The sequence below is a fragment of the Euleptes europaea genome, chromosome 14 (assembly GCF_029931775.1).
Source record: "Euleptes europaea isolate rEulEur1 chromosome 14, rEulEur1.hap1, whole genome shotgun sequence".
In the NCBI taxonomy this organism is placed as follows: domain Eukaryota; kingdom Metazoa; phylum Chordata; class Lepidosauria; order Squamata; family Sphaerodactylidae; genus Euleptes; species Euleptes europaea.
In genome coordinates, this window is record NC_079325.1 from 30,169,156 (window position 1) to 30,304,944 (window position 135,789).

Sequence of the window (135,789 nt, forward strand, 5' to 3'; positions counted from 1 at the left end):
AATTTACTAAAGCAGAGACAGAAACCGGGCTCGTGCCCCTTTAAGGTGGTGGTGGTGGGAGGGGGTCTATCAACGGACCACATTTCCCAGCATCCCTCACGCCCGAAAAGGCAGCAACCTTCTTTCTTTCCGCGGGCAACCAAACCTCTTAGCCAACCGAGAGCGCCCAATAGGCGGAAGTAGGCGGCGCCTTACGACCAAGCCAATGAAAGCCGTGTCCGAGTCCGTCTAGGGAAGGGGGGCGGAAGCGGCCGTTGGTCGGGTCTGGGAGAGAGGGGGAAAGATGGCGGCGGAAGGGGTGGCCGCGGGACCCCGGCGACGGCGGCGGCGCGGGAGGGGGCTGTGTGTGCTGCTGCAGCTGCTGCTGCTGCTGCTGCGGGTGGCCCCGGCCCAACCGATGGAGGAGCATCTGAAGCGCGAGCACTCGCTCACCAAGCCTTATCAGGGTGAGCTGTGGCCAGGCTGGTGGGTCAGGGGGGCCAGGAGGGCTTTTCTCTTCCTCGTGGGGACTGGGGACATGTGTCCCCCCCCCCGTGCCTTAAAGCAGGCCGCACGGCAGAAGTCCCCACAGTGTTCAAGCTTCTCCTTGAAGATACTGCACAGTGGGTAGCCGTGTTAGTCTGTCTGCAATAGTAGAAAAGGGCAAGAGTCCAGTAGCACCTTAAAGACTAACAAACATATTTTCTGGCAGGGTATGAGCTGCGGCTCACGAAAGCTCATACCCTGCCAGAAAATATTTTTGTTAGTCTTTAAGGTGCTACTGGACTCTTGCCCTTTTCTACTACTGCAGAAGTGAGCTGTGGCTCACGAAAGCTCATACCCTGCCAGAAAATATTTTTGTTAGTCTTGAAGGTGCTACTGGGCTCTTGCCCTTTTCTGCTACAAGCTTCTCCTGTTAGACCTGTTCCTGCTTGCCGTGGCACGGGAGCTTTGCTGAAGGTTGCGCCAAACGAACATCTCTGTGATGGGAAAGGGGGGTGGGTGGGAAGGCTTCCGCCAAGCATGGGATTCCTACCTGAGTGCACAGCTTTTAAAAGCACAGAGCCCCGCCACCGCTGAAGATCAGTTCTCCTTGGCGGTGGTTCTCTCCACAGCCTCACCTGTTGAACTTTGGCACACAGTTTGCCCCTCTGGGGCCATGAAGGATGGACCACCCAAGTCAGGCCTGCTTGTGTGTGTGTGTGTTAAGTGCCGTCAAGTCGCTTCCGACTCATGGCGACCCTATGAATCAAAGTCCTCCAAAATGTCCTGTCTTTGACAGCCTTGCTCAGGTCTTGCAAATTGAGGGCTGTGCCTTCCTTTATTGAGTCCATCCATCTCTTGTTGGGTCTTCCTCTTTTCCTGCTTACTACAACATTGTTCCAAAATGTGGTGTTTTGCTTTTCTTTGTCAGTGTACGTGCTGGAGAAAGTGTGTGTGTGTGTGTGGGAGCACTTTGAGATAGACGTGAAAGCAGCTGTGCGCTCTTCAGAAATGAGGCCTGATCCTGTTTCTGTGACCCCTCCTCTTGATCTGCTGTAGCTCCCACTCTTGAGGTTTATGATGAACTGCTGGTGACTGACTTGATGCGTACAAGACCTCTGCCTTACATGTCTTTTCTTTCTTCCACATTGCAGGCGTAGGCTCCTCCAGCTCCTCTCTGTGGGAACTTATGGGCAATGCTATGGTTATGACCCAGTTTGTGCGTCTCACTCCTGATGTTCAGAGCAAGCAGGGAGCTGTCTGGAACAGGGTGGTAAGACCTGCGCTTCTTCCTTCTCACCTGCCGATGGGTCCTGGGATTTCATTACAGCAGAAATAATTGGTGGTGATGTTATCATATGTAAAATTAATGGGGTGAAGGGTGGGGCTGTTCGCATTACGACTCTGAGATTCGTTCAGGAATAGAGATTTATGGAAAATGTTTGATATGCTGGAAAACATGGCTGCTGGCTTAGTGAATTTGAACAGAGTTGTTTAGGTTCCTCTAGCCTCAGGGACTAATGTGTGTGAATAGTTGACTGTTTAAGGCAAGTAAAAAATCCCATGCCCTGACCTGGGTGAACACATGAAGCTGCCTCATACTGAATCAGACCCTTGGTCCATCAAAGTCAGTATTGTCTACTCATACCGGCAGTGGCTCTCCGGGGTCTCAGGCAGAGGTATTTCACATCACCGGGGATTGAACCTGGGATATTCTGCATGCCAAGCAGATGCTCTACCACTGAGCCAAAGTGCAGGCTAGCTTGATCTTGTCAGATCTTGGAAGCTAAGCCCTGGTTAGTACTTGGATGGGATATTCCCAAGGAAGTTCAGGGTTACTATACAGAGGCAGGCAATGGCAAACCACCTCTGAACATCGCTTGCCTTGAAAATCATATGAGACCACCATAAGTCGCCTGTGACTTGATAGCACTTTCCACCATTGCCACCAAGGAAGCCCATTCGAGGGGCTCTGCAAATGTGTTTGGCTTATGTAGCAGTCATTTAGATCTCACCCTCTGGAATAATTGCAGAATGGAAGGGTGGGATATAAATGCTCTCAAAAGATAGAAATGAATTGGCAAATCTCAGTTTGAATCTTGCCTCTTCCATGAGCTTACTAGGTTGCTTTAGGCAAGGGTCTGGTGGGACTTCTTGGGGCAGGGAATTTCTAGAGTATGGGTAGCCATAGTTGGAAAAGCCCTCTGCTGCTTTCTGAACATTTTTTTTTTTTTGCCGTCAAGTCATAGCTGACTTATGGCCACCCCGTAGTGTTTTCAAGGCAAGAGACTAACAGAGGTGGTTTGCCATTGCCTCCCTCTGCCTTGTGCCCCTGATATTCCTTGGAGGTTTCCCATCCAAATACTTGCCAGGGTCGAGGCTGAGAGTGTGGGACTAGCTCAAGGTCACCCAGCAAGTTTCCGTGGCAGAGTAGGGATTCTAACCTGGGTTTCCCAGATCCTAGTCCGACACCTTGGCCACTATATCACACTGGCTCTTAACTCACTAAAAACAGGCACACAGAGGAGGCCTGTGCAAGTTGGTCCCAACCTATGGGCACATTCATATGGATGTAGGCGATACCTCAAATCTCCCTGTCCAAGGCCATCTAGAGCAGGGGTGTCGAACTCAACTGTTACGAGGGCCGGATCTGACATAAATGTCACTTGGTCGGGCCGGTCCATGCCACACCAGCACAGATTGAGAGGGAGGGCAGCTGGCTTGCTGGCCGGATAAGAGCTCTCGAGGGGCCAGATCCGACCCTTGGGCCTTATGTTTGACAACCCTGATCTAGAGCTTTAAAGATCCACACCAGGACTTTGAATTGGTCCAGAAACAAGCTGTAAAAGGAGGTTTTTTGTTTTTTTTACTGTGCCCCCAAATTTACTATTTTTTTCTGTTGGAAAAATTGAGAAACTTCTCAGACTCTTTCATTTTATACACTCAGAATTGGTAAAATGCATTTTAAGGCAAAGGTTTTCTTAGCCAAAAATAAAAATATATTTTATAGCAGTTTTTTCTCCAGTGCTTTAAACATTTCCCAGTTTTTCCACTGGAAAAAATAAAAAAAGCTCTTGGGAAAACACCTAGTATTTTTCTGGGCCTTTGCATCTCTTGTTATGGCTGTGAATGGGTTCAGGGTTAGATAGCCTCATTAAATCAAGTAGCCCTTGCAGCTTTCAGTTCAAACTTTATTTGGGGGCTCAGATTTAGCATAAGGCTCTCTCTACATTCATTAAGCTTTGCATCTGATGTGGTGGTATAAATCGTTGTCACTGTGTTTCCTAAGGGAAGAGCTACATGTGCAAGATTTAGGGTAGGATATATTGTTAATGTAAAGACTTGCTGTGCATTGTTCTCCCCCGCTCCCTTTATTAGAATGTGTGAAAAGGTCACCTGTGTATGTTGATGAATGTGTGGGAGAAGAATCATGATGGTTATGTTGCAGGGTAAGAATTTTTGGGCTAGCCCGATTTCATCAGATCTAGGAAGCTAAGCAGGGTTGGCCCTGGTTAGTACTTGGATGGGAAGTCCCGAGTTGCTACACGGAGGCAGGGCAAAGGCAAGCGACCTCTGAATACCTCTTGCCTTGAAATCCCTACAGTGTTGCCATAAGGTGGCTGTGGCTTGGGGGCATTTTCCAAGGGTATTATCTGTCATTGGGTATTGAGAGAGAGGATTAGGTGGTGGTTCGTCTCTTGGGGGGAATGTATTTTTTTTTACTTTGGGCTGTATCTTGGCAGAGCTCTTTCCAATGTACAAGTTAGAACCATAAATGGTTCTGTTGTATCCATCTGGCTCCAATTCTCACGTCTGAGACTTGAGCCATTCTGCTTCTCGGGTTACTGAACATCTTGACTGATTTTAAACTTATACAGTTAGTCACGTTTGGATAGCAAACTTGGTGAAGCTCCGAATGATCTGCCAGGTGCACGTGACGAGGCTGCTTCACAACTTGGTATGAAAACGAGCCATCAGACTCTGTTTATGAGGTTCCCAGATGGCTCTCTGTTCATTGTCAGGAGTACGTATTTTGACCTAGAAGGATTTGGGTTCGGTTTCCCCAAGGCAGTTTTGCTCTTGAAATGCTGCACCGATTTCAGATTGGCCTGGGCCCAAGCATGCTTCAGAGGAGAAAAACACTGCAGCTTATAAGGACTGATCTGGCAGAACCAAGCATGTGTTAGTCATGCTCTGTCTGAATGGCTGTCTCACAATGAACAGATCTCATCATCTCCTGAACACTTTCCTAGTGCCCTGTAACATTTGCCCAGCTTGTTTGGTCATCTTGTGGCTGAAGCATTAGTTATCCTTAAGAGGCAGAAGAGGAAGCTCCTGAATGGAGAGATGGAATGGGAAGGATACAGGCTTTGTTAGCATGATGGAACTTCCAGGTAATAGTTCTATTGTTGGTTCTTCACGCTCAGGTAGATGAGCTCTTTCCTTAAATGGATGCTAATCCTTTTGTTTTTATGTCTGTGTACGGTTCCCCACAAATCTTAATAAGGCCAACTGAGATTAATTATCTTGGATCCTAAATATAGCTCAGTTGGCAGGAGAATTCTGAGGGTATTGGCAGGAGGGATCACAAAAGGGCACAATTTAGATTGCTTACAACATGGGTTGCTCAGATCAGCTTCAAAGCTGGCAACCAAGTCTCCCAGGAGATAAGACTGGGGGCAATTTCTTTATTTATGTTTATGTTTGTTTATATTGCTGTCAAGTTGCAGTGGACATGGCGGCCCTGTAGGGCTTTCAAGGGAAGAGATGTTCAGAGGTGGTTTGCTATTGCCTGCCTCTGTGTAGCAACCCTGGACTTCCATGGCGATCTCCGATCTAAATACTGACCAGGGCTGACCCTGCTTAGCTTCTGAGATCTGACAAGGTCACACTTGCCTGCTCTATCCAGGTCAGGGAACTCGAAAATAAAAAGTGATGAAGAAGGAATTAGAACAGTTCCTTACTCCTGCAGGGAAGCTTATGATCAGCTGAAGGGAAGCAAGGGGAGGGGGATGAGAAGGCACAGAGAATGAGAAACCCCTGGTTCAGAAGACATCGTGGCAAGACCCAAAAAGAACCATGTGCCTTCCATTTTATAATGGCCACCACTGTCTGCTTACCTGGAATGATTCTTAGGCCTTATTTCAGCGTAATGCTGGCTGAAGCACAACACTTCCATGTATGCACGCAGGCAGCATTTGTTCAAGCTGGGTTGCTACCCCTGCAAAGCACATACACAACACAACATACACAACAAGCACATACACAACAAGAGGCTGTAAAAGTACAAAGTCTTGTAGAAAAGTTCTGTTGCCTCAGCCCTGTGTTGTGTATAAATCAGACCTTGTTCTCTGCAGACAGGTTGCTACTTTGCAGGCTGCTGTGTTGTCTTTTGAAGCCCCACACCTTCAGAAAAATGGACTGCAGTTGCTAGGTAAAGAAAGAGGGAATTGCCATGAGTTTTGGTTCTTGTTAAAATTAAGGAGATAAATATTTGTGGAAGGAAAACATGAGAAATGTTTTTCCCCCTCCTCTTTGAGTGGCAAACTGCAGAGGCAATAGAACTCCAAATTTTGACTTCTTCCCTCTGCTTGGCTTTGGAGGGCATCCACTGAGTTCTTTGTTGGCAGTGTTGGGGAATTTTTGCCCAAGAGGTGAGTAGAAGGTAGACAATGGTCTCCTGGAGGGTCATCTAGCGCCTGATGGCCCTGGTTTTTTTGCACAGAATGTCCAAAATGTTGGACCAGATGGTTCTTGGTTGGTTCCTTGTGTTCCTAAGCAAGACTCTTAGGTTGTTTATGTATGGGTACCTTCACACACGTTTGCCCCCCGGTCTGTCTCGGTTGTTCCTTGGAGTTAAGCATGAGTTCTCTGTCCATTACAGATGACCTCGCTGCCAGCCCTCACAAATCCCGGGTCTTCCCATTCCTCTGTTAACCTGATTCTTCCCTCTCCTGCCCTCAGCCCCGGTGAAATCCCCATGCATAAGGCAAAGTGCAGGACACACAAGCATGGTTTCTCTCACAGCCAGTTACAAAGCAGCATGTAAAGAGATGGTGATTCAAATACTTCCTGCTTCCTCAGAGCTCTTTCTGAGCAAAAGAAGGGCTTTTTAAAACCGAGGCTTGGATTTCTCCCCCCCCCCCTCCTTTCAGATTGCTTTGTTTTTTGTTCTTAAAATGCTTTTTAATTCAGTAATTGGGTTTGGGGGAGAATTTACTGTGAGAAAACACTACAGTGTAAGCCAGTTACAAAGCAGCATTTTAAAGGGGCGGGACATGATTTGAGCTTGGAGACTGCTGGTGCATGGATTCCCGGCAGGAAAGTGTGGGTCCAGCGAGCAATGAACCTCGGGTAAACCCCCCCTGCATAAACAATCTTAGGTGATTCTTAGGCTTGCTTAATATAGTTGCTGCTTTGCAAATCTAAAATACACCACTGGCCTGTGAGAATTCAAGTAAAAGAGCATCGCACAAGACTGAAGTCACCCACTCAGCTTGCACTGTAGATTTGCAACCCCATTCTATGCCTTTTCGCTCCGAAAACCCCCCTTGAGGTCACCGATGTGTACTCCCAAGCCAGTGTCCCTACAATCTTAAGCCCTGATTTTTTCCCAGTTGCATTTGGCTGAGAGAGGGCGATATTGGCTGTGTAAGGGGCCCCGTGGCGCGAAGTGGTAAGCTGCAGTCCAAGCTCTGCTCACGACCCGAGTTCAATCCCGACAGAGGTTTCAGGTAGCCAGCTCAAGGTCGACTCAGCCTTCCATCCTTCTGAGATCGGTAAAATGAGTACCCAGCTTGCTGGGGGTAAAGGGAAGATGACTGGGGAAGGCACTGGCAAACCACCCTGTAAACAAAGTCTGCCTAGTAAACGTCGGGTTGTGACATCACCCCATGGGTCAGAAATGACCCGGTGCTTGCACAGGGGACCTTTATGTAAAGGGGTGAAGGGTTTCTTAGCAAAGTTGTTGCCAATCTTTTGTCCCACTCAGAGTGACTTTCAAGGAACCATACAGATTATGTAAGTGTAATGTAGTTGGTAGAGTGTCAGACTAGTATCTGGGAAACCTGGGCTCAAATCCCCACCCTGTCATGGAACACTGGGTGTTGCCTAACCTACCCCACAGGCCTGTTGTTATGAGGTTAAGCTGGAGGCAGGGAGGAAGATATGGTAAGGTCCTTTGGGTTTCTATTGTGGAAAAAATGATACAAGTAAAAAAAAATCACAAGGCTTTAAACCTGTTTACATTTGCAGTACCGATGCAGTTGAAATCTTCATGTCATGCTTACGTGGAGGATATTGGAGTGGAAACTTGTTTTGGGTTTACGAGGGTAACTTCGCCGTCTCAGTTTCTCCCCCTTCCTCTCTTTTTGACAGCCTTGTTACTTACGGGACTGGGAGATGCAAGTGCACTTCAAAATCCACGGACAAGGGAAGAAGAACTTGAACGGGGATGGCTTTGCAGTCTGGTACACAAAGGATCGCATGCAGCCAGGTGAGAGCCAGTCTTTCCACAGGGCTCAGTTAGCAAGGCAAAGTTTATTGTGAATGTGAATTGGTGCAGCGTTCCCTTTGGACTGCTCCTGCCTCCTGCATTTGTAAGACCCACAAGAGTCTCCTGTCATGGGAGGTGTGGAACGAGCAGAGAGCTGTTTGGAATAAAAGTTCTTAAAATATCCTGGTCTTGGGGGCTGCAATTCTGGTTTGCTTGTTCCTTGCAGACCACTGTATTGTCTTACTTTTGACAGCCCAGAGGCAGGTGGGTGTTTAAAGCAGCTGATTTCTAAAAATCTAGCCGCTACATTTTCCCTCTGTGCCCTTAGTCCAAAAATCCATCTATGGGGGAGAGCCGTGGGGAAGCTAGCTGGTGGTTTCTCCTACTGTTGCTGAAGAGGCAAGCCGCTCTTGAGGTTAAGATGCCTGGAGAACTCTGAAAGCATGCCCATGATCTCTAAGGGTCCCTTGGGTCCAAACTGAAGAACCGCTGGGTTCAGACCAGGTTCTCAAAGCAGCTGTCAGTGGTAGCCCATTGTGAACGCAGTGAAATCTGTTCTAGGGCCTGTCTTCGGGAGCAAGGATAACTTTCTAGGGCTGGGAGTGTTTGTAGACACCTACCCAAATGAGGAGAAGCAACAGGAGGTAAGGTGCACCATGGAGTAGCTCCACAAGCAATGGTGGAATTGGGGAGGAGGGGTGGGGGTGTGCCATGTTGATGTCCTTGTCAGAGCGAGGTGGAGGGGATTGGTTAGGGGGTCATGTCACATGCCAGGTTGCTTGCTAATCCTGAGCCAATGAAATGCGATAAAATATAGGCTGGGGTGTGTGTATGCTGTGCCTGAGCACAGATCTTTAGCTTTCCCCATGTTAGTCTAAAGTGCACCAAGAAGTTCTGAATTCTGCAACCTATTTCAGTTTTGTGTAACTTCATAATCCTTGGGAGCAGAGGCAAAGAGTCATATCTATGTAGGAAGCCCTTCCCCTAATTACTGTAAGCCATATTCAACTTTCCTTCTGGCTTTTGAGCATTCAGCAGATTTAGACCGCATTCACTTAAACATTTCTGCACACCACTACAGCCCTGTCTCTCTCTCCTCCCCCCCTTATTTGAAATGAAACCTGAGAGTCTCGGGATGTTATTCCCCCTCCCCCAAAATGTGTCTTAAACTGCTTGCATTCATCTCTTGCATTATGAAAATGGTGCTAGTTTATTTTCATTTTTTAAAAAGTAAGCAGTGTTGTTTACTTGGCTGTTTTAAATGTATGTTTCAATTTGGATGTTCTTATACTTATGAGGTTGTTATTGGTCACCAGAAACCTTACTTCCTTATATATAAATTTTTTATTGGGTTTTATACTAGAAATTTTCCATTGCATTAAACAACATCTATGACAATATAAAATTTCAATTCTAGCCTAAAGTTGTTATAATTCCATAACATATAATAAAGAAAAGAAAAAAAAAAAGAAATGGAAAATTTTTGACTTCCCCTTCACCTCTATCTGCCTCTTAATAAAAAGTTCATCCCGTCGTAGTTAATCTAATCTTAATAAACTATCAATACCATATATAAAAAAAACCCATAATCTTTTAGTAAATATAATTATGCTTATTCATTATAAAAAGACCAAAAATAATCCTCTGGATCAGATTAGAAAATATTCTTCCATTCTTCCCAATTTTAACTCATATTCACAATAATGCATCCACGCCCCCCATTCCCCTAGAAACCGAGTGTCATTTTCTTCATTTAGAATAGCTGTGAGTTTTGCCATTTCTGCCACTTCAAACATTTTAACAATCCAGTCTTTTTTCTCAGGAATTTCTAACCCTTTCCATTTCGCTGCATAAAGCAGTCTCGCATCTGTTGTGGCATAAATCAAAAAGGTTCTTTGTGTTGATAAGTCGTCTGGAATCATACTCAATAACATCATTTCTGGTGTTTTGGGTATATTCTTTTGTAGTATTAGTCTCAATTCATTATAGATCATGTCCCAAAAGTCTTTAGCTTTGTCACAGGTCCACCACATGTGATAAAAGGAACCAATTTCTTTGTTACATTTCCAACAGATAGGGGACATTGTTTTATAAATCTTTGCAATTTTCTTAGGTGTTAAATACCATCTATACATCATTTTATAAATGTTTTCTCGCACTGACTGTGCTTTTATTCCTTTTAGATCTTTGGACCATAGTCGTTCCCATTTATTTAAAGCAATATCATGTCCCACATTTTGAGCCCAGTCGATCATAGTTGGTTTAATCGTATCCTGCTCACAATATATTGTTAAAAGGAGATTATACATTTTAGAAATCAGTTTTGTATTATTATCTAGTAAAATCCTTTGAAAAGAAGATTTTTCTTTAGAAAAACCTTTTTTAGCATCTTGTACAAAAACTGATTTAATTTGGTAGTATTGGAGCCATTGTAAATCATCCTTAAGAAGTTGAAAGTCTTTTAGTGAGCATTTCTTTCCGTCCCAATTAATTAGATCTTGATAAGTAATAAATTTGTCTGGTCTAAGTGGGCGCAATATTAGCATTTCTTGAGGCGATATCCACATCGGTGTTTCCAGAAACCTTACTTCCTTATGCAGAGATGTTCTCAAACTATATTCATAGACAGAAGTGTGTGTACACTTGAAACTCTGAGATGTTTACATAGCATTCTTTAAAAACACTGCAGGTGGGTTAGAAATATTAAGGAATATTGCCCAGTGCTAGAAACTTTATGGAGTATTTCTTTTCTAACTGTTTTGCGGATACTCAATCAAGAGCTTTCTTTGTTCATTTATTTATTAAAACATTTGTACTCTTATATAGCTGCATTTTTTAATGTCAAGTCACAGCTGACTTATGGCAACCTTATAGGGCTTTTAAGGCAAGAGATGTTGGGAGGTGGGTTGCCATTCTCTGCCTCTGTGTCACAACACTGGGATTCCTTGGTGGTCTCCCACCCAAATATTAGGCAGGGCCGACTCTGCTTAGCTTCCAAGAACTGATGATATCAGGCTAGTTTGGGCTATCCAGGTCAGGGCATGTTGCTACATCCTCGTCCCCAAACGGCATCCTGTTGGATTGTGCTTCCATTCCACAGTGCTTTGGCTCTTTGTGTCCTTTTGAGTTTAACCCCAGGCTTGAATCCTGTTAATGTTTGTGCCCGAGCCCAATATCACAATGTCAGACCTGTAGATCTTGCACTTTTGGATTAGCTGTTCCAGGCAGACCCCTTCAAGCCCTTGTTTCTACTTGCATGGGTGCATAGCTGAGCCATTCGGTCTCCTTCACAGGCAGAGATATAGAAGGAGATTCCTTGTGATGTATGTGATTCATGCTGCTGAAGAGTGTGTGTGAATTATGCAGCCATATGGGTGGGGATGATGGGCATGATAAGCATGAAGGGAAGGCTGATGTGACTGGTTCTGCCCACATGATTGCATTGTTTGAATGCACTTTCTATCTGTGTGGGATCCGTCATGAAAGTGGCTCTTGTGTCATTGGGTGCACCTTGGGAAGCTGGCCATGGTTTTGAGCAAAAGCCATGCGGGGAAAGTTCCTGGTTCTTGGATGTGGCATATCTGCAAGTCTGATGCTAGGGGAATGATGTTTTTCTTCATTCTTGGTTTAAAATTAACCTGTGTTGTGTACCAAACATCATTGGGGGGCATGACACATACTTGGTTTTTAGCACTGAAAGGTCTCAAAAAATACCATAACACTGCATCAAATTGCAAGCAAAGCATCCCTCACACTCTGTAACCAAGAACTTTGTGAGTCTTTAGCCCACCATATCAGAAAGAGATCAGATTCCCAAAAGTCCTTGCAGTGATGCACTGGAGGGCTGGTTTATACAGTTGGCTGAATCAAGCAATTCACCTTTGCCTGAACTTTACCACTCCGGGTTACAGTTTAGCAGAAAGGTAGCCACTAGACTCTGCTGCCTTGACCATTGAAGTCAGAGTAAAGTCCTGTTTGGCAGTGGGGAGAGATCGTCCCATGGTTTTGTATGAGGACTGAGAGGGGAAGCTGTGTGAAATCCAAAACCCACGAATTTTGGGTTCCCATCACTAGAGGGCCTGGCCTGTATTAGAACATAGAGAGTCTCCCTTTATGCCAGGATAGAGCTGTGGCAGAGCTGTCTTAGCTTGTTCCATGTACGCTTTTGTCTTTCTTGCCTTGAAATGGTGAGCTGAGCCAGCTTGTGAGGAGCAATTCAATCTCCAGGCCAAGTTCTGTAGTTCCTGGTCCTCTGCTACTTCAGTGTGGGAGCATCAAGGGGATGGTGGTCAGCTAGCCATATTGAAACACTGCTGTTGGTCACTTCCCTAAGAGTTGCATCCATCAGGCCAATTTTACATACTTATCAGAAAGGAAGTAGTGAATTTCATTTCAGTAAATGACAGCAAAGCTTTTTCAAGGATTGGGCCTCCTAAGATGGGCGATGCTGTCCCTGCCCTGGTTTTCTGGAGGAAACTTAGGTGTACTGGTAATATAATGGATGGTATCGATGGGAAAAGAGTAGTAGTGGGAGAAATAACTGCGAACAAGCTTTGAAATACAGCAGCCAGTTTGGGGCACAGTAGGACCGCATAGCTTGTGACCCAATGGAGCCAGTGTAGAAAGAACTGCTAGGACAGGTCATTCCAAACTTAAGATAGTGAAGTTTTTTCTTTTCATTAATTAAAATTAGAGGAACACTTTATTTTTTGCATCTGGAAAATTTATTTTTAGAAGGTCCATGGTTTGCCTCCCCCCACCCCTGAGAAGCCCATCTGCTGTGCTTCTTCATGATTCTCTGATCTGGGTGTGTCTCCCACAGGTATTAAGACAGCCCAGAGCAGCTGTTCTTGCAGTGAAAGAACGGGCAGAAGTTTGTAAAGATCAATAATTCTGACGCATCTTTGTACTGGGTGAGGGACAAGTGAACAATCCGATTGCACTTGCGGCAGCAGAATTACTGCCTCCCTCGGAAAGGCTGATAGACAGGGTAGTGACTCAGGCAGAGATGCAATGGGCATCCGTCTCTGTGTGTAGACACTGTTAATTCACAGGTGCTTTCGGTGACTGAATCAGTCTTTCATTGTACACAACTGGGGGAATGACGAAGAACTCCACTTACATGCTTTGGTGTTTGCTGGGAACTAAAAACCTGTGTGTTGGCAAACACTGGGCAGTCCCCAGTGTGTGACTAATGGGCTGTGGGTCGTAAGTGACGCAGACCCATTTAGACGTCTGAGAAATATATGAAGGGTAAAATTCGCACTGTGTTTCTTGCCCTCCTCCTTGGCTCCTTGGTCTGTGGGTGTTGCTCTTTTTACTCATTGGGTGTGTTCGGGGTGCTCCCCTCCCCGCACGGTTTGGTTGATACCTGTCTCCCCACTGTGTTCTAAATGTATGAAGGGATCGGCAAGCCCCTCTCCAATATTAATCTGAATTGGGCAGTCCCTGGCCAGGACCAGAGGAAGGGCAAAGCTGGCATTTCCCTCAGGGTGGTCTGGTGAAGTTTTGTTTCCCAGTTTGCAGATGGATGCTAAATTGCCTGTAAGGTTATCATCTCTCGCTTCTGTACTCCTTTTTTTTTTTTTTTGCTTTGCAATAACCGTTCTGGATCCTCAGGCCCAGAAGAGGAGATATTCCTCGGGAAACCAGGTACTTGAAGATGCTCCCCTAGTCTTGTTTTCAGCTTCTAGCACACACCCCTCCACTGAGTTACAGGCATATCTTGGGATGAGAGAACTGCATTGCTTTGAGCCAGTAGTTAGATTGCAATTCCCTGGCTGGGCCATTCTCTGCCTCTTCCTTGTTCAGGGGCTTCTCCCTCCACCCTGCTGTTCTTTCCGCCTGTTTGTTTATTGCTTTCTGTGAGTTTCTGTCTCTTGTGTGGAGCCAAGATTCAAATCCCTCACTTCAGCCAGAGATTGCTCATGGGGCCTGAACTAAGCCTCATGCTCCACGCTGCATTTCTTCATCTGTAAACCATGATGATTTCCTGAAACCAATTTGGACACAGAAGAGTCCCTTTGGACTACAGCTTCCTTCTTTCCACTGATGCTGCTTTGTAGGGGCTTGATGAGTGGACTAAGATCTTGACATGGTGACGCGTATCCTTCCCAGGGAAATAACTTTCTGCACAGGCTTTGAAGGGCTCTATGAATTCTGTTTGGCCTCTGTGAAACATCCAATCAGCTGTTGGTGGTTATATTTACAATTGGGTGGCCTCCATTTTATTTTAGTCGTTCCTGGTGTGCCAAAGCTGCAACCTGCTGCCAGCCACACCCTGCACCCACTGAGGTCAGCAGAGCATCTTACAGAAGATGCTGATGAGGAAGCTTTAAGGTCATCTTACACAAGATGCTGATAAGGAGGCCTTAGAAAACTTCCAGAGTTCTGCTGAAGAGTTCTGAAGACACTTGCACTCAGTGTCTTTTTTGGGGGGTTGGTCTTAATGAAAGTTAGTACACGGCTTTTGTTTCCTGGGTTTTGCCACAGACCAATTCGGGCACCTATTCTGCCCCCCTCCTTGTACCAGCGTAACCCAAACTGGTGAATGAAGAGGGCTTTCTCAATTTCTCGCAATGCCGGAATAGCTGGGCCAACTAATTAAATTGACGGGTGGTGGATGAAGGCCAGACAAAGACTTCTTTGCACCCGCAACATTTAGAACTTGCTGCCAAGAGATATGAAGGCGGCCACGGCTTAGATGGCTTTTAAAGAGGGTTGGGGTGTGTGTGTGCGGAAGGCCTGTCATGCTTTTATTAGCCATGATAACTCAATGGAGTCACCAGGTTCAGAGCAGCTGTGTGTGTGTGGGGGCTGCTGCCTTCATACTCTGCTGATGGTCTTTCTGCATCAGCATCTGGTTGGCTGCTGTTGGGAACAGGACACTGGATTGGAAGGGCCTTTAGTCTGAGCTAGTGCAGCAGTTCTTGAATTTTGTGCCCGGGAGGATTAATTCTGTGACTTGTATCAGGCACACATATTTGGATAGTCCCTCTCTCCATGTTCTTTTGCATAATCCTGCCTCTGTTAACCTTGGGGAAAGGGAAAGACGCAAGGCACAGTCGTTCTTCGTCCTGACCCATGAAAATCTTTTTCACACCCCACCCTCCAGCTCCCCCAACTTCAGACATGGCCTGGGTCCTTCCAAATATATCTCTACAGCCCCAAGGGCTGCAAACGTGCTTTTAAAAAAAATGAGAATTGAATGGAAATTGAATGTGTGTGTGTAAATAAATAAATAAATAAAACAGTCCCTGCAGTGTGTATAAATAAAACAGTCCCTGCTCTCATTTGCCTGGGGGGTTGTTGTTTCTAGTTAAGGCAGCAGGACCAGAGAAGAGGAACCTCATCCTCTGCCTTGGCTAGATGTGTCAGTTCATTTAGATAACCGGTTGTTCCATGTCAGGTTGGCGCTGATAAGGCAGGACCGTGTGCTGGATTTAATGGAGGGTTAAGCCAAAGGCTGTGTGAACTACATTAAGAGAATCAAAATATAGCCTTTGTTGTCGTTCCACATCTGTTGTTCTGTGTGAAACTGGCCTGCATCCCCCTGTTCCCCTAATAAAAGCCTGAAACCTTCCTCCAGCCTAAGGATCTTTCTTCCAATGGAATAGCCACTTGGGTTGGAGGAAGGCTTCTTAAACTGAAGGGGCTTCTTCAGCCTCAAGTACCACCTGCTACTAGGGCATCCTACTTGGGCCATAACCTGGAGCAGGGATGGGCAAGTCTGTGGACCAAATCCAGCCCTCTGAAATCCGTATCAAACCTTTATCGCAGTGCAATATGAAGCTTGGCACCCCCCACTTTCACTTTTAAGGGATGGAAAAAAAGTGCTGGAATGTGAGCAGGAGAGAGCGTCTCTTGGCTGTGGTGATGAATGTCGATAACCTCTGCTGAGTTTTGTTTCGGGGCAGGAACTGGAGTGATGCACCAGTGATACTTAAGGTGGGAGGGTCAGCATTCATTAGGGTCTGTCATCCCTCAATGACCGCTGGAATTCACAAAATCTGATCTGGGATTGTTAGGCGTTCAGAGCCCGTGCCGGCAATACCGTGGCTGTGCCTAGGCACCTGCACTCTCCGAAGTCTTGATCAATCAGGGGCACCTGCAAGATCAGAGAGCGTGTACACCTGTGAGGAGTCTAGTTTGTGCAGCAAAGTACGCAGCACTCCCCTCTACCCCATCTATAAAATTTGGACCTCCCTATCGCAAGTGCCCGTGTAACCTTTGGCTGGGACATGTTTCATAGTAGCTGATCTCTGGCTGAGATGCTTGTCAAAGTAGGTAGCTGCCCTGCTTGCTGCAGACCCAGTCTGTCTCCCTTGGCTCCCTGCATGTGCCTTTCCCCTTCCATTGCCCACCTGAAGCAATTGGGTCTTGAGGAGCAATGTGAGAAGTAGCCACCTGACCTGTGCTCCCATCTCCTCTTCAGCGTGTGTTCCCGTATGTCTCTGCCATGGTGAGCAACGGCTCTCTAGCTTATGACCACGACAGGGATGGGAGGCCCACGGAACTGGGCGGGTGCACGGCAATGGTGCGTAACCTCAACCACGACACTTTCCTGGTGATCCGCTACGTGAAGAGGAGGCTTACCGTGAGTGTCTCTTTCCTTTGGCCCAGTTGTCCCCCTGCCCCTGCCTTCCTCATCCACCGCCCCAGAGAGGACTCTCTTGGGTAGAAGATTTGCCTGGATAAACGTCTCCTGTGTTCCAGGTCCTGCTCGACATAGATGGCAAGCATGAATGGAGAGACTGCATCGACATCCCAGGGGTCCATTTCCCACGAGGTTATTACTTCGGAGCATCTTCTGTCACAGGAGACCTGTCAGGTATTGCCTGCTTTTGAAGCAAGCTAAAAATCTGACTTTCACACATCAGCCTGCTTTATACGGAGTTGGTCTTGTTTCATCTGACTGGCAGCGGCTCTCCAGAGTCGCAGACAGGGGGCCTTTCACATCACCTGCTACCTGATCCTTTTTTAAAGTGGAAATGCCAAGGATTGACCCGGGGGGGGGGGAGGGCCTTCTACACGCGCAGCAGTTGCTCCGCTGCTGAGCTGCAGCCCCTTTCCTTGTCCTTCCAAGCAACATCCTTGTTTACTAGCTTTGCTTTAGCCTTGCAAAGAATGCTGGGGAACGAAAAGGTTTAAGAAATGGCAGCGGGCCCCTCAGTGATGGCTGCCAGCTCTTCCTTCCGTTCTGTGCAAGCAGAATTCTTTTGTGGAATCAGAATCTGTTGAAGGCATTTAGTTCCTCCCCCCTCTTTTCTAACATTCTAGTCCTTATGTTGATCTGATATTTTAAAATCTGCAGGGCGGTGTCTGCATCACCGGATTCCAGCTCTCTGTGGGCACCACCATGCTTTTATATTTTTAGATGGCCTATCATGTTTACCTTCTTTACATAACTCCCATCACAGTCTGAGTGTTTGCTTTGTGGTACCTTTGTTCTGCTTGTCGCATAGCAGTAGTGGGAAGGCCAGAATTTCTCGACTCAAGGTCTAAACACACGCAGGAGAGAAAGCCAGAGCTGGTTTCATGTGTCGTTGGATTTTTATTCCACCCCCTGCACAATGCAGGAAATTCACAACTACCTCCCCTCCACACCCCCAGTGACCCCTACTCCATGCCCAGAAGATGGCCAAGATGCCCTCTCTCTCATCATCTGCTTAAGGTCATAGAATCAGTATTGCTGACCAATGGCCATCTAACCTCTTCTTAAAAACCTCCAGGGAAGGAGAGCTTACTACCTCCTGAGGAAGCCTGTTCCACTGAGGAACTGCTCTAACTGTTAGAATGTCTAGACGGAAACTCTTTTGATTTAATTTCAACCCGTTGGTTCTGGTCCGACCTTCTGGGGCAACAGAAAACAACTCAGTACCAACCTCTATATGACAGCCCTTCAAGTACTTGAAAATGGTTATCATATCACCTCTCAGTCTTCTCTTCAGGCTAAACATACCCAGCTCCTTCAACTTTTCCTCTGTCACTAGGCTATTGAGCAGGCAAGCTGCAACAGTCTAAGCCTGTGATTGCTGTAGTCCATTCAGCCAGTCTGCTTCCACTCCACTCAGTGGTTGTACCAGTCATGGCCACTGGCAGGGGTGCTGGAGTTGGAAGAGAGCTGGTTGAATGAAATTCAGCACCAGATTGAACAGCAAAAGGTTGGCCCTAAACCCCAAACTCTCATTGTTGTTCTTCCCCAGATAACCATGACATCATTTCCCTGAAGTTGTACCAGCTGACAGTTGAACGGACACCAGAAGAGGAACAACGGGACAAAGAGGTCTTTCTTCCCATGGTGGAGAACATGAAACTGCCTGGAAGTAGGTTGGCTTGAAATTGGGGGCGGCGTGGAGTGGGCTCATGGGAGGATGCTGCAGGAAGAGAATTCTTTATGGCAAAGACTGTGGTTGCTTGCAGGGTGCTTGTGTCCTTTGGAGAGGAAGGTCCTTGTGGCGGAAAGTTCTTTCTGCTGCAGTAAAGAGGCTCTGCTTGGGCTAAATTAGGGAGGTCAGTTTCTGTTCAGTCGTCACAAGTGTTCCCTTGAATGCTAACAGTTGAGGAGCCAGGGAACATTTGCAGGCATGGGCATCTGCAGCCGTTTAAGATTCCCTTCCCTGTGTTGCGATCTAGGAACATGTTGACGAAGCGGGCATGTGGCTCCTTTCCATCCAGCCATCTCCCTGCCAAGCTGGCAATCATAAAGGGGAAAGGGCCTGTGCCTCTGGCCCTGCCCAAGCGATCAGCTTCCCCCTTCAACTCTGTAGGTGCAGAGCTGCATGCCAAAGCTGCCTTCTTTTGGCGTGGGCTGCTGGGAGGCTCAGCTTCTGTTGTTGTTCAACATCTGGATTGGTTGAGCTGTCTGTTCTGTAGCAAAAATTTTACATACGTTTCCATGCTGTAGCTGGCACCCCACAACTCGAGCACAGATCCACCCCTGTTCATATCTCACCTGAAAGCCCTGAGGCGAGAATAGATCAGGCCAATAGATCAGGATTGCTCTACCCCAGTATCATGTTTCTAAGTGGCCAGCCCGATACTTCAGGAAGCTTGCAAGCAAGGCATGATGCAATGGCTTTCCCTTTTTTTGTCCCAAGAACCGGGTACTCTGAGCCTGTTCTCCTGTCTGTGAACATTAAAGTTCCATTTTAGCTAACTAATACCATTGATGGGCTATATAGCAAGCTACCTGTTCATCCCACCCTGGAAATTCTACTAGACATGGATGCAAACAATGTGGTGGCTGGTGACAGCTTTTGTGTTCGAGCACCTGTGTGTGACCTCTGTGTGTCTGTCCTTTGCAGTGGAAGCTCCGCTGGAACCACTGAGTGGCCTTGCTCTGTTCTTGATCGTCTTCTTCTCACTTGTTGCCTTGGTCTTTGCCATTGTCATTGGCATTATTGTCTACAACAAATGGCAGGAGCAGAGCCGGAAACACTTCTACTGATTGCAAAGCATCCTGATGTATTCTTCAGGTTTTTTGCCTTCTAGACTACTGCTGGTGGCATTGGCAGGGGTGGTAGCAGATGCAGATGGCAGCTAGTCTACAAGGAGTGTCCTTCCCTAGCCCTGCCACAAGGACCAGTCCATCCGGATCTTGAAAAGTTGTCATGGGTTTGACTTAGCTTGGGGACCTTCTTGTTGGGGCCCAAGTGGGGGAGGCAGTTCTACCTGCCCTTTCCACTTTGCCTTTTTCCATACCGAGCTTATAGCCCTGGCACTTCTACAAGACTCAGTGGGTATAGACCATATCCTTGATCATGTAATGTGAAATGAACTTCTGTGACACTGTGGGTAGATCAGGAGACCTCCAGCCAGTGAGGCCTATAGTTGGCAACAGCTGCCGTCCCCCTATGAAGACGCCTTTGTGGTTGGAAGCCAAGAGCTTTGGTTTGGCAGGGGGCAAGACGGCGGTGCTTAGTGTGCTGCGTGTGGGGCGGGGGGGAACCAGGGCAGGTGGTCTGGATGTCTTGCTGGGGCCTCCTTTTCAATAGCATCTTGGAGAAGTCTCTGCCTTGACCAGGAAAGCTGATAACATATAGCTGTAAGAAATAGTGACCACTACTTGCTGATCCACCACCCAGATATTCCTAGTGCTGCTTGTGGAATAAGGGAAAGATGGATGCTAGCCTGGTGAATCAATGAATGTTACTCCTTTCCCTTCCCATCCTGAAGAAATAGAAGCATCTAATGTCCCTTCTCATGCCTTTAAAAAAAAAACCTTACTTGAGACTTCTGCCTGCTCTGATCGCTTATTATAAAGTGGGGCAGAGCAGCCAGCCCTTTGCCCAAGGAATTGAAGGTGCCTTTCCTTTTTTAAAGGTTAAGAGCCTTGATTAATCTGCCCAGAATAATTGCAATCACGGTGATTTTGATAATCAAACGGGGGTATCTCTGCAGGAACTCATATAAGGGTCTCAGTCGTCCGCAGTGCTCTGAGCCTTACTCCAGGGCAGCATGTTGGGTGATGCTTCAGTGCTCACTGATGCTCAGTATGCTCCCTGGTTTTGCCCACCTTTCCAAAGCAGCCCTGGAACAGTCTAGAGCAGTGGTTCTCAATCTGGGGCCATATGGCCCTCCGGGGGCCCCCAGGTGAAAATTGCTGTGTGCATTTTGTGAGGCTGCTTATGCTTCTTTGTCCCTTGGCTATTTACAAACAAAACATTTAAATAGCTACCTTTCTACCATTAGGACAGGGGGCCACAGGAAGGAAACGTGGTTGGAAGGGGGCCACGGTCGGAAAAAGGTTGAGAACCACTGGTTGAGAGAATGCACTTTCAGTTCAGGCAGACCATTATGCCCCAAGCGTGCGTGTCCTGGCATTGGTCCCAGAGTCCTCTCTGCAAATGCACAGTTATTCCATGGCAGGGGGGTGCAGGGGCTCATCCAAGCTGAAATGAAAAGGTTTTTACAAAGGTAGAAAGCTGCTTTAAAAAAAACAAAAACTACTGTTCTAGGACAACGACGTGTTTTCGTTGCTGCAATGCTGCCTCATCCTTCCTCAGAAGGAACTTTACCTGCTCTTAGTTGGTGCTGCAATTTCCCAGCTCTCAGTGACTAAAAGGATCCCCCCCCCACAAGCACTGATGAGGTTTCCCTTTTCTTATTGGTCAGCATGTATTTTTTTTAAAAATTTTTAATTGACCTTGGTGGAAGGAAATGTCCATTGTTGCTGGGTCTGTTACTGTGGGAGTTGCATGCTGACTTTTCACATTTCTCCCCCTCTCTTTGCTGGAGGTAAGGTTGACCTCCCCTTCATGGAGTTGGCTTTGAATACATAGGGGAGCAGAAGGGCAGTGCTGCTTTTCACAAGTGTTGTGAAGTGGTTCTGAAGAGTACATCCCAAGGTTGCTCTGTACAATTGGGCAGGTTTTCCTTGCCCTCTGATCACTGGACTGCAGTATTCTGCCTTCGCACCTCTGCTTTTCCCCCATGTCAAAGGGTATTTAAAAAAGGTCATATTAAGCGATGTTGATGTGTTTGAAGTGGGCTTGTTGTGATTTTTAGGTTCCCCAAAGGAGGCCTTCTCAAAACCTCACAATGTTTTCTTTTAATTGAGTTAACCTGTTCCCCTGCTTTGGTGCCGCCTTTCTTAGTTGCAGCGTCATTCTCTTCGTGAGCGATCCCAGCCAATCAGCGATCGCCCACTGAGCATAATAATATCACAGAGCTGTGTAGCCTTTTGGGTTCAGCTGTGGAATGATGCCATTGAACAAAGCTGATCCGGCGCAAAGGCAGCGTTTCCTGGGCTAAACACGGCTAATCCCAGCTGCCTGCACATGGCAGGGTAAAAGCAATTGGCCATCCAAACATTTCTGTCCCCTTTCCGCTTGATCCCAGAAAGATTATCGAAAGGGGGTGGAGTGATTTTCACTGCTGGAAATGTTTGCTTCTTCTCTTCTGGGCGATGTGAAGCAAATGATCATCCTTTGACACTGGTCCAGATCGTAACTCAGCGCACACCCTTTTTGAAATGCAACGGTGAGTGTTCTGCTTCAACTTGTAACTAGGAGGAGTGACAGCGAAGCCACAGGATTGATTCAAAGAGACCAAAAACCTCTGAAAGGTCAATGCTTGCCACGCTGCTGATCCTGGGAGAGAACCAGCCTGGGCTTTGCCCAAGTGGCCCACCTGTTTGTATGCTATCCTTTTTACAGGTACTGTGACAGTTGCATCAAATTTCAGAGGCCTTTCTGCCTATAGCCATAATGGGGGTCTCTCTCACGCGACTGCTGTATGTGGGATATTTTCAAAACTCTCCTCAGCCAAAGAGGTAATTGGGAGGAGGGGCAGGTGGAGACTCAGAGGGGGATCTACTTCTGGTCAGGCCCACACAGCAGGAAATGGAGGGGGGGGGAAAGGCCCAGATATTTTGCAATGGACCAGAAAGGCCTGTTGGGCAGCCCTGGATAGCAGCATACCTCAAAATACTTGCTGCTGGAGACAGGCGGCAGGGGGCACAGTGGCATGCTTTCTGGGGATGCCCCTGCCTGGCTGCTGTGGGGAAGAGGGTGCTGGCTTTGGTGGACCTTTGGCCTTCACCAGCAGGAGCTGTGTCCTTTCCTCCCCTCTGCCTTTTCTGGGCACCCTTCAATGTTGCTGCTATCTTTGAAGTTTCCCAAAAAACCTTTATAGGGTCGTACGTATGATTCCCCACTTCTCCAGCATGTCATAGTGGTAGCTGGCGGCAACTGTGCCCTGTATTGGCTTGGTAGTTGGCGCTCTGTAGTAAAATAGCAGCCTGCTAGGGTTACATGGCAAGTGGACCGCCCCATTGCCTTCCTGTAGCTTGAAACAAGGCTGATGACCATGCACTGGAGCCTCTGTTGTGGTTGTGATTTGGTGCTGGCCAGGTAGCCCATTCCCCTTCCTGCTGCTGGCTAGCATTCCCCCCGGGCTCACTGTAGCAAGTGCCTCAGGTTCTCCAGGGACCTGTTTCCAGCAGAAGGGAGAACAGGAAAATTGCATGCTTCCACGAGGGGCTAGGTAGTTAAGTATGGGGCTGTTGCAGGCTTTGGGAGCAGGATGGGGGGATTCCACAAGCTAGGTTAGCTTTATAAAAGTGCAGGGTAGGGTTGCCAACTTCTAGGTGGGGTGTGGAGGTCTCCTGGAATTACAACTGATCTCCAGACTACAGAGATCATATTCCCTGGAGAAAATGGCCATTACATAGGGTGTGCTTTATGGCATTACATCCCTGCGGAGCTCCTTCCCCTCCCTAAACCCTGCCCTCCCCAGACTCCACTTCCCAAATCTGCAGGAATTTCCCAGTCTGGAGTTGGCTACCCTAGCACAGGCTTTTCATGCAGAAAGCAACAAAGCCAATCCTTAGTATCGCCAGGCAGCAAGAATGGGAAGGGCTTCTGCCTGAGGACTTGGTGAGCGACTGCCAGCCAAAAGGTAGACGGTATTGAGCTAGCTGGCCCAGCTGTTGGGCTTAATAGAAGGCAGCCTCATGTTCCAAGTGAAAGCATGGACCTGTCCTTTTATTTTTGCCTTTGAATTGCTCATTAAGGCTGCCCGTAACATTGCGGATCATTCCCTTGTGTTTGGTTCCTGGCCCAGACCATCTGCTCCGTTGTTGGGAGATGGATTGGCTCTGAAGTCTCAGGGGGATCGCTCCTTGCAGGAGTGGCTCCAGTAGCTAAAAACCACAGGAAGGTCTTATGATGAATGCATGGGTCCCAGATGTGGTCATATCCCATTACCACATTCCATCATAAGGAGCACTGAGGCTTCTAGGCTTGTTGCTTCAGTAGGCTTGTTTTGTCTCTTCTTGGCAATGTTAGCCTTTTTTCTACATGATGACAAAGCAATATTGCAGCCTGGAAGCATCATCCTTTTCAAAGGGTCTCTTCTGTTTTTTTTGCCTGATGGCTTCAAAGCCTTGTCTGTGCTTCTGCCTGACTCTTCTCCCCCCCCTTTTCTGTACATGTAATTTTGTGTCTTGAAATAAACATGCACAGATGCCAAAGCCTCTTCCTTGCCTTCTGGATGGTTGATTTTATGTAGTCTGGGCGAAGGGGTCTGACTTTATTCATAGCTGAGTGTGAGCAAGGAGCTGCACCCCTTGACGCCCGCTCTGCTGCCTGGGAAGGACTTTAGTTGGGGGGGGGTACCCCCTGCAGCACCATGGGACAGAGCAGTGTGAGTGGCAGCACCCCGCCCACCTGCACCATCATCTGATGGGGACCCCTCTTCTCCCCCTTCCCCAACAGAGCCACCCTTGCCTCTTGCCAGTTAGCTGCACAGTTAGCAGACTCTCAGTGCAGATGCAAGGGCAGCTTCCAAGATGGAGCTAGACTGCTGCACAGCTGCTTGGCAGGTGCCTCGGGATGACTGTGGGGAGATGCTGCTCCTGCTGAATCTGCCTGCCATTAGGTTTTTGGTGTCCCCACTTAGCCTGCTGGGGGTAAAGTGTAGATGACTGGGGAAGGCACTGGCAAACCACCCCACAAACCAAGTCTGCCTAGTAAATGTCGGGATGTGACGTCACCCCATGGGTCAGGAATGACCAGGTGCTTACCTTTTTACTTAGCCTGGTCCCTGACTCAGGAAGGTGTATGTTTCAAGCTTTTTTTTTTTATACCTTTCGTTTCCTTATAAATGAGGCAGCTTACAACAATAAAAGGTAAAGGTCCCCTGTGCAAGCACTGGGTCATTCCTGACCCATGGGGTGACGTCACATCCCGACATTTCCAAGGCAGACTTTGTTTACGGGGTGGTTTGCCAGTGCCTTCCCCAGTCATCTTCCCTTTACCCCCAGCAAGCTGGGTTCTCATTTCACCGACCTCGGAAGGATGGAAGGCTGAGTCAACCTTGAGCCGATTATATGAAACCGACTTCCGTCAGGATCGAACTCAAGTTGTGAGCAAAGCTGCAGCTTACCACTCTGCACCATGGGTTGCCTTGTATGGCCAGAGCATCCCAGTTACCAGAAAACACTGAAAATGAGAGACTGAGTTCTCCATTTTGAGGGCTGACAGTATTTGCAAGCCACCCAGAAGGCTGAAATTTGGCATACAAATTCTAAAACTGGGATGCTAGAAATAGACTGGAAACAAGGCCATTAAAGAAAAAAACCTCTGGGCATTCAATTTACCTCCTGCTTCAAGCCAGGATTCTAGCACAGAGCAAGCAAAAGACTTGAAATACTGGGCTTGGGGATTTTGGGAGAGTGGGTATTTCCCATAGTAGCAAAGAATGCGCATCCATGCTTGCACGAGGCAGGACTCTTTGCCCCCCCCCCCCATGGCTTCTGTTATGGCAGCGTGGAGGGACAGCTGCTGTTAGAGAGTATTGCTTCATAAAAGCAAATAATTTAAAAAAAAAGAATCAGGTATGCTTTACAAACATACTTTAGTTCTCATCTGTTTCTGTGGAAATATAGGCAATAGCATTTTTTTAAAAAGAAGAAAAAAAAAAAGCAAACTCCCCAACTAAAGCAAGCTGGGGAACTGAATTGCTGCCTAACAGCCCCTTGTGTTCAAAAGACAGCAGAACATTAATTGTTGCTTTTTAGTTCTAAAAACAGTAATATAGATACAGCTGTTGCCCAAATGAAAAAAAAAATCATTCAGTTTGCACATAAATAAAAAATCAGCAGTTACAAATCACAAAGCGTGCTTCCTTTGTTCGTACAAGATACTGCCATATGTCCTAGCAGATGCCGTGTCAGAAGCAGGGAGAGAGGAATGACTCTTCTAAGTGGCCTCCTGTTTTGATAAGGTCTGGGGTTAATTAAAAACAACAACAAAACATTAAAAAATTGCTGTCTAATATAGCTTACATACCATAAAGGTTTTATTTAGTGGAGTGTAGTGGTTAAGAGTGGCGGACTCTATTCTGGAGAACCGGGTTCTCCTCCTCCACATGAAGCCTGCTGGGTGACCTTTGGCCAGTCCTAGTTCTCAGAACTCTCTCAGCCCACATGGTGGCAGGCAATGGCAAACCATACTTCTCTTGCCTAGAAAACCCTATGGGGTTGCCATAAGTCAGCTGTGATTTGATGGCAGACGCACAGGCCATTTATGCATGGGAGGTTTTGCCTTGAGTTTGCCACTGTCTAGCTGCACATTTCCCCCTTCCAAATTCTCAAAACTCAAAAATAAGCCCCCATGCAGAGTTTTGAGAATTTGGTTGGGGGAGATGTGCATCTAGAGAGCTGCAAATCCAAGGCAAAACCTCCCATGCATAAATGGCCACAGAGTGGTTGGACAGTGACTATGGAGAGCCAAGTTCAAATGGCTGAAGGTTTACTGGTTATGGTTGGGCCAGTTCTGCTCCCTCTCAGCCTAACCTTTTTAACAGGCTTGTTATTAAGATAAAATGGGCTCATTGGAGGATGGGGAAGCTAAAAATAATAACACAACAAATTGGCTCAGGTTGCAGTCCTAAGCGCACTTATCTGCAAGTAAGCCCCATTGTACCTACTTCTGAGTAAATATACACAGGACTACTGAAAGCCTACTTATGCTTCTTTGTGTTATATTTTATTTCAATAGTGGAGGACTATTAGGAGCTCTGCACTGGGGCTTCCCCCCTTTGTTTTCATGTGAAGTTGGTCTTGGCTATAGTCAATGCTATCAATTGTGGTTGAAATCAGAGGGCCTGTGTAATGGTGAGAAGACTTGGGAGGGCCGTTTCCTTACCCATCCCATTTGGAGGTTCTGTTTCTGAAGTCAATTTGACAGCAAGGTGGGGGTCAAGGGAAGATTCTACTTATGGACATCAGGACCAGTTCGAAGGTACATGGTGACATTTGGAGATCTGAGTTACAGCAGACACGGTAGCGACCAAGTTTCATGTTGAGAGAGGTTTCTTTTCTTTCTTAGAGAAAGCAGGCATTTTGATGGAACCCTTCATTGGATTTATCAACTTCATGGCCAAGTAGCCCTGAGAAAAGAAGAAAGTGTCGTCAGGCAGAACATGGAGATGGGGCAGGAAAGGCAGAGAGCGAGTGGACAGAACCACAGCCCGTCCTTCTATCTGTGGGATGACTCACAGCCATGGGGAAGCGGTTGAGCCCCTCCACTTCAAGTCCCTAGCTCCTTTGTGGGCCAAATTCCCCATCCCCTCAGCAGAGGACTCACTGGGGCTGAGTAGATGAAGGTAGCAAACAACAAGAACAGCAGCAGGAAGCAGAAGCAGATTAAGATCTTCCACTTGCTCTTCTGCCAGATGATGTACTTGATGCTCTTCATTGGGGCTGTGAACCACAGGAAGGATGTCGCTGGCCTCCTGGTCAGAGGGAGGACAATGGATATGAAGATATTGTCAGACTTCAGATATGACAGCTGCTCACAGCTTCCACCCCCTTCCCCTGCCACTGGCAGCCAACATGGGTGAACATGGCTGGAAAAAAAGGATGCTTTAATGCTCGAAACCCGATAGTGCCTGTTGGCAACTCTATTTGCTTCTGCCCCCCCCCCCCCGAGGCTCCGAAATGGAGGGCACTTCCACATGGCGGTCTTACTCTGGCGGCTTCAGGACTGGGTTCATATTTGGCTCCTCCCTTCCTTTCCCAGCCGGCCGCTCTTCGGCCTCCTTTCCTGTCAGCAGCTCCAGTGACATTTCAACCTTCCCCTAGAAAGGCAGAGAGGCAAAGTCACAACGGAGGGAGGGAGGCTCCCCAGTAGGGTTGCCTGTCTCCAGGTGGTGGCTGGAGAACTCCGGCTCTTACAACTGATCTCCAGGCACAGAGATCAATTCCCCTGGAGAAAATGGCCACTTTGGACTCTATGTCATAATACCCCACTGAAGTCCCTTCCCTCCCCAAACCCCACCCTCTTCAGGCTCCACCCCCAAAATCTCCAAGTATTTCCCAACCTGGAACTGGCAGCCCTGTTCCCCAGGGCGAGTTCACCACCAAGTAGGCTGGTGTGTTTGTGTTGTCTCAACTGGCAGCCCTGTTCCCCAGGGCGAGTTCACCACCAAGTAGGCTGGTGTGTTTGTGTTGTCTCATCTCCTCCCCTGCCCCTCCCAGTTGCAGTCTTTCTTTCCTTCTTTGCTCCTATGACCTGTAGGTCCCGAGCAGTTATTTCATAGAGGAAAATATGACGGAAAGATATTTGGCCACAGCTAATGTTACATTTGGGTCTCTATCCATCAGCAAAAGGGGTCTATTTTGTCTCTTGTTATGGGGGCAGGAATTCTCGCCAATATGGGGGCAATCCATTTATCTCAGTGGTGTTTAAATAGGGGGCATTCCTTCCGTTCCTTTATCCCTTAGAAGCTCCTTGATCTTGAGCAACATAAATCTAATGTTTGAGGGATATAAGGACTGAAATCTTGTCACTGACAATGTAGCCTTGGGATACCTGTCACTTAGTTAAAAAGGCATTATGTCAGAAACAGGCATTAGATTTATATGTTAAAAGGGGAGAGGTATCACGTGATCGAAGTTCCTCATAGAAGCGGCATTCCAAGAGGGCATGAGCTAATGAATCAATAGAGCCAGAAGAGCAAGGACAGGTCCTGTCTGGGTATGGTATATTCAAAATTCTGCCCTGAATAACCATAGAGGGGTTAGCATTCAGTCTAGCTAAACAGAAGGCTCTAGAAAGACGAGGAGTTGTCAGATAGTAAGTATAAGTGGGCAAACCGTGTGGTGGTGGTATTCCGAAAAACTGAGATGAAGAGTTTCCATCATCTTATGAGATGATGTGTCAATTTTCTTTGAATTGCACGAGCAAAGTCTGTCAGCGTATGGTAGATTTCTGTATCTTCCGTTTAATACTGCTGAGTGCAGCATTTAAACGGGCGAGTATAAAGGTTCATTGGAAGGAAGGGGCTGTCAGGTTGTAAAAGTATAGTGAAGTTAGCAAAGGGGGAGGAATGCCAAAGAATTGAGTGGAACATACTCTCCGTGGAAGAGTATGGAAGGCACGCATTTCCAGTTGCAGTCATGCTATCACTATTTGCATTGTGGGTTTAGATGGATGGCTACATGGTGTGTACTCAGGGGTTAGGGCTGGGGAAAATGGAACACAGAGGATAGAGCCTGGGTGGCTTGCAGGTGAAACCCCCCCTCCCAGTTCCTCTGTCAGCCATCATTGTCTGCCTTCTGTTGCTAGCCAGCCAGCCAGGCTCACAAGGCCAGGGCTTCGCTTGAGCACAATGTCTTCTGTTTCCTTACTGAGACCCTCCGTTTGTCTTCCTCACACACAATGCACGGCCACCAGCCCCTCAAGTTCTTTTGCGCAAATAAAGAGATCCGCTTGGGCTTCTTGCGGTGAAAAGGATTAGAGTCTTGGCCGCCCTCTTGCAACATTTTCACGGTGCAGTCCCGGGGCCGTTTGGCAGGTCGTGGAATGCTGGTCAGGTTGAGCTCCAGAACTCCTGTAGGCAAAAAGGTATGCTTGGTAGAAGACAGAGGGGATTTGGTCTGTGGTCTCCTAACTGTAGGCAATGGGCTTCCAAATTTCCAGTCTTCAGCACTAGCTTCCTACAGCAATGCTTGCGCTGCCACACAACTCCAGCGTGTTACAGAGAATTGGGGGACATGTTCTGGGGCATGTGATCAGTTTATGTCAGGTCTTGACTAGGCCTGTATCTTGCATAGGAAGCCCACAAATGGCACTTGATCAGTTTACATGGATTAAGAGTGAGGGAAAAGGATGAAAACTTCAAAAACTACCCTCAAATCAGTGTTCAGTGTGCCCCCCAAATATTTTGAGATTACTGTCTTCATCAAGGCTAACAAGGAGTACACACCTGCATAAAAAGCAGACAATTGTAAAATGAGAGTAAATAGAAATGATATTCTTTTGATCTAGTATTTATTGTAAAAGAAACATTGCAAATTCTTTAAAATAAACGTTGCTTACTCCTGATAAACAGACACACACATTGGGACACAGTGAACATCAGTTTTGGAGTACCTTTTGAGCTCCTCCTTTTGGGTTTTTTTTTTCTTCCTGTATTAGTCCCCCACCTTTCCTAGTTGATGCTCTGGTTGAATTGTGAACAAGCCCTAGAGCATGGGTTCTCAACAAGGGGGGAATTTTAGGGTTCCGGGGGGGGGGATTGGGACCACTAGCAAAGTGTGATGTCCTGTAGATTATGTACAATCTGTAAAATTGTAGTTTGTTTTTAATTTAATCTTCGACATTCAATAAAGTTTATCACTATCTTGGGAAAAGGGGACTTATATTCTGAACAATGGCAAAAGGGGGGAATGCAGCAAAAAAGGTTGAGAGCCGCTGCCCTAGAGCATGCCCCCCAAATCTTCTGCAACATCCAGGGCTTCCTAGGCAAACAAATTAATCGAGAAACAGTTCCCTGAACACCCACAGCAGGGCTAGCTGCTAAGGATGGTAAAGTGGGCCATTCACCAGGGGCTACAGGTTGGTAAAGGCAGTGCCAGCATGCTCCAGAAAGTCAAAGGCAGTGTGTCCAACTCCTTGATGGCACACTCTTCACCTTTACCAGGTTCAGGGGGGCTCATTACAAGTGCTGTGCCTAACAGTCCCCCAGAATCCTGAAGGCTGTTTGAAAGTCATTGGCTAAAGCTTATGGAGTGGACATTAACAGATCAGTTCTTCATGTGCCTTCTGTCTTGGACATGCGAGGCAGTATGTTGCAGTTAAATGGCAGGAGGAATTATCCAAAGGGAAACAAAAATATGTCTTTGGAAATATTCATGGAAATGTTTTTTTTAATTTGTTCGACCCGAAGCGTGGAGAAGGACTTCAGTGGAATTTGCAAAGTGGGAAATCAATATTTTCTGTTAGGACAAGGAAAAAGCTTTATGGGGAGGAGTCAGGAAGGGCCACTTGCCACCTTGAGACAAAAATGTCCTCCTTACCCAGAAAATCATCAGCTGAGAACTTGTCATTATCCCAAATCTGGATGATCAGCTTGGGGGGCACTTTCTGCATGGTTTCGTCCAGACTCCAGAAATGTTGCTGCAAAGTTATTTGGGAAAAAAACACATCTGAACCCGCAGAGCTACAATGGCCATAGTTAAACTGTGGAACTCCCTGCCCCAGGATGTGGTGATGAGCTGCCAACTTGGAAGGCTTTAAGAAGGGAGTGGACATGTTCGTGGAGGAGAGGGTTATCCATGGCTACTAGTAAAAATGGATACTAGTCAGGATGCATTTCAGAGTGGCCCACTGAAAGCAATGCAACAGGCACAAATGTCTGTATTCTGATGCGCCTTTGGATGTGCATGGAGTTACGACTGCAGCTGTTGATTCAGAAGGGGGTGTACATGGGGATCTTCTTAGTTAGATTTGGGCAACACAGTGGGGGCTTTCTTAGCTGCGAGAAAGTCAACACACAACTCACCTTAGAGTAGGGTTGCCAGGTCCCTCTCAGCTATCAGCGGGAGGTTTTGGGGGTGGAGCCCGAGGAGGGAGAGGTTTGGGGAGTGGAGGGACTTCAATGCCATAGAGTCCAATTGCCAAAGCGGCCATTTTCTCCAGGTGAACTGATCTCTATCGGCTGGAGATCAGTTGTAATAGCAGGAGATCTTCTGCTATTACCTGGAGGTTGGCAACCCTACCTTAGAGAAAGGCCAGAGCCTTTCAAAAATAATGTAAAACACTCAAGATCAGTTTCTACCCACCTTCTTGGTGAGGACGCAGACCTGCTCCATGGGTAGATAGTCCATGGTAAACACAAACCTCCAGTTGAAGTTGCCTTCTCCTGCCATAGACCTGTAGTGGACATCCGTCTTCTGCTTGTCCTCTTCCAGGCCATCCAGCCACCTGAAACCAGAACACAGAAGGGGATGTTGGCCTCACCCACTGGAATTCTTTTGCCCCATCCCAGATTGTGGGGTGCAGCTGGGCACTCCAGGTATAAAAAAGCTGCCTTGTGCAATCCTGCTACCACCTTTGGGAGAGATGTCCCTGTCCTTCCACAGACCTTGCGCAAAATGAAGGTAGGAGTGGCCAGCACAATGGAATAACAAGTGCCCCGTGGTGTCATCATCCTCATGGTGTATGATCTAGCCCTTGTCTCCGTCTGCTAGGGACCGTTTCCAGAACGTTGGGTGATGTGCAGTTATATCCAATGCTAAAAGCGGGGTGGGATGCCACTTTTTTTTCAGGTGGCCCTAAAACCATTCGAATCCTTTTTCAACAGATTAGACCATCCCAGGAGGAGCAGGGTCATACCAGTAATGCAAAAAGTCATCAGGAAACTGTTTCATGCTCAAGCCTGGCCTGTCTGGGCAAGAATAGCTGGGAATAAGTTCCGCTGAGTTTAGGGCTTCACCTACTGGAAGAAGATGAAACTGTCTCTAGGCAAGGCTGGATGGAAATGGCATTAGAGCTGCTCTGTTTATCCTTGCCCTGGAGGCCACAGTTGTTTTCGGAGTGCTGGGAGTGGGAGAGTCTGATGAGGCCTACTCTGGGAGACACAGTTTATTGGGGCTTCACTTTTTGGAGGAAGTTGCCTCCCTTGTGCCTGCCTCCCTCTCTCACCTCCACAAACAGCTCTAGTCTGGCGAAGGCAAGAAGATGGAGGAAGAGGGTTGGTTTTTATATGCCGACTTTCTCTACCCCTTAAGGAAGATTCAAACTGGCTTACAATCACCTTCCCTTTCCCTCCACACAACAGACACCCTGTGAGGTAGGTCGGGCTGAGAGAACTGTGACTAGCCCAAGGTCACCCAGCTGGCTTCATGTGTAGGAGTGGGGAAACAAACACAGTTCACCAGATTAGCGTCCGCCACTCACGTGGAGGAGTGGGGAATCAAACCCGGTTCTCCAGATTAGAGTCCACCGCTCCAAACCACCGCTCTTAACCACTACACCATGCTGGCTCTCCCTAGTCTAATCTGCTGGACTTGCTGAAATGAGCACTGTGGGTGAGAAAGGGACATCCTCATACTATCTGGAATCCTCCTTATTCTGCCCCCTGAAGTGAGAAACTGCATAGAATTACACAACCAAACTATCTCGAACCTTCTTTGAAGGTATGCCATATCTAGTATTAGGCCATGTTCATCAATATTTTTGGTTTGGTTTATAGTAACTCTATTTGTGGTAATTATTATATACCAAAAGATGGTGAATAGATTGCAGGCTGAACAAAGCCTGGCCCAATTTGAAACAAAACTATCCCTGCTTCCCATTTTTCCAAACTCTGAGCACTCCAGTACAATTTCCTTGAAATTTTATCACTGTGGAGTCTTTTGAGTCTCAGAATCCCTCTCTTCCCAACCTGGATGAGGGTCAGGCAAAATAATATTCTGGAAGATCCATGAACAGATCTCTAGCCTGTTTTTGTAATTAAACAAAAGCTGCAAGGAAATGGTGCTTTTCATCAGGGCTGTACATGGGGCAGAGGGTTAACCTCTTACTCATATGGCTTTCCTGACTTCACAAGGCTTCCAGGAGCTACTGTTTGGCCTGTTGCGGAAACATTCACACAGCATACAGTCAACCTGTATGTTTCCTCCAAAGGAGCACATAGCAGCTCAATGGGAGGAATGGTTTATGGTTGGGAAACCAGCACAGGGGTGGGGGAGACATCTAAGTTCTCTGTGCTGCAGTCCAAATCCCCCCCACCCCAAGCTACTACTTAAACATAAAAATGTGTTGGAGAGCCACAGTAGAGAAAGGAAAAATCGGAAGACAACAAGCAATGTGCCAGCAAACCAGAAAAGGTGACAGGTGACAGCTTTATTGTCATGTAAAACCCCTAGTGCTTCAATGTATGAGTTTCATCAGGGGGATCAGAGTTCCTTTGTTCTGAACCTTTCCACAGCTGATCCCCCTGATGAAGCATTACAATAAACTGTCACCTGTCACCTTTCCCCCCTTTTTTGGGTTTGGAGATCCACAGCGCAATCCATATAGGGCTGCCAAACTCCAGGCTGTAATGTTTGGTGCTCTTCACATTATAGATTTTTGCTGAGGAGGAAGAATTGGTGGCAACAAGATGAATGCAGGATCAGCTCAGCTGGCCTGATGTCACAGAGGGACAGGACAGGCAGTGGGGGAGAGAACAAAGGGTACAGAAAGCAGGAGGGGGGGGCTGAGAAGGCTTCAAAGGACAGAGCCTAGCAAAAGCAGGGATGGAAAGAAGAATGGATCAGATGCAGGAGAGGAAGCCGGTGGGAAGAGTCTGCCCATTATCTCCCTGAGTTCTTTCCTCTTTCAGAGGAGAAAGGAACATGGATCAAGTTGGAGCGATGGGGAGGGCTGTTCACATATCAGTTCATAATAGCTAGCCAAATCTTTAGCTCCAGACCTCCTCTTTTTGTATTATTGCTTTTGATAGTTGTGAACTGCCTCGTTTCTTTGAAGGAAGGCAACACTTTTCTTTGATGATTTTTTTTTAAATCTAAGTGAGGCATCAGATAACAACCTAAAAGAAAATTGGAATGGGATTGGTAGTGGATTCCCAGGCAGAAGTAAGGGCAATTATTTAGTAACTGGCCACTCAGTGCAACCCTAAATAGTGATTCCGCTTTCTCAGTCCACTGAAGTCAAGGGTGTAACTCAGGACTGCATTTGTCAGTCCTGCAGAGCAAAAAGCGATGATTCACCCATCACCCATTGGCTTGGTACCCTTTAACATAAATGTCGCTCATCCTCTCTCCAAAAATATTCGTGTCCTCCAGGTCCACATCCTTTGTGTTCCAGATGATGCACCGGAGTTCAAACCTAGAGAGAAGAGGAGTTTTGGTTGCTGGTGGGTGTTTGGAGACATACCTTCCCTGCTGTACCCAAGCACCGGACCAGATCAGATTTCTACTGTACGGAGAGACTTTTCTGTGAGTCCCCCATGAGCATTCCAGGCTAGTTGACATAAGCTCCACAGTGTGTAGGATGGAGAAGCAAGAACACAGGATCCCTAATTGGTTGTTTTAAAGATTCGTGTAAGCTGCCTTGGGTGTCTTTCTCTTTTGGGCAGCAAAGCAGGATATACATTTTTTTAGATTAATAACCCATACTTCAAGTATAATGTCATGTGTGAGCTAATGTGGACATGTATATCCTGCCCATGTAATCCCATCTACCCCTTTTCGTGGCTTTCCCCTTCTGCCTGCACAGGGCCCAGGCAGGTACATAGCTTACACTTGTTCTTTTACACAGAGTGGGAACAGCATGTCGGATCCAAATTCCAGGTGATCATGCAAGCCCTCCCTCCCCTTGAGCCTGGCTTTTGCTGGGGTTATAAATTTAATAAAATAACAACAACAATCACATTGTGAAAGGAGAAGGAGTGTGATTAATACAAATGGGAAAGAAACATTGATAAGACAGATAACAATGCTCTGGTCTGTGAAACAGGACTTCCTATTAGTACACTTGGTTGGGAAGAGGTGGCTATTGGTAGCCAGACGGAGGCATTTGGACCTTGAATCCCATTTATGGCCTCTCAGGAAATCTTACTGAAAATCAGCTGGACAGGAGGGATTTTGATATGAATTTAAAGTGTTTCAGGTATGCATATTGACTTACGGCTTGGGTTTTCTTGGGGTGATATCAAAAGCAGGTCCTGGTTCACCTAAGCTTTCTGGGAAGACATCAACCCACAGCTGGACTTTACCCTGGATATAAGAAGGACGAAAAACGTATAAAGAAATCATCAGCACTACAGACTTGCTGGTGGGAAGGCTGTCCTTCTGGTCTTCTTACAAATTTTGCTACCTTGAAAAGTAGATCTCCTTTCCTCCCATCTCCACTAGCCCACAGTGAGAATGTTATACTACATCAGCTGGCCAGAATCACCTCCCCCTCTCTTAGGGTTGCCAGGTCATTCTTCGCCACTGGCGGGAGGTTTTTGAGGGTGGAGCCTGAGGAGGACAGGGTTTGGGGAGGGGAGGAACTTCAGTGCCATAGAATCCAATTGCAAAAGCGGCCATTTCTCCAGGGGAACTATATCAGCTGGAGACCAGTTGTAATAGCAGGAGATCTCCAGCTAGTATCTGGAGGTTGGCAACCTTACCCTCTGCATTCTAAAGGTGCTGGCAAGGAAGTAGAGAGAAAGTGGGCATGGAAATGACTTTTGTTAAGGTCTGAATGGTCTGAAGGCTTTGGACTGGCTTCAAGGAACTGTTCAAGGAACACATGTTCAGGCTTGCTGCAATCACTCTGACATTACAGCCTCTTGAGCCATTTCTCCCTGCTGCCTTATATGCAACTCAGAGCTGCATAAAGATGTTTCATGTTTACAAATGAAATCGCTTAGCTGTAAGGTTTTACTGGAAACGTTTATTACGGAACCTAGTGATCATAAATAACCTTATATGTGATTATAAATGAGATAGTATCCAATCTTGGTTAGATTTACTATGCAAGTGCAAAGTATAAACAGAAATGAAAATATCAGATACAATATTATGCTGGAAAAGTTTATTATGGTTCTTATCGACTACAAACAAGTTTGTTAGCATTTATAAATGAGTTAACATGATTTAATATAGGCTAGCATTAGTATTCAAATGTAAAGCACACATATTATGAGATGAATGATCAAACAAAAAGTAGTATATACAATATCATAAAATCAGAATAGCATATTATAGGGTATGTTATAAGGTAAAAAAGGTAAAGGTCCCCTGTGCAAGCACTGGGTCATTCCTGACCCATGGGGTGATGTCACAGCCCGATGTTTACTAGGCAGACTTTGTTTACAGGGTGGTTTGCCAGTGTCTTCCCCAGTCATCTTCCCTTTACCCCCAGCAAGCTGGGTCCTCATTTTACCGACCTCGGAAGGATGGAAGGCTGAGTCAACCTTGAGCTGGCTACCTGAAACCAACTTCTGTCGGGATCGAACTCAGGTCGTAAGCAGAGCTTGGACTGCAGTATTGCAGCTTACCACTCTGCGCCATGGGGCTACTTATAAGAGGGGAAAACAATTCTGTACATTCACCCAACTAAAGCTTGTTTTGGTATATTGTAGTTTTTATGTTTGCATCATGTTGTTTTTGTTCTGTTGTTATGTATATTGTATGTTTGTTTGTATTTTAATGGTTAGAAAATAAAAAAAAACATTAAAAAGATGTTTTATGTTCTTGTCCAGGTTTTTAATGATGGGATTTTTTTAATTATTGGGGTTTTAATTGTTAATAACTTTTATGATTTGTATTTTCATTATGTTTTCGCAAGCTGCCTTGAACAGCATCTCTGGAGAGATGGCATAGAAATTTTCAAAATGAATAAAGGGTCAAAAATAAAACTGATCAGTATTGCTAGGCTGATTTGGGATTTTGGTTGGCTGCTGCAGGAAACAGAATCCTGGACTAGATCCAATAGGCCTGTTTTTTAATGAAAATTTGCCCTCCAAGTTGTGCACAACATTTACTGGTCTCATGTCATTACTGTTGCTGGGCCTCACAGCCAATGAGCCTCAACTCAGTGTCCATCAGGTGATCCACATGGGAGATGGGGAACATTCAGGGAGTATCCATTGTACTCTGGCATAAGGAATTTCATGTCATCAAGCATTCCTTATTGGTAATACCAGTAATGACAGCCATGCATCCTTGAAAAACAGAACGCCTGCTGCTATGGATCTTGGCTTGAGCACTCTGTGAACCAAGTATGGGCCTAATAACACTCTCCAGAACTTGCCACAAGAGGCAGAAGATTTTCAGCACAGAAGTCAACAAGGAAAGCGTTTCATAAAGGAAACAAATGTGAAAACTTCTGCAATGTAGGACAGGACTTTTAAACACAATGCTCAAACCTATAAGGTTCCTTGCATCAAATGCACACAGCATATTACATCGCAAACACCAGCTGTAGTGTCTTGATGACTACATATCATTGCATCTTGATATGAAGCTACCATCTTTTGAAATAGTCTTGCTTTTCTGGAACTCCGTAAACAAACTTGTTTTTGTAAGGGCCTCACAAACACCCCCTAATCGCAAACAAAAGATACTGGCTCTGCAATGTCGTGCTTACACTAAAAATTAAACCAGTACCAATCTATTCAACTCCCAACAGCCATAAAGTTACCTGTCCAATACCAGGCTGGACACTGGTGTAGAGGGTGCGCGTCTCTATGTGTTCAGGCACCAGCCCACATAAGCGGAGGAGGTGAAGGGCCATGCGCTCTTTTGGGGGGCCCAGGTGGGTGTGTAAAGGTTTTTTGGTTTCTGAAAGTTCAGCAAAATTATGTTATTCTCCGGAAAGCTGCCTCAAAGATCCCAGGACCAAATACCAGGCTACTTGATACGCTTAAGGGCTAAACTATATCATGCTGGATTCTCTGATTGGAACTCCAGGCTTACTAAAAGTGGTGTGTGTGTATTGGGATGGGGATGATATAGATCAAGGTCACTGCACTGGCGAAAAGTTTTTTTTTAATTTGTCCTCTATGCTGGAAATTGAAAATGACCTTCCTGGACTGCTCTAAACTCTGGTAGAGAAAAAAGAAAGGCACAATGCAGGCACCTGTCTTTTTCCCCCTAAAGGAGCTTAAGGTAACCTAAAGGGGTGCAGTTATGGAATTTTCAACAGAGGAAGCAGCCCAGACTAAAAAGTTAACCTCTTCACATTGTGCAATGGACCTGATCCAGATTAGCCTCTGTACTGCATTTGAGAGCCAATCACAGAACTCCAATGTCACATGTAGTTTCACCTTGTATTTTGGCTTTTAAAAAATTACAGTTCTACAACAAAGCAACTTGAATTCTGCAATAAGAAAAACTGAGTTCTGTGACTGGTATAAATTATGCAAATCAAGCACATTTACACAACACTTTGTTTTGCACATTCCACCCCACCCCTGCAATTACTAATGAACTCTTATAAAACTTAGGTTGATTTCAGTGGGACTTGTGAAGGAGAATTTCCCAGTGGATTTATCCCATGAGTGAGACTCATCTATTTCTCAATCTCCTGTCCCAGATTTGCCACCCGTCTCATCTGGCTGCTGGACCTAGTAAAGTGTCTTTGGAAAGCCAGCCATGCAGAGGTCATTATGGTTTTGGTTTTAGTAAGACCATTTTGATGTTGGTGGACAAGTCAGCTTCCCCTCTCCCCGAGCACCCAGGAGGCCTGCTAGCAATTCCTGTTGCCATAGCTGCCCATTGCCTCCACACTCAGCTCTTTTCTCTGGGTTGCCAGTTAGGAGGGTGCAGGTGGTCCTTTCCAAAGAGCTGGATTTGGCAGTGGGGCCTCTAGTTGCTGATCCCTCCTGTACAGGCACACACAGGCTCAATACTTTTCAGAGTTTTTTTCATTGCTCATCTCTGCCTGCTAGGTGGGTCTCAGAATGCAATGCAGGAACATGTTTAGGGGAGCTCAAGTCCTCTGCCTTCCTCCCTCTGTGACAATATATTAAGGGACTCACCAAAGTCTGAGAGCAGGAAAGTCCTCTCCATAAAAGTAGCTTTGGTCCCATCTTCACTGATCTCAGGCAGAGAAATGTTTTTGATTTGAGCAAAATGCTCCAAGAGCTTGCAGGGAGGCAGCTGATCTCGCCACTGGTTAGGACCAGAACTGTGTGTGGGGGGAGAAAGGGTTAGGGAATAGGAGATGTCCGGATGTGGCGATCCAGTCCAGCTTACCTAAAGTGAAGTGGTATGGCTATTCTTGGACTTACCACTTCAAGGATGGTGTGTTTGTGTTTTGCAACCTTGCTTGCTCCCTCATTGGATAACATTCCCCACACACAGAAAATTAGAAGGCTAGATTAGATCAACACAATAGTTTTCTGTGTGCAAGGAGAGCGATCTATAGAGAAACACAAAAATGTGAAACCCTCTACCTGCAGTCTCAAATGGCAAAGTTTGACCATATGATTCTTGTACTGGCCCCATGGGAGGGATGCTGAAGCCCCACTACGTAGAAATATTCTTGGCAGCCCCAAAGTGTGCAATCTGAATAAAATGTGCCAAATTATATTCATTATTATGCACTCATTTGGCATAAATACATTCTGTTTCTGCTAGCTCTACCCCAAACTCCCGGAAGCCCTGTTCAGCCCCTTCTGCTTTACAAGATTTCACCAAGCAGTGGGCATGCTTTTTCAAATTTATCACCACAGCCATCGGGACTTGAGATTACACGTAGCCGTGTCTTAGCCACTTCTCTCCACCATAAACACACATACTCCAGGAACCCTCTAAGATTATATCTGGCAGCCCTGAGATAAATGTGCTTGCACGTCAGAGTTTGGCTACATGCTGTAAGTTAACCAAACATACAGCCCTTTCCTGAGCTGACGGCGTACACAGATGGTGGGGAAGAGGCGCAGCCATGCCTCCTCCTAAGCCGTTTCGCGTACGCCGTTAAACAAACAAACAAACAAAGCCATTTCACAGCTTTTTTTTGCTTAACCAGGGCCTTTTGCCCCAAAGGGAACAACGAGGCTGCTGTTCCCATTGCCGGCGTACCAGGCCGAACTGGGATAGGAAGCTGCCTAACCGGCAACTCCTCCCCCCAGCCTGCCCCGGGAACACCCCCCTGTGCTGGAGAGGCTGTGCCAGCAGAGGGGCGAGGTGTGGCACCGTGGTGCTTGGACAATGGTGGATCCGCCCTCTCCGCCAGCATAAATGCGTATAATCACGTGATTACGCGTACTTACGCTGGCGGGCAGGTCACGCCACCTCCTATTGAGATTCGGCAGGAATCACAGGAATGGGCTGTAAATGACAAAAAGCTATTGTGATTCTGAAACTTGCAACAAAACCTGCTTATGCATAACTCACAATAATAAGCTTGCTTAAGTGGTAAGTCCAATTGGTTCGTGTGCTTCATTATACGGTGGCTTTGTACAGTCATTACATTAGGTTTTCTCCTACTATGTACTCCTTTTACTTGTCAGCTTTACATGCTGTAAATTGGCAGCTGTGGCAGCAAAAGTAATATAATAATATAAAAGTTTAATATGGTCCAAGACCAGCAAATAAAAGATATAGGGAGAAAAAGTACTGCCCCCTACAACCAGTTGTCAGAGGTAATCACCCAAATTTGCCCAGATGGTACACCCATTCTTGTTCTTGGTTACTTACACACAGTAGGACTGGGGAAGCCCACAGTTGGCCCCAAAGCGGGATAACACCCGGTTTTCCAGGTCTATGGTGGTATCTCCTATGAGCTCATCAGGACTGAGGAGATCAAAGTCATAGAGTGAAATTATCAAGTCCTTGTCTTGTGGGATGCTGCATGTAAATTCAAACATCCTGTGGGGATCACAAGAAGGGACATAGGGATTATTTCTACTGATCTCATTCTGTGTCTTGAGAAGAAGAAGAAGAATTGGTTATTATATACTGACTTTCTCTACCTTTTACGGAGAATTAAACCGGTTTACAATCTCTTTCCCTTCCTCTCCCCACAACAGACACCTTGTGAGGCAGGTGAAGCTGAGTTTGAAAAGAACTGTGCCCAAGGTCACCCAGCTGGCTTCACGTGTAGGAGTGGAGAAACCAACCCAGTTCTTCAGATTAGAGTCCATCGCTCTTAACCACTACACCATGCTGGCTCTGACAGGTATTTGTGGGTTGTTGTTGTTCTTTAATTGCCCTGTGCCTGTGGTGTGTTAAGTGCTGTCAAGTTGCTTCTGACTCATGGCGACCCTATGAATCAATGTCATCCAAAATGTCCTATCTTTGACAGCCTTGCTCAGGTCTTGCAAATTGAGGGCTGTGGCTTCCTTTATTGAGTCAATCCATCTCTTGTTGGGTCTTTCTCTTTTCCTGCTGCCCTTAACTTTTCCTAGCACGACTGTCTTTTCTAGTGCCTAGCACAGCATTATTACTAGAGCAGATAAAAGATCATTAATTGTCTCTCCCCTATCTCTCCGTCACCTTTCTAAGCTTTTGTTCTTGCGAAGAGTTCAGGGTGGCATGTGCTTCTCTCTCCTCCTCAATTTTATCTTCACAACAAACCTGTCTGCTAGGTTAGGCTGAGAGAAAGCGACTCACCAAAGGTCACCCAGTGCCAAAATGGGGGAACCGAACCTGGGTTTCTCTACTCCTGATCTTTCTCATCGTTCCAGGTACATTTCTTGAGCACCCCAAAGAAAACATGCTGGCACAAAGTGATGTGTGACTTCCCTTCAAGACTGTGTGGAAGTTTCAGGAAAAGCAGGGCAGAGTGGCCAGCCTGTTGACCAAAATGTTAATGATGCTTCACATATACTTAAAGCTAGGAAATCCTCAACAGTATGGCCTCATATTCAAAAAGCAGCTGCCTCTTCCACATGATTACTGATTGGTCACTGAGTTGAAAAAAGGAGGGACACAAAGAAGAATGCTGTTGACTCTAGCTCTCCTGTTCCCCAGGGACTCAGACTGCATCTATTCCAGTGCTTCATTATACATATTTTGGGGGGAAGGGTAGAAGAAGAAGAGTTGGTTTTTATACCCCGATTTTCTCTACCTTTGAATCTCAAACTGACTCATAATCACCTTCCTTTCCTCTCCCTACAACAGACACCTTTTGAGGTAGGTGGGGCTAAGAGAGTTTGGAGAGAACTGTGACTACCGCAGGGTCACCCAGCTGGCTTCATGTGTAGGAGTGGAGAAACCAACTCGGTTCACCAGATTAGCCTCCACCGCTCATGTGGAGGAGTGGGGAATCAAACCTGGTTCTCCAGATTTGAGTCCACCGTTCCAAACCATTGCTCTTAACCACTGCACTGCTCTTAACTACTGCACCAAGGTGCCTCCTTGCCTCTTCAGATTTCTTTACTTTTCCACAGTATCTACTGTATGAGTGGGGAACAGCATTAGCCAAGGTGTGGGCAAAGAGATCAGAAATGACAAAGAGAGCAGACATGCCAGTGTTTATGGAATCTGACATGCTGGACTTACTTTCCAAAGACGGGATCGAGGGTGTTGGGAATATATGCCTCTCTTTCCCCCACCCTTTTCTTCCCCACCTTGATCCAAATGTAGGGGTCGCACTGCAGTGGGAAAAACAGATCATTAGGAGAGAACCTCCCCTTCAGTGGCATAATGCTCTATTCACATGCATGTTTGGCTTCAAAGTGGTTATGACAGTCAGACATACTGACAAGCCACATGCTGCTTCAGCCATTGGTCTTTCCCCCAAAATTCAGAGCAGAGTGTCCACTTTTTAAAATAACTTTATTTTATGTTGCACATGTACATTTATATATGTCCATCCTCTACACTGGAACAAAAACGTTTTTAAAAAGCAAAATTGCAAAACTATTCTTCCAAGACTCTCCCCAAAAGGAAATGTACACATACTGAATGTAACAAGGCATCTTTCAAACTGTACCCACTACTCTAAAAAAAAAAAAAAGGTTACCTCTGCTTCACCACAAGAAGAAAAATGACTGTGCAAAAGGCTGCCCTTGGAACTGGGGATGTGGAGTAATAATTGCAGGCAGGTCAAGGAATACAATTAGTATCCATCCATCCATCCATCCATCCATCCATCCATCCATCCATCCATCCATCCATCTATCCATCCAACCATCCATCCATCCATCCATCCATCCATCCATCCATCCATCCATCCATCCATCCAATCCATCCTTTGATTTCTACCCTATCCCCAGCCAGGCCAGGCTCAGGGCGGCTCACAACATTATATAATCAGACAATAATACAATAAAAGCATAAAATATAACTACCTAAAATAATTAAAATCATTTCACAATAAATCAATTCCATAAAACTAATAATTCATCATTAGAGCCCAGGGCCATCACACGCTTGGCAACACAATCAGGGCCCCCTCACACAGTCTGATGAAACCTAAAAGAGGGAAGGGGGAGCAAGGAGGCCAGATTTGATGGAACCACGAGGCCTCCCATTTACCTGCTGGGGGCTGGGAATTACCAGCCCATTGCCCCAGTTTCCTACCCCCAAGAATCTGATGAGCAGGAGAAAAAATGGCCTCCACATAGTGATATTCTAGGATTTCCCCCTAGTCTCTATGGTAAAGACCATAGGGAGGCAGCTTAGAGCATCACTCAAAAGTGACACCACATCATCCCCAAACTCTACCCTCCCCAGGCACTGCCCCCCCAAATCTCCCAACATTTGCCAAGACAGTGTGGGAAGCCCTCATTACCAGTCCATTTCTATCCTTTGGCTGGAGGTCAGAGGCCCGGACTATGTAGAGTCGAACCAGACATTCTTGGGGGAAGCTTTCGGGAAGTTCTTTAAACTGGCGCGGAGGGGGTGGAATATTTGGGTCTTCTGGAAGCGGGTAGATCCGGAAAAGCCCCTGCAAACACAGCAGAATTTAACTTAAGAAGTTGGCATGCCACAACATCAATGGAGGGCAAGGATCCTGCATCTTGAACAGCTGCACATCAGATGCAAGGAATCCAGCAGGCAAATGGTTTTCATGGCTTGAAGATGCTATCAATCTTACCTGCTAATTTTCTGCTTTTTGCACAGTTATTAAAGACCGAGAGGCTAGGGGGGAAATTGACAATTCTATTTCAGAAGCAAAGCACACAATTTATGGATCATAAAGGGTATGTCTATTTTCCTGATTTTTGTAGTTAAACAGACCACAAAGAGACTGCAAGGTCAGTTCTCACCTTGAACTCACCCCCCACCATGGGGTCCTCAAGGGATTCATCTTTCACCATTCCTCGGTACAGTCGAAAGGTCTTGCAGAAATCCTGCAAGCCATGGAACTCTACCACCTCCTCCAATTCACAATTATACATCTGGGAGAGGGCAGAGAGAATACAATTAGAACATGGACTGATTTGCACAGGTGGAACGTGGGCTCAGGAGTTCAGGTGCCTTTGCCTGGGCACTCTGGCCTCACAAATCCTACCACTAGGGTTTCCAGCTCTGGTTTAGGAAATACCTGGAGGTTTTTGGGGCGGAGCCTGAAGAGCACGGGGTTTGGGGAGGTGGGACTTCAATGCCGTAGAGTCCAAATGCCAAAGTGAACAGTGTCTTTAGGGAAACTGATTTCTATTGCCTGGAGATCAATTGTAATAGTGGGAGATCTCCAGCCACCACCTGGAGGTTGGCAATCCTACCCACCACTTAGGGTTGTTAACCTCCAGGTACTAGCTAGATATCTTCCGCTGTTACAACTTATCTCCAGCCAATAGAGACCAGTTCACCTGGATAAAATGCCTGCTTTGGCAATTGGACTCTATGGCATTGAAGCACCTCCCCTCCCTTCCCCAAATCCTGCCCTCCTCAGGCTCCACACCAAAAACCTCCTGTTGGTTGCAAAGAGGGACCTGGTAATCCTACCACCACTGCAGAACATCTGCCAATCTCAAAATGAGCTGATGTTGTGCTGGTCTATGACTGTATTAATAAAGATTGATTCATTGATTGACGTGAGTTGTTGAGGCCAGATGTCACACTACAAGGAAGGTGGGGAGTATGATACCATAGAGTCCACCTTCCAAAGTGGCCATTTTCTCCAGGGCAACTGATCTCTACTTCCTGGAGATCATTTGTAAAAGTGGGATATCTCCAGCTACCACCTGGGGGTTGGCAACACTACATGCCTACCTTCATAGTATCAAAGCCCTTGTCCAGGTAGGTTCCGCTCTTCGACAAATCTCCCACAGTTGCATAATACTTGCTCCACCAGTCAACTTGTTCCTCCTCATTTGCCTCGTCCTAAAAAAGAAGGGAAAGCAACTGTGGGCCAGGTTTATATTGAAAGCCTTCAGTGGAAGAGCAGCCTTGAAAAAAAGGGGAAAAATCCAGTCCAGCACACAATATAGGCAGGCAGAAGCTAGGTGGCCATCTGTCAACAATGCTGATTCTATGACCTTAGGCAGATCATGAGAGGGAGGCAGGAAGGTTTGCATCAGCATTTTGCTCTTGTGCCCCTTTCTTACATGCCCAGGGTAGTGCCGATCGCCACTTTGGGGTCAGGAAGCAATTTTCCTCCAAGCCACATTGGCCAGGGATCCTGGAGGTTTTTTTTTTTTGCCATCTTCTGGGTGTGGAGTAGGGGTCACTGGGGTGTAGGGGGAGGTAGTTGTGATTTTCCTGCATTGTGCAGGGGGTTGGACTAGATGACCCTGGTGATCCCTTCCAACTCTATGAATCTGTGATTCTAAGGGATAACTGGTGCAGTTCCATTTCATTACACATAAAATAAGGTGGCTGGTCACACGTCGACATTTTGACATTTCATACAAAAAGGGGCATGTGAATGGAAAAAGAGAAGGATTATTATTTTTATTTATTTATTTAGAAATTTTATATGTTGCTTTTCCAGAGACCTTCTTAAGGTGGCTTACAATTAAAATGCGTTAATTTACAGGCCAATCCTGTTATGATACCCACTTTATCCCAAACATAAGATAATAATTGTAAACATATTAATAATAATAAGTAGAAGCGAACAGAAACAAAAGCAAACAGAAACAGAACCTTTATTGGCATTTACAGTAACAAAACAAACAGGTAAAGCAGCTAGATAGGGATCTAAAAAAAGAATGAATACACAGTTCATCAGTAAATTTTATAATAAACAATTAAATGAGGGTTCCCCTCCTTCTTTCTCCCTTCTTTAGGACCTTGGCCAGGAACTCGGCTACTTGAGTGGTAACTTCAAAGCTTTTGTCATCCAATAAATGGCCTATGTTTCCAGTAGTCATTGCAATAGTAAATTGAGGAAGAGAGCTAATTAAGCTGCATCGAAGCTGTGTGAAAAGTGGACAGTACAAGAGAATATGTTGTATTGTGTCAGGTTCTTTGCATTGACACCTACAACATCTTGCTTCGCGTGGTATTCCCTTGTATCTACCACTAACAACAGCTGAAGGGAATATGTTAAATCTGGCCAACAAAAATTCTCCTCGGTGAGAGGGTATAGTTAAGTTAGAAAAATTCTGGGCCATAGAGTTTATTTGATAAGAAAGGCCTAAAAAACGAGGGGAGCAGATACCTTCAGCAACGGCTTTTATTATTCGGGAATCACTGTCCCATATCCTTTTTTGGATTGTCCTAAAATATATATAATTCACTGGAATTGGACAAGGAATCAAGATCAATCCCGAGTGATCTGATCCTATTTAAGATAAGCCGAGACCATCTAGAAACAGTTGAGTCAGTATGTAAAGCTGCCAATAAACTACTTGGGGGGGGAATCGAAAATTAAATTACACTTGTAAGATTCCCCATTCACTTGATCCTCATCTCCAGCTTTTAAAAACTGTGTTGCAACTTCCTGTCTTTTATTTAAAATTCTGATACATACCACTAGGCTATAGAAAACTAGCAATATGGCCACAGTTAAATCGAGGTAGGATGAATATGAAGATAAGACTTTCATCCTACCAGGGTACCCAGAGACCTGCAGGAGCCGTGCCACAGAATGTGGCCAAGTGAGACACGGCAGGGAAATCCACCTTTGCTTCCCCATGTGTCTGTCCTGTTCACATATAATGCAGAAGAGGAAGATGCCCTCATTGCTTCTCAGATCAGATGGCTGATTAAATGGAGCACTAGCTTGGAAGCTTTCTGATCCGTTAGAACACAGCTGCGTCGAAGTCAAATATCAGCCAAGACAGCTTAACTCACCTCTTTTTTGTCCTTCTTCCAGAACCAAAACTTGGAGATTATTTTGCTTGGTCTCTAAAAAAAAAGCAGAAGTAAATGAATCCCACACAGGAAACACCACAAACTTTAGCCTAATCCAGTGCTTTTCAGATTATTTTCTAGAATCTTGGGGTTCTTGGAAGCTTATCAGAGATGCCTCCATGAAAAGAACAGCAATGGTTGACAAGCATCCTTGAGGGGCAATTTGTCTGCTGTTATTATTCTACTGTAAAGGAGTTTATGGCTAGGGTCAAGCTGACATGATAGGCCACTTCCTCAGTCAAGTCAGTGATGCTGGGCCATGGGGAGGGATTGTGGCTCAGTGGAAGAACCTCTGCTTTGCAGGCAGAAGGTCCCAGGTTCAATCCCTGGCATTTCCAGTTAAAAGGACCAGGCAGCAATTAATGTGAAAGTCCTCTACCTGAGACCTTGGAGAGCTGCTGCCAGTCTGAATAGACAATATTTATTTATTTGTTAGATTTCTATCCCGCCCCTCCCCAACAAAGGTCGGGCTTGGGGCAGCTCATATGCAGTATAACAACAACCGTAATTAAAATTAAAATTAAAACAATATCATAATAAATAATTTATGGTTAAAGTCTCTAATAAAACCCACAATTTAGGCACTGCCAAAGTCCAGAAAGGGCCACCCAAATCATTAATAAACCCCTCAGTCAGGAGATAAAGGCTGGTGGGCACAATGAAACAAGGTTAGAACATTCAATTAAGTAGGAACAGGGAAGCCAGTTATGATGGAACCATTGCTGTCTAGACTATAGGACATTCTGCACACAAAGCATATGCCTTCCCACAGAGTAAGTGCGGTGCTGTAGTTAAAGTACTGGACTATGCCCAGGGACACCCCAGTTCAAATCCCCACTCAACAGGCAACTGACTGTGTGACTTCGGGTCAGTCACTCTCTTTTGGTCTAACTTAACTCACAAGGTAGTTGTTAATGACAAAATGAAAGAAGAAAGAGCCATGGATGGCAGCCTGAGCTCCTTGGGGAAAAAGTGGGATTAAAGCATGCTAAACAAATACATAAAGTTAAGCTATTATCACATCTGAATGGAAGAAAGACAACTATTAACAAGGGATATGACTTCAAGCAGCAGAAAAGACTCACCCCTTTTATCTTTGCCTTAGAAATGGCTGTTTGTTTGTAGGAGAAAAAATCAAGAAAACATGGAATTAATAGGAAGCACAAAGGTTTGGTGCTAGAAATGCACAGGAACAGATTGTTTCTGACAAATATTTTAATTATTATATTTTAAGGCCAGGAGTAGCCAATGTGAATCTTTTTGCGTAGGTGAAACACGTGCTCTGTAATTTTTATTTGAGAAAAATCTCACTGCTGCATCTGAAAACAGCTTCAGAATGGTCTTCAAAGGTAGTCCCACATAGAGTATATTGCAGTGATCAAGCTGGGATGTGCTTCAAGCACAGATCACCCCAGTCAAATCATCTTTCTTAAGGAAAGGTGAACCAACTGAATCTAGTTGAAGTGCACCATGCCACAAAAGGGACCTAAACCTCCGGCTGTAAATAGGGATCTAATAGCAACTCCATGGTGTAAATCTGTTTCTTCAAAAGGAGTGCAACCTTAGAACAGGCTGATTTCTTAATCCCTGATTTGGTATAGAACCAACCAACAGAACTTCCGTCTTGTCTGGATTGAACTTGGATTTGAGCAACATGGTTAATTCCCAGTGCATATGCAATTCAAAGGGCCTGCATTCATCACACTCATGGCTTACTCTTCCCCCAAGGAACTCTGTATGAACCCTCACTCTATACAACTTTGAACAGCGTTTTCTGCATCACAAAGAAAGGCAACCGGTGAGCAGCAGAGAAAGGGCTAGAGAGAAAAAGATATTGGGTGAGGAAGGGTTAAGTAACCCCTGGCTCATCTACTACCATACTTCTCTGCTGCAAACCTCTCCCCTCCCACTTTGCAGCTGTTTGGCAGCGACAGGTTCCCAGTTCAATATCTGCTGCTGAAAATCTAGTTCAGCCCTAGCAAATCTTGCACTATTGAAATCTAGTGCCTTGGGCCAGACAAGAAAACTATAAATAGCAGTTACCTCTGAACGGGAGACGATGGGGTTTTCTCTCTTCCCAAGGGTCACAGAAGTACTGGTGCAGAGTCCGTATGGTTGCTTGGCCCACCACTGGCTGGTATCCGAATTCTCTATGATCAATCACTTTCAGCTCGATGGGAGGCGCATAATCTTCATCAATGGGTAGGTACTAAGGGAGATCAATGTGGAATGCATGAAGCAAATGGCAGTGGGACTTAACTAAAATGAAACAGTACAACCCACCTCTTTGTGTCTGCTGAGGAAATTTTCTACAACTTTGGTTCAAGCCCTAGCATGGAGATTTTTGAATTTTGGTCTTGAAGCAGGAATACTATTGTACCATGCTAAATGAAACCACCTCCAGGTTCTTGACTATTAATAGCTTAAAATGGGCAGAGATGGGCAGATGCTTGTATTAATGAGCATCGGTGGCTTTTGAAGTTTGGTGGTACCAGCTACTGAACTGAGAACATCATACCTTCTTAAGGAGGAGATAGAGAGAAGGCCAAATGTTGCAGCTAACTGGCAAGAAGAAAGCTTGATGATGGTGGGGGTATATATGCTGTTTGTTCTGGGGGGGGGGGTAAGTGATGCTGCTTTGAAAATCAGCACTCTTTCTCTGGGTGTTGGTCCACAAACAGGTATCACAAACAGACTAAATATCCATCCTCTTCTCCACAGCGGTCAACTTGATGCCCCCTTATTTGGGAGTAGGCTCCACTGAAACATGTCTCAGTAAACATGCATAGGCTGCAGATATCTAGCAATACCCATCATGAAATTCACCCTGCAAGTCTCTACCTCCTTTTTTATTTTTATTTTAAGATATAAACCAAAAAGTGAGATGTCTCTTCAGCATGTTGTGGGAAATTGCAAGAAAACTCTGGCTTTTCAGCATCTCCCCCTACTATTTTCACAAACCATTTTAAAGTAATTTCAAGAACCACAGGAACCATGGTATTCCTTTTGTGATGATCACACCTAAGACCTCCCTCTTTTAGTGTGGCTGTATCTGAAAGAGTTTCCAGATATGACTGGCAAAATTAGAAATGATGAGTTTCCATTTTTGTTGCAAATTTCATTGCATTGGTTGGAGGTACACTCTCAAGAAACACCTTTTGCAAATTATCTCTCCTGTTCCCTACTGGCCGATAAGGCTGCTCACCACTTGCATGAGAAAGATGTTAATTGGAAAATTGGGGTTTTCATAGATGTCCGTGATGATTGGTGTTTCAATAAATTCTCCTCCACACTGTATAGTAAGACTTGGAAAGGTGACAGCCAGCAGGTTGAAGGTCTTCAAGCTCCGGAGGCCCCAAGCCAGGATCTGTAGGGAAGCTGTAATCAGTATTTTTACAAGATAGACTCTGAAGAGGGAGTGGTCTGTAAACTTCCCGCTGGCAACTAGGGTTGCCAGGTCCCTCTTTGGGGTGGAGCCTGTTAAGTCTGCGTGGGCAGGATTCAAGAGGTCGGAGACGGAGTTCAATGCAACCAACGTTTATTGTAGGGTAGAATAGAACTGGGGATACATTGGGAATGGTCCTGCTTATATGCCCCCCTGGCCGCCTGTGGCCGCTCCCCCCCCGATCTTCCCGTGCCCAATGGCGCGCGCTGGCTTAGGGCCAATAGCGCGGCCCGGTTTCGGCCAATGGGGCAAGCAGGTCTAGGAGCCTTTGCCCAGGACTCAAGCTCCTAGGATTTCCTCCTGCTTACCTTCTAACACATACATAACAGAGCCTGAGGAGGGACTTCAATGCCATAAAGTCCAATTGCCAAAGCGGCCATTTTCTCCAGGTGAACTGATCTCTATCGGCTGGAGATCAGTTGTAATAGCAGGAGATCTCCAGGTAGTACCTGGAGGTTGGTAACCCTACTGGCAACCCTAGCTGACCACCCTATGTGTTTTGGATCCTGCATGAGTGACCCATTGGGCAAAGCCATTCAGCTTTCGTTCCATTAATAATATGGCCCATTAAAAAATGGCTTGCCCACCAGAGAGCTTCTGTAGGCTTATGGCCTACAGATGTTGTGCTCACCTCAATGGCCATCAGCTTCAAGACAGGCCGGATTATTTTAGGGATGGTGAACACCCCATCTTTCCATGCTGGTGGAGGATGTTTTCCCATGGCATCATCCTGTAGAGGAAAGTTGGAGAGTTTTGTTAAAGGGCTGCCCACCACACTTCTAGTCTTGAATGGGCTGAGTTACCAGCTTTGTATAGACACAGACAATTGTTTTATAGAGAGTTGAAAGAGAGAGGTTTCATTTCCAGTGGTGTGCATGCTCATTCCTTTTGCCCCAATGTCATCTTTGGCCAAACAGATTTAGGAAGCTATACAAAAAATGTGCAAAAAACAGTGTGATGTAGTAGTTAAGAGCGGTGGATTCTAACCTAATCTAATTCTTTTCAGAATCCATATTAAGCCACACACAATAAGAAGTGTAAGTTATGTTCTTATTTATAATTGACATTTTATAATTTATAATGATTTTCATTAATGCAAATATATTAATAATTGTTATATTTTAATCATAATACTTTTGATATCCCTTCCTCTCTTCAAACCCCACCCTCCTCAGACCCCACCCCCAAAATCTCCAGGTATTTCCCAACCCTGAGCTGGCAACCCTATATATTGGTGACCACTGAAAAAGACCCAAGTAGCCGAAACGCATCTGGTCTTTTGTAATTTATTGTGTATATCCTGTTTCATCAACTTTGTATGATACATTTTTGTTTTTTTTATCTCCACAAGACTTAGGACTGCAGTTATTTTAATGTGGTGGCTTACAATAGGGTCCCAAAGAAACTGATATACAGCCTCTTTTTCTCACCTTGTCCAACAGAAGCTCAAAGGCAGCTAGAAGACGACCTGCAGGTTTCTCTCCATCAGTGACTGAATGAGTGCTGAGACGGGGTATTTTTCTCTGCTGGAGATCCAGGCACACCGTTGGCATACAGAAGCACCTTCCCATGAACAAGTCACCCTGGTCCCAAAAGGAAGAAATAGTGAGGGCTACTAGTGCTTTGGGTATTTAAGAACTGCTGAAAAACCAATATGAACTACAGGTGCCTGTAGGCAACATGATGGTTATGAAACTATCAAAAAAACCCTGATAGATAACAGAGTTGCTGTTGGTGCAGAGGGGAGGGGCTGTGGCTCAGCGGTAGAGCATCTGCTTAGCATGCGAAAAGGTCCCAGGTTCAATCCCCGGCATCACCAGTTAAAGGAACTAGGCAAGTAGGTGATGTGAAAAGCCTCTGCATGAGATCCTGGAGAGCAGCTGCTGGTCTGAGTAGACAATACTGACTTTGATGGACCAAGGGTCTGATTCAGTAAAAAGCAGCTTCATGTGTTCATGTGTGCTCAGGATTAATAATCCCAGCCTGATCAGGGGCCAGGTTAGACATAAAGTAAGAAAATATAAAGTGAGAAAACAGGGGCAGACCACCGGGACCTTATTTATTTATTTTTATAAGTTTTTATTCCTCCCCTGCCCCCCAGAAGAGTAAAGGAGTGAACATGTGAACCAAGTGGTGAGATGAATGAATTATTTATTATGGTCAAAAACCAGCACCGTCATGTGGAGGGGGTGAGATTTTCCTCCTTCTGCTGAAACAGTGGAGTTACTAGTTTAGAAAAAAGCTCAGAACAGAGAGGAAAGGGCACACATTGCACAATTAACATAGCACAAGATGTAGGATGGCCACTATCTTAGATGACTTCAAGTAAAGATTAAACTGATTAATGGAAGAAATTCTCATCAACAGCTATTAGATATAATGAAATGGAACATCTCTGTCCCGAGAGAGCGTGCCAAGGACAAGCAATAGAGAAGGGCAGGTGCCTTCTTGGCCAGTTTGTGGTCATCCTGGAAGCATCTGCCTGATCACCCCTATAAACAGAATGTAAATTTATCTAGCAGGGCTGTTCTTACCCAGCAAGATCAACAAAAAGCTATGACTGATACATCTGGGAATTCCTTCAGGACAGACCAAGGCTGTGATACCCTAACAATGGCTCAACCTTGAGGTAGAAGTAAGCCTCAGCTCGGTCTCATTGGTCCAGGTAGACCTGCAAACAAACTCTGATACATACCACAGGGTCAAAGTCAAACATCTCCACACCCACCAGTGGTGGGTCCTGCTCAATGGTCTCAGGATCTCCATAGATCAAGATCTTTTCAAAGATAAGGGTTTGGTCCCAGCATGGATGGAGTGTGCCAGACAGTCTCCTTGTTTGCTGGCTCATGTGAAGGAAGGAGACATAGGCAAAAGGATCTAATAGGGAGGAAAGGTCAAAGAACAGGTAGGTCACCACTCTGGATTTAAGCAGGTTCATTCACTTGCCTCACATATGTTGAATGCTTTTATAAAAAGACATGGGGTGTACCTGTCCCACAGAGTGCATGGAGATGTGTTAGGAGAATCCATGTGTAAGGCAGGGTATGTTGGATATTGGAGGGAATATGCTTCAAACAATGGAATGAAGTGAAGTAAAACAAGGGAAGTGCTGGATTTAGCTCCTCTTATATATGTCTTAATTTTCTATGAAAAATAAACCCTTCCCTCCTTTATTTTGAAACAGTAGACAGATAATATAAATGCACATGGATCTCTATGACTACTTTGGCTCTTAACTAGATTGATAGTCACTCCATTCTCCTCCTGGAGAACCCGTAGTTTTAAGAGGGCTCTCCAATGTAGACTTCTTATTACTCTCACCAAACAACTTTCCCCAAGCTTCTCTGGGGAGAGCCATAACAGCAAACCAAATAAAAATGTATGCTACTGTTTCCAGGGGCAACATTTCAGATTTTCTTTTTCTGTCCAAGTGTCCAGTCAAGATTAAGGTGCAATGAGGCGTGGGGATTTTAAAGACATTTGTGGCGATTTTAAAAAAATACTCCATTGTAATTTATAGCAGTGTTATCACAAATCAAATAATCGCTTTCCCTTTAAGGAAAAGGATTGCGCCTTTGGCTTTTGCACACCGTGTATTGACCCACTGACTGGTTTATAACAATAGGCCATTGGTGTGTAGAATGAGGGAGAAATATAGATAATTTTGAAACTACCCAGGTGATTTGAAAAGGGGTTGGGAGGAACATGCCCTGACCTGGATGGCCCAGGCTAGCCTGATCTTGTCAGATTTCAGAAGCTAAGCAGGGTCAGCCCTGGTTAGTATTTGGATGGGAGACCACCAAGGAATAGCAGGGTAGCTGTGCAGAGGAAGGCACTGGCAAACCGCCTCTGTTAGTCTCTTGCCATGAAAACCCCAAAAGGGGTCGCCATAAGTCGGCTGAGACTTGATGGCACTTTACACACACACACACAGGGAGGAACAACACCTCTCAGTGGTGCTCCTGCATACTTTACAGAGAACAACCTGGGAACCAGGCATAAGGGATTCTTGAAAGAAGTTGAGGCGAGAAAGGAAGGAATGGAGACTGAGGACCTTCCTTCTGTCACGCACCTGCAGAACTCTTATTGCTGTTTCCTATCAGATCCCTTGCCTGGTAGATATAGCAGCGTAGCTGGTAATTAACAGGCTCTGAAAAATAAGTCGAGATTTGCATAAATTGTAACCTCTTCCTGGCTTGATGTAGTTGATTTCTCACTTGTATTATCCCTCTTCCCATACCATCCCAGCCTCAAAACGTGAAGTTAGAATTGTCCTCCCTCTTGCACAAATCATGCTGTCTAAATGGGAAATTCTAGTGAATTTGTGTCATCTTCTGATGACAAGCATGTGTGGGCCAAACTAGATGTGATGCTGGAATTCTGCAAGCCTAAGAATGTGCCACTTGCACAAGATCACACAGCGAGGTTCATGGCCAAATGGAAATTTGAACCCAACTCTGTCAAATTCTAGCCCAAGATTATAACTTCTGCAACATTACTTAGAATTTTGGGGTATGTGATGGGAACACCCCTTGGGCTGGCACGCTTCTTGCTATCTCCTGCCATATTCAACAAATATGAAGTCATCATTCTTCAGTTCAAACCCAAGATACATTAAACAAACAAACAAATAAACAAAATTCTGCCACCCAGCCAAGCCGTCCATAATTTCCTCCAGCTGCATGGGTGCTGCTATTTCAAGATTTTTGTGCTCTTGTCCAAGCAAGCTACTCACGCCTGAAGACACAGAACAGGAGAGGAGTGTTCATCTTCAGAAGGTTTTGAGATGAGGTTCTCTCAGGTTCTTTTGCTTCACCTTCTTTCTTCTCCTCATTCATATTTTTTGTTGTCTCTGGGCTTTCCACACCCTGAGGAGGAGACAACCATAAAATATAAATGTTTTATTTAGAGCTATGGTTAACTCTGCCCTAAAACAGAAAATCAAAATTCTGCACACAGGATTCCCATTTGCCTGGCAGTAGGGTTCCCCTTTGCCTGGTAATGGTGGGCAATCACCCACCAATTAACCGGGCTGCCTGCTGACTCTCAGCTCGTGTGCCAGAGGTATTCAAATGACATCAATTCATGAAGATGTAAAGCCATTTTCATCTGCCAGGCAGGAAACGTGCAAGAAAAGGTTCTTCTTTGCAGGCAAGTGGATGACTTTCCCTTAACTGTTGGTGGCACCTTAGGGTTGCCAAGCTCCAGGCAGGGCCTGGAGATCTCTTGCTATTACAAAATAGAGATCAGTTCCCCTGGAGAAAATGGCTGCTTTGGAGGGTTGACTCTATAGCATTGTACTCAGCTAAGGTCTCTCCCCTCCTCAAACCCTGCCCTCCCCAGGCTCCACCACCAAAATATTCAGGGATTCCCTAGCCCAGAGCTGGCAATCCTATGGCCCCTCCATACCAGCTAGAGGGGACGGTGTCTATGGTGCCTGCCTTTTCTTACCAGTGAACCCTCCAAGAGGAAAATAGGTGCCCCACGGCCAGCTACCACGGGCGTGAGCTTCCTGTGCCAGCATCGCCTCCGAAAGACATCCTTTGATGTCTGCTGCAGGTGAAATTTCCAGCCATAGAGGGGAGCGTATTCCCAACAGTCCTCTTCCTTGAACTTCGCATTTGAGTGCTGCAGCAAATGGGAAACAGAAGACTTGAACAGAGCCAGGGAAAAGACAGAACTTGAGTGAGAATACATAAACCCAGGAAGAAAATAAGGCTGCACCAGTAGGTTGGGGGGAAAAGAGAACTAGGTGCAAGGTAGAGCAGTTTATTTGACCTTTCAGATCCCGACATGCTTCTCTATAATTTTTGTCAGGGATCTAATAAAAAAAAAATTAAAACAGACATAATTACATCCATATGATATCAATTATAATAAACGTACACAACAATAACATAGAAAATTACAATTACTTTTAACATTATTTTAAAAAATAATTTAAGGCACACTCTGAGCATGGTTTAGGGAATGGTATTTGGAGGAAGGAAAGGATTTCTTCTGAAAGTCTGAGATTTCCTAGCAATTTCTATGCAACCTCAAAATCTGGATGTAAGGTAAGTTTTGTCTGATATGTAAAAGACTGTCAAATCTTAGAAGGGAATTTTTATCAGTGTTTTTTTTTTATCAAGCCTGGTGGACAGTTATGTATTGCAGGTTTTTGAAAATAAAGTCCTCAGAGACCTGGAGACATTGAAAAAAGTAACATACCTACATGGCAGAGCCTCAGCAAATGTGAAAGGGAGGCACTGCATACCTTAAACAATGATAAAACCACCATCATCAGGGAAGCAGATAATCCTCTATCTTACGGTAACTAACAATTTAAATACAAGAGAATACCCTAGAGGCATTTGCTTTAAGCAGCACATGACAAAGCCCTTGCAAAAAACAGAGGGGAACTCCTCCAAAACAGCAGAAAAGCTGACCTTGACAGTTTGTTCTGTAGTATCTTTAGGGTTGCCGACCTCCAGGTGGTGGCAGGAGATCTCGTGCTGTTACAAATAATCTCCAGCCAATACAGATCATTTCACCTGGAGAAAATGGCCGCTTTGGCAATTGGACTCTATGGCATTGAAGTCCCTCCTCTTGCCAAACCCTGCGCTCCTCAGGCTCCACCAAAAGAAAAAAAAAAAAACCACAAAAAAACACAAAAAAACCCCTTCCGCCAGTGGCTAAGATTGACCTGGCAACCCTATCAGAAGTGCAAAACATGAATTCAACCTCAAAAAGGTTTATTTTTGACTAATTTTATACCAGAGAAAACAAAAATATGCAGGCTCACAGAATCACAGACACTCTTAAGCAGATATAATAGTAATTCCCTTTCTGCAGGAAATTGCAGCTTAGGGCAAAATTCTTAACACTGTCACCTTCCCAGAGTTGTTTTCACGGAAGCCAGAATTTAATGGTATAAAACAGAGGGTAAGTTTGTTGCAACTCAAACAATGACTAGTCTAATGGCACCCTTGTTGTCCATGAGCTTTCATGGATTAGAACTAGAGTTGCCAACCTCCAGGTAATAACTGGAAATCTCTCACTATCATGACTGATTTCCAGGTGGCAGAGATCAGCTCACCTGGAGAAAACAGCTGCTTTGGAAGGTGGACTCTGTGGCATTATATCCCAACCTGGAGCTGGAAACTCTAGTTTAGAATCTGAACATGTACTGATGGGCTACACATAAGTTTCTCTGATTGGGAAAACTGCATCTCCCCAGGGCTGCCACGTATTGAGAAAATGGTACAAGCAGAAGCCTTAATGCTGAATCCCCAATCTAAATCAACTGGGCACTCATAGTGCAGGTCTGCTTGATGGGATTCAGGAAAGACCCTGGGAATCATGGATTTAGGACCTATATGGTAAGTATGATTCATCCCCCTGCCCACCATCTCAGAGGTAAGTGCCAACAACTCATGCTAGTTACCAGCCGGAGAAAGGAGGCCATTTTTTCTTCCCGTTTCTCGCTTTGAGGATCCCGGCAGCGTTTCCTGAGCCAGCGCCGACGCCGGTGGGTGTGGTACACCTTCTCAGCTGCATGCCAGGCACCTGGGGTGTGCTTGGGTGGGATGCCAACTCCGTATTCCCAACCTAAGCAAGGAAATGTGCTCTTATGAAGTCCCCAGGAGAAGACATGGGAGGACAATCAGACATACCTCCCAGAGCCTAGATCAGGTTTGAGCCAGGGCTTCCTTGAATCAGCCCTGGCAACAAGACAGAAATGAAGACTTACCAGCATCATCCACTGCACGATTCACCTCCACTTTCCAGTCTTCTTCAAAGTGCCAGCCTGGAGGACACACAATCTCTTCCTTTGGGGAGGCAGGAGAGCCGCTCTGGAACCAACAGCATATGGGGTAAACTTGTGTGCCATGAATGTCTAACAACAGTATGAGAAAATAAACTCTCTCTAGAAGTCCCCAAGTATTGGAGCCATGCGAGATGAAGATCTGTGGTAAGATTTCTGAAGAGCAACATTAAAAAGTTTTTTTTACAGCATCTAGCATTTAGGTTCTGAACATGTAATAGAGTTGTATAATATAGTAGTAATGAAGATACATGCTCCCTACCTCCCTGAAAAGTTCTAGAAGAGCTACTGGGGATGGTTTCCTTTGGTTTAGAACACTGGGGACTTAAGACATCTTGGTAAGATTTGTTTTATTTACAGAGTCACCAAAAGAGCATTAAGTAGAGGCAAAGAGACCCTTTGAGAGCCAGTGTGGTGTAGTGGTTAAGAGCGGATTACTCTTAATCTGGAGAACCAGGTTTGTTTCCCCACTCCTCCACATAAAGCCTGCTGGGTGACCTTGGGCTAATCACAGTTCTCTCAAACCTCTCTCAGCCCTACCTACCTCTCAAGGTGTCTGTTGTGGGGAGAGGAAGGGAAAGAGATTTTAAGCTGCTTTGAGTCTCCTTAATCAGGGCATAAAAAACTCTTCTTCTTCTACAAGGCAGCAGATCTGCTAACCTGCATCAGATACCCAGAGGGAGAGATCCTGCATTGTAAGGGGCTTCGAGTTGAGCCTGTCCTCAGATTGCTCCCTCCTCAACTTGTGTCTCCTAAAACTGTTGACTACACACTCCTCACACAAATACATGAAACTGGCTTATACTGAATCAGACCTTTGGTCTATCAGGGTCATCCTTGTCTGACTGGCAACAGCTCTCCAGGGTCTTGGGCTGAGATCTTTCATATCACTCTTTACTTGATCCTCTTAATTGGAGATTCTAGGGACTGAACCTGAGATCTTCTGCATGCAGACCAGATGCTCTATAACTTAGCCATGCCCTCTCTCCAACCTATCCCTCTTCCTCAACTGATGTGGCAGCATCTTCTCCAAGCTCCAGTGAGTAGCTCATTGAAACACACAGACTTATACAGAGACCTCCTCCTAACCATTAGTTCTACTTTGTGAAATGTCAACCAACCACTCTGATACCTGGCATATGTGCAGAAGTGCCTTAGCAGACAAATCAGTCTACAGGGTTCCCTGGAAGTAGGAAGTTTTGAGAACCACTGATAAAACAGTCCAATGAGAACAGGTTCCTGTCCAGCCTCAGACTTTCTGTGTCGATCATCAGCTCCTTATGTTCTCTTCACTCACCACATCAGTGTACGGGATAGGGGCAGGTCTCCATTCACGCTCAGGGAGTCGTGTTTGGTTCTCATATACTTCCTCCAAGACTTCACTGTGGTTGGTCTCTATGTCCAGCAAGAGTCTGGAAAGAAACAATGAAAGAGAATGGGAAACTGGAATCAAAATTGCATAAGGGTATTGTTCTCTGCCATCACTGTCCACTGAGTTTCTTTTTTAATAGTTAAGGGCTTACTCCATGCTGGGCCTCAATTACACCAATTTTGATCTGACTTCATTGGTCACCAGTTTGTTCCTGGTCCCAAATTCAAAGTGTTGGTGGTGACCATTAAAGCTCTAGATGACTTGCAGCTGCGTGTGTGTAAAGTGCCATCAAGTTGCAGCCGACTTATGGCGACCCCTTTTTGGGGTTTTCATGGCAAGAGACTAACAGAGGTGGTTTGCCAGTGCCTTCCTCTGCACAGCAACCCTGGACTTCCTTGGTGGTCTCCCATCCAAATGCTAACCAGGGCTGACCCTGCTTAGCTTCTTAGATCTGACGAGATCAGGCTAGCCTGGGCCATCCAGGTCAGGGCGACTTGCAGCTAGAATACCTGAAAAAAAAAACCTTCTCCATCATGAATGACAGTGGCATTAAGACTGCTGAATGCTTCCCCACCCTAAGAGACACAATGGACACCTCCCTTTGTGGATTTTAAGGAAGGCAATGAAAGCCAAAAGCCAGGAGCCCCGTGGCGCATAGTGGTAAGCTGTAGTACTGCAGTCCAAGCTCTGCTCACGACCTGAGTTCGATCTCGACGGAAGTTGGTTTCAGGTAGCTGGCTCAAGGTTGACTCAACCTTCCATCCTTCTGAGGTTGGTAAAATGAGTACCCGGCTTGCTGGGGGTAAAGGGAAAATGACTGGGGAAGGCACTGGGAAACCACCCCATAAAACAAAGTCTGCCTTGGAAACGTCAGGATGGGTCAGGAATGACCCAGTGCTTGCACAGGGGACATTTACCTTTAGTGAAAGCCAGCATGGTGTAGTGTTATTTTTGTTTTAAATGACAAAGGGCACTTTTGCGGCATGCTGAATAAAGCACTTTGCAGCTGGGTTTAGTGTGTGTGAAAGACGTCATGGAATTTTAATTGCTACTTTTATGTGACTGCAAACGTTTAAATAACTAAATAAACATAATAAGGTAAGCTTGTTCAGCACAAAAGCACTATATAAATGTGGAGTATTGTTACTACTGCTCACAGGGTGGAGCCACACAGGACTTCTACTCCCTTCCCCATAACGTCTAGGCTTCTTCAACACATGCCGTAAAACATCCTCTACTGGTGATGCTGCAAATTTCCCTGGCCACACTGCTTCATTGGGATGGAGAGACTGACTCAGTGCAGTGACATGACCTCATGCGTTAAGAATCCTTACACATTATGGGGTGGGGGGGGGTGAGGAGATGATGAGATATAGGCTGAGGTGTTTTGCAGCAGCTCAGTGTCAGTCAAGAATAGTGCCCAATTCTGCTTGCAGCTTGATGCACATACCAGCTCCAGGGACAAGCATTCTGCTCGAATTAATCAGAAATGTCGTGTTTGGTATTTCAATTGCACATGTAAAAAAGTCACCATGTGATGCAGAGTTCATCAACATGCAATAACCGTGGCGGTGGTGAAGTGGCACAATATACCAAGCTTTTCAGTGTCACACATGCAAACAACTAAAATATACACTCTCCCAAGATGCTTTCACACATACCAAATAATGCACTTTCAATGCTCTTTGCAGCTGGATTTTACTGTGCGAAAGGGCAAAATCCACTTGCAAGCAATCGTTAAAGTGCATTGAAAGTGGACTGAAAGTGGATTATGCAGCATAAATGAAAGTGCCCCCTGACTAAAGACCTCCCCCGCTAATTTTTCCAGATTGCTGCTGCGCCTGCCTTGCTATGAAAAAATAACTCACCTTCTTTGGGGCTCTATGGTCCAGTCGCCATCCCACTTCCAACCCCTTGGCTGCTGGAATTTGTCTTTGGCGAGTCTGACATCCCCGGTTATATCTGAGAAGCTGGGGTGAGGATTCAGGCCCCTAGTCCCCCATATCCCATGGGTCTTCTTTTGGTTTTCATACTGAAATGTTCAGAGGATTATTTCTTCCATTTTTATTCTATCCTTCCTCTAAGGACTTTAGGGCAACATGCATAGTGTACCTGTTCTAGCAATGCTAGGGAAACTTAGTCTAAAAGAGATGCGTGCTCTCTCTCTCACCCCAATCTACCCCACAGGGTTCACACCCAATACATGGGGATTTGAACCCAGGTCTCCCCAAGGGTAGAATCAATTGGACTTTTTTTGGTAAAACTGTCCTGATTTTCTCACCGTCTCGGCAAAAACAAGGATTCTCCCTTCACAACATTTCATAAACTCTGGACTATCAGCCAACCGTCCAAGCCACAGCCGCACCCGGAGCAAACTAGGGATTTCAGACTCCTCCTCTTTGTCTGGCAGTATGCTCTGCAGGAGAAACCAAAAGAGAGTTATGCTCATGCACGCCACAACTTGACTGTCAGAAATGCAGATCTGCCATGCTCTATTCTCCTTTTTCCGTCTGCTGGCAATTTGAATCTGCTCTTCCCCATCCCTGCCTTCCTTTCCCACAAACCTCAACCTGAAGATCGAGAAACTGGTTTCTTTTCAACGAAATCCCAGTATATCTTTTTTTACCTTCATAAAGATGGTCTGAGTTTTGCCACATAGCACTCCATTGGTACGGTGGGCATGTTTGGAGAACATGATAGTATGAGACTTCACCCGGGCATAGGCCACCCGCCTCTCGTTGCAGAGCATCCAGATAATCACGTCCGGCATGCTGATCTGGGTCTAAGAAGAGCTAGAAGTTACTGTCATTGTGTTCACCTTTATAACTTTTTTAAAAAATATATTTTATTAAAAGTTTAAAGATTACAAAAGCAAACACAAAAACATACAGATTAAAACTTCTTCCAAGGAGATCAGTGAATAGTTGTTCATAAGCCAATCAACGATCTAATATCGTTCATTTATACAATCAATTCCACTTAACAATAAACCGCTCTAAATTACATATATATCATATAAGCTTCTTACTCTTTAACTTTCTTGCTAATTGGTCAGAGCTATAAATTTTAACATTACGAACAACATCTAATACTGCTACTCTTAGTCATACTTATCACCCCTCCTTTAGCTCTAATAAAAATTCTTTCTCTCTATGTGTTTTACTGTATTTAGCGAAATCTTTGTTATGCCAGTACCTGAACTGAAGTGAAAAAATTCTTTCTCCATAGTTTACTACCTACTTTCCTCCCACTGTACCTCATATACAAATATCTTATTCTAAACTTTCAAGTAAGCATAATCATAGTACATCTGCCATTTCTTTTGAAGATCATCCATCGTTCTGCCTTTAAGCAAGTTGGTCACGTTTTATAACTTATTCAGAGAAAATGTTTAATAAGTGCTTTACACGCATGTGATCTCTTCCATCCGCACAACAGCTCTCTGAGGTACATCATGACTATTGCCGCTTCACGGATAGGATTGCCAGCCTCAAGGTGGTGGCTGGAGATCTCCTGCTATTGCAGCTGATCTCCAGGCAACAGAGATCAGTTCACCTGGAGAAAATGGCCACTCTGGAAATTGGACCTTATGGCATTGAAGTCCCTCCCCTCCCCAAACCCCACCTCCTCAGGCTCCACCCCTCAAATCTTCAGGTATTTCCCAACCTGGAGCTGGCAACCCTACTGATGGAAGACTGAAGTTCAGAGAAATGTTTGCACTAGACCAGTGATGCTCACTCAGTGGTGCAGGAGCCGTCTGTGGCTCTTCTGAGTACAGTTCCCCATGGGGCAATGTGCCCCATGTTACAGGAAAGTGGGACATTTCTTTAGCAATTGGAATAATCTCATCATTACTCTGGGCCCAAGATAAAACTGGTTGTTTTTTAAAACACAACTTGCCCATGATGATTATGTCAAGGCTGTGGAGAGGTAGGGGTTCTCTGAGGCTGGGAGGCTGGATCAACATATGCTGCTGAACAAGGTGGTAGAAAGAGACATACCACTGTTGGATGCGAAGCCGATAAGAACATCGGAAAAGCCCTGCTGGATCAAACCAAGACCCATCAAGTCCAGCAGTCTGTTCACACAGTGGCCAACCAGGTGCCTCTAGGAAGCCACAAACAAGACGACTGCAGCAGCACCATCCTGCCTGTGTTCCAAAACACCTAATATAACAGGCAGGCTCCTCTGATCCTGGAGAGAACAGGTATGCATCATGACTAGTATCCATTTTGACTACTAGTAGGGTTGCCAACCTCCAGGTACTAGCTGGAGATCTCCTGCTATTACAACTGATCTCCAGCTGATAGAGATCAGTTCACCTGGAGAAAATGGCCGCTTTGGCAATTGGACTCTATGGCATTGAAGTCCCTCCCCTCCCCAAACCCCACCCTCCTCAGGCTCTGCCCCAAAAACCTCCTGCCGGTGGTGAAGAGGGACCTGGCAACCCTAACTAGTAGCCATGGATAGCCCTCTCCTCCATGAACATGTCCACTCCCCTCTTAAAGCCTTCCAAGTTGGCAGCCATCACCCCATCCTGGGGCAGGGAGTTCCACAATTTAAAAACAAAACTCCCAGTAGTGGGGAAAGACAACCATGATGAATGGCACCATGTCCCTTGACGAGCCACAGGACCTGCCTCCTGGCTACCCTTGTGCTCTGAAAATAAAAGATGGGCAATCTGGAACTTAGGATGTCTTTGGCCAGCTTCCTCTCTCTCCTTCACATCCCAGTGCAGACCGCCCTTGGCCAATGAACATGGAAAATTATCCCAGAAGCATCTCTCATTTTGTTAAAGCAGGTCTCACTAAGACTACCAAACTTCAGGCCACTGATGTACCTCTACAGTAACTGAGGCAAGCTTGTGGAGCCAGTTCTCGGCTTTGACAATCAGTTTCTTCCGAGGATTCCTGGAATTTGTCCTTTCCACTGCCTTGCTGATTTGTTGGAGGAGCCGGATTCGCAGTTTCCACCGCTGCCGATCCAGAAAGGTCGCAGTTGCCTGATTTTCCAGGTCTGGAAGAGGCTTCCTGAGTACAGAGCAGGCAGAGAAAGTTCAGCATTTTATAGTAACAGCATGGCGTCAAGTGAAGAAATAATCATCTGTAGGCTTTGCAATAGCTAATTAGCTAAAGAAGCCTCCTCTTGGCCAAAGCATGCCTTATGTTTTCCACAGAGACACATTATGTTTTCAATGTGGTTGCCATATGCCAGTTGCAATTTCTTCATGGGAAGTTCCTCTACTTAGAAGCACTGCAGAGGCCTGATTCTGTGTGGAACAGTGGCAAAGGGGGAGGAGTAGGGTTATCAGGTCCCTCTTCGCCACTGTTGGGAGGTTTTTGGGGCAGAGCCTGAAGAGAGTAGGGTTTGTGGAGGGGTGGGACTTCAATGCCATATCCAATGGCCAAAGCAGCCATTTTCTCCAGGTGAACTGACCTCTATCGGCTGGAGATCAGTTGTAATAGCAGGAGATCCCTAGCTAGTGCCTGGAGGTTGGCAACCCTAGGGAGGAGGGGCTTCTACCTTCCCCCCCTGCACTGCTTTCCTGAGCCAAAATGGCACCACTGGAGTGACATTATTGTGGTGCTTCTAAATAGAGTCCCCGTGAGGAGCTTGCAGCTAGCATTGTGCTGCAAGTCCTTGTGGCAATCATGTGGCAAATGTGTAGTTTTGCCATAGTGGACGCTAGAAAATGCTTGCCTACATGAGCATTGATGGCTGGTGGCTACTAGTGACAGAAACACATACAGGCAGGCCACTTTTTTTTAGGTGGGACATACTTAGGAAGTTGGAATGTAGCCAATGAAGAAATGAGGAATCTAGGGTTTCATATCTAGAGGGAAAGAACAGCCTTAGTAATGCTATGTATTATTTTTAAGTCAGCAAAAGGTCTTCCAGTGGCGTGACATGGAAAATGGTGGTCAAGAGGGGATGAGGACAATAAAGTGGCTCCAGTGTGGGTGGGAGATCAGAAAATGTGAGCTTTTCCGTCCACGTGGCTTGCAAATTCACTTGCTCTTTGATCTTTCAGGAAAGGTCATAATAAAGCAGGTTTGGAATCAGAACAAAGTAGATTGGAAAGTAGATTATTAGAAGATGACATGGTGTGAATGCTCAAAAAAATGCAGCTCCAGCTTGAGAACCAAGCCAGAGCAAAACCGCCCTGTGGATGCCACCCAATTCCACTTGGACCTCCTCAGGACACCAGTTCCATGGTGCCTAACCCCGCCCAAGATCCCTTGGCCCTCCCTCCCAGTTGCTCACTTGCTGTCCTCCAGCAGTTCCATCTGGAGCTTCTTCCAAACAACCTCCACTTTGGGATCCTTGGGACTGAGGATGGCTTTAAGATCATCCAGATTTCGCTTCTGTTAGAAAAGGAGACTCGTGTCTATAGCTGGACAGCCCATTAGCCAATCCTAGAACTGTCTGGAGGTGTTTTTGTGCCATCAGAGCCTGGGAGCCTGGTTACCTGTTGGTATGAAAAACCTCAATCTAAACAAAACACCTTGCTATGCTCTGTATTATAGCAAACCAACTCGCATAGTATGGCCACTCATCTACTACAGAGTATAGTATATGTCATATAAAGTCAATCAACTTTAATGTTAAAACAACATATATTCTCCTAACATCAATAACATCTAACATGGAATGTAAAGCAAAAACACCCATGTTTCTCCAAATCCAGTGTACTTATATCTATAGTAACAATTAAACTGTACATAAAACTATTTCATATTATCAATACAATGTTTATACAATAAAACATTGTATTGATAATATGAAATAGTTTTATGTATAGTTTAATAGTTAATATAGATATAAGTAGACTGGGTGTGAAGAAACACGGGTGTTTTTGCTTTACATTCCATGGTAGATGCTATTGATGTTAGGAGAATATATGTTGTTTTAACATTAAAGTTGAGTGATGTATATACTACACAGTGGCCATACTATGCGAGTTGGTTTGCTTTGGTATGAAAAACCTGGCTGATGAGGGGCAGGTATAAGAATGTGCTCAGACTCCTCAGAGGACTCTGGCTTCACACAGGACTTTGCTAGGTCAGAAGCAGCCTATGTGGCCTTTGAGTATATCAAGTACAAAAGACCAGGAGACCTCCAAACTAAATCTGGGCCTTAGCAAATGCTTTACCTTGTCAATTGCTAGCACCACCTTGTCAATTGCTAGCACCAGCCGAGATAGACTGGTTGTGGCAAAAATCACTAGGCTGGTGTGGGAATGAAACGTCAGATACTCTTTCCAACATGCCCAAGTGGTCAGGTCTCTTGACACCCTGGGAAATGTAGTCCTAGATTGCAGACTCGAGGGTGCTCTATGACCCTAGGACCCCGTCTGCCCAATTAGTGGGAAGGAGGGAAGGAAGAAAAGGAAACAAACAAAATAGGTTAAAGAAGAATGAATATAACACAAACATGGTTGTTTTTTTTTAAGAATGCCATGAGGTGTGCCATGAGAGAAGCATTAAAATAACCAGCAGTCTTCCTCATCCAAAGACTAAGATAAAGGACCTATGGGAATTTGAATGGCAAGTCAAGCATCAACTATGTCCCATTATGCTACTTACTAATCGAAGAATCACTCATTTGGCATGACCTTGAGACTTGTCTACCTATCTAATACATGTGTCCTCCCCCCCCACCATTTTGTCCTCACAACAACTCTATGTGGTAGATGAGGCTGAAAGAGAATGACAGGTCTAAGGTCTCCCAGAGATCTTCAAGGCTGTGTGGGTATTTAAACAAAGGTCTCCCTGGAACAGTTCACCCGTGGTAACTGACACCTTTCAGAGACCAGCAGCACCTGTTAGCAACAATACTAAGCATGGAACCTCTGTGCTTTCTGCTAATATACCCTCTGGTGTTGGGAATGGTAACCTCCATCACCCTGTTTTTAAGCTGCTGCTCAGAGACATCTGGCCTGTGGAAACAGCATGCAGCACGAGAGGATCATGCTGGAGACACATCTCACTTACTGCCAAACACTCCATTACTTCTTGTTTAGCTATTTGCCCTGAACACTACGGTTGCCAACCTCCAGGTACTAGCTGGAGATCTCCTGCTATTACAACTGATCTCCAGCCAATAGAGACCAGTTTGCTTGGAGAAAATGGCCACTTTGGCAATTGGACTCTATGGCACACAGTCTTTGCCCAAAAAACGTCCTGCCAGTGGCGAAGAGGGACCTGGCAACCCTACTGAACACTTTACTCAGCCAGTGCCTGAACTCACCAGCCTGTTGTACATGAACTGCATGGCGTTCAGACATTTGATTCGGTAGCACACATCCTCCCAGAAAGAGGTTACGGCGACCATGGGCTTTGTGTCGTACCAGGGCAGGTAGTAGTAGCAATTACCTGGAATGAAATTAGAGTCATCATCACTGGCTTGGGGCTCAGGGCAGGGCCTTATCCCTGCAACTCCAAGCAACACTTTCCTCCTCAGGAATTCCTCTCACAACATTTCCCAGCTCATTCCCTCTCCCTACTCCTGCTGTTTTTCTCCTACTACACACTCCTTACCATCAAACACTGCTTGGCCGTACTGTGTGGTCGAAGCAAAAGGTTTGCATGTCCCATCAAACTTGTTGCCGTAATTCCCAATGCTGACCTCAAATTGAATCAGTTCCTTGATGTCGTCTATCATGGTAGCTGAATAAAAGACGGCACAGAGCCCATACCTGTGCCGGGACATGAAGCGCTACCAAAGTAAAGAACAATGAAAAGTTAGGAGAAGAAGGCATCAGCCAAGAACAGCTGGTCCTAGGCAAGAAGAGCTTGGGATATGCCATTTTTTCTTGGCAGTAGCAAGTCATATGATGTGATGAGAAAAAATGAGAAGATATTTGATTCTCCCATCCAATGCCTAAGTTGGCTTCCATAGGAAGCAGCCCCACCAATTTTTGACCTAGACGTTCTTTTAGCTTGTATGCAGCTTAGGCAAGGACCCCACCGAACTTCAGAAGGCCTTCACATGGTGGGGGTAATAGCTCCATGAATGTGAGGGGATGGTGGGCAGAACTAACACTGAAGACAAAAGAACATAAAAAGAGCCAAGCTGGATTAGACCAAAGGCCCATCTAGTGCTGCATTCTGTTCACACAGTGGCCAACCTACCACTAGGAAGCCCACAAACAGGAAGAAAGGGAGGTTACGGTGAACTCACACCTGAGGAAAAATGTGTTCCAAGAGTTCTGAAGCTGCTGGCATAATCCCAGGAACTCTTATTATTTAATCATGTTTTTAACTAGGGCTGTCAGGCTTCCTGCTATGGCAGAAGACCTCCTACTGGCAGCCCTCTTTGCCTGCTGCTGCTTTAAAGAGGGGCAGGAGGAAAAACAACAACAGTGTCACCAGCTGCATTGCTATGTTACTTCTGGGAAAACCCAGAAACGACATAGGGTAGCTTTAAGGATCACCGGAAATATTATGGCTTTACCTTTCATGGTTTTACCACAGACTTTCTGGCAATTCCCAAAGCGATCTTAAATCATTTCCTGGTTTTCCCCAGAAGGGATGTAGAGAAAATTCTAGGGATGCCAACCTCTAGATGATGGCTGGAGATCTCCTGGTATTACAACTGATCTTCAGGCAACAGAGATCAGTTCACCTGGAGAAAATGGATGCTTTGGAAGATGGACTCTATGGACCCATTGAAGTCCCGCCCCACACTCTGCCTTCCTCAGCTTCAACCCTCAAATCTTCAGGTATTTTCCTACCCAGAGCTGGCAACCCTAGACACCACCGATATCACATGCCCCATGTCCCCACCCCACCCCTATTTTTATTCCATCTTTCTTCCATTACAGGACAGAATTTTCCCAAGAGGCCCCCTTGCCAGGTGCTGACCACACCCCAACCTGCTTAGTTTCAGCAAGGTGGCTGCCATCATGTTCCTTCCAACCATACTATATGGCTTGCTCTCCCCTCATTCTTGCCAGTATCACCAAAGCAACATCCTGTAAGTCCCAAATCTTGACAGAAAAGAGATGTCTTCCATATTTCTCTGCATACTATAAGAGAATACATGGTATTTGTTCATCTGTGGTTACCTCTATTTTATTAACTGTTTCTTGAGGAATGTCCTCTATCACGTTATTAGGGATCACCTTCATGCTGGTGTACAGCTCCACAAGGATCCTTCCCCGATAAGCTACCCCTTCTTCCTAGAATATTAATAGAACAAAAGGCTCCATGAAAGAAGGATCATTCCTACCCTCTAGATCTGTCTAAGGCCATTTATGCATGGCTGTTTCCTCGTGGTCACCCCGCCGACTACTTGCAGGCTTTGCTTTGATTATGCTTGCATTTTCTGACTGTCAGAGGTCGCCTCGCTCTCCCCATGTGGTTCCACGCATTTTCTGGATGCTGGCTAAATACGAATCCAGAAAACACACAGGGAGAGCAAGGCAACCTCTGATGATTGGAAAATGCAAGCGTAATCAAAGCCAAACCCTGAAGTGGAGGAAGGGTTAATGCAAGGAAACAGCCAAATGGCCTAAAATCACAGGTGCAAGATCTCAGCCTTAGAGAAGGGGCCCTTGGGCTACAAAAACTTGCATATTCTCCCCAACATGTGCTAATTCAGTGTGTGTGTAAAGTGCTGCCAAGTCACAGCCTACTTATGGTAAGTAGGGCTTTCAAGGCAATTGAGAAGCAGAGGTGGTCTGGTGCTAATTCAATACTACAGGAATAACTGGAAGCCACAAATTGCTGTATGCTACATACAAGGCATAACATGATTATCTGTTACATTTATAATTCCTTTAATCCAGGAGCTCAGAGCTGCTTGCACTGGGTTCCCAGGGGTACACCTCTGAGAATAAAAAACAAAACAAAAAGGAAGATTCTAGCCCTCATGATTAGTGAGAAAAAGTTCAAATATAAGGGCGATTTCTGCTAAACATGTAGGATGATTCGCTAAACATGTTTAAGGTAAAGGTAAGGGTCCTCTGTGCAAGCACCGGGTCATTCCTGATCCATGGGGTGACATCCCATCCCGACATTTACTAGGCAGACTTTGTTTACAGGGTGGTTTGCCAGTGCCTTCCCCAGTCATCTTCCCTTTACCCCCAGCAAGCTGGGTACTCATTTTACCGACCTCGGAATTATGGAAGGCTGAGTCGACATGAGCCGGCTACCTGAAACCGACTTCCATCAGGATCGAACTCAGGTTGTGAGCAGAGCTTGGACTGCAGTACTGCAGCTTACCACTCTGCGCCACGGGGCAGAAGTAAACCCTACTGAATTCAATGCGACACACTTCCTAGAAATTTTGCTTTGGATTGTTAACCTTGGCCAAACTGAACAATATATGAGAACTCCATGGTTAAAAATGTCTGTTTTTTAATTTTAAAGCTGATTAGTAGAATTGAAGATCAAGGATTTGTAACTGGAGGAAAGGTGTTTAACTATTTCCCCCACACCTCTTCCACAATTTAAAGAGCTCCTCTGAAGCTACAATTAGCTCTGCATAGGGAGAAAACCACTATAAACATTAGCATCTGACTTTTCCCACCCACAAAGTTAATTGCAGCTTCAGGAGGATTAAAATCATAGAAGAAGCAAAGGAGGAACTGATTAGCACCTTCTCTCCCCAGCAAGCCTTACATAATCTTCAGATTTGACACCATTGATTTTTTCCATGTCAATTAGTCTGGTCCTTAGAAACTACTACATTATTAATATTATTTAAGATGTACTTAAGTTAAAATGCGCCTAAGTCCTGTACAAACAGTAGGATAGATATGTCCATACCTTAATGGCATACAATCTATTGTATATATATATGGGAAACATTAATAAGGTAAGGGGAAGACTTTTGCTTTTGTAAGTTCTACACCTGGCAAGGCCCTCTGTACCAGGCTAGGTTTGCAGTATTGATGCACTGGAGAACAAGACTTACAGTTCCACTGTTGAGTTCCTCATAAGGATCCTCTACATTCATGTTCTCCCTTGGACTTCCATAGATCGGCAGAAAGGAGGGTCCAAAGCATGGCAGGAACCCTGAGACATTCCCTGAACCAAGAAGACCTTGAGAAAAAAAAGGAGAAGAAAGATGTACATCCACCCTATTGAGAGGCAAGGAGAGGAGATTGGGTTGCCAGCTCCGGGGTGGGAAATACCTGGAGATTTTGGAGGTGGAGCCTGAGGAGGGCAAGGTTTGGAGAGGGGAGGGACTTCAATGCTATAGAGTCCAATTGCCAAAGCTGCCAATTTCTCCAGGTGAACTATCTCTATTGGCTGGCGATCAGTTGTAATAGCAGGTTATCTCCATCTACCACCTGGAGGTTGGCAACCCTAAGAGGAGATGAGTTTTGGGTACTATTAAAGGCAATAAATCCCACCTGCAAGTACTCCTGAACAAACCCTAGTAAAATATTAGTGGGTTGAACTAGGAGTCCTATGGTCCAGGTACTGATTCCCTGTTCTCTAAGTGTGTTAAGCAAAGGGGGGAAAACTGCAGGCAGTTCAAAGATGGATTTCAACTCTACCATCCAGAATTGTCCTGATCTCAGAAAGGTGGTGACTCCAGAGAGCCAATCCCACCCTATTGCCTATTGAATAGATCCAAGATCTCCCACACTTCATTTGGGCAGCTTGTGGAATCCCTCTCAGCCAGCTACTCTGCTCTTAGAGTTCCAGAGATCAGGGATGACTCCAAGGGCCAGCAAGGATGTGTTCTTACGACTTGGATTATATTTTTTAAAGCATGCAGAGTGGCTTTGCAGCACTGCATTACTTCTAGTAAAAAACTGGACTTGACATAGGGTAGCTCTAAGAATCACTGGGCCCTGACCTGGATGGCCCAGGCTAGCCTGATCTCATCAGATCTCAGAAGCTAAGCAGGGTCAGCCCTGGTTAGTATTTGGATGGGAGACCACCAAGGAATACCAGGGTTGCTGTGCAGAGGAAGGCACTGGCAAACCACCTCTGTTAGTCTCTTGCCATGAAAACCCCAAAAGGGGTCGCCATAAGTTGGCTGCGACTTGACGGCACTTTACACACACACAGGAATCTCTGGAAACTCTTATGATTTTACTATAGAACTTCTGATGATTCTTGAACTACCCTATGTCATTTCTGGGTTTTTAACAGAAGTGGAATAATGAAACAGCCAGTGTTGGAACCCCCAACAAATTTCCTTACCAACAATCCTCCCGCTGGTTGCCAGGCATTGCTTGGCCTCTCTACTTCCAACCCATTCTTCTGCGTAGTTGAACGAGACCTAAGACTCAGAATAGTCCTTCCTCCTCTTTGCCAACCTTTCACTCCCCCAAACTAGCTTCTATAGAGTCACTCCTCCATATGAGCAGTGGAGGCTAATCTGGTGAACTGGATTTGTTTCCCAACTCCTACACATGAAGCCAGCTGGGTGACCTTGGGCTAGTCACATTCTTTCTGCCCCACCTACCTCACAGGGTAGGGTTGCCAAGTGCCTCTTCGCCACTGGCGGGAGGTTTTGGGGTGGTGCCTGAGGAGGGCGGGGTTTGGAGGGGGAGGGACTTCAATGCCATAGAGTCCAATTGCCAAGGCGGCCATTTTCTCCAGGGGAACTGATCTCTATCGGCTGGAGATCAGTTGTAATAGCAGGAGATCTCCAGCTAGTACCTGGAAGTTGGCAACCCTATCACAGGGTGTCTGTTGTGGGGAGGGGAAGGGAAGGTGATTCTTCCTTAAGTGGTAGAGAAAGTCGGCATATTAAAACCAACTCTTCTTCTTCATTTGGATTTTCCAACTCAAGCCAAAATGTCTTGGCCAAGGCCTGGTTGAAATTTGCTTACCGTGTGCTTCGGACCCTGTGAAAGAGTTCTGGGAGAGGCTGAGAAAAGTGGTCCCAAGAATACTGGTGTCTGAATATTCATCCCTAGAAAACAAAAGGAAATGGAAAGGTTTCAGTGGTGGAGGGTCTCTACAGAGGCCCATGGGAACTCTATGGCCTCGTAGGTATTTTTTTTACACTGCAGAAGATAAGTGGGGCACAGTAAAGAACTGACAAATGGTACTTTAATAAGTGCCTGTAGAGCTTATTTATTAATCAAAGTATTTTCATCCTGCCCTTCCTTCTTGTTCAAGGTGCCTGAACAAAGAAACCAACAATAAGAGGCGAGATAATTTTTAAAACATGAAATTTAAAACCCCCTCAAGAACAGGTTTCTGAAAATCAAATACTTGTAAAGGTATCTGATAACTTACTGGTTTGTTTTTTGTTTTGCATTGACATACCGTAATACCCATCCTCACCCTCCTCAAAACAGACCTCCGTCACCTAATATTTCTAGCTGTTGTCCAAATCACCTTGAGGGAAAAAGAAATTTCTGCCTATGTCTAAGGGGGAAAACGCATGGTCGCTTTAGCCTCTTTTATTCCCTGTTTCAGCCAGGATTCAGCCAGGATCGAAAGCACGTTCTGCGAAACGCATGCATTTGATCCTGGCTGAATCCTGGCTGAAACAGGGAATAAAGGAGGCTAAAGCGCGCATGCGTTTTCGCCCTAAGAGTAGTGTGGAAGGCCGAATTACCGCAGAATATAGGCCATGCCTGACCTACCCAATAGAGCTATTCACTAAATACCTATAATTGTTGTGAGCTTCCTCTGCCAGTCTGGAATTCCTTGCTTCAAATCTAACTTCAATAGGCAAACCACTCTTCTCTCAGACTGAGCTCCACATTGCGATATGGAGTAGCCTACCTTAGTGGGCTGTTGTAAGTATGACCGAGGGATATCAGTTTTGGTTGGGCATGATTTGGAGCACAGAAGCAGTGGTGGGGAAGTGTTTAACCCTCTCCTTGTCCAATATGTTTGTGCTCCAAATCGTCTCCTACAGAAGCGGTTTTTTCTTATAAAAGCCATAGCCATCCGGTTTCTGTTGCATGCATTTACATGCAATGTGTAGTTAGGTCTTGAGATAGGATATATTAATTACTTTTAACGCTTTTAATTACTTTTAGGAAATGTGCTATGCAGATGCTACGTATTATTGTTTTGGAGGACTGTATATGGTCAAAGTATTGCGTGCATTTGAGATATGATCCAAAGTGTTCCTACTCACCCATCAAGGATGGTAAGCTTGATTAGATCACACACGGAAGGCATCTGCAATGGAAAGGCATCCCAATCAGGAGAATACTCTACCTCTGTGGTCCAAGATGCCCTGCACCATCTAAAAGTGCATTTAAAAGGCAGGCCCAAGACTGTATCATATTCTCGAAGGACCAAGAGACAAAACCAACGTTTAGGCTTTGCAACTAGCAGGTATTATTCTGTGTCTCCCCCATTAAGGTCCGTTATGGAGGAAGTGGGTTTAGCCCCGACCTCAAGTACGCTTAGGGTTGCCAGGTCCCTTTTCGCCACCGGTGGGAAGGGGGTGAAGCCTGAGGAGGGCGTGGTTTGGGGAGGGGAGGGACGTCAATGCCATAGAGTCAGATTGCCAAAGCGGCCATTCTCTCCAGGTGAACTGATCTCTATCGGCTGGAGATCAGTTGTAATAGCAGATCTCCAGCTAGTACCTGGAGGTTGGCAACCCTGTTAGTTTCCCTCCCATTTCTGAATATTGTAGCTCACCTGGACAGGAAAGGATACCATCTGGTTCCATGCAGGGTTGGCACTTCCAAATACAACTCTGGTCCGTAGCTGAGCATGTTGTCAAAGAAGGCAGATAAACACAGATCAGCCACACTCTTCAGCCTAGTTTTCACTACACCCTGGCACTAAATACAGGCCAACAAGGAGAAGTGATATGTCCTTTCCACTTGACTAAGGCCTGATTTAAACATGATGCTGGTGGGACAGAGGTACACATGCAACATTGCACATGCCCAACCCGTCATATAAACTGGACCCTCAAGTTATATCGTTTTCCTGTGTCTTACATATCCCAAGACAGAATTTACGGTAGCTACTTGTCTGGATACCCAGTGGTTTTTATTGGACAACGGATATTCCAATTTAGTCACATCGGATTTGTTGAGAAATCCATCTAGCACTGGCCGAAGATATGGGGGTAGGGTTGCCAGGTCCCTCTTCGCCATTGGCGGGAGGTTTTTGGGGCAGAGCCTGAGGAAGGCGGGGGTTGGGGAGGGGAGGGACTTCAGTGCCATAGAGTCCCACTGCCAAAGTGGCCATTTTCTCCAGGTGAACTGATCTATATCGGCTGGAGATCAGTTGTAATAGCAGGAGATCTCCAACTAGTACCTGGAGGTTGGCAACCCTGTTAGTTTCCCTCCTGTTCATTTCCCTTCAGTAAATTGCAGTGGGGCCTCAGTTTAGAGAGATGGACCTGCGGAGAAGAAGTTGTCTAGGACTAAAGTCTTTAATATTGAAAATGGACAATTCTAATAAGTAGGTTGGTTTATTTGCAACCTTATATGGGAAGCTCTGCAAAACATGGTCCTTTTATGCCACAAGTGAGATTGTAGAGATGTGTGGATAAGTGGGCTAGTAATTTATGCAAAACTGCAACAAACTATAATTTATTACAGCATTCATTCCACTCTACTTAGATATGGCTCCTCTGCTTCCTGAAAACCAGAGCTTCATAGCACTTACTGTTTTCCCTGCAAAAGTAACTTCCACAGAAGGGTCAACAAGATCACTTTCATCACTGATGGCCGCATCCTTTGCTCTGAAATATTTTACGTTGTTTCTGTCCACTGCAGAAGAAACCAAGCAGCAGTTTACTTAAAAGGATATTGGGTTCCTGGACTTGTCTCTGAGCTCATGGGCCTTTGGTCATGCTTTTGTTCTGAAGGGGGTACGGTATCCTTCTTACAAAGGGGAGACTGATTACAGCTTTTTTTGCAGAGTTAAAGGCAGTCCAGTCTGTAAGAGGGATTGCAATCTACGTAACATTCGCTACCTGTTCTTAGTGTTCTCAAAGTGCCCCCAGGCTGAACAAGGTTGTAGTCCTCTGACCTAAATCAAGCCAGTTGTACAAGGTTCTGTATCATTTAATCGGATCCGTCCGAACAGAAAATCACCGAATCAGGGGAAATTCGGTTGATTTTCAGTTCAGACCGAACCGAATTGACAGCCCTACATTTAAGAAAGCCTGTTTTACAAAAACAGCTAGAGAAAAGCGTAGGGGACACATCCCATGGGTGAGCAGAAATCCTGAGACATAATCACATGTAGGAAACTATTTCTCCCCCTTCCCTTAATCATAGAAACATAGAGTTGGAAGGAATCACCAGGGTCACCTAGTCCAACCCCTTGCACAATGCAGGAAATTCACAACTACCTCCCCCCTCCACACCCCCAGTGACCCCCTACTCCACACCCAGAAGATGGCCAAAAAACAACAACAACCCTCCAAGATCCCCGGGCAATCTGGCCTGGAGGAAAATTGCTTCCTGACCCCAAAGTTCTCTTATGCAAATATTTGGAATGACCAGAATTCCCCTTGCCATGACAGTGAGATGAGGGGCAGGGGGGCAAGAGATGCCTTGACAGTTATGGTGATGGAAACTGGTCCAGGCATCTCTGTGGCTAGGAAGAAGGGGAGCAGGTGCTGTTCCCTGGGTTCAGAGCATCCTTTTCCAACTGGGAGGGATAACATACTAACATCTTACCTCTTGGATTGGAGGGCCAGGTTTAGTGGGCCAGAGCCCCAAGGTTTGCAGCCAGATTGGCTGAAGGCCCCAGGGCACATGGGGTGGGGTCTGAAAAGGGGAGCTATTCTTTTGTTTGGATGCTCTTTGTTTCAGAAACTCTTTGGAGCATGTGTTTTACCACGAGGTTTGACAGAGGAGAATGATGCCATAGAGAGTTGCAGATGCACCAGGGATGGGGTGGGGGGTGCATTCTGCAACTTCCAGATATCACAGATAACATGGGTTGTAAGAAGGGTTGCCAGGTCCCTCTTCACCACCAGCAAAGGTTTTTGGGGCGGCGCCTGAGGAGGGCAGGGTTTGGGGAGGGACTTCAATGCCATAGAGTCCAATTGCCAAAGTGGCCGTTTTCTCCAGGTGAACTGATCTCTATCGACTGGAGATCAGTTGTAAAAGCAGGAGATATCCAGCTAGTACCTGGAGGTTGGCACCCCTAATTGTAACTATTTTAGAAGAAGAAGTAGAGTTGGTTTTTATACCCCACTTTTCACCACCTTCAAGGAGTTTTAAAGCAGCTTACAATCACCTTCCCCTCCCCCAACAAACACCTTGTGAGGATGAGAGAGTTCAGAGAGAACTGTGACTAGCCCAAGGTCACCCAGCAGGCTTCATGTGGAGGATTGAGGAATCAAACCTGGTTCTCCAGATTAGTGGCTTCTGCTTTTAACCACTACGCCATGCTGGCTCTCTTTAGTTAGTTACTGTCTTTTATTTTCCTTAGCGCACCTAGATTTGCAATACCCCAAGTTTGTGCCTTGTAGAAATAAAGTTTGTTTAACTCGAGAGAGTCTGCACAAGTCCTTACCCATCCACTTGGCTGCTTGGTATGCTACTGAGCGACACCCCTGTGAGGTTGGCTTCGGGCAACCCACAAGAGATGGGGCCCCCTAGATTTTACCTGAATTGGTGTCAGCAGCAGTATAGGGGGGCAAAACAGTGGCTAGTCTTGCCCTACAATTACAAAGACCACAAAAGCCACTTTTGATCTGGGGCCCTTACTTTGAGGAAGATCTTCTGCTTGGTAGATTGAGAGCTGGATGGTGACCATGCGAGACGGCACTGCTGCAGACTTGAGAACATTGTCCTCGCCATCTTGGTCGCCCTTTATCTTGTCTGCATCCTATGAAGAAGGAGGAAGAAAGATCTGTGAGCAGGATGGTAACGGTCACAAATCTTTCTGGAGAAATGCACATGAATGTTCACTTCTGACATCTTTGCCATGTGCATTCCTGGGTGATGTTAAACATGCAAAGAAACAGTGGAAGCAAATGACACAATGTCAGAAAAAGCTGTAGGTATCACAAGGAATGCTATGGGGTCCATTTCCACGACAAAAAAATCTGGTTAAACATGCATTCCTTCTCCTGAGGCAACCCTGGAAGTCGAACTTCTGTGAGGAAGGATTGGAAATCTCTTTTTCGGCTTGCTTTAAATGTGATGCATTTGTGTGGCCCTCTCGTTGAAACTGGGCAGCTGCCTGTGCAAAACAACTACATGCAGGGAGCAGCAGTGTGATGTAGTGGTTAAGAGCGGTGGTTTGGAGCGGTGGACTGTGATCTGGAGAACCAGGTTCGATTCCCTACTCCTCCACATGAGCGGCAGACGCTAATCTGGTGAACTGGGTAGGTTTCCCCACTCCTACACATGAAGCCCGCTGGGTGACCTTGGGCTAGTCACAGTTCTATTAAGAGCTCTCTCCGCCCCACCTATCTCGCAGGGTGTCTGTTTTGGAAGAGGAAGGGAAGGTGATTGTAAGCTGGTTTGATCCTGCCTTAAGTGGTAGAGAAAGCCGGCATATTAAAACTGACTCTTCTTTTTAAACTGGATAGCAGTCCAGTTGCATGAGTACACAGTCTCATGGGAGACTGATTTTTCTCTCAACCAACTAGCATCACATTTACTCAGGCCTTCCCTTATTTTGTTGGCAGTGCAGCTCCTTACCACCAGGGCCAGTGCTACCATTAGGCGAACTAGGGAAGACTAGATCAGGGGTCCCCCAACATGGTGCCCATGTGTGCCATGGCACTGCCAACACCTTTCCTGGTGCCTGCCCAGTGTTTTTAGAATGTGGGTGGAGCCATGTAGGGCTTTTCCCCAGCAGGGTGTCTGATTGGCCACTGGATATTTGATTGGCTGTGCAGATTTTTAAAATATTGCTTTGGCACCAGATTAGAGTCCATCGCTCTTGACCACTACACCACGCTGGCTCCAGGTGGGGCCTGGAGTTTTCCTGGAAGTACAACTGATCTTCAGATGACAGAGATTAGTTCCCCTGGAGAAAATCCTAGCTTCAGAGGTCAGACTCTTTGGCATTATACCTGTTGATGTCTAGGGTTGCCAACCTCCAGGTGGCTATGTAAAAAAATAGTACAAGGCTCTATTCCACTCTACTTAGAGCCTTGTACTTTTTTTTTTTTTTACATAGCTTGTCTATTTAGTACCAGTGCCTAGTTTTTTCTAACCTCAAGGTGGCGGCTGGAGATCTCCTGCTATTACAACTGATTTCCAGGTGACAGAGATCAGTTCATCTAGAGAAAATGGCCACTTTGGCAATTGGACTCTATGGCACAGAAGTCCCTCCCCTCTCCAAACCCTTGCCCCCTAAAGCTCCACCCCCAAAATCTCCAGTTATTTCCCACCCCAGAGCTGGCAACCCTACTAATGTTCCTCCCCTCCCCAAACCCCACTCTCCTCAGGTTTCACTCCCAAATCTCCAGGAATTCCCTGACCCAGAGCTGGCAATCTTACTATCAAAACGTACTGTTTCTTGTCCTGTCTGTAACTGACATGGTCAAGAATTGTAGGTGGTAATTTATATAGTCTCCCAGTTGTATACCCAAGTGGCACTGGGACAAGCTAAGAATAGCTTTAAGAGAGCTCCAGCTGAAATGCCAGGTCTCCCAATTCAGATACACTGCTCCTGCACAAAGCTGTTGCAAACAAACAAAAAAAACCTCTGCTGCCTGCCTCTGGCCATATTTCTTATTTTCTGCTCATCTATCCAGCATTCAGTGGTGGAATATGCTTTTTTGTAATAGGCTGCAGGCACTGAGCCAAGTACAAACTGAGCTCCAGGGATACAAATTCAGCCTGGCCTAGCTTGCTACCCTTGCTAAGCCTTGGAACAAGCTGGTGTCCATCTTTTCAGCTGTCCTATTTAATTCTTCCAATATAGAAAAGAAAACACTGTCTCACTCTCTTTATCAGATGACGGTGTCCCTATGCTTATTATTAAAGCAGCAAAACAAGGGGGAACTTCCTGCATATTCTGAGCAATCCCTGGATATGTAAAAAATATATATACTATATTGGATATGTAAAAATAAATACTATATTAGATGCATATAGTATTCAGTGGGTTCAGTTTGCTCCTATTATTTAATAAAGGAGCAGGAAAGAAATTCACCTTTCCCCTGCCATTCCCTCTTCAATTCCTTGTGATTTTAATAATTGTCAACTCCATCACATTATCTCCCATGCTCATTTTGTGACCAACCAGGAGCTGAAGTATGTTGTAAAGTTGAAATTTTACCGGTGCACGGTCTCCGGCTCCCAGGACACAAAGGTTGACTTTCACGTAGCCCTTTAGCCCGGCATTGAGGTTAGCGGGGTCATAGAGAGTCAGCCATTTTGAATACATGACATGACCTAGGACAAGAAAATAACAGGAGCCAATATTCATACCGTTCCGAGTGGCCAGCTGCCTTCTTTATCTATGGGCTGACGATGGAGCCATTGGGTGATAGGATCACTGGAATGTTTTGTTACAATCAAAATTCAACATAAGGTAGCCACTGCTCTGGTTTAGTTCCCCCTCCCCGCAACTCCATCATACACATGGAGAGCAGCAACCATCAAATATCAAGCTGTTGAATATTAAATGCTAGAGCTGAGCTGAAATTTCTCACAGTTACCCACAAAATGTTGGCAGCGCTGAAAACTATCAACCTTTTGAAACAACTTTTTCCTGGAAAGGCATTGACTAACTTGCCTGCTTTCATTGCCCATGCCTGCAATTATTTTCTACTGTCATTAGTGATATCACCATGCAGTGAAATCTAACTAGCTATGTAGGGTAGCGACAGTGTCCCATCTACTATGTGATGCTTAATAGGTTGAGATCAATCAGCTGGCTGATATAGATAATAGGAAAAATAGCAACCAGTGAAAATAAAGTACACTGAAGAGGACTTTCCCCATCTGGTGATTGGGCAGCAGCTGGCTTCCAGATGAAGCAGTGGCTCCTGCCCACCTTGAGATTACAGTTTATAACCACAGCTTAATACATAGCTGGGAATACACAGGGGGTTACCACACTTGTATTCCCAGCGATGTATTAAGAGTTTGAAAACGTTATAAAAAATACTGTTTGCACTTTGTTTGGCCTCTTTAGCTGTGAAGACGTTTTCCAACCATTTATAAGCCGTAGTATCCAAAAACCCTTTTAAAGCGATGTTTTTTATAACATTTTCAAACTCTTAATACATCGCTGGGAATACAAAGTGCGGTAACCCCCATAATGCGGTAACCCCCAAAAGGGTTTTTGGATGCAACGGCTAATAAATGGTTGGAAGACATCTTCACAGATAAAGGGGCCAAACAAAGTGCAAACAGTATTTTTTATAACATTTTCAAACTCTTAATACATCAGTTCTTGTAGGTTATCTGGGCTGTGTGACCGTGGTCTTGGTATTTTCTTTCCTGACGCTTCGCCAGCAGCTGTGGCAGGCATCTTCAGAGGAGTAACACTGAAGGACAGTGTCTCTCAGTGTCAAGAATAGGATTATTAATGACTTGGTTGCGAACTTTCTTTATTATGCTACTAGGAGGAGATTTGCCTTTGACCACTGACCCTTATGTAATTTATGATGTTTATGCCAATAAAGGTGTTTCTGAGATACAGTGGTTACAGCATTGGACTTGAACCTGGGACAACTGGGTTTGAGTCCCTTGCTCAGCCATGGAAGCCTGCCAGGTAACCTTGGGCCTGGTACAATCTCTCAGCCTAACCTACCCTCACAAGGTCGCTGTTGTGATGATTAAGTGGAGGAGGAAAAAATGATGTGAAAAGCTGCTTTGGGTCCCAGATCAGGGAGAAAAGCAAGATATAATAATAATAATAATAAAAAGCATAAGCTCCTCACATGGGGCGATGGCCACTCCTTGCTTGGCCCCAGTGGAGGGGCGTGGGAGGCAGAGTGGTGATGGCAGTTATTCTGTGGCCCCATCCTGGACTCTGGCCCAGGGCAGGATTAAAAACAGAGACCTGTGGCACTGGCTGGCAGCAGATTTTATGTGTAACAGTTCTGAATTTGAGCAATCTATCCGACCAGTGAGAGCATTCGGTAGTACTCGTTAAGAGCCACAGCTGTTCTTAATGTGCCCCAGTGCCAATTCGGACTGTGTGTGTGTAAGCGTGTGTGCGCACACAGAACGGGAATCCTGCCCTGGACATAGGTCTGATAAGTAATGGGTCCTGACATTCTAAGTGTAGGTGCTACTGGAGGCTGTACTACTTTACCTGGAGCGTCATACACATGCCCGATCTCAATCTGCAAGGACAGAAATAGTAGATATTGGAAATGTCAAAGGAGGGAGGACTAGAATACTTGAAACAACATTGCAAGGAAATCTGATAATATTCAGACTTTGAAATGAATGGATCAAGTTAAAAAATTGACACCGAAATCTGATAATATTCAGACTTTGAAATGAATGGATCAAGTTAAAAAAATTGACACCAAAATCTGAAAATTCAGCTTTTTTCATTGCCCAGGATAGCCCGTTCTTGTCAGATCTTTGAAACTTAGCAGGGTCAACCCTGGTTAGTATGTGGACAGGAGACCACCAAGGTAGTCCAGGGTTGCTATGCAAAGGAAGGCCATGGCAAGCCACCTCTGTTCGTCTCATGCTTTGAAAACCCTACAGAGCAGTACTTACAACAGCAAGTCACCTTTTTATTTTGTTGTATTTATTTAAAACATTTACACTTTCCCTTATCTCCTGAGACTCGAGGTGGCTAACAAAGCAGCAAACACTGCAAAGAAGGACACAAAATCATCATAAGCATCCTGCAACAGGTTAAAAACAATCTGCAGTGCTACTACTGGGGGATTTTGGTCCCCCCACACCCCTGCCTGTAGACCTTCTGGGTGCACCTGGTTGGTCACAGTGAAGAACGGAAGGCTTGACTACATGGAGTGGTCTGATCCAGTTTGGCTCTTGTGCTCTTATAGAATCATAGAGTTGGAAGGTACCACCAGGGTCATCTAGTCCAACCCCCTGCACAAGGCACTGTGCTCTCCTCTGAGAGTTCTCTAAAGCTCAAGTCCTCCCACCCCCCATTACAATGACAGGAATTTCATCCAGTTCCAAAATAAAAATACTGTATTTTTATGCTAATTCAAAAATAAATGTTACAGTGACTTTGGCTCCGACCTGCAGCAGCTCTTTATCAGGCTAATAATTTGGCGTGGTGGGTAGGCAAATCAAAACTTCAAGCGAATAATTTTATTTTCCTTGTCTTCAGGCCCAATGCGATTCAGCCCCAAACACAGTGTGGGTCTCTGGCCCGCTGTGGTAGCCAAACTTTATCATCAGGGTAAAGCAATGCCAATTAGCTTCCTAATCCTACCTTTCATCAACATCAGCTGCTCACCTTGAAGACACCAATGAGGGAATCAGCTCGCAACGCCTTTGAGTTCAGCGCCTATGTAAAATATGTATATATAAAAACCAAACCAGAACTCTGGGCTAGACTGTTTCTTATTTCTTTGAAGTGGGAGCATGAAGAAACATGTAAAATGGGGAACATGGTTACACACAAGAATTTCTTGACGATACCACTTCGGCAGGAGTTTATAATTCATTTGCTTTACTGTGAGCTAAGCTGGGACTATGACAGGGCTTGCCTTTATCCATATCTGGAGAATGTGTGTTCCACATAACAACCCGTGGTAGCAGGCACCGAGTGGCTACCCAAACTGGAATCTCATGTTGTGTTTCTCTCTCTCTTCCTAGATCCTGTAGTTCCACTTACCATTATCATCTTGTTCATTTTCTGAGGCATTTCCTGAGGCCTTCACCATACCCCTGGCTGCTGCTGGGGGTCATTGTGGGAGTGTGAGGAAAGTATGTACCATCATGCAACAAGTAAGCATAACTGCATTCAAAGAGGTGGAACGACACAAAGAAGATCATTTTTGTGTTTGCAGTAGAATGTGCAGTTTGCTTCATACGCACATAGAGGCAGCTCTTTCAGTGCCTGGAGGACTATACTATCATTTTACTTGTCCTACTGAGCAAGTGTTAGCATTTCACATTTCCTAACATGGAAACAGGGCTTTGAAAACGCGGGCAAAGCGCAGGGAAATGCAGGGGGAGAGCGAGGCAACCTCTGACGGTCAGAAACAGCATGCATAATCAACACAAAAACCCGAAGTCTTCGGAGGGGTGACCACGAGGGAAACAGCCATGCATAAAAGAGCATTGTGTCAAGAGCTGCCAGGGATAAAATTAGGAACTTTCAGTCCATTGTGGCAAGCCACTAAGCAATGTGGAGGTTGGGTATTCAGGGGTGTGAAGTCTTCCTAGGCTTCATTCAGGTAGTTCATTGGTTTCCCCTGACCTGGAAGGGCTAAAAAAACCTTCCAGGTCAGGCACAGACTTTGCTGGGGCACCAGTCAGCCTTGATGTGGCCTTCCCACATGGTATCAGTGACTGTTGGTTCCTTTAGAGGTAGCCCTGTCCATCTATTGCAGTAAAATATAACAGGAGTCCAGTGGCACCTGAAAGACTAACATTTATTCCATCCTTTTATTTATATATATATATATATATATATATATATATATATATATATATATATATATATATATATATATATATATATATATATATATATATATATAGTTTTCATAGAAGATGGATTACATTGTTTCAATGTTACAACAAGAAAAAAAATAGTACTGTTCAATTTACCCATTACCTCCACTTTATAACCCTCCATCCCCCATCACCCCCTTCACCTGTGAGCGACTCCAGTTGATTAATCTTAGATTTATACTTTAACTTATCTTACCCTGTGCCCTATACATGTATTCCATTCTGAGATCACTTCTTCAGTTGCATTGAAGAGGAAATTGTATCCCACATCTATGAAACAACAATCTTTTTTTTATGAGAGGATAGAATCTCTGACCTCTCCCATCACGTGTAACAACCTCATCTGTTCCAATCCTTTACACAGAGAATCACACCTGAAAGATTTATGACGGGATTCCCACTAAGCTTCTCTCTGCCTTCTCCGCTTGGTAAATGGAACATGATTTCTTCTTCATAGTATCTGAAGAACTGAGCTCTACCTCATGAAAGCTCATGATGGAATAAATGTTGTTAGTCTGCCTGCTGGATACTCTTCAGATCTTGGTCCCAGCATTTCTGGCTTTCAAGGCTGCTTATTGCCCCGTATCACAGTGCTTCTTTATTATATGAAAACAGAGAATCGTGAGGCTGTGTAAAAAGATTCCAGTGTAAACAGAGAGCAAAAGACCTGATGTCTCTTATTTACCTGTATGATTATGAATTCATCAAACAGTTGAGAGGGCATCTCCTGGAAATTTTGTACAAATGTCTGAGAAAAAACAACAAAGCAAATCAAGCTAAGTATTTGGCAATAACTGTTCACGGAAAACAGTATTGTACAGTTATCATTACTTATGCCAACAACTAATTACGGAATCTTTAGTAGATTAATCGGCTTTTGAGTATAAGCTAAATCCTCAACATATAGATGCCTTTTTGAGTAAATCGAAGAAAATGGGAGAAAACGTACCACTTAGCATTAGCAGCAAAGATAATCTTTAATGTTTTCTTTTTCATTTCATCTTACAGTATGCGCCACAGCTAAAACTGCCTCAATAATGGATATACCCTCTGATTAAAACAGCCCTCACCCCAAAAAGAAACACTCCAATTAGAACTATCCTCCCCAAATTATCAAGTAAAGTTTTAGCAGATTAATCTAACCAATTAAGCCTCTCCATTGAAACTGAAGAAGCTGCGTTATACTGAGTTGAGCCATTGGTCCACTTTATCCAATATAGCTTACCAGAGATGTGAAAACCTATGGTGATGGTTTTTGTGGCTGAATATTGTTACCCTCCCCCTTCCCAGTAAGCTTGTAGATCAAAACCCAATCTATGAAAGTTCTGATGAGCAAACCAAAGCCATTTCACACTTTAATTGTGTGTTTTTTTTAGTCTCCATGGATCAAGTGGGGGAAAGGGGTAACATCCATTCTTTATTCCCTGAAGTATCACAAAATTCAATGGAAGATCATTTAAACGAAACCTCAGGAGTAAATGAATCCCAGTCAGGACAGATCTGGAGAGAACTGCTCATCCTTGCTATCTACTGTGACTGGCAGCAGATCCCCAAGGTTTCAGAGACATCTTTTTCAGTCCTGCTACATGACCTTTCTAAGGATTCAGATTTACTGAACCAGAAGCTGCTTACAATCTTGGTCCAGTTGATTATTTTGAGACCAGTAGAAGGAATATCTCCCCTCCCACCCTTCAGTGAAATCCCCTACTTCCTCTACTGTAGCTATACATTTATCAAGCCATTGTTGCTTGGCTTACGGTTTGGTAGCAGAAAGTCTAGAAGTCTGCAAGAAAAGGATATGATTCATGCGGTTATCTACGTGTGTTCTCTAACATCTCTCTCAGCAAATCAGTGCCTCATCAGAGCTTGCTGGAAATGAATTTATTTGTCTCTCAAACGGGAAGCTTTTTCTTGCTAAGCACCGTGCCACTTCTAATGTTGAAGCTGGAGCCCACATTATGCTCACCTCATTGTAAAAAGGGGTATTTCCAAATTTGATTCTCGTCCTGAACGTATGATTGGCAATTACCACTTTCACCACTGGCCTGATGTTGTTTCCTTGCAATTGCCGGGCTTCTATGATCAAGACTCGCACCTGCAACAGGAGGGGAGAGGAAGCACGTCATGCACCACAAGGGTATGTGGGGCAAAATGCCATTGATCAACCTTGGGAGGTTTTCTTAGAATGGTTCAAAAGATATTGGTGGGCTGGAGCAAAGTTTTTGGATAAATTATAAGGCTACAGCAATATTATCAAATTAATTCCTATTAGAAGTAGAAGAGGTGGTTTTTATATGCCAACTTTCTCAACCACTTAAGGGAGAATCAAACCAGCTTACAATCACCTTCCCCTCCCCTCCCCATTACAGACACCCTGTGAGGTAGGTGGGGCTGAGAGTGTGTGACTAGCCTGAGGTCACCCAGCTGGCTTTGTGTGTAGGGGAAACCAACCCAGTTCACCAGATTAGCCTCTGCCGCTCATGTGGAGGAGTGGGGAATCAAACCTGGTTCTCCAGTTAGGAGTCCGCCACTCCAAACCACCGCTCTTAACCACTACACCATGTTGGCTCTCAGTTACTATCATTACTAATAAACTATAGGCTGCTTCCACAAAGAGGTTTTTCTTTGCTTTGGCTTCCAAAGTGGAGCACTTGGAGGATCCACACCACAGTATGCTCTTTTTGCTATCCGCAAAGCTCCTTCTCAGATATTTCATAGATTTTCTATCCAGCCACACAATTAAGACCATATACGTGCCCTTTAGTTTTCTTAGGAAGCCATGGCAATTTCTGTCCGTTCCACCCTCTCACTGCAGCCCACTGAACTCCCACAATTTTTGTTCCTAGCAGCCAGCAAACTTTCAGAAACAGTATAGTGGGGGTCTGCAGTGGGAGGAAGGAACTGACAGAATGTATCCTTAAGTTTTCTTAATGTGGTTGGATACAAGCCTAGCAGAATAGTTTCCCAATGTTCTCTCATATTTCCCCTTTCTTCTACTGGAAAAAAAAAACTGAGGGGAAAGTCCTTGAAAAACCTGGGGAAATACCTGTTTTAGTCCCAAACGTCTCAATTTCCCCCTAGTCTTTACATCTTAGTCAAGACACATAAATGGTTTCTGCCGCCAGCAAAAACTCCTTCCTGTCAGCAACAGAAGTGTTAACATTTTTCTCCCCTGTGTGAATCTGCTTGGCAATTAAGGTCTTCCTCAGAGGCCCTGCTATGAATGACCCCATTTTCTGCAGTGAGGTGGTTGGTTACAAGACAGGAACTTCCCTGAAGTAGCACATAACCTGGAACTCCCTTCCCTCAGCTGTTTTCCTGGCACCGAATTGGTTCCACTTTAAGTGTGGATGAAAATGTCTTTGATGGGCTTGCTATTGTCCCCTTTCCCTCTTTCTTTCCTTCCTTGGGTGAAATGGCATTTTACTAGTTTTAGGGTGGCCAACCTCCAGGTACTAACTGGAGATCTCCTGCGATTACAACTGATCTCCAGCTGACAGTTCACCTGGAGAAAATGGCGACTTTGGCAATTGGTCTCTATGGTATTGAAGTCCCTCCCCTCCCCAAACCCTGCCCTAACAGGAGATTTCCAACTGCTACCTGGAGGTTGGCAACCCTAACCATCACTCTGCGGCAATTTATGCTTGGTAATTAGAAGCAAGTTCCAGGCTGAAGTGCCCCGCATATTTATTTTTTTTAGTTTTTCCTGCAGAACCATCATTCAGGAAGTGACTGCAAAGCCTGCTTTTCATTTCTCAAGAGCCCCTTTAACGCGACCGTTTGTGTTTGCTCCGCCCCTGCCTCGAAGAATCCCCTCAAGGAAGCATGCAAAATCACAGCTGAGCTTTAGCTATGCAAAGGGCGGTTGCTAATGGAAGGAACGAAGGAGCAGGTGAGTGTGTGTGTGGGATTTCTCCTTTTGCGTCGGGACCGTGAATAGGCATTTTAAAGGTCGCATTTTTAAAAAGAGCTTTGAGCGAGCATCAAAATTGACCCTGCATAAATGGCCTGTGCGAATACTCCCCAGAACTGTCCCAGTTAATTTTTGGAGAAAGTGGTTGTTAGAGGCCAAGGTGACTTTCTGAGAAGAAGCTTGTTTGAGATACTGACACAAAGGGACTTCCAACACTGGAACTTACCGCTCCAACCTCTCAACCATGTTAACTTCCCTTTTCTACATATTGTCCAGCTGTAAGCTTCAATTATCAGAATTACAAATACACACACAGAGCTCTTTTTTTTTATCTCAGGAGTTAAGTCACTTTACCTGGAAGGATTGTTTTTTGTCTGATAACTGTTTCTTGGCTGCTGAAGGAGAGCTGCTTTGTTCAGCTGTTGGCCCAGAATCACCTCTTGCCTTCTGACCCCCAGCCAATTCTTCCTCTACAGAATCCTTTGTAGAAAGAGGGCACGAGGTAACTGGTGATGATTAGAAATGACAGTGTCATCTTAACTGCTCCGAAAGCCTCATTCACATTGTCTCTGTGCCTAAAAACCACAAGTAGCCCTTTGCGGACATTATATCCAAGAGTAGCAGGAGTTGGGCAATCGTGCATATCGGGGGCGTGTACTATCCACAATTTCCCCAGTACATGCAGTTGCCAAGTTGTCTGCACAGAGGCAAGATGCGTATTTTACATGTGCTTCAGTATGCATGTTCAAGTGCACTTCAGTCTTTTTTCTGGAAAAAAAAAAGCTCTTTAAAAAAAATTCTGCCTATGCTAAGAGCCACCTGGCTCCAGGCACCAGCAATTTTTTGCAAAGGTGGCAACCTTATCGAAATACACTGCTACCCCAGTACAACCTTGCCTGATCTCTAGACATCTAGTAGGGAAGGATCTTTCACTCCACCCTTTGCAGTGAAGATCCTGATCCCTTAACTACTATCTCATACTTTCAGCTTATGTAGTTCTAATGCCTCACCTGTGTCTACCTGCCTCTGTGCAACTCATATCAGCCTTGCCCCATAAAACTGCTTCTTCCTGTCTGCAGCTGCTTCAACTTAAACCCACAGTGAATGTGGGATCTAACAGAAGGCTTTTCATCTCAAGCAGTACCGCTGAAGTATTATGGTCGAAGGAAGGAGCTACAAAGAAACTACCAAGCCTTTTAACCATAACAGCTAGAGTACATCAGGTGATGCTCCCTGAACCAGGTGGTGTAGCTGGCCATGAGCATGAACCACTGTTCATGCTCATGGCCAGCTACACCACCTGGTTCAGGAAGATAATTCACAGTGGGTAGCCATGTTAGTCTGTTTGCAGTAGTCAAAAAGGGCAAGAGTCTAGTAGCACCTTAAAGACTAACAAAAATATTTTCTGGTAGGGTATGAGCTTTCGTGAGCCACAGCCACAGGTATCTGAAGAAGTGAGCTGTGGCTCACGAAAGCTCATACCCTACCAGAAAATATTTTTGTTAGTCTTTAAGGTGCTACTGGACTCTTGCCCTTTTTGACTGGTTCAGGAAGAAATAGGCTTGCCAACTGCCGGGTAGTAGCAAGAGATCTCCTGCTAATTCAACTGATCTCCAGTCGATAGAGATCAGATCACCTGGAGAAAAATGGCCGCTTTGGCAATTGAACTCTATGGCATTGAAGTCCCTCCCCTCCCCAAACCCCGCCCTCCTCAGGCTCCGTCCCCAAAATCTCCCGCCGGTGGCGAAGAGGGACCTGGCAACCCTACTTGTCAACATCTAGGTGGAGCCTGGAGATCTCCTGGAATTACAACTGGTCTCCACACTATAGAGATCAGTTCCCCTAAAGAAAATGACTGTTTTGCAGGGTGGACTCTATGGCATCATACCCTGATGAGGTCGCTCCCCAAACCTTCTCCTCAGGCTGCACCCCCAGATCTCCCGGAATTTCCCAATCCAGAGCCAGAATCCCTGGGTGTTTTTATACAGGCAGGTGAGTGGGCGTGTGGGTGGGAAGGGGGGCACAGGGAGGGCCCGGTGGGGGCAAAGCAGGTGAGGAAAAACGGCCCCTCACAACTGCCTACCTGCCCCCCAAAAAAAACTAGAACCCGCCTGGGTGCCCCCATATTCCCTGCCTCCAGTAAGCTTTATACCTTTTTAAAAAGATAGCAGAAATATCACAATAGTGTTTTAACGTTGTAGAGAGAGATACCAACAATGAATTATAATTTTTAAAAATGGTAAAAGTGTGCCAGAGGTAGCTGGGGGTGGGGAATAGTGGGTGCCAGATGTGGACAAAAAGGAAATGGTGCCAGATGTGGGCACAATGGTATGGAAATTCACATCTGCCTGTTCACATTTTCCCCAAACCTGCTTTGAGTACCATCTTCTCAAAGAGTTTGTACTACAAGAAGGTTTGGGGGAGACCAAAGTGGAGCTAGAAGTTGACTGAATGCATGACATCAAGCTGAACCCCAACTTTAAAATATCCTGCCTTGGGGGAAGGCAGAGGAAGAGCTCTCCGCCTAGGCCCTGGGCCGATTCCTGTACACTCACGTAATTTCTTCAAAGCTGCTTTTCTTGATGGCGGGGGTTTCTGTTCTGGAGGCATGAGGGATACCTTTATAGAGATGAGGCACTAAAATGGAGAATAACATCAACTCTTACCAGTTGGTATGCAGGTAAAGTGGGAAAAAAAACAGGGCTCAAAAATAAAGGTCATCCTAACCTTGGAGGAGGGGGTGTTTGCATCCAATATCCCCTTAGTAATATTTCAGGGCTCTCCTCCGAATCTTTAACTTTTGTTTCAAAGAAAGCTTCTAGCCCCTTTACTCAAGCCTTCAAACAGCTTCTCCTGCATGCTGAATAATTGCCTCAGGGCCATAACGCAGAGAAGGTTCTACAAATTGGTTCTCCTTTTTATTCAAGTGCTTGATATTTTTAAGCAACATACAGTGGGATGTGTATGCATGGGGGGGGCAGCTGGTAACATTTTTGTGTGGGTTAGAAACTTTAACAAATATATTTTACTCCTGGATATTTCTGGAAAAATCTGCAGGCAATCATTCTGCTCAGTAAGAAGTGAACGTGCCCCCAGCTCCTACTTCTCCGGCCAATGAGTGAAAAGGTTCTGGGATGATTGACAGGGACATTTCTGTAACGTCACCCAAAGGCTCCATCAGCACGAGAGAAGAAAAAAAATCAAACACAGAAGGAAACTCTAACTCTTGTCTGAAGAAACTGCAACAACTGACAGATACTCAAATCCTATCATATTTCCTTTCAGACTTACACTTGTCGCCTTGTGGTTCCTGTCACGAAGAGCTATTTTCTTCATAGTGATGATACTGTTTGGTCTTGAAACAGCACCTGCTAGGGGCACACTGATCGACCCAAAAGAGCTGGGAGTGGAGAGAAATGTGACAGTCAGCATATAGCTTCCATGAAATAAACATTATTTTCTATTGCAGTGAGGCTAGCTGAGTGGTTAATATGTTATTATAATAAAGATGGAGCCAATATGAAAATATGGAACCATTGGGGGGGTGTTATTTTTTTCTGTGAAAACAGAAATTTAGAGAAAAACTTAAATATGTGCAATACTTACCAAATCTAAACTTATTTTACCCCTGATTTAACAACATAAAATGCATCCTTTATAACTTAGCATGTAGACTTGTACTATTTAGCATATTTATGAACTAAGTATAAATGCCGTAGTTCCCTTCAAGCAAAATTTTGACTAGACACAATACTACCAGGGGGCAGAGACAGTTGCAAACTGCTGGGCCCCATGCTGCCTTGTAACATGTAACTTACATTTTGTCGTTTGAGAGGTAAGAAAAGAATATCAGTTGAAAATGGAAAATACAAACATTTTTCGTAAACGAAAGGAATTATATTATTTGAAACAATCTCATACCGTATTTGGATCTCAAGACTCAACAGCTGATCAGCGTGTCCTGAGACTAAGGCTGCCAGGTTCCCCTTTGCCACCAGCAGGAGGTTTTTGGGGCAGAGCCTGAGGAGGGTGGGGTTTGGGGAGGGACTTCAATGCCATAGAGTCCAATTGCCAAAGCGGCCATTTTATCCAGGTGAACTGATCTCTATCAGCGGGAGATCAGTTGTAATAGCAGGAGATCTCCAGCTAGTACCTGGAGGTTGGCAACCCTACCTGAGGCACTAGAGGAGTGGGGATGGCTAGAGGTGAGGTGAGATAGCAGGAGCTATCAGAAACAGAGGTGAGGTGAGATAGCAGGATGGCTAGAGGTGAGGTGAGATAGCAGGATCTATCAGAAACAGCTAGGGAGCACGTGTGGGTTGCCATGCTGGATTCAAAAGGGCCCTCAAGGGAGGCCAATGAGGATGGCACTTGGTTTCTCTCCAGGGCCACAGAGAAGAAAAGTATAAATTAGAAGACTGGGACCCCCTTCACTCTTGATTCTGAGGCCACTGTAGGCCTCTCAAAGGCAGCATTAAGGCTGTGGCAACAGAGTGGCGGTAGGCTTGCCATTTGCCTGCTTGCCTCTGCCCTCAGCCCCTATCCTCTGTCCTCAAGAAAGAGAAAAAATGGCGGGAAAATGGCCTCCATAGTGATGCTCTAGGGATTTCACCATGTCTCTTTGGTCTTTGGGTATTGACTAGAGCATCACCTGGAAGTGACATCACCTTTCCCAAACTCTACCCTCCCCAGGCACTGCCTCAAAATCTTCAGCATTTGCCAAGGATGTGCTGGCAACCCTTTGCAACATGCACTTCGCTCCCCATTTCCCAGAAGAAATTTCTGGGATGCAACAGAGAATTTTTTGGGGGCGGGGGGTGGGGAGAACACTGCCTTCAGCCCAGATATCAGTTATATGGGCCACAATGGAGCCAGCCATTGTCAGAGGGCAGGTCATTCAGCTCTGGTCAAGATCCATTATGGCCCACGTAAGTGTTTTGAATTGTGCTCCCCTGCTGTAAAATGATTTACTGCGTGTGTGTGTTCTCAAGTCACAGCTGACTTATGGTGACCCCATAGGGTTTTCAAGGCAAGTGACGCTCAGAGGTGGTTCGCCATTGCCTGCCTCTGTGTGGGCTGAGAGAGTCCTGAGAGAACTGCGACTGGCCCAAGGTCAACCAGCGGGCTTCATGTGGAGGAGTAGGGAATCGAATCCAGTTCTCCAGATTAGAGTCCCCCACTCTTAAGCACGACAACACGGTGGCTCTCTAAATTGTTTTACTAAACAACCTTAATAGTGCACATTTTGAGTAAAAAGCTATTTCTTTAAAAGCATTTAATGTATTCCAAAACAGAAAATATTTCAATGGGATTTTATTTTTCATTGCCGCTCTCCCAATTTACAGTTTTTCCATTGGGAAAAAAATCCGGAAAAGTAGTCTTTGAAGAGAAAAACACTTTTTTCTTCCCAGTCCATCATATTTCTGTGCTAAAATTAAGCATACATGATTAACAGTCCCTACATTGCACTTTATATCCATGCACAAAAATAATGCATTTTGTAATGTGTAGCCATGCAAATATGAAAACCATCATCCGGAAATATGTCAGGAAGCAAATATAGGGGTCAGCTTCTCAATGGCTGGAGACTGGACATGTGCCCTCCGGCTGCAGACAAAGTTGGAGGTGATCCAGTTTATACAATCAGTAGAATTAAGCAGTACAGTTTTCCCTCACATCAGTGGTCGGCAAAACGCGGCTCCCGAGCAGCATGCGGCTCTTTGGCCGGTTGAGTGCGGCTCTTGAGGAGGAGGAGGAGGGGGCGCGCTGCGGCTCCTCCCTGCAGGTGGAGGTGGTGAGTGGCTGGCGAGCAGGCGGGCGGCTGTTTCCTCGCCTCTGCTCCCCCCTGGCTCGTGGCCCTCCACCAGGGGGCGGAGGTGCGGGGTTGCGGCCTGCGCAGGCCGGGCCTGCTGGCCGGAGGAAGGGCTGGGGAAGCATGCCCCCTGGAGCAGGAGGGTGAGGAGCCACGGGGAGTCGGCTGCAGCCGAGGTAGGTGCGGGGCAGGGGGGGACGCGGGGAAGAGCTGGCCGGGGACGCTGCCTTCTGCCCCGCCCTCCGCTTTGGAGTCTCCCTCGCCACGGCCGGGCTGGCACTTAACACACACACACACACACACACATGCACATTTCCCCCCAACCAAATTCTCAAAACTCTGCAGGGGGACTTAATTTTGAGTTTGGAGGACGCGCATGGGGGAAGATGTGCATCTACGGAGCGGCAAAGCCAAGGCAAAACCTCCCATGCACTCGGTGAATAATTTTGGGGCTGAAACTTGTCAAAGTTTTGCGGGGTGTGGCAACGGAAACGATCCATGAACACATAAAGGTGCCTTCTACTGAATCGGAAGTCAGTATTGTCTACTCAGACTGGCAGGATCTCAGGCTGAGGTCTTTTGCATCACCTACTTGCCTAATCCCTTTAACTGGGGATGCCAGGGATTGAAACTGGGACCTTCTGCATGCCAAGCAGATGCTCTACTGCTGAGCCACGGCGCCTCCCCTAAAAGGTCCTATGCTGAACATACAAACAGTGTACCTACCTATATAGTTTAAGAAATTTGTCTCTCAAAAGAAATCTCAATCATTGTACTGTTGATATTTGGCTCTGTTGACTAATGAGTTTGCCGACCACTGCCTCACATCATTCGGCAAGTATGTGCGGGTGGTGAAATTTTTTAATACACCTCCTGCAATTAAAAGAAACCCTTATATACAAAAAACTAAGCATAAATGGGAAAGTTTCATCCTAGGCATACTAGTTTTCTATATGCACATGTATGCCCTGCCTTTCTTTCTATATTCAGTGAAATTTCTTTTATGGGGCACCCATAAACATATACACCCAAGATGTGAAAAGTTTCACCACTTGAAATCTACCGACTGTATAAACTGGTTGTGCAAGAGTGAATGAAGATGAATAAAGGTTCATAATTCTGAGGAAATAAATCCATTTTGTTTGGTTTTGGTGACTCACCTGTCTTCTTCCTCACTGCCCCAGTCTTGTAGTTGGACAACTGCAAAAGAAGAGCTGTCCAGTGTGTTGACGTCCACATACCATACCAGGGTCTGCAGGATATGCAAAGTTGTCAATAAAAAGGTGATTCCTTCTTAAGCTGCTTTAAAGTGGCTTTCACCTCTACACTTCCATAGGGGAATGGGCAGGCAGATGTGCACCTTTCCGACAGTAAGATGTAGATTTCTTCAGCCTTTTTACTTTCTCCCTCTAATTTTTTCAACAATTCCTGTCTTGCCATTACTGGTAAAACTGTTCAGGAGACAGGAAGACCGCTTCCTTTGCTTGCAGATGTGTAGAATTCTTTTTTAAATGAGTTGATAATGGGGATTTTAAATTATCTTTTATTAATAGCATTAAGAAGAAAAGCATAACAAGCCATTTAAAATAACTACTTTCAACTCAGAAAATCAATTACATTGGGTTGGATGCAGACTAAATTTTCCACTAATGGAAGGCACTCCCATCAGTGGAACAGAACTCTCCTGCCTTCCTCCCTTTCCCCTCTCAGTGCAGCCCATTGATCTTCCCAATATTGCCCCTGGGGAACAGGGGACCCTTAGCAATGGCATGAGGGACAAATTGGGGGACTGCAAGAAGGAGGAGGAATCAGCAGAAATTACACTTCCCCGTCAATTAGTGGAAAATTGAATCTGGATCCAACCCATTATCTGTGTGTTACAAAAAATATCCAGAGGCGAGGCAGCTCTCAAAGCTATCTTCTTATTTTGCTATTGATACCAGTGAATGCACAGTCCAGTCTTTATCCAGATAAGTTAAAAGGAATACCAGAAGAAGGAGGAGAGAGAAGAGTGAGGAATTAACAGGTGAATGCATCAACTGGGAAAACAGCAAGATGAGATTTCTACCCCCATCTTCTCCCCAATGGGAACCCAAAGTGGCTAACAACATTTCCCCTTCTCCATTTTATCCTCACAACAACCCTTTGAGGTAAGCTAGGTTGAGAGGAAGTGACTGGCCCAAAGTTTCCATGGCAGAGTGGGAATTTGAACCTGGGTCTCCCAGATCCTGTTCTGACACTCTTACCACTACACCATGCTGTGGGACTACCTTCTAGCCTGAAATTACTCCAAAGGGTCAATCCCATGCCACTTCAAGACAGTTCTGCTGCTTTCACTCAGGACTGCCACCAGATTCTCTCTCTCTAAGCCACTAAACTGCCAACTTGCCTGCCTGCCTGCCTGCCTGCAAACAGACCGACCTGCCTGCCACTAGCCCCGAATGTCGAACATACATGTTTAGTTCATGGTATCATCTCAAGGCCTAGCAAAAAATGAACCTTGCAAGACCATCACCAAGACTAAAGAGCTCACCTCGTTCCAAACGGGATCCTGGTCCTGCTGTACGACTCTTGTGCTTCTTGTGACATCTATGGGAAATAAAACACCATGTCAATATTGACATTTGAGTTTCTTCTGGTTCACAGTTTAGCAGTACAGCATGAATGAAAATGCGCTCGAGAAACTGAAGTGACCCTCTAGAGTGCTTTGCTGGGAGAAAATAAGCCCCTGAGCTCTCTGTGACAGACCTCTAGAGCAGTTCCAGTGAGGCACTTATGAAAGGATCTGAACTTCACCAGGGCTCTGAGAGATAATTTATCCAGAGAAAGAAACAGGGTCTGAGCTGAGGGGCCCGTGTGATGTTGCTAGCACCTCAAGGGCCCTTCAGCTGTGCCTGCTCCTAAGCTATCTCCATAGGCACAAGGACCAATACCATGTTCTATGGTTTTTCTGTGCTCCTTCAAAAATTGTGGCACACTCACAGCTGTGCCAAAAATCTGTTTGGTTATTCAAACACAGACATGACTACATTGTTGCATTACCTCTGAAGGTGGCGGTGACGCAGGTGTCGGGGTACTGAGAAATTTCGGGTGGTACGTGAGCAGACACAATAACTAGCCGCAACATGTTCAGTTCTCCTCTGCTGCTTTCCTCCCCAATGTAAACTCTCAGATTACTACTCCCTTTAGATCCCTGCTGGGAAATCTGATCTATTCTCAATTCTGTCTTTGTCCTGACACTGAATCATTCTCAACACTCAGTTCCAAAGTCCCCTACGAGTCCTTGTGAGAATTCCCAACTTGTAAAGGTATGTGACCTCTTCTGTAGCTAGGAAGTAGATCTAATGCAGTATGACATCATAAAGTAGGAAATATGAAGCAAAACTTCTAACAGGTGATGTCACAATTGGGGAGGGGCCATAGCTTAGTGGCAGAACATCTGCTTTGCATGCAGAAGGTCCCAGGTTCAATCCACAGTAGCTCCAGTTAAAAGGAGCAGGTAGCAAGTGATGTGGCAGATCTCAATGTGAGACCCTTGAGAAACATTACTAGTCACTGTAGACAATACTGACCTTGATAGGCAAATGCTCTGATTCTTGTCGAAGTCTTTCACGGTCAGAGTTCATTGGTTCTTGTAGGTTATCCGGGCTGTGTAACCGTGGTCTTGGTATTTTCTTTCCTGACGTTTTGCCAGCAGCTGTGGCAGGCATCTTCAGACAGTCCTTCGGTGTTACTCCTCTGAAGATGCCTGCCACAGCTGCTGGCGAAACGTCAGGAAAGAAAATACCAAGACCACGGTTACACAGCCCGGATAACCTACAAGAACAAATGCTCTGATTCATTATATGGTAGCTATATGCATATTTAACCCCAGTTTCTCCAATAAGCTCCACTGAGGGAGGAAAGTATGGGAGCTGGGTTGGTTAATGGAAGGGGGTGAAAAATAGAAAGTAGCAGGGCCTCCAGGCCATTAACCAAAGGGAGAATCACCACTAGGCAAAATAAAGGAAAATACAGTTTCAAAGCTTCCCAGGCCCTCTAGTCACTGCTTACCATTCACCATTATAAATTAAAATAAAGCACCAGGTCATTACTAACCCATGGGGTGACGTCACATCACGACGTTTACTAGGGTTTATTCATTGAGGAGGAATGGGTCAATAAAGTAGGATACAGTATATAAAACCCAAACTTAAGCAACACAAGTTAAGACTGGAACAATAGAGGTGATAGATTCTTTTATTATCTCTCCGAGCATTACTGCAGGTCTCTCTCAACCTCTCCTGTCATTGCCCTAGCTGTAGGTTTGCCAACGATAGGCTCAGGAAATTCATGGAGGTTTGGGGGTGGGAATGGCAGGATTTGGGATGGGGAGGGAACTAGGGTTGCCAACCTCCAGGTAGTGGCAGGGGATCTCCTGCTATTACAACTGATCTCCAACCGATAGAGATCGGTTCACATGGAGAAAATGGCCGCTTTGGCAATTGGACTCTATGGCATTGAAGTCCCTCCCATCCCCAAACCCCTCCCTTCTCAGGCTCCGCCCAAAAACCTCCTGCTGGTAGCGAAGAGGGACCTGGCAACCCTAGAGGGAGCTCAGCAGGGCTCCCACCCTCCAAAGTAGCCATTTTCTCTAGGGAAACTGATCTCTGTAGTCCAGGCCCTACCTGGAAGTTGGTAACCCTGGACAGCTCACTGGTGTTGTGCTGCTGCTGCTTTTAGAGCTGTTTTGGTGTTGCTCTCTATCTCCAGAAGCTTTTGGTCTACTTTAGGCTTCTCTCCAGGCTGCGTGGTTCTCTGTCTCTCTTTCCCCTCAGAACTCTCTCCTCAGAAACCCCCTATGGGTCCATAGCGGGAACAAAATATCTCCCCTTCCCCCCTCAAAAAAACCCCTTTTATAAAAGTTTGTTTTTGGCCCATCCATGAATGGATCCAAAATATCTGGTGAATTTCATTCTAATGTTTTTTGCTGCTTAATTCAGTATTGCGATTCCGTATTTTCACACAGATTTCAGATGCAGTTAGCACATTTGTCTTATGTAATGGAAAAGAAATCAGATTCTCACTGTGGATCAGAGAGCAATTCTTAATAAAACCACTTCCATACAGGCTAGTACATCACTGTAAAAAACTGCCGCCCCCCCATATATCTACCCATTTTTGCAAGGAGCAAAAAAGTATTTTGATATTTGTTGCATGAGACTGTAGTTTGTGATCTAATTTTTTTAAATGCCTACAACCAGTAAACAAAGATGACAGCAGCCTTGTGCTGTATCAAAAAGGAAATTATTTACTTCATTTATACCTTGCCTTTCTCCCTAACGGGCACTCCCTAGTCGCCATTTTATCCTCACAACAACCCTGTGAGGACGAGTGTGGGACTGGCCCAAAGTTACCCAACAGGTTTCCACGGCAAAGTGAGGATTCAGACATGTGCCTCCAAGATTGTAGTCCAACACTGTAACCACACACTAGAAACATGATAGCCACAGAGTTTTTCAGAATAGTGAAGGCAGTATGATAGACACTGTTGCCTATCATATGCATATTTCATCCCATTATCATCCCCAGTCAAAAAGGTTTTGTAGATTTTTGTTAGGGTTGCCAGCAGGCCTGGAGAAAAATGCCCTGTCCCTTTTGTAGAGGTTAATGGGGTGTGATTTAACTCCATGCCGTGAAAAGCTTCAAAGATACACTTCCATTTCTACATATTATACTTCTATTAAAGGGATAGGACAGTTTTTCTCCAGGCTAGTTGGCAACTCTAGTTTACATAGTGCTTCAAAACCCTGCAAAACGTATTTGAGCCAAAACCATGATGGGATAAAAGAAGTATCATCGTGCAGGAAATGGCTCATATTACCTTACCACTTTTAACTCTCTCAAAAATTAAAATCTGCTTGCACCTTATCTCATAGTACTCTGCAAGTTACTTGGAAAAGACCTGGTCGTTCTCTGTATAGTCACAAGATGTCTCTTCTTGCTAGCTAGAGTTTAGGCATAGCTTCAGTTGCCATGCCTTCTCCATGAATTCTGCACAGGAGACTAGGGATCTCTACTAACAAGATTCTCAGCACCCTCACCAGACTATAATCCCCAGCATTCTTTACAGGAAGCCAAGATGGTTAAACAGGTAAAAAGCCCATAAAAGTATGAAATATACCTTTTGAGATATTTTTAGGTGGGAGTACAGCCATACAATAATAGCATATCTGTTATCTTTTCCTGGCCAAGTCTGATACATCTGGTTTCTCCCTCAGAGAGGCTGTGTAGTTCTGCATATAGGATCAAACTGAAAGTGAAATCCAAGAGAAGCTCTTTCACATGTCTAAAAGGTTAAAGGCATATGTTAACATATATACTGATTATTTTGCTATTAGGGTTGCCAGCTCTGGGTTGGGAAATACCTGGAGGTTTTTGAGGTGGAGCCTAAGGAGGGCGGGATTTGAGGAGGGGAGGGACTTCAATGCCATAGAGTCCAACGGCCAAAGCGGCCATTTTCTCCAGATGAACTGATCTCTATTGGCTGGAGATCAGTTGTAATAGCAGGAGATCTCCAGCTAGTACCTGGAGGTTGAGCAAACCAAAATCAACACCTCTGCACTAATATCAAGGATAAGGAAAGTAGTGCAGGAATCTTAGGCTATAGTTACTACAACACAAATGAGTGAGACATCAAAGTGTAATCAATGCATACAATAGTGGAAAGGGACAAACATACAACTATATACAATGGTATTTCAATAATCCACAAAGGTATGTATAAATGTGTTTTTTTCAATAGTCCATAAGGGTACATAGATCCAAGAAGATTCCAATAGTTGGTCACAAGACCTCAGCAGATGTGTAAAAGACTATTATGAAAGGAAGACGATCGTTTCATTCTTCATCAGTTCCATTCAATTCATGCAATTCAAAAGGTATACAAGGTTCAAAAATTCATTTCTTCCCCTTAGGGATAAATCTTATAACTATATCCATTGGCAAATGTAATAGTCCATATGGCTTAAAATCTATAGAGGATATAGTTGGAATAAACAGAAGTCATTGCAAATGTAACAGTTCCACAAGGGATACACAAGGTATCCCTTGTGTCTGCTCACGTACCACCCGAAATTAGTCTTTTACACATCTGCTGAGGTCTTGTGACCAACTATTGGAATCTTCTTGGATCTATGTACCCTTATGGACTATTGAAAAAAACACATTTATACATACCTTTGTGGATTATTGAAATACCATTGTATATAGTTGTATGTTTGTCCCTTTCCACTATTGTATGCATTGATTACACTTTGATGTCTCACTCATTTGTGTTGTAGTACCTGGAGGTTGGCAACCCTAATGATGGCTGCATGCTCATGTTTCATTCCTTTGAAAGAAAGAAAAAAACTATACTTACCTAGGAGGAATAGGATCATTGAGTTATTGTAGCATTATATTTAGCTACAATTTTGTTGTTTCTTGTCTTGTCTTGTTTTATGTGACTTTGAATGTGACTTTGTATATTTCACTTTGTATTGTTGTTGATACTGTTAGCACTTCGTGCATGTTTGCATTAGACAATATAGGCTGCTCACATTTGAGAGCCTTGTACTATTCTTTTGCACAGCCAGCTTATTTAGTATTAGTGCTCACTTTTGCTAGCTAGGACCTGGAGGTTGGCAACCCTATTTGCTATATTTGTTTATTAAAGGGCATTTCTGTATTTAGTTTAGATTGTTTTGGATTTATAGTTCAGTCTTTACACACACGCTCAACTTCTTTTATTAAAAACAGCCACTGGAAACTGTTGGAAGACACAAAATTTGGTAAGGGGTAGTGGGACCCATTTGGGAACACTTCCTAGCTATCCAAGGACAGGTTTAATAGGATCAGTGGATGGAGACTGTGTTTGCGGGGCAGAGCTGAGGGATAAAATGGGATAAAATGGCACGGCAAACCAAAAATGTTCTATTTATCTAAGGGGCACAGCTAGTCTATGTAGTTACAAGTCCTAGCAAGAATACATTTCAAAAAAGTTTCCAGAAGGAGTTCTAAGTGCCTCATTTCTTATCAGTGTGCTGAGTATATGTCTGTTATGTATGGAAGTGCACATTTAAATTATAGTGCTCTCACCTGTTTGAGTTACAAGCCCTTTTAGTTGATGCTTGAAATTCCTACCCAAAAGAATGCATTACAAAAACAAATATGTCTATAGGACAAGGAGTTCTGGAGTAACCTAAAAACCAACATGTTTTGGTTTACAAGAGTTCATAGGGCCGAGTCCAATATTTCAAATAACAGTGAGAGCCAGCGTGGTGCAGTGGTTAAGAGTGGTGATTTGGAGCAGTGGACTCTGATCTGGAGAACCGGGTTTGATTCCCCACTCCTCCATATGAGCGGCAGAGGCTAATCTGGTGAACCAGGTTGGTTTCCCCACTCCTACACATGAAGCCAGCTGGATAATCTTGGGCTAGTCACAGCTCTCTTAGGGCTCTCTCAGCCCTACCTACCTCACAGGGTGGGCAAAAATGCATGGTCACTTTAGCCTCCTTTATTCCCTGTTTCATTTAGGATTCAGCCAGGATCGAACGCATGCGTTTTCGCCGAACGTGTGTTTGATCCTGGCTGAATCCTGGCTAAAACAGGAAATAAAGGAGGCTAAAGCGACCATGCGTTTTCACCCGGTGTCTGTTGTGGGAAGGGGAAGGGAAGGTGATTGTAAGCTGGTTTGATTCTTCCTTAAGTGGTAGAGAAACTCGGCATATAAAAACCAACTCTCCTCCTCCTTCTCCAAAATGGCTTTTCTCCTATACTGTCCATTATGTGTGTGTAGGGGGGGGGGCATTATCTGGCAACCAGACAAAAGGGAGGAACCAGTCCGGCCAGCAAAAACTGGTAACGGATCATTCTGATATTATCTTGTACACATTTCAGCCCTGTGTAGAAGCATTACAGACTGATTTACCTTCTTGCATTTCATGGCCTTTTTTGTCCATTCTTAACAATGCTTTTTCTTTCAACTTACCAGATCTATTAAAACTTGATGCATTTGATGGAGTGGGCTTGGACTCACAAAAGCTGAAGACGTAATAAAGTAGTTTGTCTTTAAGGTGCCACAAGACTTGGCTGTGCTACTTGCAATGGTGGTCATGGAGAGAGGAGAACCATGAAGTCCTCTGGGTAACAAGTAAGGTGACCTACTTTTGAATTGGCCCCTTTGGTGTGCAGCATTTTTATCTGCAGCAATTAGCAAGCAACTGTGTTTCCCTCAATACTGCAAAATGCTTTGCGTTCTAATCATCACAAAAATTGTTAAAGGCTGAAAAGCAGAGAGACTGGCTTTTTCCTGGCCAGTAGCCAACCCTGCAGGTTATGATCAAAGACAGGTAGGGCTAAGGCTTGCCTTCCTCACTAGGAAAGCTGCAACATTTCCAGGTAAGGCCAGACCCTCTCCAATCCGTTTTCTGTGGGAGGGGAGTAGTGACCTCATGGCTGGGGGAGACCTCATAGCAAACAGTTTGGCTGAGGCAGATTCAGGTCCTGAAGCTGAAAGAATTGGCCATTCTTCCTTTAAGTCAGCCCTTTTTGCATATTATCATGCTCAGAGTTGTAGTAGTAGTTAAAGGTTACTATTTTTAACCAGGAATTTATCTGAAAACAAGCTGCAGTACTTTAAATGGAACTGATTCTGAAAAGAAGAAGAAGAGTTGGTTTTTATATGCTGACTTTCTTTCCCTTTTAAGGAGAATCAAACCGGTTTATAATCTCCTTCTCTTCCTTTCCCCACAACAGGCACCTTGTGAGGTAGGTGGAGCTGAGAGAGTTCGAAGAGAACTGTGACTAGCCCAATGTCGCCCAGCTGGCTTCATGTGCAGGAGTGGCAAAACCAACCCAGTTCACCAGATTAGAGTCACCCCACTCATGTGAAGAAGTGGGGAATCAAACCCGGTTCTCCAGATTAGAGACCACTGCTCCTAACCACTACACCACACTGGCTCTCTTGGGTGGGAGACCATCAAGGAAGACTGTGCAGAGGAAGGTTATAGCAGATCAATGGGGCTTGCCTTGAAAGCCCCTTGCTGGGGTCACAATAAATCAGTTGCGACTTGATGGAACGTGCATACATACATCATGCAGGAACACATAGGCTATGCCTCATGAGTTAGATTCGTCTTCCACTCTGTTGCTCTTACAGAGCAATCCTCAATAGAAATCACAGCCCTCTAAGCCTTCTTACAGAATCCCTCGACATGTCTCTTTTACTAAGTTGCTGTATTAAGACTTGTCAATCATTCAGTGGCTTGAGACTTTTGAGAGAGCAATTTGCAGTGAGCAAGCACAAGGCTGGGGGAGCTGCTGTGATTGTCCAAGGGACTTAAATTATAGATTTGGTGCTTCAGCCTGGTACGTATTTTATTGAAAAATCTCTCTGGTGAAGAAGTATTAAGCTTAGCATCGGAGAGTGGGGGCAAAGTCTTTCAGAAAGCCGCAGGGAGTCTGAAACGCTGGGAGGAAGCGTGACTGCCTGCTGTTACAGGACTGGCTCCACTTTTTTCAGAATCCTAATAATATACATTGCTGCTTTCATCAGAGAATCACTAAGGATTCCCTCGTTAAACCTCATAACAGGCTGGAGGCAATTTTGACATCTGCTGTACTTGGCTTGCCTAAGAGCAAAGGAGCTGGCTTGTAGGATCAGGGTAAGAGCCCCCAAATCCATAAGTCTTGGGGAAGCTCACGGGCAGGTAGGGTCGCCAACCTCCAGGTAGTAGAGGGAGATCTCCTGCTATTTCAACTGATCTCCAGCCGATCGAGATCAGTTCACCTGGAGAAAATGGCCGCTTTGGCAATTGGACTCTATGGCATTGAAGTCCCTCAAGGTCACCCAGCAAGCTTCAATTCCAGAGTGGGAAACCTCTCCCAACCTGTTCCCCAGAACTACTTTGAATCTGTTTTTCAATGTTTTTATGTTTTTCAGTTCAGATACACAAACAGGTACATGCTTAAAAATATATTTAAAACAATAGTTTAAAAACAATTGTGCCTCTGACTCACAATTCAAAGATTGCAACAGCATTAGAAAAATCAATATTGTCATTTCAATTTTGCAACCCAGGTTGCACTCCCTTGACACATTTTCACTTGGAATCAAATTCCATTGACTTCACTCCCATTGATTTCTGAGTAAATGTCCCAGGGGCAATTATTCCCAGACAAAAGGTTTAAGCTCCTTTGACGTGGGGTGGGAGGGGGACTTCCAATATTCAAGTTAGCATAGGTGGTTTGTGTTTGTTTAAATGATTGCACAAAACCACAGAAAACAACAAACAGCAGCAGCTGTTAGCTAATATAGCAAAATGGAAATTCCATGCAGGGGAAGGTTGGTTCTTTACCGGGAAAGTTTCCAGAGGGCCACTGTCAGAAAGCCAAGCCAACCTGAGCCCCAGAGGCCCTGGAGATGGCATAGAGACCTCCAGGCTCAGATCCAGGCACCTGTGGCTCAGGAGGAGGTGGCAGGCAAGACTTCCCATCTCCATCTGCTCTGCTGGCCAAGGGCCACTGGGCTCAGCTTCCTCCTGAAAAATCCTAATCCGCTTTATACTACTGAGTATAAGATGCAGGGCCCTGACCTGGATGGCCCAGGCTAGCCTGATCTCGTCAGATCTCAAAAGCTAAGCAGGGTCAGCCCTGGTTAGTATTTGGATGGGAGACCACCAAGGAAGTCCAGGGTTGCTGTGCAGAGGAAGGCACTGGCAAACCACCTCTGTTAGTCTCTTGCCATGAAAACCCCAAAAAGGGGTCGCCATAAATCGGCTGCGACTTGACGGCACTTCACACACACACATAAGATGCGGGGGGTGGGGTGTAGAATCATACCCTGCCTCTAGGCTTGACAGGTCCCTCCTCGCCACCGGTGGGAGGTTTTTAGGGTGGAGCCTGAGGAGGGTGGGGTTTGGGGAGGGACTTCAATGCCAAAGAGTCCAATTGCCAAAGCGGCCATTTTCTCCAGGGGAACTGATCTCTGTCCTCTGGAGATCAGTTGTAATAGCAGGAGATCTCCGGCTAGTACCTGGAAGTTGGCAACCCTAACTCCACAGTCAAAAGACTATGGAAACTAGGGGTTTTTGGCATCCCTACCAGTAGGCAATCCCATCCTCCTCAGTATGTTCTGGCTCTGTGCCTCTCTCCCCAAGCAGAGCTGAGAGGATTATCAGCCAGGACTGCAATCTCCCAGCCATATCAAACTGCATGTCTCTTCCCCCACAAAACCTCTGAAGGCATTTAGTAGGCCCCAGAATTGGATAAACCCCTTTTGTTTAGCCGTGAAGGGAACATACTATTAACACCTGCAATTTCATGATCAGAGTTTTAAATACAGAGCCTGTCATGCTAGACTTGTCAGTGTGATGTGTTATTTTTTAAAAAAGTGAAAGTGGTGAAGCTTGAAATTCACATTGTTCTGCCGTTTTGTCTTGAAGGGACAGGAGTTGGAGGCTTTTGTTGTGTGTCCTCCCACCCCAGGAATAATATGATGAAACACTGTGACTAGGGTTGCCAACCTTCAGGTACTAGTTGGAGATCTCCAGGTATTACAACTGATCGCCAACCAATAGAGATCAGTTCACCTGGAGAAAATGACCGCTTTGGCAACTGGACTCCATGGCACTGAAGTCCCTCCCCAAGCCCTGCCCTCTTCAGGCTCTGCCCCCAAAACCTCTGTCACTCTATTTGTGACAGAGCACCTGCTTGGCATGCACAAGACCCTCAGTTCGGTTCCTGCCATCTCTTGTTCAAAGGATCGCAGGTAGCAGGATGGGAGAGGTCTTGGATCTAGCCTGTGGGTACTTTTGGGATTTTGAGAGAGGACAGCAGGTGGCACCACATAATGGCTGCTGAGGGGCCTCCTAACTAGTCCCCATGCATTTTAAAAAAACCAACCAAGTTTAATTAAAATAAATGCAAGAAATTCAGGCAAGTCTTAAATTGACTCCCAAATGGATGTTGCAGCAGTTTTCAAAATGAGTGTTGGCCACACTTTAGAAATTATGGGGATTATAGGCCTGGTTAATTACATTTGCCTGTCACATCCCCGATTTTGAAAACCAGTCCTGAAATGTCTTCTTAAAATGGCCTAAAATGAATGCAAATTATACATTATATATATTTGACACCTGAGATAATTAACACTGATACATAATTCCAAAGAGAAATGAAAAAGGTTATTACAGTGATTATAAAATCAAAGTGGAAATTGGACATGAAGTCCAACATGGACATTCAACCCAAAGTAAGAATGGTAAAATCTACTGAGAAACTGCTTCTCCCGTTATGCTTAAAGGGTTTTTTAAAAAACACACAATGGATCATACAGACTAAACACAGTGTCTTGATTTTAATTGATTTGGGGGCTGATACTTTGTGTGGCTTGATCTTTAATGAAGTATTGTAATGGTTTTATAGCTAGTGCGACCACCTCATGATATACAGTTGCCAACCTCCAGGTGGGGCCTGGCAATCTCCCAGAATTCCAACTGGTCTCCAGATGACAGAGGTCAGTCCCCCTGGAGAAAATGGCTGCTTTGGAGGGTGGACTCAGGGCTTTATACCCTGATGAGGTCTCTCCCTTGCCCAACCCCCTTCCTGCCCATTCTTCACCCGCAACTATCCAGGAATTTTTCAAACTGGAGCTGGCAGCCCTGTACAGGTAGGAAGTTATGGTTTAAATGTTTATTCAATAAATAATTACAACAAAAAGCTAGTCCTTCAGCCCCCAAATTCTGCCAAGATACATTCAGAAGAGGAGCCCTCTATGGCAACAGGCAGGGTGTCAGCCTCTGTCTCTGGGACTGGCCCTTTCAGGATGGAGCCTGGAAGCTCTACTTCAAGCACTGAGAGCAATGTTATCTTCTAACAGTCCCTGTTTTGCCTTACTGCATTTTCCTATCTGTGTGCTTTATGGCATTTTCTGGCAGTTTTGCAGCAACAGAAATCAGCAAGATATATGCAGTTACAGTCAGTAACCAGGGCTGTTTCAGTTACCTTAAAGGCTCCGGCGGAAGCTGGGCTCACGGACATGCTGAAATAAGTGCTTCTGGTTGATTGCGCCAGGCTAAGTTTAGGCTTGGCTCTTCAGGAGAGATTTTGTTACTAAACCACTCATTGTTAAGCGAAGAGTTGTCTCCGATTGTGTCCACTGCTTTCTTCATGCGCACAATATTGCATCGTTTAGGAGACATAAATTGGGGCCATCAAACAGAACCACACTCTGTACCTGCAAGCCAGAGCTGCATTTCTTTTGATGTGTCGTGGGCAGGGCTCTTGTGAATCACCATAGAGGCCAGGATATTGAGGTGCTCATTCGCACTCAGCCCTTTGTTGAAGCAATATTGCCGCTGCTGTGTTGGAGCTGTCCAGCTGCTGCTTGCCCTTTTAGTGATATATTATACCATCATACTAGTAATCTCTGTGTCAGCTTGGCCAGCTCAGTTCTGCTTCTCCTTGCCTGTTTTCTTCTTGGTTGACCATTTAAGGTCCTACTAACCAAGCATGAGCTTCTGGCTGATCTTGTGTGTGAGTCTAATGATAACATATGGTGTACCCCTGCCTTTTTACTGCACTTTAGAAGAGCTTTCCAAACATGCGCTTCATTGAACATTTCAACAGGCACCATTTTGGGGGCCCTTCCCATGATAGGGAGGGAAGGCAGCATGGCATAGTCTGATCTTGGAAGCTAAGCAGGGTCAGTACTGGAATGGGAGACCATCAAGGATGGCCATGCAGAGGCAGGCAATGGCAAACCACCTGTGCTCCTCACTTACTTTGGAGGCCGCTTGCCGGGTTCACCATAAGTCAGCTGCAACTTGATGGCCCGTTCTCTGGAAATGCCATTGCTTGTTTGGATTAGACAAGAAACTGGTAAGCCTCAACTGGTTCAGGTATCCCACTCAGAGAATCGTTTTGTTGCAATTAATCTTGATGTACAGTCCTCTGCTAAGAGCCCCATGGTGCAGAGTGGTAAGCTGCAGTACTGCAGTCCAAGCTCTACTCATGACCTGAGTTCGATCCTGAGGGAAGTTGGTTTCAGGAAGCCAGCTCAAGGTTGACTCAGCCTTCCATCCTTCCGAGGTCATGAGGACCCAGCTTGCTGGGGGTAAAGGGAAGATGACTGGGGAAGGCACTGGCAAACCACCCAGTAAACAAAGTCTGCCTAGGAAATGTCGGGATGTGACGTCACCCCATGGGTCAGGAATGACCCGGTGCTTGCACAGGGGACCTTTACCTTTACAGTCCTCTGCTAGTTATAGGGGGCTTTGGTGTGTCCTGCATTGAACAAACTTAATATTCACAGAACACCGTGTTTCTCCTGGCAGGGTGTCGGATTCAAACTATTAAAATTCAAATACTGGCCTTTCTACTTGCTGACAGCAGCCACAGCTGGCACACAGGAGGAGAAGCTAATTATCCCCCCAGAATGGCATTTTAAAGGAAGTGGGCCTCCTCCCCTTTCTTTTTCCATGGGAAGAGAGCTTAAGGATCTTCCCGTCTTGCTGGATTGCTTATGGCTTCTGCCACAATGGTTAGGTAGCATGAGAGGAGAAGCCTTCCTAAGAAAGGAAGGCATCTGGTCCTTAATTTATCAAGAGCTTTGTTATTTGGAGATATGTGAGATTGATTTCCTCGTTATACAGAGGAACACAATATAGAGTGGCAGTTGTAAATGTCAGACTGTTACAGATCTGTGCAGATGTTTGCTTTCAATCCAGTGTCTGCAAGATTGGAAACTTCCTAAATCTGGTTCTTTTGTTCAGACTTGCAACATAGCCAAAGTTACAGTCAATGTACCCCCTGCAGAGTGTGCCTCCCCACCAGCCTAAGATATTTATGAAGAAGTCCTGGGTTCAGAGGGCAGTTTGCTTTGATAACTTTAGTGAATGGATCTGTCTTTCACCTTCTCCTCTAGGCTAGATTATCAGGTTATAACTGAAAGTCCTCACAGTTTTCCTTTATGACAGTAATATTATTTGAAAGCCTGAATACTGGCTAAGCATTTGGGAGCATGCCCAAAAAGCATGCCCTTGGACCAGATGGCTGCCAGTTCAAATCTTATCTCAACCAGGAACTCACTATGTGGTGTTTAGGAAAGCAGTCAACTCTCCTTCCTTCAGTATGGGGGAATATCAATATATCCCTACATTGTAGAGCGGATGTAAAGATCACAATAATTGTGTCTATGAAGTGCTTTGTGCACTGTAAGTGCTATATACATTTATATTATTATTATTATTCCCTGAATGTTTTATAGTTGTGTTTTAGATGCTATGATATTTGTGTTAACATCCAAAGAGCCACCCTTGAATTTTGGGACATCAGAGAGCACAGTTTCAGCCTCTCCCCTTAGGCCTGCTGGGTACCCAAGTTTTCCCCAAGGAGGGTGGAGCTCACAGCATCACAGGCCTGACTGTCTTCGCAGAGAATGCTAGATCTTCCCTGCTCTTCTCCCTGTGAGCCACTGGCGTTGAAACAGCTAGTTGGATTGGCAAGGCCACGGCCAAAACTGCTATTACCAGTTCAACCCTACTTCCTTTTTTTTTTTTGGCAGTATCTGATGTCTGACATGTAATGGTAATTAGTATTTGTAGATGACATGCACTGGTATTTCACATATGACAATATCTAAGCACTGACAGCTTATCAGGTTTGATATTTGGTGTCCGCTAAAACCAAGGAGAGATGTCCATAGGTCATTCAGACACCACTGTTGGGAAGTGCATAAACCAAGCTTCTTGCTAGATTCATGCGTGGCTGTCCTCCTGTGCCTTCTCACACAGAGAATCCAAGTTAATAGTGAATCCCTGTTAACCATGAGATATGAATACTAGTCACAAATCATGTAAGAATGAGATTTAAATATCTCTAATTTGGAGGTTAAATTTCACATTCAGAAAGAGAAACAAGCATTCAGAATTTCAAATTCAAGCACTGAAACTGATTCAGCAAATTTCTAGTATTCAAAAATCTTCATTTCAGCTCTGGAGTAGGTCAGTACAGGCTACTGGCTTGCAAACCCATCCCAGTGAGTTATCACTGGGAAATTATCACCTCTGATATCATATACATCACATGGTTGATGTGTTGCTAGTAGGTTTGCCACAATCGTGATCTGAATTGGTCAGGAATTGAGTAAACCCAACACTCACATCTGACTGTCAGACTTAGGACATGGGTAGGGGCCCCTGACCCAATCTGGGTAATCTGTAGTGTGTAAAGAGGAGAGATTATCCATGGAGGTTATTTGCTTTATCCAGGTGGATGAATCACATACCTTCAGACTATACTGTGAGGCCATTACATACAGTTGATGTACTCGCCTTTAATTTCAGCGGGCTGCCGAAACAGAGCAAGTGTCCCTGGGAGAAATCAGCAGAGCCTTTTGCCCTATTAATTTCATGGCTGCATTCACAAGCAGATCCTTCATTTTCCCCTAAAGACCCTCTCTTGTTTCACCTGCTGCCTAAACGAGGCCCAGATGCTCAGCTGGTGTTCTTACAACCGCCTCACGTTGTGTCGGTGGGAAGCGCAGCTCCCTGTGGAGAAAATAACCTTTGGCAGAGGGAGGATGAAACAGCTTTTGAGGCTCACTTTCTTAGAGTGAAAACCAGTCTCCATAGATACATTCCATTTGAAAAGGAGGTGGGCTTGAAAGAGCTATGCTTAAGGCAACTCATCCCAGGCTCCCACTGGTCTTTCTCCATGTATCGGTCTTTAGCAAGCTTTTATTCCCATGTGAAAAATTAAAATGTCATCAAGCCTAGGGGTGGGGTGGGAGATTATGGGTTGTTGCTCTCATGATTTATACATTGGCTAAGCAGGACTCTCCAAACACTCTCTCTCTCTGCCTCTTCTGACTGCATGGCTTGAAGCCACTTGATGTTAGTACATAGACTGGATTCTCTTTTTTAAAAATCAGTTTTCAGTCATTTAGCTGCATGAAAGTGAGCAGGAGAAAAATAAAGGATTCTGTAGAATTCCAAAGGGAGTTAAAGGGGTGCGTGGGTCCCTGGCTCAGTGGTATTGCATCCAGTTGGTTTTCTTTCCAAGTCACTTCCTTTCTCTGGCACAGTGTATACCACTGGCAGGACAAGAGCCTTGCCTTTCAGACATCTTCCTTGTCTCGAATGGAGTTAATTACCTCAATGCCTGGCTCGTTTCCTAATCATTTTTAAAAGCAAATTACTAAAAAAAATCCCAGTGGCACAGCTGATGGATGTGTATGAAAGGGAAGCAATCCATGGGCTACACTAGACAACTAACAAAAGGAGGAGGAATGAAACCCTCTTTACATTTAGAAGAAGAAGAGTTGGTTTTTATATGCCGACTTTCTCTACCACAAGGCAGAATCAAGCCGGCTTACAATCACCTTCCCTTCCCCTCCCCACCACAGACACCCTGTGAGGTAGGTGGGGCTGAGAGAGCTCTAAGAGAGCTGTGACTAGCCCAAGGTCACCCAGCTGGCTTCATGTGTAGGAGCAGGGAAACAAATCCAGTTCACCAGATTAGCCTTCGCCGCTCATGTGGAGGAGTGGGGAATCAAACCCAGTTCTCCAGATCAGAGTCCACCGCTCCAAACCACTGCTCTTAACCACTACACCAATCTGGCTCTCACACCACGCTGGCTCTCTCTTTTTTTTAGAAAAGGATGTTAGAATTTCAATAGGATTTGACATAAGTTAGCTGAAAAAGAACCTTTTGCTACAATATACTGCCCCGTGCTGAGGTGGACTGATTACTTATAAAAAACTTAGAGGGCATGCCCCTCAGCTCTTGAGATAAGGGTTATGAAGCTGCTAACTGTAATTTAAAATGCATCAGCTAGTCATCTCTAAGGAATGAGATACCAAGAAGGATTTGAGTGGAGCCAACCCAGAATGGTTATACATTTAGACAATGTTGGTTTTAATTATTTATTTATTGAAAGCATTGCCTTTATTTATAAAAAGCATGCTGAGATTGGCTTTTGGTGAATGGCAAAATACACAAATAGATTGAAGAAATTGAAAACTGTGGCAAACCTTGCATGTACAGCACACTGTGTACTAGGGAATTTTAAAAAGGAACTCTGAAGAATTCCTTAATGTGTGGCCTCCACCTCTGAAACAAGAAATGAAATTTGGAACTCCAAAATCCAGGAGGACGTTTGGATAAGGAGAATTTTGGAAACTCTCCTAATTGTATTTCATATTCATAAGGGGTAGCGAGCACCGCCCATGCCAAAATGTCCCGGGCAAGTGCCCAATGTCTTGAGCAAGCCTCAGGTACGGAGCTCCTAAGAGAGGATTTTTGTGTGTGACTGTATCCAGGTATTAAAAAACAAAACAAAAAACAAAACCCCAACCCAGGGGAGCTGGTAGCTACCTAAAGAACAGCCTATATTACATCAGACCATTGGTCCATCTATGTCAGTATTGTTTGCTCTGATTGGCAATGGCTCTAGCATCTCAGGCAGAGAAAGGTCTTTCCTAATACATGCTATTCAAGATGCCTTTCTAAGATAGGGATGCCAGGGATTGAACCTGGGACTTTTGGCATACAAAACGCATGCTTTACAACTGTGCCATAGTCCCTCCCTGAGCACCTCATAAATGACATTTTTGTGGCCTGTTTACAAAACCTGTTTAATTATTTAGTTAATTTAATTCATGTAATTAGGGGCATTTAAAGGATTCATGTTACAAATTTAAATAATTTATTTTCTTTCTTTTATGCAGTAAAAATTTTTTGGGTCGCTCTAGAAGTATCCTGAAGCTTTAGTTATCAAAATGTTCCATGTAACCACTCACTGCTTCTCAGACAGCAGGGGAACACGAAGCAAGACCTCCAACAATAGATTGTATCTCATGTAGGAACAGCCATTTGATAACCTGGTCTCAGACTGCATCGTGCTTTTGAAGTAAAATCTAGCTCTTTGTATTGTGGGAGCCAGTGCAATTGGTAAAGTATTGGAGTCATATCCTCTGGGGAACTAACCCCACAATAAGCTGGGGGCTATCTTCTGGATGAACTGCAGTCTCTGAACTCCTTTCAGCTCCCTCCACCGCCACATTACCTTAATGCGTTTTGGATGTCACTAAGGCATTAGTAACTATAGGCACAGCCTTTTAGGCCAGGAAAGGAAGCAGCTGGGGAAGCAGCTCAAGTGGGTAAAAAGGACTCTTTGCTGCCACAACCACCATCTGAACATCTGGGAGCAGCACTAGATCCAAGGGTGCATTTAAGAGCCTGAATCAAGAGCGTATCCCAAACAGGCAGAGCACTTACTCTTGGATCTGTATGTTTCCATACAATGGTTCCTTTGTCTTGTGGGATTCAGCTGTTTGCCCCACATCCACTCTATTACTGATCTCAGACACTGGCTTAGGACTAGGGTTGCCATCCTCCAGGTACTAGCTGGAGATCTCCTGCTATTACAACTGTTCTCCAGCTGATAGAGATCACTTCCCCTGGAGAAAATGGCTGTTTTGGCAACTGGACTCTATGACATTGAAGTCCCTCCCCTCCCCAAACCTCACCCTCCTCAGGCTCCGCCCCCCAAAATCTCCAGGTATTTCCCAGCCCGGAGCTGGCAACCCTAATTAGGATGTCCCTAGCTTCCTCAGGATTAGATATGTGTTTGTGTGTGTGAGAGACATGTTATCTGCATGTTGTTAGCACTATAGCCCAAAACTGCACAATCCTACCCAGTGGTTTCATGTTGACATTAAACAGCACAGAGACCCCTACAGCACCACAAAGGTCAAAGGGCCAAGAGGTGGTGCTGCAGTTCCCATCATCACCTTCTGAAACTTGACACTCTGGAAGACCCAGAGCCACTGAAGAACAGTGGCTTCTAGCCCCATCCTGGCAAGGTGGTACAAGAAATCATGTTGGACGCTGTTGAGAGATTCAGCAGAACCAACAGGGACAAACTCCCTCTTTCCATCTCCTAGTGCTTATTGTCCTCCAGGGCAATTTAAAGAAGTCAATGTGTAAAATTCAGCTAAGAGAGGGATAAGCCAAGTATGCATACAATAGTGGAATGGACCATCCAGAAACCTCGCAAGATGAGTCTCCAACATTTTCTCTGAGCACCTTGCTCAAGTGTGGAAATTGGCTTCTAGATTTTCATCTGGAGTTGAATGAGGGCTTTTCTTTTTCTTTTGAATGAACAGGTTTCTTTCAAGACTGCGAGAGCCACTTCTTCCCTCCAGAGGCCACAGAAAAGCTGTCCCTCTCTGGCCAATCTAACCAGCTATGAAGGATAAGGATCAAGCATACAAATGGGAACCTTCATACCTCCAAGTAGGGCTGTCGATTTGGTTCATCCCGAACTGAAAAACAGCCGAATTTCCCCTGATTCGATGGTTTTTAGTTCGGGACGAACCAAACTCAAAAATGGCGGGAAAACGGGGGAGCCGAATTCAGCGAGTTCGGGAGTTAACGAATAAACTCGGCAAATTCGGGGCGCAGCAGCATAACCATCAGTAAGCAGCATTCTCCCCCGGCCAATAGGTGGCCAAGCTGGGTCTTCTTCTGGCCAATCAGTCAGGATTGAGTACTGGAGGAATCAGCTGCTGTGCAGCCTGGCCGGGGAGAGAAAGAGAGAGAAATCCTCGTGGGGGGGTGCGTGTGCACATTCGCTCCTTTCTGTGGCTGCAGGGGGTGCATTTTTGGGGGTAGAGACCCCAAACTTTCAGCGCTTCAGATGAGCCTTCTTAAGAGACCCCCCAAGTTTTGTAAACATTGGGTCAGGGGGTCCTGAGATATGGGCTCCACCCCTTTCCCCTCCCCCCTTTTCCATTTCCGTGGCTGCAGGGGGCACTTTTTTAGGGGTGCAGCCCCCAAACTTTCAGCATAGCTTCAGACGAGCCTTCTTAAGAGACCCCCCAAGTTTGGTAAAGATGGGTTCAGTGGGGGCAGAAATATGGGCTCCCCCTTTTCTCTTTTCGTGGCTGCAGGGGGCACATTTTTGGGGGTGCAGTCCTCAAACATTCAGCATAGCTTCAGATGAGCCTTCTTAAGAGACCCCCCAAGTTTTGTAAACATTGGGTCAGGGCCCCCCGAGATATGGGCTTTCCCCTTTTCCCTATTGGGATGAATGGATCACCCGATCCTGTATGCATCTCCAGAGCGGCAAATCCAAGGCAAAACCTCCCGTGCTTAAATAGATTCATATTGGATTACCCAGTCCTCCCAGCCCCTCCTGATGGAACAGAAGACAGCCACAGTAAGACCCCTTTGGGGGCTTTAATCTATAATTTTTCTCCTGTGTGTGTGTGTGTGGGGGGAAGCAGAGTCTGTGTGTGTGTGGGGAGGGAGCAGTTTCTGTGGGTGGGGGGGAAGCCAAAGGGGGCTTTCGCCCGTTCTGCCTGGGGTGTGTGTGCCCCCTCGAGTCTCTCTCTCCCTGGTTTGAGAGGGGGCTTCAATTGTGTGTCCTCAGGTTTTCCCTCATTCATAAGATCGGTTAGGTCTATTTGGATGCTTGCTCAAAACTTGTTTTCAAATGGTGACTTAAAGAATGCATTTGCCTGGTCTCGAGTCCGATGCAAAAGGGGAAATTCCACCCCCTCCTGCTCATTATGCATAGCCTCTGTCCCTTTCCATGGTTTGCAAACTCCCAGGTGTCAGGTGTTGCTTTGCATGGTTGCAAACGTGTTGCTTTGCATGGTTGTGTTGCTTTGCAGTTGTGTTGCTTTGCAAACTTCTTTGCACCTGCCCTGCCCTTGCTCCCCTCAGCTCAGCTGTTTGTCGGGGCTGGGAGCTTTGTGCGTGGGCGGCAAGCTCTGCTCAGAGATGCACATTAAGGGTGGGGGGACCCCTTTCGGGCCCATATCTCAGCCCCCCCTGACCCAATCTTTACAAATCTTGGGGGGTCCTTTGAAGCTCCGCTGAAGGTTTGGGACCTCTACCCCCAAAAATGCCCCCCCCCCGGAGCCGCGGAAAGGTGCGGTTGTGTTTTTAACGGCTTTATTCGGGCGAATTTCCCCCCTGAAATTTGAATTCGTGCCGAATTGCATGGACCCGAAGTGGGGGAGTTCGGACTTCGGCATTTCCTGAATGAGAACGGGCCGAATTTTGCCGAATCCAAATTTTACCGAATTTTTTTTTCAACAACCCTACCTCCAAGGAACCTGTCTGCATTCTCAAGCTGCAGAAATGAAAAAAAAAAAAAGTTAGGGAAGGGGAAGAGGAGAATGTGTCAGAGACATCTCCAGAGATTCCTGGACAGTCTGATCTCTAACCTGATTTTCAGAGACACACTGCTTTAATCCCCCTGGAAAATGATTTGCATTGCAAGACAGACTCAGTCTGAAAGCTGGGATCCAGTCCATTGTGCATCTCAATACAAACTGCCCCGACAACCCTTGTATGCTCCTGTCCAACAGTGAGGTGCGATTCACCATGCTGGAGAGCCAGCGTGGTGTAGTGGTTAAGAGCGGTGGTGGTTTGGAGGACTCTGATCTGAAGAACCGGGTTTGATTCCCAACTCCTACACATGAGCTGCGGAGGCTCCTCTGGTGAACTAGATTTGTTTCCCCACTCCTACACACAAAGCCAGCAGGGTGACCTTGGGCTAGTCACAGCTCTCTTAGAGCTCTCTCAGCTCCACCTACCTCACAGGGTGTCTGTTGTGGGGAGGGGAAGGGAAGGTGATTGTAAGCCAGTTTGAGTCTCCCTTAAGTAGTAGAGAAAGTCGGCATATAAAAACCAATTCTTCTCCTCCTCCTCCTCCTCCTCCTTGCTGCTCCTTGGTGCTCAACAGTGCAGGAGAATGGGTTTGTATTAGAAAAGAGGCAAGCCAGCTGAGAAGGGTACTGGCAGCACAGAGGGTGGGGAGAACAGGTGCGAGAGTGTTCTACCAGCCACAAGCAGTGCCAGTGGTCCCCTGGGTTGGTACGCTGCCAGAGCCAAGATTCTTGGGGTCTCTAATAGCTGAGTGACATAGCCAACTAGGGTGGCCTCAGACATGGCTTGTATAACTATCTTTCATGCCTGTTAGTTGATATAACCACTGTTGCCAGTGAACAGATTGGTTGTGTATAATGTATGATCCCTGAAGAAGTTGTCAGTGGTGATAGTACAGTGAAGGTGTTGGAAGCAAAGTAAAAAAAAAAATAGTCACATGAATAATTCTTTTGGTAACATTATGAGAAGACAAGAGTCACTGGAAAGGACAATCATGCTAGGAAAAGTTGGAAGGCAGCAGGAAAAGAGGAAGACCCAACAAGAGATGGATTGACTCTATCAAGGAAGCCACGGTCCTCAGTTTGCAAGATCTGAACAAGGCTGTCAAAGATAGGACATTTTGGAGGACATTGATTCATAGGGTCGCCATGAGTCATAAGTGACTGGCACTTAACACACACACATGAAGAATTCTTAGTATTAGCTGAAGTTATTCATATTGACACTATCAGAATCCCATGAAGGACTGACATCCTCACATTCACATTCTGTTAGGATCCCCCCACCCATTTTGGAGATTCGAATTTTACCACCACCACCCCCCAAAAAAACCATGACAGAAACACTGTTATCAGTGTTATTATTTTTCACAGCTTCCTTCCATATCTGAAGTGACACATGTAACTGCAAGAGCCGCTTGCGGCATGTTTCAGATGTCTGCTGATGCCAGTTGGTACTATCGAGCGACTGTAACTTTCATTTACTTGATGCTTTTGAGAATGGCCAAATTCCATTCACGGCACACAGTGAAACAGGCCAAATTACTCAGATGCTGGGAAATGAGGCTTAACAGATGTACTGATGAGGAATTAAAATAATTATTGCAGCTGGTGATCCTTTTGAAATGCCCCTCAAAGTTAGATCCAATCTCCCTTTCCAGATAACTTGCCTTTTCACATTTGATGAAAGTGGGAGTGGGAGTGGGAGGGAGGGATTGTGGAAATAGAACTATCAGCTCAGAAACACCCAGAGTTACTAACAATACTTAGTATTTGTGTAGTGCTTTTGAGGCTCAATGTAGTTCATGTACATTATCACACTGACTTTTACAACCAGTCTGTAAGGTATTCTTATCCTCCTACTGCAGATAGAAGACAGAAAGAGAATGGCTTGCCAAAGGCCTAATGAGTTTGTGGCAGAACACATGGACACATAAAGCTGCCTTCTACTGAATCGGACCCTTGGTCCATCAAAGTCAGTATTGTCTACTCATACCGGCAGCGGCTCTCTGGCAGGGTCTCAGGCAGAGGTCTTTCACATCACCTACTTGCAGGCAGAGGTCTTTCACATCACCTACTTGCCTAGTCCCTTTAACTGGAGATGCCAGGGAATGAACCTGGGACCTTCTGCATGCCAAGCACATGCTCTACCACTGAGCCAAGGCCCCTTCCCCATCATCAGAGATGAGAGTTGAGCTGGCAACTCCCCAAGTCCCAACTCATTTTCTCAGTTGCTATGTTATATACAGTATCTGTCAAAGAGAGCTTTGACTCTTGAAAGCTTCAACCTTGGAAATCTTGTGGGTCTCTAAGAAGCCACGGAACTTGAATCTTGCTCAGTGGTTCTTTAGAGACTGTGACAGCAGGTAGACTTCCCCTGACTATGGAAGATCCACTGATTTAGCAATTTGTAATAATCTCTTTTCCTTTCTGTAAAATGTATTAGGACAGCCAGGGAATAGCTTGTTGCTGGGCAGAATATCCCTGTATGTCTGTGTGCTAAGGAAGTGGATTAAGAGTCATGGAGAGTCAGAGTGAACTATGAACATTGATAGGAGAAACTGGATAGAACTGAACTGTACTGTGCCGCCTCTATGTCTGGAGTGCTATCAGCCTACCATGAATGTTGATGGGTTGTCATATCTTGAATTTGGATAAATATCCCTTCCTCAGTATGATCGGGGCTCAAAGATTTCTGCCCATTAGGGCCTCTGAGTCAGCAGCTGCAAATAAACTGTTTTCTTGAAATATTGATCTCAGGTCTCTCTCTCCCCCCACGAACCCTTGTTTGCCATATCAAGACCCACAAGATTTCCAAGGTATAAGCTTTCAAGAGCCAAAGCTCTCTTTGTCAGATACCCTGGAAATCTTGTGGGTCTCTAAGGTGCCACTGGACTCAAATCTTGCTCTTCTACTGCAGACCAGCACGCTACCCACCTGAAACTATGTGCAAGGGATATGTAAGAATTGGCCCAATGGTGACACTGTCTCCCCTAACAGATGGGAAAACGTGGAGAACATAAAGGGGAAGGAGTGAAGTATAGGAACTGCAAGAGGACCTAGGGAGTACCACGATCTTGAGTCCTTAACTCACGTCTCATTACTGCCCTTGTGTCTCTTTTGGTTTGTTCCAGATGATTCTCTGATGGAACAGAAGGCAGGATGGACCCCATTCAGTGCCAACCAATGATAGCATTGCTCACATGAATGCTTTTCCCCAATGAGCCTTATGGGGAGGGGGACAGGACTGCCTTCTGTGAGTGTTTTGTCATGTGTCCTCTGTGTGTCCTAGTTTGTGTCCTCCTTGCCTATCGAAAATTTGTGCCTTGGATCATCCTTCCTTCCTTCAAACCTGAGCCATTGCCTGGAAGAGGCTGTACCTTTTCTGGCAGGGCGGGTTCCTGTGCCAGCTGAACCTTTGAGGTATCTGGGTGATGTGCCTGGAGTCTGCAAAATTATAGCCCTGTTAGTCCGTTGTAGCAAAATAAAATAAAAAAATCCAGAGGCATCTTAAAGACTGACAATGTTTACTTCAACATGAGCTTTCATGATGAGTCACAGTTCACTTCTTCAGGTATGTGAAAGGAATATCATACTGGGAATTCTTCTTATGGGGAAGGGCGGAAGAGTTGAGGCTGAGAGATTTGATGTGAATTCTGTCATGAATCTTTCAAGCAGAGTTTTTTTCTGGCACTACTCACTGGTACTGAGTACCAGCACCTTGTGTGTGTGTGTGAGAGAGAGAGAGAGAAAGAGAGAGAGAGAGCTTTCCCAATTCCTGCTTGCATATCCTGCATAGCACTTTGTCCTGATCGAAAACATTGATTTTAAGAAATCTCACCATTAGTGGTGTACAAAACCACAATGAAGATCACTCTTCAAAGCCAGAGGGAGAGAACATCACTGCTGTGTAGTGGTTAAGAGAGATGGTTTGGAGTGGTGCACTCTGATCTGGAGAACTGGGTTTGATTCCCCACTCTTCCACATGAGCAGAGGAGGCTAATCTGATGAACTGGATTTGTTTCCCCACTCCTCCACATGAAGCCAGCTGGGTGATCTTGGGCTAGTCACAGCTCTCTTAGAGCTCTCTCTGCTCCACCTACCTCACAGGGTGGCTGTTGTGGGGAGGGGAAGGGAAGGTGATTGCAAGCCACTTTGATTCTTCCTTAAGTGGTAGAGAAAGCCGGCATATAAAAACCAACTCTTCTTCTTAAAACCAAGAAATGGCACATCTGTTTTTGCTGCTGAATCAACCTAGAGATGTCCTCATTTGAGCAAAGTGGAGAATCAGACACAATGCGGTCTGCTCCAATTTACCAGCCCAAGATACAATTATATACATTTTTTAAATAAAAATAAGGCTGATAGTGCTCCTGCTTTAGAAACAATGATAAAAGCAACCCTACACCAGGTGATCCTTTTCCTCTTGCTGAGACTCATGTACCTCTTTGTTTCCATTGTAGTCAATTGTGAATTAGCCTTGAACTTTACTCTGATGGTTGCTGTTTTGTTTTTATTTTAATGACCTGAATCAGAAAGCGAAGTCCCATTCAAGTCTAAGCACCAAACCAAATGAAGTGCTGGGACTTCTACAAATGGTACTCCCAAGCCTTGTAAAATTGATAAATCGCAGCTACAGAAAGAAACAACCTGGTTCAAAACAGGGCTGTGGCTCCCGAATGAGGGGCTCTAACTTTTCCTCTCTCCTGGAAAGATCCAAAGCCTTCATCAGCTTCCATCTTAAGTTGGTCAGGCAAATCCACATCCATTTTGACAAGAGGCCAGAGGCCTCTTCTTCTAAAACAAAAAAGGTATTTTAAAAAAAATACTGCAAAACAGATCACAATTCAGAAAATTTACAAATCACAAAGGTTGAAATCATACATAGGTATATATGCCGTCACTCACATTAACTTACTGATTAGCATGCTGGGGTGGGAAATGCCTGAATGTTGCTTGTAATGTTCCCTGGGCACACAAATAGCGGAGACCCAGCCACATGGTTTACCAGGGAGTTAGAGGAAATGAAGAGAATTGGGAGATGTTGGTTGAAGACTCAAATTAAATCAGACTGAGCATGCCATAGAAGATGCCTCACTTTCCTTGGATTCCCAGCAAACTCTACACATCCTTTGTGACTCTCCCCACCCACACACACTGATAGCACAACTCCTTCATGAACTTGGATGGCTCTTCTTGTTAATCACATTTCCAAATTCCACATGGACAACTCCTGCTGATTTATCTTTCCTGAGGCGTCAAGGAGGTCTCAGAGATCTTGGTGCTCTCAGCTCGTTCTTACAACTGCCTACTGTTGTGCTGGAGGGAAGAGTGGCTTCCTGTGGTGATGATAACCTTTGGCAGAGGGAGGATGAAACAGCTTTTGAGGCTCTCAGTTCCTAGAGTGAAAACTAGTCTCCATAGATTCATTCCATTTAAAACGACTTCGCCTTGAAAGAGTTATGCATAAGGCAACCTACTCCATTGTGTTCCCACTAGTAATTCTTCATGTATCTGTCTTTTGCATGCTTTTATTCCCATGTAAAAATTCAAATGTCATGAAAACAAGGAGTGGAGTGGGATATAATGAGTTGTTGCTCTCATGATTTATACATTGGCTAAGGAGGATTCTCCAGACAACTGGGTTCTTTCTCTCTGCCTCTTCTGGCTAAATGGTTGTGGGGGGTGACTTGATGGTAGCACAGAGACCAGATTGTCTTCTGATTCCCTTCCTGGTGCTGTAGAGATGCTCTATCCCTACCTGTTCATGGGGATTTGGACTTGCTTCTAAAACATCGTTGTCTGTCTACAGTGTCAGATGCAGTCTTTAATCTGCCATCATTCTCCACAAGCAGCCTTGACAGGTCTAAAGTGTTTGCAGTATAATTGGCCCTTTCTGAAAGCACAAGGCACAAGGTATCTTTTAATGATCTGCCTCTCTTGTAGTTTTGGTACTTCTGCTGCCCAGAGATGAGAGCTGATGCACAGAAGTGGTCCATATCATGGCAGCTACCAAAGTTCTGAGAAAGATGCACAGCCAAACTCTGGCCATTTATGCAGGGTCGATTTTGATGCTCGCTCAAAGCTGCTTTTTTTTTTTAATCCGCCCTTTAAAATGGCAATTCACGGTCCCGATGCAAGAGGAGAAAGTCAAAATGCACTGCTAATTACCAAGCATAAATGGCCTCTGACTGAAGAAGAGACTGAATTAGAAAGGAGGTTGGGGAAGTTAGACCTAGTATGGTGTAGTGGTTACAGTGTCAGACTGGGATCGGGGAGACCTTAGTTCAAATCCCCACTTGCTGGGTGACCTTGGGCCAGTCATTCTCTCTCAGACTAACCAAATGCACAGGGTTGTTCTGGGGATAAAATGGAGTGGAGAGAAAACTGTATATCCTGAACTCCTGGGAGGAAGGATGGGATAAAAATGCATGAAAAAGATAAATATGTAGGGCATAGCAGTTCACCTTGAGAGATTTTCCACATTTCCCTTTCCCCCTGTTTCCTGCTATGGTTCCTCATCTTCCCACAGAAAACTTCTACTGAAAGCAACTTATAAAAATGAAAACAGCACAACAAGATTAGAAACAACAGTAATAAAACATCATTATCATCATAAATACATGCCATCAAGTTGCAACCGACTCATGGTAACCCCAGGATCATGGGGCTTTCAAAGCAAGAGTTGAACAGAGGTGGTTGGCCTTTGCCTTCCTCTGCATAGCAAACCCAATTTTTCTTGGTGTCCCACCCAAGTACAGGGTTGGTGTGGCCAATCCTGCTTAAAATTGACTGAACATGGCATTTAAAAAAAAAAATTCTATCCCACCAGGTGGGAAACAACAGGGGAAGAAGGGCTGTGCAGGACTCGAATACGTTTGGAGTTTTGATTGTTGTGGAAATGAACTCCAACTTGCTTAGGGCTCATAGTGTGGGCAGCTGCATCCTTTGTGTGATGTTTGTTGGTTTCTCAAAAACATCTGGTTGGACTATAGAAAAAGGAATGCTGGAACAGATGGGCGCCAAGGTCATCGTTTGTCTAGGGCACCACAAAACATTGGGCCAACCCTGGATGGGTCATCATACAAAGCAAATTTGGAGTTGTGGGTCCCCATATCAAAAAGGTTGGGAATAGGGTTGCCAGATCCAGGTTGGGAAATACCTGGAGATTTTGGGAGTGGAGCCCGAGGAGGGCAGGGTTTGGAGAGGGGAGGGTCTTCAATGCCATAGAGTCCAATTGCCAATGTGGCCATTTTCTCCAGGGGAACTGATCTCTGTCGCCTGGAGATCATTTGTAATAACGGGAGATCTCCAGCCATCACCTAGAGGTTAAGGAATCAAGAATAAAAACCTTGTGCTACAATGGAAGTTACCAAAAAACAAAAACACAAGCATTGATGGCTGACTGGTGAGATATATTGTCACACAATTATATCAAAACAATGTATCTGGTATACTGACCAACTATAAGAACAAGGCATACTACACGGGATCATTTGTAATGACGGGAGATCTCCAGCCATCACCTGGAGGTTGGCAACCCGAGTTGGGAACCACTGCTCTAGTCTCTGTCCCTAGGCATGACATTTTCGCAAAGGTGTTAGCCGGTAGACATTTTGTTTCACTATGGCCAGGCCATCTGCATACCACTGAAGCTCTCTTTGCTTGGAAGAGAAATGACTCCTCTCCTGCTGTTTTCATTTTGCCTGACTTTTACCAGCACTAAGGATTCTCGAGGATGTGTAGAGTGCAGACCCCATTGTTGAAAGACGGAGGTAAATTCTAGGATGGAGGGCATTTCTCCACATCAGCAGTAGTGAAATCTCTGGCGGTGAGCGGATGACTTACCATAATATCGCAGAGGGCCCTTGGCTTCCAATGGCTGACCTACTCTGTCACTAGAGTGAAGAGAGGCAGGAAGAAGGATTTAAGGAAGGAGGATGAAAGCGAACAGGTGCTAGAAAAGGAGGAGGCAGGGGGCTGAGAAGGCAGTGGGACAACAGGAGCAGGTGGGGGAGTAGGAAAAGAGGGTTCAAAGTGGGAGTGGTCCAGGAGAAGAGGATGAGGACAGGGGAAGGAAAGGAGTGAAAAAGGAAAACAGTGAGAGAATGGGCGGCACAGAGAGATGCACGTGGGCAAGGTTGCAAATGTAAGGGCTGAAGTTCACGTATGGATTTAAAATAATCAGCTGAATCAATCTGTTGTAATTTGAGGACTGCTTCAGGAAATAAGGCAGTGTCTTTCCAGAGACTTTAGCAATGGGGAAAATGTTTTCTTTTTAATTGCAAAGTCATATATGATTAGCCTACAGCAGGCAGAAATCATTAAAAAATCTCTGGGACCCCACAAAGGCAGGACAATTTTCCTAGCAGGCATGGAAGGTGGGGATCGATATGCCAACTGCTCATAGGCGGTGCTGCTGTTGTTAACATCATGTTGGACTACTAGACGGAGGTGTATGCCAACTCCAGGCCTCCCTTGGCATTGCCTTCTACTGAAGTGGTAAAAGGACTATTGGTGCCCACGTGACCCCAAGCGACAGGCTCAGGCATGCAGAAAGAGAAGAGCTTGGCAGCAGGGGGGATATGATCGACCCACTGATGTGGCTGCAGGTTGTTTTGCCTAGTTAGAGGCTATGAAGGCCGTTGCATTTGATACCTTCCAGTTTTTCACAGATGAAAAAATAATGTTTAGTGTCACAGTGGATCTCCTGTTTCTCTTTTTTAAGAACAGCTGCAGCTCAAACACATTCAGTAACTTGACAGGCATGGATTGGAAACATTTTTCACTGATGTTTGAGCAGAATCCAAATGGGAATTTCCCCCGAATGGGCAGCAGGAAGCCTCTATAGTAAATGGGAGCAGCCACACAATGACATACTCAATCTGGGTGGGACTTGCCCGGCTCCTGCTTTTTCTCCCTTTAAGCCAAAGAAAATAAAAATCTAATCTTCGCTGGCTCAAAGGAGAAACTGGTGATTAGCTGCAGGGAAGGCAGAGTGTCCATGTAGGCTCCCCATGTGCAGCCATTACGGGGAGAGGGTGGAGCTAAACTCCATTTTCAAAATGGCATGGGAAGCTTTTTCCTGTGCACTACCCCCACCTAGGATTGCCAGTACTGCTTCAGCAAATGCTGAGTGATTTTGAGGGCGGTGCCAGAGGAAGGGGGAAGGGACATCACTTCCGGATGAAGTGCTAGTGATTTCCCCTAATCTCTATGGTAAAGACCATAGATATATGGGAAAATTCCTAGGGCATCACTATGGAGAACATTTTCCGGCCATTTTTTCTCTCATGCCTCAATTTCTCAAGAGCACAGAACTGTGGCCGAGGGCAGGGGTTTACCCACTGTGGGTAGGCAAATGGCAAGCCTAACCCACACACACATTTAGCCCATAATAACAAGAAGAAGAAGAAGAAGAAGAAGAAGAAGAAGAGTTGGTTTTTATATGCCAACTTTCTCTACCACTTAAGGAAGAATCAAAATGGCTTACAATCCCCTTCCCTTCCCCTTCCCACCACAGACACACTGTGAGGTAGGTGGGACTGAGAGAGTTCTGAGAGAACTGTGACTAGCCCAAGGTCACCCAGCTGGCTTCATGTGGAGGAGTGGGGAAACCAGATTAGCATCCGCCGCTCATGTGGAGGAGTGGGGAATCAAACCCGGTTCTCCAGATTAGAGTCCACTGCTCCAAACCACCACTTTTAACCACGACACCATGCTGGCTCTCACGGATTTAGGATGAAGGGACCATCTTGAACTATGTGGTTATGCCAGAAGGAAATGCACACCCTCCTTCTGGGGACAGAGTACCCCATCTTTCCCAGTGCTTCCAGATTATCTTGAATTCTTAACCATTCCAACCTTTCAAAGACTTTTCTTGTTGGCCAGACGTAATGCCTTACCCCTCAATGAATTAACTGGTAGATTTTTAAATACCCCAATCTAACAGAGAGTCTGCCTGTGTGGAAAGGCAAAGACAGAAACACCCTTTTTTTTTTACTCAGTGGTGATTTATGTTCTTCTATAAACTCTTATTACTCATTGATTTCACACTTTTGTGTACGTTCTCATGGCTGCCACTTAATCTATCTGCTGTCTGGGAATGATAAGGCTGTTACTCTTTCTGCAGTTTATTACTTAATGGCCGCTTTGAAGATACGATGAAAGTTATAATCAAGTTACGGCTAAATGCTCATTTGCATACAGGCGCTCTTTTTTGCGCTGAAACTGTTTTCCTTTCTCTGCTAAGCCATGCTGTAGCTTTTCAGAAATGAAGAGTGAAGGGAAAGGGGGAGGTTGAGAAAAAGGGGAGGAGTGGGGTATGGGATGGTGGCAGCACCAGCACGTGGAGCAAGAAGGGATGCCCGGATGCCTGGATTCCATCCCCTCCCTGCTTGCTGCTGCTTCCTTAGTGGGGACCCATTTTCATGCCCCCTGTGTGGATGCAGCCTTTGTGCCCATGTCAGAGTTAGGGTCAGAGAAGATCTGAAGGGGAAGGGGCAGGTTTTGTGAAAAATTATCATTGGCAACAAAATGTGGCTCCCGGTTTGGTGATAATTTGGGGAAACTGCAAAATTAGGTGAAAATGTCCTCCCGTTCAAAGTGAGGGCAAGAAGACTTGAGTCAGGAGGACCAGACTAGATTGGCCATTTCCACCAATTCCCCCTTCCCATGTTAGCCCCCCACCTGCCATATCATTCCTTGGAGCAGCATCTTGAGGAGGTCACTGGGCTGCAGTGAGGGGAAGGGATGCAGGAGAGTTCTGTTCCACTGTTGGGAAATTTTAGTCTGGATTGAACCCCTTGATCTCACTTGGATTAGGTTATCTGATGTTGCTACATAATCAAATCTGGTTTGCAGTGTGGCATCATATACTGTCTGTATAATCCCTGATTGGCTGGACACCTGAAGCCCCAGCAAGCTGTCTTCTCCAAGTGCCTGTAGGGTTGCCAACCTCCAGGTGGTGGCTGGAGATCTCCCACTATTACAACAGATCTCCAGGCAATAGAAATCAGTTCCCCTGGAGAAAATGGCCACTATGGCAATTGGACTCTATGGCATTGAAATCCCTCCCCTCTCCAAACCCTGCCCTCCTCAGACTCCACCCCCAAAATCTCCAGGTACTTCCCAACCCAGGGCTGGCAACCCTATGCCTGCCTCTTTAGTAGGGTTTCCAGGTTCCTCCCTCTTGATCAGCAGGAGGTTTTAGGGGGCAGGGCTGGGATGGTCGCATGTGTGCGCAGCTGTGTGCACGCAATGATGTCACTTCTGGGTTTACTTTTGGAAGTGCCGCATTGCCACGGCCGCTTTAGTGCTCAGGTTTGAGCGCTAAAGCAGCCACGGCGATGTAGCAGTTTGGGGGGATAAACCCAGAAGTGGCAACATCATGCGTGCCTGGTTGCTCCGGAGCTGCTGAGTGACTGGCAGCAATAGCCTGCTGAAACCACCCACCTGGCAACCCTACTCTGTAGTGCCTGTCTCTGCCAATCCCAGCTCCATAAACAGCTCTGGCCTGGGCCTAGATGGAATAGGACCCTAGCTAGTTTCAGCTAGCTTTTCAGGGAGACAGCTTCCATCTTCCTCCAACGGCTGAATGCTCGAGCTAAGTACAGCCTAGGTTCAGTACACTTGTCCAGACAGATGAGTGCATCAAACATTTTCCCAATACTGGTGTCACCTTGCTCCATCCTAGGACTGGTTTAATCCATTGAAAAAGAAGTAGGATGGCATCCCATCCCACTTCAAGCACTGGGTGTGCCTCATAACATAGAAATATAGTTGTGGTACCCAAAAAAAGCATGGTCTCCTGTCTTACCATTTTCCCCAACACTCTTCCATTCTTCCCCGTAGCATCTCAAGAAGGTGATTAGCCCAAAGATCCCAGGAACAGTGAATATCCTTCAATAAATTATCTTGGGATTTTGTGAAAAGGATTCACTATCTATGTTTGTCTACCCGCCTCATTTATGCATTGCTTGATGGAATAGAAATCAGATCACCAGCCAGCAGTTACTCTGCTGTTATTCTATATTCCTTTGTGAAAGAAGATGCTGTGATAAGCTGTATTGATTCCCTGGGAGACAAAGAGAAATTGATGAAAAAAACAGAGAAATGGGTAACTGAGGTTAGAACTTGATGTGGCCATTGAGGGTCAAGCAATTTTCCACTAATGATATGATGTTGCTAATAATGCTTGACAGTTTTGAATTCTTAGCTCTGGCTCCAGAGGACAATGGAATCAGGCATTTGTTGTGTCCCTCCAGCAGAACTCTTTTCACTTTGAAAAGAGCACCTAAGTTGGCTTTTGTGTGGATTTGCCCAGGTTTAGCTTGGCCTTGAGCTCATGTGGTGAGGTAAAGCTTATGCTGGAGTGATCTTGCTATATGAGACCCAAGTAGGATCGCCAACCTCCAGGTAGCAGATCTTCTGCTATTACAACTGATCTCCAGCCGATAGAGATCAGTTCACCTGGAGAAAATGGCCACTTTGGCAATTGGACTCTATGGCATTGAAGTCCCTCCCTTCCCCAAACCCCACCCACCTCAGGCTCCTCCCCAAAAACTTCCTACCAGTGGTGAAGAGAGACCTGGCAACCGCAGATGCAAGGATGGTAGTAATACCTCAGTACAGCAGTTTGCCGGGTTATGTCCTCAGACAGCTGCAAGATGGGAAATTGCTCCAATGAAGTTCAGTGAAGTTGCTCCTGCACCTGAGCATGTCCTGTCCACCAGCCAGGCAGTGCCCCCCCACAGGATATGGATTCCTCCTTAAGGGTGTCCTGCTTGCACATGGAACCTTGCACCTTTGTAATGGTCTGGTGTCTTTGGCAGGTGGGACTCCATGACCATGTTTTTTTTGACCTCTAGAAGACAGTCCAGGAAATTGGACACAAACACATACATTGCATGGAGGGGGAAAATGGGAAGAACATTTTGGCCAGCTGTAACATCTTGCTGAGTGTTTGTTTGTCCCTTCCTACTATGAAGCTTGGGCATGGCCAGAGGTGTGAGGCCATGGTTCATCGCTGGGGCCTTAAGATGAACCAGCTAGTCAGTCCTGGGTTAGTCCAAACCAGAGGCTTGGATCTTATGAATGGGTTCTGAGTGTGCTAGATACTCTCTGCTTTAGAGTGCACTTCCTCTTCAGTGGGCCCTTCCACAAACGGAGGTTCTAGTGGAAGGGGAAGCACACACTGCAGCAGAGATTAGCTAGTACAGGGGTGTCAAACTCAATTGTTACAGGGCCAGATATAGGGTTGCCAGCCCCGGGTTGGGAAATACCTGAAGATTTTGGGGGTGGAGTCAGAGAAGAGGAGCCCTGTGGCACAGAGTGGTAAGCTGCAGTACTGCAGTCCAAGCTCTGCTCACGACCTGAGTTCGATCCCAACAGAAGTTGGTTTCAGGTAGCCGGCTCAAGGTTGACTCAGCCTTCCATCCTACTGAGGTCAGTCAAATGAGTACCCAGCTTGCTGGGGGTAAAGGGAAGATGACTGGGGAAGGCGCTGGCAAACCACCCCATAAACAAAGTCTGCCTAGTAAACGTCGGAATGTGACATTACCCCATGGGTCAGGAATGACCCAGTGCTTGCACAGGGAACCTTTACCTTTAGTCAGAGAAGGGCAGGGTTTGGAGAGGCGAGGGACTTCAATGCCAGAGAGTTCAATTGCCATAGTGGCCATTTTCTCCAGGGTAACTGATTTGTATCGCCTGGAGATCAGTTGTAATAGCAGGAGAACTCCAGCCACCACCTGGAGGGTGAAGGAAAATAAAGACACCTCTGCACACGTATCAGAAAGATGAGGAAATTAGTACAGGAGTATAGCTGTTACCAAAGCCAAATATATTGTAGCTGTATTTTTCACAGTATGTGGTAACACAACCACCCTTAACAATTCTATATACTATAACAAAAGATGTACAATTTTACATAATGAAATGTCAAAGCAAGTAACACATTAATTCCTCCAGCAGGTAAGTAATGAAGTACAGTTTGCAAGAAATGTTCTTATAGGATGCTCTATCCTTATAGCAGCAAGATGTGCATAGAAGGAGAGACACGAAGTCTTCTCTTAAGATGCTCTTTGTTCACACAACAGCAAGTTATGCATAGAAGGAGAAAACGATCGTTTCAGGGCATAAAGCCCATTTCTTCATCAGTTCTTCCTATGTAATACAATAAATAAATAAAAAATACTTTTCAATTGTCTCCAATTCTTCTAAATTACTGGTCTCATTTATCAATAAGTTACTAAAATTCTATCACAGTTAGTCATTTAAATATGTACAAAAATACTTACAAAAATATAATGTTTGCAGTTATATTTCATCATCCACAATATCTGGTTTCAAGCGAATAACCATTTCATAAATAGAATACATTACGCTTCCCCATAGGAGTAAGGTGCTGAGTTCCTTCCACTCTAGGTAAGGACTCAAGTGGCGTTATTCACGTAATCATCTGAGTAACTTAAATAACCATAAATGACCATCCGGTGTGTGCTTCGTGCCCCGGCTGATGCACTTCTGTTAGAAAGCAAATCTTAAAGCGACAGTACCTATTTACAAGAAGCAAGACAAGTCATTCTCTAAATTCAAACCATGAGGTGCCATGGTGTTCAGGATATGTATAAAGTAAGCCTCCTTACGTCTAAGGATTCTTTCATTGTCGCTCTTATTAAATCTATTAGGTTGTAAGCGCCAAATGACAAAAAATCTCAGATCATTTTCATTATGTTTATACTGCAGAAAATGATCAACAACCGGGGCTGTAGTTATGCCCGCCCTAATCCTGGATCTGTGCTCCAGAATGCGTGCTTTGATGGGTCGTATGCTAGATCCAACGTAAATTCGTTGGCAGGGACAGATTAAACAATAAATACAATATTTGGTATTACAGTTAGAGAAGGAATGTATTTTGAAAGTGAAATCAGAGTCCGTTCTTTTAAATTCTTTCACTTCCAAGGCATAATTACACGCCAAACATTGATGACATTTGAAGTGTCCCACGGTAGGATGTCTCTTAGTCTCTTTATATATGTCTGAGTGTACCAGCCTATCTTTTAATGAATTAGTCCTTTTATACCCTATTTTGGGGACCGCTGCACATCCTGGTATATCAGACAACAAGTGCCAATGTTGTTTTATAATCCTGGAAATATGTGCCGATAAGTGGCTGTGCTGTAAGGCAAATGTTAGGGGTCGTTCAATTTGTGTATCTCTAGGGGTTTTATATAATAAGGTGTTCCGATCTATACTGTCAGCTCTCCATCTAGCCTTCTGAACAACTTTTGAGGGATAACCCCTAAAGTCCAGTGAGTTCTCAAATGCTGCTGCATGTAATTGATAATCAGGCAACCGGGTGTTGTTCCGTTTGATTCTCAGGAATTGCCCATATGGCAAATTCTCCCTCATATGCCTTGGATGAAAAGATTGAAAATGCAACAAAGCATTCTTATCTGTGTTCTTTCTATACAGGGTTACCGCCAGTCTATTTTTGTCATCCTTATATACCATCGTGTCTAAATATGGTATTTGCATTTTATCAGACTTTCCAGTAAACTGGATGCTGGCACAGCTATTCAACCAACATAAGAACTGTTCAAAATCCACATCAGGTGAAAGCAAAAATATCAAATCATCAATGTACCGTCGATACCCCCATATATCATTCTGAAAAGGGTGATCGCTGTAAATATATTTCTTTTCAAAATCCACCATGAAAATATTTGCCACAGTGGGTGCCACGGGAGAACCCATAGCAATTCCCCCAGTTTGCAGGTACAGTTGGTTATCGAATCTAAAAAAATTGTTTTTAAATACTATATCAATGAGGGACATCAAGAACTCCTTTCCGTCCGAAATCTAGATTTATTCCCAATACTAGCAATCCTATGATTACTGCATTTCAGATGGCAGTAAGTAGGGATATTGAGAAATTAGAACATAAACATATCCCCAAACATTACAATTTAACTAAAGTGGAGTTAGCTGCTTTGGAGGGACTTGAGGCAGATAATGAGCTCATTATTCATCCTGCGGACAAGGGCGGGGCTATAGTCCTACAAGATAAAAAAGACTACGTAGAAGAGATTATGAGACAGTTATCACAAACTGAATATTACCAAAAAATTCCAAAGGATCCCACTAATATTGTCTCTACTATGATTGCTAAAACAACGCAAGAGGCCCTACAGGACGGCAGCATTAACAGCAGTACTGCTGAATTCCTGATTAATAAATATCCAAGAATGCCAGTCCTATATACTCTACCAAAAATCCACAAGCCGGGAAGGGTTCCACCTGGAAGACCTATAGTATCAGCTTCACAAAGTGTTTTAGAGCCAGTCTCACAATATTTAGATTTCCATCTCAGACAATTTGCAGTCAATACTGATTCCTATATTCAAGATACTAGTGACTTTGTTCGCTATATTGAAAATGTGTGTCTACCAGGTGACTGTCTTCTGGCTACAGTAGATGTAGTTTCACTATACACGAATGTTCCGTTAAATGATACCCGCCGTATTATTGAGACCTTATTGGAATCCCGGATCGATCCTGATCCACCGAAAAAATTCTTGATGTCCCTCATTGATATAGTATTTAAAAACAATTTTTTTAGATTCGATAACCAACTGTACCTGCAAACTGGGGGAATTGCTATGGGTTCTCCCGTGGCACCCACTGTGGCAAATATTTTCATGGTGGATTTTGAAAAGAAATATATTTACAGCGATCACCCTTTTCAGAATGATATATGGGGGTATCGACGGTACATTGATGATTTGATATTTTTGCTTTCACCTGATGTGGATTTTGAACAGTTCTTATGTTGGTTGAATAGCTGTGCCAGCATCCAGTTTACTGGAAAGTCTGATAAAATGCAAATACCATATTTAGACACGATGGTATATAAGGATGACAAAAATAGACTGGCGGTAACCCTGTATAGAAAGAACACAGATAAGAATGCTTTGTTGCATTTTCAATCTTTTCATCCAAGGCATATGAGGGAGAATTTGCCATATGGGCAATTCCTGAGAATCAAACGGAACAACACCCGGTTGCCTGATTATCAATTACATGCAGCAGCATTTGAGAACTCACTGGACTTTAGGGGTTATCCCTCAAAAGTTGTTCAGAAGGCTAGATGGAGAGCTGACAGTATAGATCGGAACACCTTATTATATAAAACCCCTAGAGATACACAAATTGAACGACCCCTAACATTTGCCTTACAGCACAGCCACTTATCGGCACATATTTCCAGGATTATAAAA

The 135,789-nt window shown here is 45.2% G+C and overlaps 2 protein-coding genes across 4 annotated transcripts; one reads left to right on the top strand and one right to left on the bottom strand.

Moving 5' to 3' along the window:
- Window positions 1-283: 283 nt before the first annotated feature.
- On the top strand, window positions 284-19,650 carry LMAN2L (lectin, mannose binding 2 like). 3 transcript variants are annotated; one of them, XM_056860018.1, is made up of 9 exons: window positions 284-446; window positions 1,617-1,735; window positions 7,840-7,957; window positions 8,519-8,601; window positions 13,577-13,609; window positions 16,392-16,553; window positions 16,673-16,787; window positions 18,163-18,282; window positions 19,264-19,650. In XM_056860018.1, exons 1-9 carry the CDS (start codon window positions 284-286, stop codon window positions 19,404-19,406), a joined length of 1,056 nt encoding a protein of 351 aa, XP_056715996.1. In that variant the 3' UTR covers window positions 19,407-19,650. The 3 variants fall into 3 exon arrangements, with proteins under 3 accessions (XP_056715996.1, XP_056715997.1, XP_056715998.1); XM_056860019.1 differs by lacking the exon at window positions 13,577-13,609 and having other exon boundaries at window positions 379-446; XM_056860020.1 differs by lacking the exons at window positions 284-446; window positions 8,519-8,601; window positions 13,577-13,609 and having other exon boundaries at window positions 1,619-1,735.
- A 7,111-nt stretch (window positions 19,651-26,761) lies between these two features.
- Window positions 26,762-98,430, bottom strand: FER1L5 (fer-1 like family member 5). Its single transcript, XM_056860080.1, has 47 exons — window positions 98,346-98,430; window positions 97,837-97,892; window positions 96,464-96,555; window positions 92,783-92,891; window positions 87,545-87,673; window positions 86,264-86,326; window positions 83,216-83,246; window positions 81,227-81,342; window positions 78,694-78,814; window positions 76,634-76,737; window positions 75,138-75,181; window positions 73,870-73,952; window positions 71,991-72,103; window positions 70,138-70,251; window positions 68,609-68,786; window positions 68,319-68,443; window positions 66,333-66,433; window positions 64,909-65,098; window positions 62,695-62,850; window positions 62,350-62,484; window positions 61,937-62,100; window positions 59,994-60,108; window positions 58,622-58,724; window positions 58,316-58,479; window positions 56,341-56,517; window positions 55,625-55,757; window positions 53,585-53,766; window positions 51,521-51,619; window positions 50,650-50,811; window positions 49,488-49,653; window positions 48,346-48,404; window positions 47,385-47,438; window positions 45,357-45,467; window positions 44,411-44,542; window positions 43,933-44,088; window positions 42,699-42,790; window positions 40,893-41,063; window positions 39,230-39,378; window positions 37,891-38,030; window positions 35,386-35,474; window positions 34,489-34,584; window positions 31,533-31,674; window positions 30,768-30,867; window positions 29,097-29,299; window positions 27,435-27,544; window positions 27,052-27,199; window positions 26,762-26,854 (listed from the first exon to the last, which is right to left on the bottom strand). Exons 1-47 carry the CDS (start codon window positions 98,428-98,430, stop codon window positions 26,762-26,764), a joined length of 5,655 nt encoding a protein of 1,884 aa, XP_056716058.1.
- Between the last annotated feature and the right edge of the window lie 37,359 nt (window positions 98,431-135,789).

Coding starts and splice junctions, on each gene's coding strand:
- FER1L5 (XM_056860080.1), bottom strand. CDS start 98,430: ATGTTGCGGCTAGTTATTGTGTCTGCTCACGTACCACCCGAAATTTCT. Junction 27,545..29,096: donor AAGACAAACGGAGGGTCTCA/GTAAGGAAACAG, acceptor CTGCCTTTCTAG/GGGAAGGTTGAAATGTCACT. Junction 27,200..27,434: donor CCAGTCCTGAAGCCGCCAGA/GTAAGACCGCCA, acceptor CCCTCTGACCAG/GAGGCCAGCGACATCCTTCC.
- LMAN2L (XM_056860018.1), top strand. CDS start 284: ATGGCGGCGGAAGGGGTGGCCGCGGGACCCCGGCGACGGCGGCGGCGC. Junction 447..1,616: donor GCTCACCAAGCCTTATCAGG/GTGAGCTGTGGC, acceptor TCCACATTGCAG/GCGTAGGCTCCTCCAGCTCC. Junction 16,554..16,672: donor ACGTGAAGAGGAGGCTTACC/GTGAGTGTCTCT, acceptor CCTGTGTTCCAG/GTCCTGCTCGACATAGATGG.